Source organism: Chiloscyllium punctatum, chromosome 3, assembly GCF_047496795.1.
Source record: "Chiloscyllium punctatum isolate Juve2018m chromosome 3, sChiPun1.3, whole genome shotgun sequence".
NCBI lineage: Eukaryota > Metazoa > Chordata > Chondrichthyes > Orectolobiformes > Hemiscylliidae > Chiloscyllium > Chiloscyllium punctatum.
The window spans coordinates 120,424,891-120,550,267 of record NC_092741.1 but is presented as its reverse complement, the minus strand read 5'-3'; the positions used below and the strand labels follow the sequence as shown (position 1 = coordinate 120,550,267).

Genomic DNA, 125,377 nt, shown 5'->3' with positions numbered 1-125,377 from the left:
ATTGAGGTGGGTCATTATGTACATTCAAGGCTATTAATAAGTTAGGGAATCAAAGAGAGGTAACAGGAGATGAGGATTATCAGATCAGCCATAGTTGCCTACTTCTTCTCCTATATCTTATCAGGTGCTGAGCTTCATCCAGATCCCTCGTGATTTTGAATGACGAAATTTCTTGTCAACATTTTCTTTAAGGAAGAAAGTCCTAATTTCTCCACTCTACCTTCATATTTGAAGTTCCTCATTCCTGAAATCATTCCAATGAACTTTTTTATTGTATGTTGAATTTGTGCAAACCTGTTGAGATGCTGGAGATTAAAGCTTTACTGAAAAATTTACTGCACATTTTCTTTTAAAAAAAACAGTAAAATATTTTATTGTAAGTGTTCTATTTATTCCAATGTACTATTGGGTACTGTTTCATATGGATAATGCAAAAACTAGTGGGCTGAGACATATTATTTCAATATTAACAGTTAAACCTGTAAATTAAGCATATCTTTGCCAGCTGTAAAGACCATATCTTTTTAGTTTTCTGGATTTTTGATTATGGAAAAATGTTTTAAAGAAGTTATTTTACCAAAGGATTGCTGCACACTTTGAAGACAAATAACGAGACACTCCTTGCCTGTACAGTTCACACAGCTGCTTGTTCAAGCAGTAACAGAAGCCCAGTTTGCAGATGAACTGAAACCAATGGATGGAACTTTGGCTGTCCACAAGTAGATGATGACCTGTGGACAAATATTGATGACAAAGATCTTTACTGAAAATGTATTGCTGGAAAAGCGCAGCAGGTCAGGCAGCATCCAAGGAACAGGAGAATCGACGTTTTGGGCATAAGCCATTCTTCAGGAATGAGGAAAGTGTATCCAGCAGGCTAAGATAAAACGTAGGGAGGAGGGACTTGGGGGAGGGGTGTTGGGAATGCGATAGGTGGAAGGAGGTCAAGGTGAGGGTTATAGGCCAGAGTGGGGGTGGGGGCGGAGAGGTCAGGAAGAAGATTGCAGGTTAGGAAGGCGGTGCTGAGTTCGAGGGATTTGACTGAGACAAGGTGGGGGGAGGGGAAATGAGGAAACTGGAGAAATCCGAGTTCATCCCTTGTGGTTGGAGGGTTCCTAGGCGGAAGATGAGGCACTCTTCCTCCAGCCGTCGTGTTGCTATGGTCTGGCGATGGAGGAGTCCAAGGACCTGCATATCCTTGGTGAAGTGGGAGGGGGAGTTGAAGTGTTGAGCCACGGGGTGGTTGGGTTGGTTGGTCCGGGTGTCCCAGAGGTGTTCTCTAAAACGTTCCGCAAGTAGGCGGCCTGTCTCCCCAGTATAGAGGAGACCACATCGGGTGCAGCGGATGCAATAAATGATGTGTGTGGAGGTGCAGGTGAATTTGTGGCGGATATGGAAGGATCCCTTGGGTCCTTGGAGCGAAGTAACGACGGTTGGAGGAAGAATGCCTCATCTTCCGCCTAGGATCCCTCCAACCACAAGGGATGAACTCAGATTTCTCCAGTTTCCTCATTTCCCCTCCCCCCACCTTGCCTCAGTCAAATCCCTCGAACTCAGCACCGCCTTCCTAACCTGCAATCTTCTTCCTGACCTCCGCCCTCACCCCCACTCCGGCCTATCACCCTCACCTTGACCTCCTTCCACCTATAGCATTCCCAATGCCCCTCCCCCAAGTCCCTCCTCCCTACCTTTTATCTTAGCCTACTGGACACACTTTCCTCATTCCTGAAGAAGGGCTCATGCCCGAAATGCCGATTCTCCTGTTCCTTGGATGCTGCCTGACCTGCTGCGCTTTTCCAGCAACACATTTTCAGCTCTGATCTCCAGCATCTGCAGTCCTCATTTTCTTCTCGACAAAGATCTTTAGCCTGACAACAGCAATATGATGGTTCCCAGGTAATCTAACAGCTTGGGTGTATGAATAATTTGTTGAAACCCTTGAATCTCATGAGGAGGAACTGTTTTTTGTTCTGCAGGAAAAGCATTTCAAGCCTGAACAAAACAAGTTTATTTTTCCCATTCTAGCTGGTGTAAGCTGTGACTATTTCTAAGTACAAAGCAGTCACTTTGTGCCTCCTGCAAACAGGTATCTGGAAAAGGAAAACTGCGAACTAGCATTCTGACCAGCACAAGGTTCATCTCAGCAGGGATCGCTTAGCTGCCTTCCCAGTCTGTCTTCAATAAAACCTTTTTTGATGTCCCACGTCTGTGTATGTGCACATTGTGTGCGAATATGAAAGTATGAGTGGGGTGGTGAGCAAACAGTTTAAGGGGCTGGAATTGTAACTAATAGAGTTAAATGGTGACAGTTGATTTTATTATTTACCTGTCACTGGAATCTTTTTTATTTGTAATAAACAATCATTATTGCTAATTACAGAAACCTGTTCCATGTTTTCTGTCAAGCTGAAAGACAGGCAAATTAGGGAATTTTGTGATGACAATTTTAAAATATAGTGATGGAAAAGGATTGACCAGATCTAAAAGTTGAAGTTCTAAACTGAAGAAAGGCCAATTTTGACGGTATTAGGCAAGAACTTTCAAAAGTTGATTAGGGGGCAAATGTTCACAGGTAAAGAGATGGCTGGAAAATGGGAAGCCTTCAAAAATGAGGTAACGAGAATCCAGAGACAGTATATTCCTGTTTGACTGAAAGGCAAGGCTGATAAATGTAGAGAATGCTGGATGACTACAGAAATTGAGGTTTTGGTTAAGAAAATGAAGGAAGCATATGTCAGGTATAGACAGCAGAGATCAAGTGAATCCTTAGAAATGTATAACGGCAGTTGAAGTATACTTCAGAGGGAATCAGTAGGGCAAAAGGGGACATAAGATAGCTTTGGCAAGTAGTGTTAAGGAGAATCCAAAGGAATTCTATAAACACATTAAGAACAAAAGGGTAACTAGGGATAGAAAGATCAGCAAGGCAGCCTATGTGTGGAACCTCAGGAGATGGGGGAAAGAGACTAAATGAGTATTTTGCATCACCGTTTACTGCAGAGAACGACACAGAAGGTACAGAATGTAGATCAAATAGAATGGTGACATCTTGAAAAATGTCCATGTTACAGAGGGGGAAATGCTGGATATCTTAGAACTCATAAAGGTGGATAAATCCCCAAGACCTGATCAAGTGTACCCTAGAACTCTGTGGGAAGCTAGTGAAGTTATTGCTGGACCTCTTGCTGAGATATTTGCATCATCAATAACCGCAGATGAAGTGCAGGAAAACTGGAGGTTGGCTAACGTGGTGCCACTATTTAAAAAAGGTGGTAAGGAAAAGCCAGGGAACCATAGACAGATTAACCTGATATCAGTGGCAGGCAGATTTGGAGGGAATCCTGAGAGACAGGATTTACATATATTTGGAAAGGCAAGGACTGATTAGAGATAGTCAACATGACTTTGTGCATGGGAAATCAACTTGACTGAGTTTTTTGAAGAAGTAACAAAGAGGATTGATGAGGGCAGAGCAGTGGATGTGAACTATATGGACTTCAGTAAGGCGTTCGACAAAGTTCCCCATGGGAGACTGATTAGCAAGGTTAGATCTCATGGAATACAGGGAGAAATAGTCATTTGGGTACAGAACTGGTTCAAAGGTAGAAGACAGAGGGTTGTGGTGGAGGGTTTCCTTTCAGATTGGAGGCCTGTGACCAGTGGAGTGCCACAAGGATTGGTGCTGGTCCACTGCTTTTCACCATTTATGTAAATGATTTGGATGTGAATATTGGAAGTATAGTTAGTAAGTTTGCAGATTACTCCAAAATCGGAGGTGTAATGGACAGCAAAGGTTAACTCAGAGTACAACGGGATTTTGATCAGATTGGCCAATGGGCTGAGGAGTGGCAGATAAATTTAATTTGGATAAATGTGAGGTGCTGCGTTTAGGAAAGGCAAATCCATGCAGGACTTATACACATGTCATGTTGCGGCTGTACAAGACATTGGTAAGGCCACTTTTGGAATATTGCGTGCAATTCTAGTCTCCTTCCTATTGGAAGGATGTTGTGACACTTGAAAGGGTTCAGAGCTATAAGGAGAGGCTGAATAAGTTGGGGCTGTTTTCTCAGACTTTGCAATATTATGTAAATTAGTCTGATCTGCTTTTGATTTAAATCGTTGGTACGAAATCACTATTTTCTGATTTTTCATTATTTTTCAACTGTTTTATTATGGTTAAGCAAGTACACAAAATGGAACAGCAATTTTTGCAACAATATTCTTAATTATTATTCACTTATATTAAAGACTTAATAGAACTTTAATACCGACCTCATATTCAAAGATGCAAATCAAGCCAACATATGAAAACACAGAAGCAAAATACTGCAAATGTTTAAATTTGAAATAAAAACAAAAAACAACTTTGAGCCTACTGAGCAGGTCAAGCTGCATCTATGGAGCCTGAGACATAATTGATGTCTCAGGCCATTGTAACAGTAACATACCTAAAACCTGAATGCTGTTTCTCCTTCTCCATAGGTACTGCCAACCTGATTATTGCCAACATTTTCTGTTTTCATAATACATACAATTGTAATTTCCTCTTTAAGGTGCCTTATTCAATTTACTGGTCTAAAGAATGTAGTTGCATCATCCACAGAATCGAAATAAACTGATTATAATTCCTAATTTAAATTTTAAGAATTAATGTAAGAGTTGCAGTTTCTTTATTGTATCTACTGAAACATAATCGAATTAGTTCTGAGAGACAAAAAGTAGAACTTTCATCAAAAAAGCACTTTCATAGCAAGGCAGATATTTCTATTGAAAACTGACCGCAAACCCTATAAAACAAAGGACATATGGGGGTAAAAAAGAGAAACCCATCTGATAGCCAATCACCAATTAGCATCATCAACTTGAAAACAAAATTAGGTCATAATTGAGACTTCATAGATCTTCCTATAAAGGAGCAGTAGTAGTGTTATCAGATTCTCATATTATTGAATGTATTTTTTTAAACTGAAAAGGTTTTTACTCATTTTGAACAGAAGCAGTATTTTGGAGTTAGGTTAAAATCCTAGTTAAAAATTCAACTATATTTGTAGTCAAAGCAACCTCCAGAAAATAAATTCTGTAATGTAATACACACATTACAGTTGAACACTTGCAAAAATGTGAAAGCATCTAATATTGGATCATTTGGTTGCATAATCTGCAACTGAACAAAACAATTATACAAATGTATCTCATACAAAGCTAACAAATAGCTTTTATTATAATCCCTTTCTCCCTGATATATGACGAGTTATACACCTTCCTCATGTTCGCTCATGGATGTTTTTGAGGTAAGCACATCAGCAAGCATGTGTTTTGGAATTTCGGAGCCTCTCACAGTCAATGTGTAACAAGCATCTTCCACCTTTCCCAGACTTTGTTTCAATGTGTAAAGCTTCTTGGAAACTTCATAAGGTCCAGTATTACCAATGTAAGTAAATCCATCATAGATAGCACGTAGAAATTGGCTCACCTCAAAAGGTGTTTCAATATCCCCATTGCCTACGCTGGTGATACACATGCGCATCAATTCACCAGTCAAATCTGCGATCCCCAACAGGTAGTCTGTGGGGGTCACCTGCAGGCAAAGGGATTTTTGTTCTTGTTTTTCATCCTGTGAATCAGACAAGGCCGAGTTCTGCATAATGAAAAGCATTAACAGGATTGGAAAATACATATTAAATTAAGTACTACCAATTGCCAAAAGCAAGAATTTTAAGTAATTAATAACCAGAAAAAAGTTACTTATAAAATATTAAATAAAATCTTGACAGCACTTGTTCCTTTTGATTATTTGATTCTCGTACTAAAATACATTTTTGAGTATATCTAACAATAGGTAAACGTAATCCCATCATTCACTCGGTTTATAGAGGTGTCACATCCAATTTGTGGTGCCTATTGATTTGTTATTTATGAATGAAAAATGCAGTAACCATATCTGGATTCCCAGACAGGCCTGATATTTCTTGGTATTTTCATCTTGAATTGAAAATTAGTGGGCCATTAGGAAATATGAGTACCAAAAGTGGATATTGTTTATGTGCTTATCACCATTGCCAAATTCTCTGCAAAACACTGACATGAGCAATTTTACAATTACATCTTACTATCACATTCTGATTTCTTGGCAAAAGCATATTTTGATCTCATGGGATATATGATTAGCAAGACTACTGGCAACATTTCAATACCAAAATAATCAGAAGAAAAAATATCATTGTTGCTCCTATTGGGGGAGGAAAAGTGGATTGATGACAAAAAATCCTTAGATCAATGCAAGGGATTTGAGCTGGAGTTGTAAAAGGATTAATGAATATTATTCTCGAATAATACGATTTGATTTGTTGTAAAATTAAAATTCTGTAATGACTACATTCTACAGAATATCAGTGAAATAGCAAATGGCATAGAGGGGCAAAGGAACAACATTCAATGAAACAAGTTTTAAACTAAAATTTCTGTACACTCAAGTTCTTATTCTAACTCCTCTGGAGTCCAGCAATGACTTATCTTTGCAGCGTGTTCTATTTCCCATCATCTTTATGCCCTTGAATGACAGTGTCAAAAAATCAAAGCATTAGATTCCACATATATGCTGATGACACCCAATTCTCTTGACAACTTCGACTCTGCTTTGTCTTGTCACTTATCTAACATCATGTCCAAAAGTTCCTTGAAACTAAATATTGGGATGAACTTCTCTTTTAGTCAAATCATAATATGCATTTCCGGAGCAATGGGAAGAAGGGATGTGGATACAGAACTGGCTCAAAGGTAGAAGACAGAGGGTTGTTTTTCAGACTGGAGGCCTGTCACCAGTGGAGTGCCACAAGGATCGGTGCTGGGTCCTCTACTTTTTGTCATTTACATAAATGATTTGGATGCGAGCATAAGAGGTACAGTTAGTAAGTTTGCAGATGTCACCAAAATTAGAGATGTAGTGGACAGCGAAGAGGGTTACCTCAGATTACAACAGGATCTTCACCAGATGGGCCAATGGGCTGAGAAGTGACAGATGGAGTTTAATTCAGCTAAATGCAAGGTGCTGCATTTTGGGAAAGCAAATCTTAGCAGGACTTATACACTTAATGGTAAGGTCCTAGGGAGTGTTGCTGAACAGAGACCTTGGAGTGCAGGTTCATAGCTCCTTGAAAGAGGAGTCGCTGGTAGATAGGATAGTGAAGAAAGCGTTTGGTATGCTTTCCTTTATTGGTCAGAGTATTGAGTACAGGAGTTGGGAGGTCATGTTGCGGCTGTACAGGACATTGGTTAGGCCACTGTTGAAATATTGCATGCAATTCTGGTCTCCTTCCTATCGGAAAGATGTTGTGAAACTTGAAAGGGTTCAGAAAAGATTTACAAGGATGTTGTCAGGGTTGGAGGATCTGAGCTACAAGGAGAGGCTGAACAGGCTGGGGCTGTTTTCCCTGGAGCGTTGGAGTCTGAGGGGTGATCTTATAGAGGTTTACAAAATTATGAGGGACATGGATAGAATAAAAAGGCAAAGTCTCTTCCCTGGGGTGGGGGGAGTCCAGAACTAGAGGGCATAGGTTTAGGGTGAGAGGGGAAAGATATAAAAGAGACTTGAGGGGCAACGTTTTCACACAGAGGGTGGTACGTATATTGAATGAGCTGCCTGAGGATGTGGTGGAAGCTGGTACAATTGCAACATTTAAGAGGCATTTGGATGGGTATATGAACAGGAAGGGTTTGGAGGGATATGGGCCGGATGCTGGCAGGTGGGACTAGATTGGGTTGGGATATCTGGTCAGTATGGACGGGTTGGACCGAAGGGTCCGTTTCCACGATGTACATCTCTATGACTCTAGACTATTGAGCTCTAAAGTAACAGTTCCTCCACAAACCAAGGGAAACAGAGCCTGCTGAACTTCAAAGTCAGCCACAGTAGGGCAAAGGAAGAATGGTCCAGCCAAGCTTGGACCTAGTTTTGGAAGTATTAGAGAGGACAAAAAATAGGGAAGGTGAGTATTGACAGTGGACAAAGGAATGGTCTCCAACAATGGGCAAGAAAGAGATAAGGGCAGGATTAAATTGTATGTATATAAATACACAGAGTATTGTAAATAAAACTGGAGAACTGGAAGCAGGAATTGCTCTAGGGGGATATGACACAATAGCATTGACAGAAAAGTGACACAAGCAGAACAGGATTGGATAATTGACATCCCAGGTTATAAGTCTTTTAATTAAAGCAGGGTGGGTAAGAAGGGAGAAGGTTTAGCAGTCTTAGTCAAAGATAGTCAAAGATCCTTGAACAAGATGCAGTTCTCAAATCAATAGAATCTATATAGTTGGAGGCGTGAAACAGGAAGGGATCAGTAACTTTTTGGGATGTTTATTATAAACCTCCAAATACAGGGGAGCAATTAGAAGTGTGCAGATCAATTAGGGTTGTGATAGTTGGTGATTTCAATTATCCCAGGTAGACTCGGGAAAAAGTAGGATGTGGGGCATGGAAGGGGAGAAATTCCTGCAAAGAGTGGAAAAGAATTTTCCAGAACAGTACATTTACAGTCCGACCAGGTAGGTATGTGCTGGATGTGGTCCTGGGAAATCAGGCAAGCTATGTAGAGAACATCAGAATGGAGCAGGTTGATTAGAAATGCATTTTGTTGGATAAAACAGTGGATGAAAAATGGGAGAATTTCAAAAGAGAGATGAGGGTGCAAGCTAGGTACTTAGCCATGAGAAATAAATATGGAGTATCCAATGCTCGAGTAGATGAGAAAAGAAAAAGGAGGCATAAGATGCATACCAGAATAATAATAGCAACAGAACTCAGGAAAGGTATCTCAAATGCAGGAAAGAGGCTAAGGCTAGAATAAGGAAGGCTAAGAGGAAGCATGAGGAAAGAATGGCAGGCTGTATTAAAACAAACAACAATATTTTATTCCAACATAGTAATAGTAAAAGATTAGTTAAGGATTGAGTAGAGACCATAAGGAACAAGCAGGAGAAACTGCACACTGAAGCAAAGAGTATGGCAGAGATACTAAATAATTATTTTGCTTCTGTCATAGAGTCATAGAGATACAAATAATGGCGACAATGGCCAAGTTGAAAATGTGGGTGTGGAGCAATGGGCAGTATAGCAATAAAGAAGAGATGCTAAAATAGGCTGGCAGCACTCCAGGTAGAGAAGTAACCAGGCCCAGATAGGATGCAGGGAGAAATTGCGGACTGCAGATGCTGGAGATCAGAGTCGAGAGTGCATTGCTGGAAAGCACAGTAGGTCAGGCAGCATCCGAGGAGCAGGAGAATTAATGTTTTGGGCATAAGCCCTTCATCAGGATTCTTGACCTGCTGTGCTTTTCCAGCAACACTCTCTCGGCCCAGATAGGATGCAAACAAGATTACTAACAGAAGTAAGAGAATAATTGCAGAGTTGTTGACAGAAACTTTGCAGGCCTTGCCTAACACAGGATTTGTCCCTGGGGGGTGCTGGAGGATTGCAAGTGTGACATCATTATTTAAGATAAACTATAGACTGTCAGCTTGACATCAATAGTGGGCAAACTGATGGAAGCCAATAGGTAAACATATGTTTAGAGAAAAACAAGTTAATACTAAACTGTTAACATTGACAGGTCATATCTGACAAATTTGATTTGAGTTCTTTGACAAGGTGACACAAGCAATGGATGAGTGTAGTGTTGTGGATGTTGCATATTTGCACTTTCAGAAAGCATTTAATATGCTGCCACATGGCAGGTTGGTTAGCAAATTAAAACTATTTAGAATTGATGGGTGCCTGTCAGCATGAATTAGAAGTTGGTTAAAAGATAGGAAACATCGGCAAGTATACATTGTTGAGTCGGATTTTAATTAGCTGGGATCTCTGAGAACACAAGAAATCAAAAATACTCGAAAAAATCAATTTGAACTGACAATAATCAGCATTTATTAATAACACTGCAGCAATTTTGGCTAAAACTAGAGGGAGGGAAAGATACACATTGTTCTCAATTTCTGTTCCAACTTTCGTGTCTTTACAAAGGAAAGCATATCATTTATATATTTTAAAATATGCTCAGAAGTGAGAGATTATGATGAAATGTTTACCATCCATAACACTGAACTTTGCCTTATTGGTTTTTCAAAACCAATTCATCTCATTCCATAACTTTGTTTCTGAGTACAGATGTTTTATTTAGGCTAAAATCTGCAGTTCAAAATATACAAGGAGCCATTAAGAAGATTACTGAAATTTTGTCAAAGTTGCAGAATTTGTTTACATTCAGCCTGTGTCATGAATGCTGTTTCTGACCTTTTGCCACAGTCTTTTTAACTTACTGATCTATAACCCAGGAGTATGGCCAATATTCCCATTAGGCATTGTTAAATGTTTCCCACAATAACGCAACAGGGACATTTCTCAGATTGGAGACAAATTGAAAGTCGTGGATCATTGTTGGGACCCTTGTTTTTTCTGGTTTATAACAATTTGGAGATGGGTGTTGAGGGCAAAATCTCTAATTTGCATACTTTGCTAAGCTAGGCAGAAAAGTGAATTGTGCAGATAATGTTGATCGACTTCAGAGGGACATTGACAGGCTGGCCATCTGGGCAGACACCTGGCAGATACATTTTAATGTAGAGAAATGTGAGGTAATGCATTTTGGTAGAAGAAACATGCAGAGATAATACAGGCTTAATGGAACAACGTTGATGGGAGTACAACAGCAGAAGGACCTCAGGGTTCACTTGCATAATTCTCCGATAGTGACCAAACAATTTGAAACAGTTTCTGGAGTAGAGTGGTGCTAGAAAAACACAGCAGTTCAGGCAGTATCCGAGGAGCAGGAAAATCGACATTTCGGGCAAAAGCCCTTCATCAGGAATATAATTTGAAACAGTTGTTAAGAAGGCTTAGAAGATCCTTGGGTTTATAAATAAAGACATGGAGTATAAAAGAAAGGAAGTGATGCTACACTTCTACAAATTATTGGTCAGACCACATTTGGAGTATTGTGTTCAGTTCTGGGCATTTTATCATTTTTAATATATTTTTATTAAAAAATAGATTTTTAAAAATATTACCACAAATACAAAACAATACAATTTGAAACAATACACAGAAAGAACACAAAAATGTTTTAAAAACCCAACCCACCCTCATGTACAAATGTATAAATATATATAGAAAAATATATAATTAAAAAACCAACTAACTAGTTAACTAAATAAATAATAACCAACAACAAATTAATAAATAGTAATAACTCAACTCAACCAAACAAAACACTCATACGTTTGCAGTTCCTCCTCCCTGGATGTTGGACTCGTAAAGCACAGTCGTTATGGTTATATAAAAGCCCTTATTAGTGTAGCAGATAAATCTGTGTCCAGGTATTCCAAAAAGGGTTGCCATGTCCTAGAAGTTCTCAGTTTTTGTGGTGAATGGCAGAGCTCATACTTGTGAGAAAATCCAAGGGGATATGCTCCATAACAAACTTCCACCAACCCGACAGGCCCAGGGGATTTTCGGATGCCCAACCTAACAAGATATTCTTTCTTGTGCAGAAAGTAGGGATGTTGAAAAGTTTTTTCTTATTTGCATCTATAGGGAACACATTGGACAGGCCAAGAAGAGGAGAGATCGGCCCTCCTTCACCCTTACACCCAAACTCCCCTCCATTCCACCCGCCACAGCGCTCCAGTATGTTTGAAGCTTACCACAGGATCAGAGACAATGGGTAAGAGTGTCCATACCAACCTTGCACTTGGGTCATGTTGAAGATACTCCTGGCTTAAATTTTTACAAATGATCTGGAGCCAAGTGGACCCTGGGGAAAATCTTCAACTGGGTCCTATTGCAAATTGATATCTTTCTTGCGTTTTCCCAAATATCTTCCCATGCCTTTGAGGAGATCTCAACACCTAGCTCTCTCTCCCACACCCTGCACAGTCTACTGAACTCAACTGAGGGGGCAACCCCAATTGTTGATATAAAGTGCTGACAGAAAGTGTACTCTTTAGCACTGAGCACCTTCCTCTCTATGTTGGATTTGTAGGGATCAGTCAAAAGTGTAGTCTTTTTTTGAATAAAATCCCTAACTTGAAAAAAATGAAAGAGGTCCCTGTTAGATAGCTCATATTTCCGTGCTAACTGATCAAAGGACATCATTGTGTCTCCTTCAAATAAATCCCCCATGCAAGACACACCTCCAGCTGTCCAATGTTTGAAGCCTGAATCTATCATCCCCGGTTGAAAATCCAGCATACCCACTATAAGTGTAAGAGAAGGTGTTTTGCCAATATTGCCTCCCCTCTGCCAAATTGCCCTCCATGCTTTAACAGTATTGATAATTATTGGGTTATGGCAATATTCCCTAACTATCCTCATTTTGTCCAAAAACAGCAAGCTAATAAGGGAGCACCCTGCCTGGGTGGTATCGATATCTAACCATATTGAAAGAGAATCTGGGCACCTCATTTAAGGAAGGATGTAAATGAAGGATTTTAGATACAAGGAAAGTTAGAGAAAATGGCCTTATTCTCTGTGGAAGAGAGAAGATTAAGAGGTGACCTTGCTGAGGTGTTCAAAATTATGAACAATTTTAACAATGTAAAGGATATTCTGTTTCTATGTATATCAGTAACTAGGCGTCACAATTTCAAGACTGTTAGCAAGAGAGCTAGGGGTGAAATGAGGATAAACTTCTTTACTCAGACTTGTTAGGATTTGAAATGCGCTGCTTGGAAAAGTAGTGGAGGTGGATTCCATACGAGGTTTCAAAAGGAAGCTGGATATATATAGAAAGTAGGAGTAGCCATTCCACCTGTCAAGTCTGCTCTGCCATTCAACATTATCATAGCTATTTCCACTTTCTTCCAATACTCTTTGATCCCTTTAGTCCTAAAAACTATATCTAACTCTTCTTGAAAATATTCAATATTTTGGCCTCCACCACTTTCAATGACAGAGTGCTCTGGGTGAAGAACTTTCTCCTCATCTCAGTCTCAGCATCTGAAAATGCACTCTTTATCCCAACGGTCTTCCAGTAATGAGCCAATGTTCTTTCCATGCCAATACAATACCCTAACACCATGGGCTCACACCTTTCTAAACAGCCTTATGTGTATTACTGAATGCCTTCTGAAAATCCAAGTATGTTACATCTACTGGTTCCCCTTTTGGATTAAAAAAATGGTTTGTTATCTCCCCAAAAAATTCTAATAAATTTGTCAAGCATAATTTACCTTTAGTGAAGCCACATTGACTTGATTATATTATGCATTTGTAAATGATCTGCTATTATAGTCTTCATAATTGACTCTTAACATTTTTACAATGACAGATGTTAAGCTTACTAGCCAATAGTTGTCTGTTTATTGTCTCATTCCCATTTTGAAAAAGGGCAGTTTTCCAGCTGTTTGGAATTTTCAGAATCTAAGGATTCTTGGAAGATTGCTACCAGCATAACAACTATCACTGTAGCTACTTCCATTAATATCCCAAGACATATCCCATCAGGTCCAGATGATTTATTGAACATTAGCCCCATTAGTTTCCCAAGTACTTTTTCTAGTGATAGCCATGGTATTTATTTCATCCCTACCTTTTGCCCCTGGATTTAGTATTTTTGGAAAGTAAAGTATTTATTCAATTCCTCTGTCATTTCCTGTTTCTCTATTATTATTTCCCCAGTCTCATTCTCTACGGAGCCCATATTCATTTTTGCATTTCTAGGGGTTACTTTGCTCCGAGATCATCTATTAAAACTGCCTCATTACATAGCGAGTTTTAAGAAGATTTGTAGCTCAGGTTGAGGTTCTGGATGTAGCTTTGCTCGCTGAGCTGGAAGGTTCTTTCCAGACGTTTCGTCACCCTACTAGGTAACATCTGTGAGCCTCAGGTGAAGCACTGCTGATAAGTCTTGCTTATTATTTATATGTTTGGGTTTCTTTGGGTTGGTGATGTCATTTTCTGTGGTGAAATCACTTCCTGTTCTTTTTCTCAGGGGGTGGTAGATGGGGTCTAACTTGATGTATTTGTTGATAGAGTTCCGGCTGGAATGCCATGCTTCTAGGAACTCTCACACGCACGAGCATTCCAATGGCAACTCTATCAACAAACACATCGCGTTAGACCCCATCTACCACCTACTGAGAAAAAGAACAGGAAATGACTTCACCACAGGAAATGACATCATCAACCCAAACATACAAATAAAAAGCAGGACTTATCAGCAGTGCTTCGCCTGAGGCCCACTGAAAATGTTACCTAATAGCGTGACGAAACGTCTTGAAATGAACCTTCCGGCTCAGCAAGCAAACCTACATCCAGTGCCTCATTACATATTGCCAGATCTGAAATAGCCTGTACTGCCTTGGCTGGCTCCATGACATTGTTCTAGGGAACTGTCCTGTATACATTCTATAAATTCTCCCTCATGGCAACCTCTGCCAATCTGACTTTCCCAATCTACAAGAAGAGTAAAGACTCCATCATTAACATTCTGCCTTATTACATGCCCTCATTATCTCCTGGTTTATCTCTGTCTACAGTACTGTGACTGTTAAAGGACCAATAGACTACTCACACAAGGTCTTCTTCCCCTTGTCTTTTCTTACTTCTACCCACATAGATTCTATACCTTCCAATCCAAGATCATTTGTTGCTATTATACTTATTCTGTCCCATACTAACAAAGCTACACTGCCAACTTTTTCTTCCTTCCTGTCCTTTCAAAATGTCACATAAGTGTTATGGCTATAAGACCAACATTTGTGCCTTTAATTTGTTTTCCTTTGATTTGTTCCAAATACTATGTTTAATAAAGAGCCAATAATTTTGGCTTTTTGCTATTGTTTCTCCCATTTGATTTAATTTGACTTGATTTATTGTGGTCCCCTGTACCTATGTACAGTGAAAAGCTTTGTTTGCGAGCAGTACAGGCAAATCATAGCAAGCAAGGACATATAGATCATAGGATGCCCAGCCAGAGTGAGGCATACAAGGTTACACTGCACAGGAGGTGTGCAAAGCAAGATCAACCTTAACAAGACCAACATTATTTCAAGTTAGAAAGTCCAGTCATTAGTCTAATAATGGCAGGTCAGAAGCTGTTTTTGAACCCATTAATGCATGTGTTCAAGCTTCTATATATTCTGCTTGACAGAAGAGGTTGGAAGAGATTATAACCGGGGTGGTGTTATGGACTAGGCCAGACCACTCAAAACATTCTTGAGCAGGCAACCCAGAACATAACTTTGCAATTTGTTTTGGTAAGTGTACAGTGAGAATTACCCAGAGCAAGCTGGCTAGGTTGACTACTACGTTTTAAAACAGACAGAAATTTATTCAAAAAAATAACACAATAAAACACAAAGAACAGAATAAAGAACCCCTACAGAACTTGGTCTATCCAAACTAAACTTAATTATGCTGTTCCGAATATACAATACAATCCCAATAAGCAAACTCCATTAAAACACAATAAAGAAAATGGAACAGGTGCTTACAGGTTGAAGTTAGAAGGGCAGAAAGAGAGAGAATTTCCACACAACTCACTGTTGAACTCCTAACTAGTTCTGAACTGAACTGCTAGACCTATCCACTCCCCTTACATTCTACAGGTCACTTCTAAAACATAACTACTTTGGCCTGAAGTCTCATCTGTGTACATATAAACAAAAAGGCCTCTCAATACCCTTTAATCTCTGTACCAAATTAGTCATCTCGGAACCAGGAATGGTTTATGACCCCTCTGAAAAAAACCCAAGGACACAGTATTCTTGAGAAAAGGAACAGCTTTTAGAAAAAAGGAACCAGCTTTGTGACAGTGGGAAGGGGCTTTGATGATGTTAGCAAACTTTCCACAGCAGCGAGAAGTGTTAATGGAGTCCATGGATAGGAGGTTATCTTCCGTGATAGTCTGGGTCATGCGCACAATCTTCTGTAGTTTCTGATGGTCCTGGGCAGTGCAGTTGCCTTACCAGGTCATAATGCACACGGATGGTATGCTTTCTATGGTGCACCTGTAAAAGTTGGTGAGGATCCTTATGGGCATGCCAAATTTCCTAAGCTGCCTGTGGAAGAAAAGGCGTTGTGCCTTACTGACCATCGCATCCACGTGCGAAGTCCAGGACAGGTTTTTGGTTGTCGTAACTCTTAGGAACTTGACACTCTCAAACACCACTTGTGTCAATGTAGATGGGCACATGTTCTCCTTTCTTTCTGAATTCAATGACCAATTCTTTTGTTTTGCCGACATTGAGAGAGAGTTTGTTATCATTGCACCAATACACCAAACCCTTTATCTCCTTTCTGTATTCTGGCTGATCGTTGTTTGATATCCATCTTATCAAGGTGGTACCGTCAGCAAACTTGATGGCATTCATGTGAAATTTGGCAACACAGTCATGAGTTTACAGGGAGTACAGTAGGGGGCTGAGAACACAGGGGGGCTCCAGTGTTGAGGGTTATCGTGGAGGAAATGCTATTGTCTATCTTCAATGATTGTGATCTATGGGTCAGGAAGCTGAGGATCCAGTTGCAGAGGGCGGAGCCAAGACCACCTTGGAGTTTTGAGATCAGTCCAGAGGGGAGTATGGCACTGAAGGTGAAGCTGTAGTTGATGAGTAGGCTGAGTGGCTCGAAGTGAATTGGGTCATAACCAGGGGGGTGTAGGTTTGCTCACTGAGCTGTAGGTTTGATATCCAGACGTTTATTACCTGGCTATCAGTGGCGACCTCCAAGTGAAGCGAAGCTGTTGTCTCCTGCTTTCTATTTATATCTTTCTCCTGGATGGGGTTCCTGGGGTTTGTGGTGATGTCATTTCCTGTTCGTTTTCTGAGGGGTTGATAGATGGCATCTAGATCTATGCGTTTGTTTATGGCATTGTGGCGTTGGAGTGCCAGGCCTCTAGGAATTCTCTGGCATGTCTTTGCTTAGCCTGTCCCAGGATAGATGTGTTGTCCCAGTCGAAATGGTGGTTTTTTTCATCCGTGTGTAGGGCTACAAGGGAGAGAGGGTCGTGTCTTTTTGTGGCTAGCTGGTGTTTGTGTATCCTGGTGGCTAACTTTCTTCCTGTTTGTCCTACGCAGTGTTTGTGGCAGTCCTTGCATGGCCATAACCAGTCTGGTGAAGCACTTCATGATTATGGAGGTCAGAGCCACTGGGCAGTAGTCATTAAGGCACATTGCATGCACATTCTTTGGTACTGGGATGATGGTGGTCTTCTTGAAGCATGTGCGGACTTTGACTTATAGGAGAGAGAGATTGAAGATGTCAGTGAATATCTCTGCCAGGATCTAAGTGCAAGGCTGGGGACTCTGTCCTGGCCCGTCGCTTTCCTTGAGTTGACTTTCAGAAAGAATCATCTGACATCTGCAGCAGTGATGGAGGAAACAGGTGTGTCCGGATTGTCGGGGCAGTAGACATTGTGCTACTGGCATTCTGCTCGAACCGAGCATAGAAAGCATTTGAAAGCAATTTGTTTTTGTCCGCTACCTTGCTCTGCTTCATGTTATATTCTATTTTGTTGTTTAGACCTTGCCACAGGTGGCAGTTATCCATATAGTTGGTTTGGGCCTCAAACTTAGTCCGGTACTGCCTCTTGGCATCTCTGATGGATTTGCAGAGGTCACATCTGGATTTTCTGTATAGGTCTGGGTCGTCTGACTTGAATGTTGCATACCTTGTCTTCAGTAGACAGTGGATTTACCAGTTCATCTAAGGTTTCTGTTGGGGAACTGCCAGATTGACTTTATTGGCACACAGTCCTCGAGCATTTGCTAATGGCATCCATGACAGAGGTGACGTACTCCTACGCTGAGTACATGAATATGGGCCAGTCCACCAACTACAAGCAGTCCCAGAGATGCTCTTCCACTGCCTTGAACTAGCATTGTATTACTTTCTGTGAACGATACTGTGACTGGGAGAAGGAACACAGCATTGTGATCTTATTCTCTGAAGTGTGGACGGGGGATGGTGCAATGCTGGTTGTGTAGCAGTGGTCAGGATGTTTAGTCCTACAGTGGGGCAAGAGATGTGTTGGTGCTATTTAGGCAGCATCCTCTTGAATTTGGCCTGGTTGAAGTCACCAGCCATTATGAATAAGGCCTCAGGGAATTTCATACCCAGAGTGTTTGTGGCAGTATAACTTTTATCCAGGGCATTCTTTACATCTGCCTGAGGTAATAATGTAGACTGCTGTCATGGTGGCAGAAGTGAATATGCATGCACAGCGGATAGGAGGGGTAGCATTTTACTGCAAGGTATTCTAGACGGGGTGGGGCATGTCTGAGCACGAAGGGTATTGATTAGCAAGCATACACCTTCACCCTTTGCCTTACCCAAGGATGCTATGTGGTCCATACGATGTATGGAGAATCCCTCAGCTTGCAAGGTACAGTCAGATATGGCAGGAGTGAAAGACAGCACACACCAGTCTTTCAGTTTTCTCCATGCTTCTTATTGGTTTGTTTCCTCAATTGTATACTGTATCTCTTCCTGGACCAATTCAGGTATCATTACCCAAGTAGTCGCCCTGTAATGCAGCCACATTACTTCACTTTGTAAGCCTATGTATCCCCTCTCCAGATCCTCCTGCCAAATAAAGACTTCCTTACCCATTTGTTCACATGGGCATTAACTTGCTTTTCATCCCTCTCCTCATTGTGAGGTATCACCAGCTCCAAATTCCTAAAACATATTTCTATATTCCATTACTACAGATGCACTGCAGAAATTCACCAAAAATCTTTCGACAGCACCTTCCAAACCCACTTCCATCTAAAAGGACAAGGGCAGCACATACATTGGTATACCATCACCTGCAAGTTCCCCTCCAAGCTACTCACCATCCTACTTGGAAATATATCGCCATTCCTTTTCTGTTACTAGGACAAACTTCTGGGACCCCTTCCCTAACAACATTGTGGATGAACCCACAGCACGTGGACTGTAATGGTTCAAGAATGCAGCTCAACACCACCTTCACAAGGGCAACTTGGGAAGGGCAGTAAATGCTGGCTTACTCAGTGATGCCCATATCCCACGAGTGAATAAAAGAAATTCATTTCATTGGAACTTAAACTTCTTCTTTGAAAGTTTGGAAAACCAATGACCACAAAATTATGATGTCCTGTGTAAATCACTAGACAAAGATTAGTAAGTCAAGCCACTTACTTGCAAATGAGCCAGTTTCTACAATATAGATGAATATTCTTATGATAGTTTCAAATATAGAAAATAAATCTCACCTCAACATTGTCTGCTTCCACTTCCGTTGGAGTAAACACTAAATGCCTATTAATTGTTTCAAGGCTAATGAGGCTTCTGGTCCGAATGAAATGTTGGAACGAAACAGCTTCTACATATTCCTGTAATCCTGCAGTTCAAAGCAAAGAATATTGAAATCCAGACATTGAGCATCTGACATTTTTCAGAAAGGAAATGCATTATTCTAAAATACTTCATCTAAAACCAAACCAAGTCTGAAAAGTAGAATGTTATAAAATACCATTGTTTCATTGTGAATCATGCAATGAGTAAAATCTTGATTCTTGATTTCAAGAATATCAGGAAAATGCAAGGCTGAGAGTAATATCAGATCAGCCATGTTCTTATCGAATGGCACCCGAATAGGCTCAAAGGGCCAAGCGTCCTACTTTTGTTCCTTGACTGTATGTTCATACTTTTAAAAAAAACTCCACTTCCTGTTCATTGTTCATAAACTCTCAAGCTTCAAAATAAAATTCACAATTCAATTTTCCTTGGCTGGGAAGTGGCCTAAAATTAAGGGGGACCATCTCAGAATAAGGTCAGATATTCAGGATTGAATGGTGGAATTTCTTCACTCAGATAATGGTGATCATTGGAATTCTCTGCCCCAAAGGCCTTTGAAGGCTCAACTCAATCACCGACTATCTGAAAGGGAGCGACAAATTTGTACATGTTAAAAACATTGAGTGATACAGGGATGGTGCAGGAAATGATTTTGAAATAGAAAGTCAACCATGATCTCATTGATTGTCAGAGCAGTCCCATACGGCTGAATGGTCTTAACTCCTGTTCTTATTTATGTTCTTAAAGAACAAATTTAAAAACAACTCTGAATGAGTGTTCACAATCAAAGCATTGCTTGTAGTGCTTTGGGATTGCATTCTGAAATTTCATTTGTTTTTCTGTAACACTGAAGCCCAATGGCCAGATGTGTGACATGCAGGTGTAATCGAACAGGAACTGGTCACAAAATAATCTACTGCAATACCTAATATTCTAATGGTTCTATTACAATAAAAAATATCAAGTACAAAAAAAACAGAAATTTAGTAACAATGCATTTACAAACACTTCAGTGTGTGTGGAAATGATTTCCAGTAAGTAGTATTAGTTCATTTGAATCAAGTTTATTTCTGGATTTGGAAGAAGGGCTTGCCAGCATTTTGAGGTGTTCTGTAATTTTCAGATTAAAAAACAGCATATCTATATGTGATAGGGAGGTAGGAACCAGGAAGCTACAAGCCAGTTCCATCATTCCATCCATCCGTCCCTTACGTGCTCCCAGCAATGTGTCTGGCAAGAATATGCAAATATTGGGAATTGAGCTAAATGTAGAATTTAAGTGTATAAATCTTAATCTTTTGCATTCTTAAAAATCTAAAGGTAAAGGAAAGGTAGACATTTAAGGGTTGCATTTTGTTTCTTTCCGGCCGAGGGAAAGTTTAAATAAGCTCACCTAGTGCTGTAGCTACTTAATCTAATTAAGTAAACTGGTTAGATTTGGGAGAAAGTTAGGACTGCAGATGCTGGAGATCAGAGTCAAAAAGTGTGGTGCTGGAAAAGCACAGCAGGTCAGGCAGCATCTGAACAGCAGAAGAGTTGATGATTCGGGCATAAGCCCTTCATTCCTGAATGAAGGGCTTATGCCCGAAACGTTAACTCTCCTGGTTAGATCTGGTTCTTGTAGCAAGGCAGGTCCTTATACTATAAAAGCTAGGCCTAAGTACTTCCAGCACAGAATGCAACTGGCAAGAGTATGCAAACACTCAGAGTGAGGGGGGCATTGCTGTGTCTTGTTCCGGCAATCTTTGCATGGGGTTGCTTTGTCGAGATGCTTCTGGTTAAATCAAAGATATTTGAACGATACATGGATAGGAAAGGTTTTGAGGGATATAAGCCAAATGCTAGCAAATGGGACTTCTTCAGTTTAGGAAACCTGGTTGGCATGGAGGAGTAGTTGGACCGAAGAGTCTGTTTCCATGCTGTATAACTTTATAACACTAAACAAAATGCCTCAGATCTATTGCTAAGGAGGTTATAGCCAGCACATTTAGAAAATCTCAATGCAGAGTCAACATAGTTTAATGAAGAAAGGGAAATTTATTGACAGTTCTTTGTGGAAGCAATACAAATAAAGAGGAAGCTATGGATCTGATGTTCTTGGATTACATTTGAGATACATCAAGGTTGCTTAACAAAATAACAACTCATGGTGTTGGGGCTAACATTCCCACAGACAGAGGAATGCTTAGCAAACAAGAAACAGAATAAATATAAATAATGATAATTTTAAAGTTGACAAGATCTAATGAGAGAAATGCTACTCAGATCAGTACTGGGTTCTCAGCTATTTATAATTTATAACAATGACTTGAATAAAAGGGCTGACTGTATAGTTGCTAAACTTGCTGATGACATAGGTAGGAAAATAAATTGTGAAGAAAACACAAGGGGTTGGCAAAGGGACATAGATGAAGGGAGTGAGCAATAAGTTGCAAATGGGAGTATAATATGGGAAAACAGAATTTGTTGCACTTTATACAGGGAGCATAAAAAAGCTGCATATTATTTAAATGGAGATAGATTACAGAACTCTGAGTAAGAGAGAGTTGGATGTCTTGTTACATGCTTCATAAAAAGCTAGTATGCAAGTAATAGCAAGTGATTAGGAAGGGAAAAGGACCATTTTATTTCAAATGAAATATAAAAGTAGAGAAGTTTTGCTACAGTTGTGTACGGCATTTGAGACCACATTTAGATTACTGTGTACAATTTTAGTTGCCTTATTTAAGAAATGACATGATTGCATTTAAAGCTGTTCAGAGAAGATTTGCTTGACAGATTTGCAAGATGAGGGGGTTATCTTATGAGGAAAGGCCATACATGCCAGGCCTGTATCCAATGGAGATAAGAATGAGAGGGGACCTTATTAAACCATACAAAGATCCCGAGGGAACCTTACGGAATACGTGCTGAAAGCAATGTCTCTGTAATCTGTGGGTTATGCAGAGGGTCCAAGCAAGCTAATCAGCCTGCAGACACAAACAACTTCTCATTCTGAGAGTCACTGATGTACAGAGATCTCAGAGCTCCAGCAACAATGGGAAAAATTAAAGGTAACATAGGCTGAAAGAATGTTTCCCCTTGTGGGAGAGACATGAATTGGGGGACAGAATTTAGAAAGCGTTCTCTCATTTAAGACAGAGGCAAGGGAAATTTATTTTCTGAAGGTTGTTACTGTGGAATTCTCTTCACCAGAGAATAGTGGAGGCACAGTTTCTTAATACTTTTAAGGCAGTAGATAGATAAATGCCTAATAAGGGACTCAATGGGTACCAGTGATGGCAAGAAAGTGGAGTTGAAGCTACAATGAAGCCACAAACTGAAGCCAGATAAGCCACGATCGTACACAAGGTCTCTGTCAAATGCTTGCACATACACTCCCACACTCACAGACTTATACCCCTTTACACTCACACACAAATACACACACCCTCTCATAGGCACTCTTAATTCCTTCCCCACCTCCCCCCCCCCCCCCCCCATACACCCACACTCACTCACATGCGCGCACACACATATAAGTTTGTGGGGTGAATTTATACTTGCAGAATTGCATTTTATTTTGTTCAAAAACTGCATGAATCCATATAAGATTCTGTATATCCGTTCTTTTAGATTAGAATCAATCTGAACATTGTGGCACAGAGAGTCTCACACAGGGCACCTCACACCTTCAATGCATTATCTGGGCTGACATGACACCAATTGTTAAAGTTCACTTGAGAATGTAACTTTAAAAAAATTCTACGATTTACATATGTAAGAACTGAAACCAACATGTTCATTCTAAAAGATGAGAGACTTAACAAACAATCCAGGTCTTTTTCAATATATAATTTTAATTACATCACATTGTAAACTTCTGCTATAAATTCCATGTCTTATGACCTGGTACTCCACAACCACCTGATGAAGGAGCAGCGATCAAAAAGCTAGTGCTTGCAAATAAACCTGTTGGGCTATAACCTGGTGTTGTGTGATTTTTAACTCTGTACACCCCAGTCCATCACTGCCATCTCCAAATCTTGATAGCTTAGATTAAGTGGATCGGAATGGTAGAACAATGGTATGTCTGCCTGCCAGACTTGAAAGAGCAGTCAGTCTCACAGGGGTGGAGGCAAGGGACAGAGGACAGAGATAACAGAGAATGTAACAAGTAAAGCTAAAAGAAGACATGGAAGAATGTAACAAGTAAAGCTAGAAGAAGGGGAAGATATAGGATTTAATTAACAATCTGAAGGTATTGAACTCAATATTAAGTCCAGAAGGCTGTAAAGTGCCTAGTTTGAAAGCACAAAGGGATCTGGGAGTGCTAGTCGAGGATTCTCTAAAGGTAAACATGCAGGTTGAGTCTGTGATTAAGAAAGCGAATGCAATGTTGTCTCTTATCTCAAGAGGGTTGGAATATAAAAGCAGAGATGTACTACTAAGACTTTATAAAGCTCTGGTTAGGCCCCATTTGGAGTACTGTGTCCAGTTTTGGTCCCCACACCTCAGGAAGGACATACTGGCACTGGAACGTGTCCAGCGGAGATTCACACGGATGATCCCTGGAATGACAGGTCTAGCATATGAGGAACGGCTGAGGATACTGGGATTGTATTCGTTGGAGTTTAGAAGATTAAGGGGAGATCTAATAGAGACGTACAAAATAATACATGGCTTTGAAAAGGTGGATGCTAGAAAATTGTTTCTGTTAGGCGAGGAGACTAGGACCCGTGGACACAGCCTTAGAATTAGAGGGGGTCATTTCAGAACGGAAATGCGGAGACATTTCTTCAGCCAGAGAGTGGTGGGCCTGTGGAATTCATTGCCACGGAGTGCAGTGGAAGCCGGGACGCTAAATGTCTTCAAGGCCGAAATTGATAGGTTCTTGTTGTCTAGAGGAATTAAGGGCTACGGGGAGAACGCTGGCAAGTGGAGCTGAAATGCGCATCAGCCATGATTGAATGGCGGAGTGGACTCGATGGGCCGAATGGCCTTACTTCCACTCCTATGTCTTATGGTCTTATGGAGATGTTGTTCCTTCAGTTTGCGCTGTGATTCACTGAATCATTGCAGCATGCAAACAGGACACTGTATTAAAATGACCGGCTATGGGAAGGTCGGGGTTATGCTGCGTGCCAACTGGTGATATTCTGCAAAGCAGTCACCCAGTCTGCATTTGCTTTCTCCAATGTAGAGTAGGCCATATTACCTGCTGTGATCACCAGCATTTGTTGTTTCCAATACAGATTCCAGCATCTGCAGTAATTTGCTCCTACTTCATGTAACTGGAACTAATTACAAAACTACAAAGAACATAGATTTTTCGAATAGGCATCAAAGGAGAAATGCACTCAAAAAAATAAAATGTGCAAGGTGTTTTGAGAAAAACTGGAAAAAAACTACAGTATTTTGCACAAAATTAATGTGTGTAGGACATATTTTAAAATCAAATCTTTTTTTAGTTTATGCAATGTCAAAATTTGAGGTCTATAGTCACATTTGCCAAGCCATCGTGTTTAAAATAAACTATCATTTATTTTTAGTGTTAGATTTTTTTCAACTTCGATTTTTTTTGTAATTGAGTATTTAATAAAATTATTTGTTTTTTTGGCAAATTATTCTGTACTCCTTCAGTTATAGCCTTTAACCCTTTCACCCACTTGCTGTTCTGGACATTTGATCATTGTTTTTTATCTTAGTCCTGTTACTGCATTGTGAACCCTGGATATTTATCCACTTCAAGTTGAACTTATCCAAAACTCCATGTTACAATTCACACCAAGTCCCTTTCATCCACTAACTACATTTATTTGTCATCAGTTTTCATATTTCTAAGTGGCCTCAACTCTCCCTATCTCTAAACTTCCTAGCTCAATAACTCTAATAACTCTCTACTATTCCAATTCTTCACAGTTTCAAATCCCCAATTTTAATTGTTCCACTGCCGTTGGTTCTGCCTTCATTTACCTAGCACCTAAGCTCTAAAATTCCATTCCTAAGCTTCCCTGTCTTGTTACCTCTCCCTTCATAGAATATGCTCCTTTAAACTGTACATACTGGGCCGAAGGGCCTGTTTCCATACTGTAAGGAATCTAATCTAATTTAATCTAATATCTGTTCTTGAAATTCTGTTTTGTGTGGTTCTTCATTGCATTTTGTTTGATATGGTAATGTTAAAGGCACTATAAGATGGAAGCTGTTATACCAACCTTGTTCTACACCATGAGCCTTGGCATTTCACTCTATCCTATCTTGTGAGCCTGGTCTGTGTCACCCAGTCCTCACCTTAGCATTGTGCTTTAACCTAATCCTGCAGTGCACTCTCCAGCTTGGCCTTTTATGCTGATCTTGTCCTACTCCGAACACCTTGTCTTTTACCCTCTTTCTGTCCTAATCTAAAAGTCTTCACACTTACTGTGGCCTTGTCTTTCCCTAAAAACTTTATTCAGTTAGCTGAAGCTGTCCTGCACTGTGAACCAGGCCCTCTGTCCTTGTCCTACTGTGAACCTGAGCCCCTGATTACAGGCTTGTCCTTCATTCCCTTTTGCCCTAAACTGCAAACCTTAGAATGTTACCAGAGTCCTGTCCATACAAAGAGAATGGCTCTTTAATTTGTTCCAAGGTTTCTCTTTTACATATATTATATTTTAGTCAGTTACACTTCAAGTCTTCGAAGAAAAATCTTATTTGCTCACACAAGAGATTTGCGAATAGTGTTCTCTATCCCTCCTTCACTACCAACTATATGACACATTTGGAGCAATACATTTCCATTCGGGGTGTATTTGACAGAAAGTAAAATGCTCCCCAAATTAAGAGTCTTTCAAATCTCAAGAAACAAGGCTACCAGATCTCAGAGCAACAGGACTCTCCACTAATTAAAGCAGAGAGACTCCTGTAAATGGTGTTACAGCAGACAGGGAGACTGTACCCAAGAATCTCCATGACAGCAATAAATATCAAACAACTGCCTTATTAATAAATATAACAATGAAAGGAGGAAAATTTTGAAATTAAATTAATTCCACAGAGCTTTATCTCCCATTTTAAGCATGTTTAGCAGTTTAGAATATTTTTAAACAAGCTATCCACAAATAGGTAGCATTACAAGACAAACTCTGAAAAAAAAGTATCACAAACACTTTAAAAATCTATGTTAATCTTTCAACATATGGTTGGGAAATTTCCGCCTGCAAGAAAAATTACAAATAGGACAAATAAAAAAGATACCAATGACTTTATAAAGAGTCAACCACACAGTGCAGGACTGGAAACACACTGGGTAAAGATGCAATGTTCCTATCCCTAAAGGACATGATTGGACCAGTTAGCTTTTACTGAAAAGCAGTTTCATGTTCTCTTTATCTGCTGCTAGCCAACAAATCACAAGATGAATTAATTTAAATTTTCCAAATTGCCATTGTGGGATTTAAATATACAACCTCCAGATACTGGTACAGGACCATAACAATTAAGCCACAATATCCTCAACTCTACAAAACAGAACATCAACTGAATTGCAAAGTTCATCTTTTTTGCTCACTCATTGATCATAACCAATGATACAATTGTAGTTTATCGATCTGAATAAAGTTTAAATTCCTATGACATAGAATTGTGCCCAGTTTCCTCATTGGAAAAGCTTTAATTATCTCCAGATCTCTTCTGGATACATAATAGGCTGTGCACTACAATGCCTACATATATTACAGAAATGGAAATACCCATCGAAAATCACACACAAAAGTGCAATTTAGTGCATGATGCAACAGAGCCTATAAACAATAAAATCAGAATCAGAAACAGGGCAGTGAATGACTGATAAATAAAGAATGCAGGTAATTACAGGTTCAGACTGGTCTTCCAAGGGTAGGATTTCTATGTACACACTTGCCAAAACTGCCAGCATCGTCACCAAAAATGCTGCTATGATGGAGAAAGTCAGTCCTTGAATTTCCCTGGGAAAATTCTGCATATTATTTTGAGCCAAGAATTAAATGAAATCATAGGTGAGGGAAGCCAAGTCATAAGCAAAATAGTAGGTGATTTTATATGCAACTTGTGGCCATCCCCTCCAATAAGGACTCATTAGTAGCAGCCAATTACTTATATTTGCCACTATGGTATTTTACACTGTTGCCTTTAGGTACTTACTTGTGATAAAACCATGAGAATAATAAATGAAATCTTTTTTAAAAATCAGGATGAAGAGAAGGAAAAGTACCAGGCCAAAAATATTAACGGGCCTTGAAAAGAACATCCAACAAAAATATTGGGCAGAAGACAAAAATTAATTATTTTACTTTCATCTTCCAATAACACTAAATTCAGTTGTACTTCCTTTTGAAATGTTTGTCCGCTTTGCATTTTTTCTTTCGCAGTGGTTTTTTGAATCTTTGAGTTAGGTTTCTCTCACTGCTATAGTAGTGAAATGGTTTTCGCATTTTTTCTTTCTCCTTAATTTTAAATATTTGAAAATTGGATACACCCTCATAATTCAACCTCCTATCTAACAGATTCAGTCCTACCATGGTAGGCTCCATCAGGAAAATGGTTGAAAATCTGCTGCATTTATATCACAGCACTTCTCAAAGCAGTTACCGTTTTCATTGAAGAACTATGAATAGATCCTAAGTCAAAACAGTTAAGGTGAGCTTTGACAATGGTGATTCTTGATCCCTGCATCTTGAGCTGAGAGACCTTCCTAAATGGCTGCACAAAGTTTGTATAGGTCAGTAAGCAAATTCCAAGAATGATAGAGTCCCATAAATATAAGTACTGTTTATATTTCAGAATCTATAATTCCAATACTCAAACTGCACTTTTTTAACTCCAAAAATTTTAATGAAGCTTTTCAAAAACAAAAAAATTCATTCAAACTAAGGCATACTTTGAATCTTATATTTTCTTTTAGGTGTGTCACGAACAGAGGCAATGCTGCTATCTTCATCTTTCAGCAGTTGTTCAAAGTCGTTGCGATGTTGGGTGTGGTACAATCAGGTAAAGGCAGTAGTTTATAGCCAGATAAACAAATGAGAAAATTACACTGTTTAAATTTAATTGCTATCCATGGGAAAATCAAAGTATTGGATACTCATGTCATATTTTAGTACCAAGATTTGTTAAGTATATAATTTTCTCGAAGTATTCAGTAACTAAATGTTAGCCAAATCACAAACTCCCTCAATTATTTTAAATATCAACAAATCTAAATCTGATAGAAATGATAACAAATTACAGTACATCTGATGATTCAGTTCAACGCACATTAACTTCTCAATCCTGCAAGTACAGGATTTACTAAGTTGCTTGCGGCAAAATTTCATTTTTCATTGTAAGACTCAAATGCATTACCAGTGAAAATTTGAAATATTTCATCTTACACACCCTTTTAAACCAATTATTGTCTCTGTGTTCTTTTATCAGCCATTTTTAGATATTGCATCATTGGTGAGAATCATTATTGGTGAATGCTACTGAAAATTGATGTTAAAAATTATAAATTCAAAACTTTGAAACAAAGTGGTACAAAATAGAAATTACAATAAATTGGAGCGTAAAAGTAAATAAAAAAAACAAAAAACTAGAAGTAAGAACTGGGCCACAACATGATCCTCTCACCTTGGCTTTCAGGCTTATATCCAGCCAGGTAGGTGGGAATGTTAAACTAGTACAATGCGGGTGCTGTCGTGAGTGTATACCTGCATGTTGTCAGGACAGACGATAGCAAATTGCACATTATTTCTTGGTCCAAGTTGGCAACTGGGGCTACGTATCTTGACATACATACTTTTTTTCACCATTAACAAGCCTTTTGCCCATACCAGGGATGACAGTGGTTAAAAGACAAAAAGATCAAAAAATTAACTGCCAAAAACAAAAATGTCTGCAAAATTCTGAACAAGAAATTGTGTGATTATTACACTTTCTGATTTGTAACGAAATACAGATGCTGATGGCATTTCAAATGAGTCAAGTTGTTAGACTTCAAGTGGGTACAAATATTAGTTTTCCCTTTGTTTACCTTCCATTACTATCAAGAACCAATGCAATTACATAAAATTCTAGTGACCTCAGAATTTCAACATTCAATGCAAACAGTGCATGTAGTACAGGATCAAGTCCATTCTAACAAAAAACATGACCTTACTGGGTTATGTACGTGTAAAGCAAAGGATTATGGCAGTGCGTTGCTAATTATTTTCCAATTAGATCACATTTTAACTCACTGTCACATAGTCAATGGCAGTTAGTGATGTACAACAAATACTTGCCATGCCAGTGATGTCCACATCCCATAAATGAAAGTATAGATTTTAAAATTTCAAATTAACATTAGTCCAGACACTAGCAAACAGAATACAGCAATAAATCAACCTAGTAACATTTATAACATGTTATGTCTGTCTATACATCAACATATATTAATACAAGTATGAAAATCTGTTTCTGGAGTACTTTGTAAAATGTTACATAGACGCAAAAGTTTCAGCTAAACTTTCCATATTCCGTGTTAATAGAAAATATTGAGGCTTGCCTGCTCGCCAATACAAGCATTGTAATAAGATCCTCTCCTTTCAGCCCAATTATCTCAGCTCCATTCCTCTCCAACTATGCCTTCCAAGGGCACCAAGAGGATGGTCCAAAAGAGGAACGTACTCTGCAGGTTTCACATGGAAAGTTCAACCGCTGCATCTCCCAATCTCCCAAAGCATGTCAGATTGACAGCAGATTAAAGAAAGAGGTGCTGAGTGATGGCTTACCAGGCCAGGCAGAGTTAAAAAAACAAAAAAAAGTAGAATTCCTCAAATTTCCACAGAAATTTTCATCTCCACTCACACTCTTGTTAATATGTGTTGATGTGGTGTCTGCCTTGCTGACAAAGCCACTTGTTTTCTATTCATAATTGTCATTGGGAAAAATGAGAGTCACTGACTTGACAATTACAGTTCATTAGGTGCTACTGTAATATTGTTAGTGAGGGAGTTCCATTACTTTGACTGGACAATGCTAAAGATTTGATAATATATTTCTGTGTCAGGATAATGAGAGAGGTTCAGCAGGAACTTGGAGGCAGTGGTTTTTTTGAATCTTTGAGTTAGGTTTCTCTCATTGCTATAGTAGTGAAATGGTTTTTATCAAAGTCAAAATGAGGTCATGTAGGACTCTGATCCTTTTGTAATTTAATCACTGCTGCATTCTACCCGATCACAGATCTTTCCCTTTTGTTCATTTTCCCACACTTTCACTTCTTCAATTACATGTCCAACTTTTTCCAGTTCTGTTGAAAAGCCATGAGCCTGAAACCTTAACTGTTTCTCTCTCTGTTACTGCCTGATCTAACTTTCAAACTTGTAACCCCACATCCACAGTATTTTGTTTAACTCTCTAGTTAAAGTTTTCAACTTGAAAGAAACTCAGGACAATCGCAGTTGTATCATTTGGGTGCTTCACAATTTATTAAGCATTCATCCACTTTAGCTGAGGTCAGAAGAATTCACGTTAAGCAACTGATTATTCTGCTTCTTTAAAACAAAGATAATTACTCAACTGTATTCGTGACTTATTCACTACTTTACAATCAAATTTTCATTGTGCTACCTACAATTGGTCACAGGATGTATTTTCATTTAAGAAGACTCCCAGAAACATTAAATGCAGGTGTATATCCTTTCAGGAGACAGACATGGTTGAATTTGAACTTCAGCAGTATGTATGTACTTGGTCACGTTATACTTTTCCAGTGTTGTGCAAAGTTAGATAGTGGACTAATTCAGTTCCTGAGTAGAGATAACATTTCTATTTTAAAGAGAATATATATGAAAACTATAATCTTTGGTTTAGATGAACTCTTGTTTGTAAAAAAGGTAGTGTTCTCTATTAGGTAATGCATCTGAAAAAGGTTATTTAAAGGTTAGTCAGAGATCAAGCCTCTTCCAACATGAGGATTTCTTATGGGAACAACTAAATAATTCTTTCTGTGATGTTAAAAATATACTGGTAAACATAATCATGAAGTTAACTTCAAGGCTCCTAGATAACCAGTATAAAATAGTTTGGGCATTAGTATTTCCTTTAAAAGTTGGCAATCATCAAATCTGATTGAAAAATATTCAAGATTGAGAGAGAGACAACTGTTCAAAGGTCACAAAAGCAAATTAACTTCAGTTGTTAATCTTTGTACTATTAACTACATTTTACAAAATGGAGGCAAGTTTAGTATATATGCATTAACCCATTCTTAAATATCAATCTTCCCCACGCAACATTTCAAAGGAAAGCTGTGGAACCATTAAACAACTGAACGGACAGCTGGCAAAAGGTTTAGGTCCACTTCACACATTAGAATTTTTAAGTTTACTGCTTTTGTATGCCTACTATTCGATAAACATTCCATGCTCTATCCCTTCTGTTCACAAATATCTGTATTGAAGATTCTAGCACAGAAGTAAGGGACTCAATCTTATCAATGTAAATTCATGAAGCCAACACTCTCCAATGTCTGTAAGATTTAAATGATGGAAACTAAAACAAAAACCTCTGCAACGAGGAAACGAAGCATAGACTGGGTGACCGCTTTGCCGAACACCTACATTCTGTCCGCAAAAAAGACCATGAGCTTCCAGTTGGCTGCCACTCAAACACACCACCATGTTCCCTGGCCAACATCTCTGTCTCAGGCTTGCTGCAATGCTCCAGCGAAGCTCAGCGCAAACTGAAAGAACAGCACCTTGTTTTCCATTTGGAACTCTACAACCTTCTAGACTCAACACTGAGTTCAACAATTTTCAGGCCTGGGTTCTTCTATGTCCTTATCCCAACCCCAACCCCAACACACAAGGCCTGGTTATCACATGGTCTATTTACACACAACCCATTATTAGCCACTAACAGTCACCATTAGTAGCTATTCACCCTCCCAGCCTGATCATTATCCATTCCTTTGTCAGGCCAACTGTTGTTCTCTCTCTTTGGGCTCGATCTCTACCTTATCGTTTACTCTTTACCCCACCTTATCTCCTGCATAAAAATCAACATTTCCCAGGTTGCCATCAGTTCCGAGGAAGGGTCCTCATCCAAAACATTAACTCTTGATTTCTCCTCACAGATGCTGTCAGATGAACTGAGGTTTTCTGGCAATTTCCGATTTTGTTCAAGTTTTTGATTAAGTTTAAAAATACCTAAAATCACCTCACAAACTAACAAAAATGTATAGTCTACGTATGCATGCAGACAACAAGACCTGCCCCTGGGAAGTAGTTTGTAGAACTATTGTACAAAGAAGAACAGCATAGTATAGACTAATTACATTCTTCTCACTGATATAAATAAATTAAAATAATAGGTTAGGGAAAGGCTAGCTGGTCTGCCAATGCTGTTCCACACAGCTACAATGCCCTAAGCATCATGATTCATCATGCCATAAACAGCCACCATGTAATTTACCAGATGATTAAAGAGTGAAATCAGGACAAAGCAAAAAAAAATCTAAGGGGCTCAGAAATTTTCCAAACAAACCTATTAGAGGAGATTTATACTGTTGATTTATTAAATGTGTATTTTTTTTATTTCTGCTATTTGTGCTGCAGGCAGAAACTGATTCAGCTCTCTTTTTGAAGGTGTGCAAAAACCATTGGTCCAACATCCTCGAGGAAATACAGAATCACCAGACATCAACCACAGTTGGCCTAATTTGAACACATGATCTCTGAACCTTCCTAACTGGTTTATTGGAAATAATCTGTCAGCAAGCATGCAATCAAGTTCTTCTATTAATTTATTGCTCTGGATCTATTGATAAACATAACAGTCCAGCATTAATTCATGATCCAAAACCAGAAAAAGCTGTAAATGCTCCCTTAATACAAATAACTTTTCATACTGCTTTTTAAATATCTATTTCCTTCAACTATCAAAATAGAAACATCTTATATCATTTTTTTTCTCCTTTTCCCACATGTAAAAAGAAAGCAACCTCCATGTCTCGGCAACAATTTGCTTTTAAAAAATACAAATTCCTTTGCTGCAATAAGGAGGGAAAAAGTAAAAATTGACAATGTTAAAATGAAAGCAACTTGATTTATTTATTTAAAACTCTTCTTTGATTTAAACAAATGGATAGAAAAAGCAAAAAAAAAATTTTAAACAGACCTATCAAAAGTCCAAATGTATGAAATATGTTAAAGAAAAGTCACAACACTTCATAAAAGCATAAGGGAAAAAAATAAACAAACACCAAGCTAAGGGACAAGCTATTAGGACATGGAACTAAAATTCTGACCTAAAAGATAAGTTTAAACACAACAATCAGAGTTTTAAACTGGAGACACTTGTGGTTTTAGAGCCAATGTAGGTCAACAGACAGATGCACAAACTGTGCTTGGTGCTGGATAGAATGCATACAGCAGGGAACAGAGTTTTGCATGAAGTTTAGAAAAGACAGACAATGGAAGCCTGGCAAAGACAGCACTGGTCAGCACCAAGCAATCTCAGCTCAGGGTTGAACGGATTACAAAGGTTGCAAACAGCCTGGTTCAGCCCAAGATTGTGACCGGTGTGTGGGTGAATAGCAGTAAGGAGTTTATGACTGACTGAGAAGATGACAGCAACAGTATTCCCAATGTTAACTGAGGAAAACTGTAGCTCATTCAAGCTCAGATGTTGAACAGTCTGACAATATCAGTGGGGAACAGTCAAAACAAAAAAAAAGTTATCACATTTCACACACATCATAAGGGGTTCAGACACTGCCATCTTATATTTAGCTTTTGACAAGCGATAGGTAGAAAATAAAATTAGAGAACCAAGGACAACATTAAAGTTTCAGAGGGAAGGTGAAAAGCAAATAAGAGAAGTAAAGAGCAATTAAAATAAATGACTGACAGCCAACATAAAGAGGTGATCCAAAATCTTCCATGGCCATATAAATCGTTAAAAAAAAGGTGATAAAAGGAGTAGGGCTGATTATGGACCAAAAAGAGGACTTACACATGGAAGCAGGGATCATGGATGAGTTGTTACAATGTCATTATCAAACAGAGATGCTACCCATGCTATGATGACAGAGGAGGAAATTCAAATCACGAGAAGGGTTCAAATTTAATAGGGCAGAACTGTTAAATAGACTGTTGGTACTCAAAAGTTGACAAGACACCGGGACCAAATGAGATATAGCCAAAGATTTTAAGGAAGTGAGTGAAAAGTGCAAGGGCACTGACCACAAATTTTCAGTCTCCTCTAGACTTAGGGGAGTTGCCAGAAGATGAGAAAATTGCAATTATTACCGTCCTGTTCAAGAAAAATTGTAAGGATAAGCCCAGCAACTATAAACCAGTCAGTTTAATTTTAGTGGTGGGAAAGCTTCTACAGACAATTATTCAGGATAAAAATAGTAGTTATGTTGAAAAAGGTGGGTTGAGTTAAAAAGGAATCAACATGGATTTCTAAATGGGAAATTATGTTTTGGTTAACTTGCTGAGGTTTCTTTGAAGAGGTAACAGCAAAGTTCAATGAGGACAATACTGTTGATGTAGTGTACATGGATTTTCAGAAGGCATTTGATACAGTGCCAGACAATAGATTTCAGAGGAAAGTTATAGGTCATGGAACAAAAGGGTCAGTAGCAACTTGAATACAAAATTGGCTGAGGGATAGGAAATAGAGTAGTAGTCAGTGGATATTTTTCAGCTGGAAGATGGTTTGTAGTGGAATTCCCCAGAGGTTGGTACTGCAGCCTTAGCTTATCCTGATAATATGTTAATGATCTGGATTTTATATTCAGGGGATAATTTCAAAGTTTACTGATGACACAAAACATGGAAGAATTGTGAACTGTGGAACAGAAGTGTAGAACTCCAAAAGGACATATTGGTCAGGATAGATGTCATGAGTTCAGTGAGAGAAGTGAGGTGATGCATTTTGGGAGGAAAAACTTTGAAAGACAATATAAGAGAAGGGTACAGGAGCAATGGGACCTGAGTGCATATGTGCACAGATCATTGAAAATTACAAGAAAGTTAGAGGAAGCAGTAATTAAAGCATACAATGTCCTTGTCTTTAATAGAGACATGCAGAATAAGAGCAAGAAGTTATTGTTGAATTTGTACAAGACATATTATTTGTTAAACCTCAGCTAGTGTACCGTGTACAGGTCTGGGTGCCACATCATAGGAAGGATGTGAATGGCATTGGAGTTTACAAGAATAGTTTCAGCGCTAAGGAACTTCAGTTATGAGAATAGATTGAATAATTTAGTACTTTTCTCCTTGGAGAGAAGGAGGCTAACAGATTTGATAGAGTTTTTCAAATTCACAAGCAGGCTGTATAGCTTAGACAGGCAGAAGCAGTTTCCAATCAGAAAAGGAATAAGAACATGTGGGCAAAAATTTAAAGTATTGTTCAAAAGATGCAAGGGTGAAGTGAGGAAAAACTTTTTCACTCAAAGTAATTAGAGTATAGAATGCACTGCCTGGAAGCAGGTTCAATTGAGGCAATAAAGAGGTATTGGATTATTATTTAGATAAAAATAATGTGCAAGGGTATGGGGAAAAAGCAAGACTGGCTGTAGATAATAATACTTATTTAACAAGCTGGTGGAGGCATGATGGGTCAAATGGCCACATCCTGCACAGAAAAATTTGTAATATTTTCAGCAATGAAATTCCTTTTGATCACTTCACACAGATATTAAACTAAATATCAAAAACTCCCATTTAGCTGGATCAGATGACAGAACTCCACACAAATCTGGCCTCTTACATCTGAAGATTCAAATTGTCTGGAGTTCTCCGCAGATTAGACACAAGAATGAAAGCAGTTTCTGACATCCAATGGCTTCAGATTGGAGTTTATTTAATAGTGAATAGTGAATGCCATATTTAGTATGCTTGCCTTTATTGATCAGTGCATTGAGTAGACAAGTTAGGACATCATGTTGCGGCTGTACAGGATTTAGGTTTGGCCTCTTTTGGAATACTGTGTGCAATTTTGGTCTTCCTACTATGGGAAGGATGTTGCAAAACTTGAAAGGGTTCACAAAGGACTTATAAGGACGTTGCCAGGGTTTGAGCTATAGGGAGAGGCTGAATAGGCTGGGGCTGTTTTCTCTGGAGCGCCAGAAGCTGAGGGATGACCTTATAGAGGTTTATAAAATCATGAGGGGCATGGATTGTGTGAATAGACAAGGACTTTTCCCCAAGGTGGGGGAGTCCAAAGCTACAGGGCATAGGTTTAGGGTGAGAGGGAAAAGATTTAAAAGGGACCTGAGGACAACATTTTTATGCAGAGGGTGATGCATGTCGGAAATGAGCTGCCAGATGAAGTGGTGGAGGCTCGTACAATTACAACATTTAAAATGCATCTGGATGAGTATATGAATAGAACAGGTTTAGAGGGATATGGGCCATATACTGGCAAATGGGACTAGATTAATTTAGGATATCTGGTCGTCATGGACGGGTTGGATGGTGGGGTCTGTTTCCATGCTATGCAGCTCCAGGATTATAAATCCACAAGGAAACAAAGCAGAGATTAACTCAATGCTTTTATTACCTCTTTTTCAGTATGAATTCATGAATCACAACTTGCATTATTAAATTTGAAAAATAGGTTAAGGTAAGTATTGAGACCATCACTTTAACAGGTTTGATGAGGCTCTTTGCATTGAATTCTTCAGAATTCAAGGTTTACAAAATCATGAGAGGCACGGATAGGGTAAACAGGCAAAGTCTTTTCCCTGGGGTGGGGAATCCAGAACTAGAGGGGATAGGTTTAGGGTGAGAGAGGAAAGATATAAAAGAGACCTAAGGACCAACTTTTTCACGCAGATGGTGGTATGTGTATGGAATGAGCTGCCAGAGGAAGTGGTGGAAGCTGGTACAATTGCAACATTTAAAAGGGTATATGAATAGGAAGGGTTCGGAGGGATATGGGCCGGGTGCTGGCAGGTGGGACTAGATTGGTCAGCATGGACGGGTTGCACCGAAGGGTCTGTTTCCATGCTGTACATCTCTATGACTCTATGACTTTAAGATATACAGTCCTGTGTGCCCAACCCGTCATCCCAGCATTTCGTGAAGGAAATTGGAAATAAGAAATTTGGAGACAGAATTTCACAGAATTATATTCATTGTTGAAATTGTTACCATACTGGTAAATTACACTTTTCTTAAAAATAAATTATCCCTTAACAGTGTGTACACCTGTCTGTCAGAATTATGATTAAAGAAGATTGTGCTTAGATTGTAGATATTAAGTAGATTACATTGTTGTTTCCATGTTCTGCTAAAATTACATTGTTGATAGTAAATGGTTAATTAGTTTGTTATGAACTTGGTGCCCAAGATCTGTTATTTGTAAAGTCTGGTTATGAACAATTGAGCAAATTTCAGGATCACTGAATGTTTTAATCACACTGTGTTGTGAATTCAGTAATAGTGAGCTGAATTGGTTTGACTTATTATTCCTGTGTAGTAACATAGTTTGGCTTGGCTTACAATCCCTGTGTCATAACATATTTGGGGGCTCAAGGCCAGGACCTTGGAATGCCGACAACTTAGGTCTGGAATTGGATTCTGGCACGCCTTAGAAGAGGTAACCTGACAACAAGTTTGTATCCTTAATATGGCACTAGAAATTGTTAAACATTTTTTGCAAGTGCCAGAGTTTCCCTTGTACTATTGCAGGTCACAACTAAAGCTACACTCTACAGTTAGCCAGCAGACTGAAAATAAACTGATCAGTGATTTGAGAAGGCTGACATTATAAATTTAATGGAAATGCCAAAAAGGATAAGTTGTCCGGGCTGTACTACTTATTGAATTGCAGTTCAGGAAATTGGAAATAAGAAAATTGGAGATAGAATTTCAAAGAAATTTAGAACATAGAACATAGAAAAATACAGCGCAGTACAGGCCCTTCGGCCCTCGATGTTGCGCCGACCGAAGCCTACCTAACCTACGCTAGCCCAATAACCTCCATATGCTTGTCCAATGCCCGCTTAAATGACCATAAAGAGGGAGAGTCCACCACTGCTACTGGCAGGGCATTCCATGAACTCACAACCCGCTGAGTAAAGAATCTACCCCTAACATCTGTCCTATACCAACCTCCCCTTAATTTAAAGCTGTGTCCCCTAGTAACAGCTGACTTCATTAGCGGGAAAAGGTTCTCACTGTCAACCCTATCTAAACCCCTAATCATCTTGTACACCTCTATCAAATCTCCCCTAAACCTTCTTTTCTCCAATGAGAAAAGCCCCAAGCACCTCAGCCTTACCTCATACGATCTTCCTACCATGCCAGGTAACATCTTGATAAACCTCCTCTGCACTCGTTCCAATGCCTCCACATCCTTCCTATAGTATGGTGACCAAAACTGCACACAATACTCCAGATGAGGCCGCACCAGAGTCTTATACAACTGCAACATGACCTCAGGACTCCAGAACTCAATTCCTCTACCAATAAAGCCCAGTACACCATATGCCTTCTTCACAGCACTATTTACCTGGGTGGCAACTTTCAAAGATCTGTGTACATGGACACCAAGATCCCTCTGCTCATCCACACTACCAAGTAGTCTACCATTAGCCCAGTAATCCATCTTCTTGTTACTCCTACCAAAATGAATGACTTCACACTTAGCTACATTGAATTCCATTTGCCACCTTTCTGCCCAACTCTGCAACTTATCTATATCCTGCTGTAACCTGCCACATCCTTCTTCGCTGTCCACAACTCCACCGACTTTCGTGTCATCCACAAACTTGCTCACCCAGCCTTCAAGCCCCTCCTCCAGGTCATTTATAAAAATGACAAACAGCAATGGTCCCAAAACAGATCCTTGTGGAACACCGCTAGTAACTGCACTCCAAGATGAACCTATACCATCAACTACTACCCTTTGTCTCCTTCCAGCCAGCCAATTCCTAATCCAAACCTCTAATGCACCCTCAATGCCATACCTCTGTAGTTTTTGCATTAGCCTGCCATGGGGTACCTTATCGAACGCCTTGCTAAAATCCATATACACCACATCTACTGCTTTACCCTCGTCCACTTCCTTGGTCACCTTCTCAAAGAACTCAATAAGGTTTGTGAGGCACGACCTGCCCTTCACAAAACCATGCTGACTATCCTTGATCACATTATTCCTATCCAGATGTTCATAAATCCTATCCCTTACAATTCTCTCTAAGACTTTGCCCACAAAAGAAGTGAGACTCACTGGCCTATAGATACTCGGGCTATCCCTGCTCCCCTTCTTGAACAAGGGGACCACATTCGCTATCCTCCAGTCTTCTGGCACTATTCCCGTAGACAACGACGACATAAAAATCAAGGCCAATGGCTCCGCTATCTCCTCCCTAGCTTCTCAGAGGATCCTAGGATAAATGCCATCAGGCCCAGGGGACTTATCTATTTTCATCCTTTCCAGTATTCCCCAGACCTCTTCCCTACGTACCTCAAAGCCATCCATTCTAATCACTTGTGACTCAATATTCACATCAGCAACAGTGTCCTGTTCCTGAGTGAATACTGACGAAAAGTATTGATTTAATGTCTCACCAATCTCCTCCGCCTCCAAGCACAACTTCCCACTACTATCCTTGACTGGACCGATACCTACCCTAGTCATCCTTTTATTCCTGACATACCTATAGAAGGCCTTTGGGTTTTCCCTAATCTTACCAACTAAGGACTTTTCATGTCCCCTTCTCGCTGCTCTTAGCTCTCTCTTTAGATCCTTCCTGGCTACCTTATAACTCTCAATCGCCCCAACTGAACCTTCACGCCTCATCTTTACATAGGCCGCCCTCTTCCCTTTCACAAGGGATTCCAATTCCTTATTAAACCACGGCTCCCTCACAAGACCCTTTACTCCCTGCCTGACTGGTACATACTTATCAAGGACACCCATTAGCTGTTCCTTGAACAATCTCCACATATCATTTGTGTTCTTCCCTTGAAGCCTATTTTTCCAATCCACGCATCCTAAGTCATGCCTCACCGCATCATAATTTCCCTGCCCCCTGCAGTGCACACTTATCCCTCTCCATCACTAGAGTAAAAGTCACCGAGTTGTGGTCACTGCCCCCGAAGTGCTCACCTACCTACAAGTCTGGCCTGGTTCATTACCTAGAACCAAATCCAGTATGGCCTCACCTCTTGTTGGCCTGTCTACATATTGTGTCAGGAAACCCTCCTGCACACATTGGACAAACACCGACCCATCTAACGTACTCGAGCTATAGCTTTCCCAGTCAATATCTGGGAAGTTAAAGTCCCCCATAACAACCACCCTGAACTGGAATTCTAAAGGGCAGTAAAAGATAAATAATTTCAAAGAGAATTCCAACCTGAAATATTGGAACTAGGCAAAAGAAAGGAAATTTAAATAAGTGATGCTACTTAAGCAAGCTAAACAAGAAGGTAAAAACAATAACTGCAGATGCTGGAAACCAAATTCTGGATTAGTGGTGCTGAAAGAGCACAGCAGTTCAGGCAGCATCCAACGAGCAGCAAAATCGACGTTTCAGGCAAAAGCCCTTCATCAGGAATAAAGGCCTTCATCAGGAAAAGAGCATTTATTCCTGATGAAGGGCTTTTGCCCGAAACGTCGATTTTGCTGCTCGTTGGATGCTGCCTGAACTGCTGTGCTCTTCCAGCACCACTAATCCAGAAGCTAAACAAGAAGTCTGGGAGAGCTTGGAAGAGGAAAGCCCTATTCGTAATTTGTTCAGCCAGGTGTTCAGTTTGTGCAGGCTTTGACAAAAGTTAAGAGGAGAATGTGAAAGCATTTTTTGAGTAGGTAGCAAGCCAAATGGGGGGACCAAAAGCAGACTGGAGATTGCCCATACAAAATAAATTAACTGGTAAAGCACAAGATATTTATGCATCCTCGTTGGAAGGTTCTAGAGATTATGAAGAAGTAAAAAGGGCTACTCTAAGCGCATAAAAGTTGTCCTGGAAGCATACAGGCAGGCGTTTCAAAATTTAAGGAGACAACCTGGACAAACTTATATTCAGTTTGCAAGAGTTAAACAAAACTATTTTAATAGGTGGAAAAGAGCATTAAAGGCTGAAAGTATTTATGATGCTCACAAAAATTATTCTTTTAGAAGAATTTAAAAGTTCTCAATCTTCTGTAATAAGAACTCATGCAGAAGACCAAAGAGTAGCAACAGCCAGGCAACCAACTGGGTGACAATTATGAACTGATCCATAAACCTTTATTCTGACACTCTCTATCAAGAAATCATGTCTCATTGTTCAAATCTCCAGTAAGTAGAAGTCCAACAGTTTAGCCTTTGCTCATGAGATAATTCCCCCCCATACCAGGGAGGACCCTAGTAAACCTTCTCTTAACTGCCTCCAGACATTTTTCCTTAAATAAGGGGACCAAAGGTGCTCACAGTACTCCAGATGTGGTCTCACCAAAATCTTGCATAATTGCAGATAGACTTCTCTATTTTTATACTCCAACTTCCTTGAAATAAGGAGCAACATTCCATTAGCTTACCTGATTACCTGCTGCACCTGCGAGCTAGCTTTCTGTGTTTGATGCATAAGTACCCCCAAGTCCTTGGTGTTGCAGCTTTCCTCCATTTAAACAATATTCTGTTCTGTTTTAGTTCTCCCTTCCAAAATGAACAATTTTGCATTTTCCCACATTATACTCCATTTGATAATTTTTTGCTCATTTGATTTATTGTAGTCATATGTACCTAAATAAAGTGAAAAGCTTTGTTTGCAAACAGTGATTACTTATCTTATCAATGTCTCTCTATAAACTGTTTGTATCCCCCTCACAATCTGCCTTACCACTCTCCTGCTTTGCTTTATTGTTTTCCACTGTTGGCCAACAGATCCTTGGGAGAACCACAAAAAAGTAGCCTTCTTTTCCATTCCTGCACTGGCCACCCTTTAGATGCTTAGATTGCCTAACTAAATTAAGAAAATTGTTATCTCAAATTTAAATCTGAAATTTTAATCAAACTTCCTGTAATCAAGAAGAAAGTACAGTCAAAGATCCTGATTTCCCTACTCCATAATAAGCCAAGAGAAGGTAGGGAGAAGCGAAACAGCTTATTGATTTAGAGCCCCAATTCAAAAGGAAAATAACAGTGGCTCAATTTTTGTCATCACAACAATGCAGGTATATTTTCAGAGGCTAATGGTAAAATTCAACTCATAAGGCATTTAGACATACTGCCAGTGCCAAGAGGCCAGTGAGTTTAAAGTTATTTTATTATCTTCACAGATTAAGAACAGAGGAAACTGGAGCAGTATTTCCTGAATCTTTATCCACTAATCAGTGTCCTTGTACTGTTCCTTTAAAGAGGTGGAAAACATCCTCTCATGGTTTATCTTAAAGGATACGACTTTCATTTGTGGTTAAGTCAAAGGTGTTTTTGTTGTCTCTTTCCTCCTCATAACAGGCAACAAATTTTCCAAAGGCTTTGTAAAGCCATTAATCGATTTCTGTAATGTCATCTGGCAGCTTCTTGCCACCTAGTATCAGCATGGTTTGTCTCAGTAAATGGAAGCTTATGGTTTACACGGGATCACTTAACTTCAATTAAAGTTTAAATCCATGTTTGAAGAGTGAAAGATGCTGTTTTTCACAGCGGAGCTTCACAGAGCTGAAAGATGCATTATTGAGACTGAAAGTCAATGGTTATGTACAAAACAGATGAGGAAGCTCTGTCCCTGTGGGCTGTTAAGCGTATTTGCAGAGCAAAAAAGTGTCCATAACAGGAATTGTAGGGAGTGGCCTTGCTGTTTTTCATGAAAAATATATGGCTTTTCAAGGTTGCATGTTGCTCTATTTTTCTGATTCAGCTGGATATTTATCTCCAAGATTCATTTTTGAAAACTTTATGATTTCAAATATCATTTTTTACCTATATGATGGTTCTTTTATGCAACACCATGTGTATATTTTCCAATCTCATAATAGCATTTTGTTCACAGTTTATACACAAGAATATGCTGGCACAATGCATGGTTGTGCACTAAATGGAAAGACCATGCTGTGAAAAATGACCAAGACAATTTAATACAAGCTCCTAAGGTTCAGTTAAGTTGTGTTCTAAATACAGCATGAAAAGTCTTTCATGTTGAATCTTCTGCTAAAGATGGGATGGTCATTGCTTGGGATATCTTCTAGTTCTAGCTGTACAAAGTGTATCTATCTTACTGAACTGAAGATAATACACCATGATGTAGAGCAGAAGCTTTAACTATAGCCAGTTACAACATTTCAGGAAGTTAAAGTCTTCCTTTGTGAGGTTGAAGCAGAGACTACAGCAATGGATGAATGGACACCGCACAACAAGCACCAGCCAGAGTGTTCCCACCCAGTCGGAGAACACTTCAGCGGTCCAAGACATTCGGCCGCGAACTTTCAGGTGACCATCCTCCTAGGCGGACTTTGGGACAGGAAACAATGCAAAATGGCCGAGCAGAGGCTGATAGCCAAGTTTGGTATCCATGAGGATGGCCTCAACTGGGACCTTGGGTTCATGTCACACTACAGATGACCCCACTGCAATATACAATCTCTCTCTCTATCTCTCTCTCTCTCATACACACACACAAACATACATACACTCTCTCACAGACCCTCTCTCATACGCCTACACATACATCTCCCACACGCACACCTTCTCACAGACTTATACCCCATTACACTCACACACATACACTCACTCTCACAGACACTCACATCTCCCCCACACCCACCCACCCCAACCCCCACATGCTCACACTCACTCTGTCTCCCCTGCACGCACACACGTATAGTTTGTGGGGTGAATTTCTACTTGCAATTTGTACTGCATAAATCCATGTGAGATTCTGTCAATCCCACTTTAGAAATAGAATCAGTCTGAACATTGGGACACAGACAGACTTTAACCTCACACCTTCAGTGCATTATCTGATCTGAGATGGCAGCTATTGTCAAAGCTAACTTGAGAATATAACTTTTAAAAAGTTCTGGGATTTACATATGAAAGAACTGAAACTACCATGGTCATTCTAAAAGATAAAAGAATTAACAAACAATCTAGGTCTTTTTCAATATGTTATTTAGGTTGCATCACACTGTAATCTTTTGCTATAAATTCTGTGTCCCTCGGTTTTGTAATCCACAACCAAGGAGCAGTGCTCGGAAAGCTAGTGCTTCTGAATAAACCTGTTGGACTATAACCTGGTGTAATGTGATTTTTAACTTTGTCCACCCCAGTCCAACACCGGCACATCCAAATCCTTAAAAAAAGTTGTCCACAGAAAGAACATCAGCTTTTTTTTTTAGAAACACTGCTTCCTATAAATCACATGGTGGTAACTGTTTGCTTGCTTAGACCTCTACTGAAGCTGTTTGAACAGTCACAGACTTGGAGAGTCTCTTGTTTATCTGGTCTTCAGTTAGGGGTCAAGAAACCCAAGAAAGAGTTGCTCAGGTGATTGCTCCCATTTCTTGTTATGTTCAGAGTGAAACCTATTTGTTTTCCAAGAGACTGAACATTTTAATATTGTATTTCCTGAACAAGTTAAGAGACTCCGCATGTTTGGTGACCTGACCATATGTGCCAAACATCTGAGCGACAGATTTTGGATCATTCTATGGTTTATCCTTTTGCCTTCTAGAATAATGCATCGGTCAAAGTGGGTTTTTTTTTCAGAAATCCAATTTCTGCCAAGAATTTTCTTTTTTTCTTTTCCTGAGGTGTATGTTTTGGGGATATTTAAAGGACATTTGTACTTCTGCACTACTGACTGTGTCTGTTAACGAATTACTGCATCTTCAAAACGAAGTTTTGTTTTTATAATAAACCAATAACTGCATTTATTAAGAAACATCACATATATATTTTTACTTGATGATATGGGTAAGGTATATAAGGTTCGGTAACTGAAAAGAAGTACTTTTTACATTGACCTGCGGAGTAGTGAAATTGGACTGACAATATACTCCTCCAGTCTCAATCGTAACAATACATAACAACCCCAAGGTTTTATCACCAGTCATGTTTACTAAATGCCCACTCATCTATGCTGAGCTGAGAACATGCCCCTTTATCCATTCAGCTAACTTTTGGCGTAATAGCTTACTCGGATTTAGTTAATTTATCAACATTTAGGAGTTGCCACTGTCTAGAAATTGAAGTGGACCAGTCACATAAATACTGTGACTACAACAGCAGATCAAAATCTGGGGATTCTGTAGCAAGTAATGTAACTCCTGATTTGCTAAAGCCTTTCTACCATCTACAAGGAATAATACAGGAATGCAATGGAACACTCTACAATTGCCTGGATGAATGATTCTCCAATTACATTCAGGAAGCACAATAACATCCAGGTCAAAGCAGTCAGCTTGACTGACATCTTATCCAACACTTGAAACATTCACTCCTTTCACCATGACACACAGAGACAGTATCTACCATCCACAGGATGTGCTGCACTAATTCCACAAGGTACCTTCCAAATAACTTTGAACGACAAAGATAGCAGCTGTATGGAAGCATCACCACTTGCATATTCTCCTACTACCCACACTTCAATCTGACTAATAACTGTACTGATGTTTCTTCACAGTTGAATCAAATTCAGTGAACTCACTTCCTAAAAGATCTATGAGTGTATCTACATTCACATGGACTGCAGAAGTTCAAGGCAGCTCATCTACACAATCAAGGGCAATTAGAAATTGGAAACAAATTCTACCCGAGGCAGTGACACATACATCTATGAACAAATATAAAATGATAAAAATTTATAAACCAGTGTCACAACTCACTTGGGAAGGAGTGCTGACACTCAAGCCCCATTACTCCCAGGATCATCACACAGAAGTTATAACGATTTAACCAAATTACTCAAAATCCCCAGTTTTCCTGTTGATGATCTCAAGTTAACAAAAAACACTGACTGAGTACCTACACTGTACCTAGGTACATAGGACAATAATAAATCAAATCAATTAACAAGAAACTAATACTTATTATAAACAAATCAGTTCAAATCATAGACAAACAAAATATATAAATAGCAACTTATAACTCCCTAACTTTACCCATTCTTAAACCACTACAGACATACACGACACACACAAAAAAGGTATGGGTGAAGAAAAAAATGATTATGGAAACAGAGTTCAACTGCATCATTCCACTTGATTCAACTGCAGCAAGGGACAACACGCAGACTTGGGCTGTTAAGTAACAAGTTACATAAGCACTAGTCAAGCACCAGACAATGACTATATTCAACAAGACAGAATCCAACCATTTTGCTTCTTGATTTTCTATAGCAATAACAATGATAAATCACCCATTATCAATATCTTGAGGCACTACTGACCACCATCCAAAGAAATGAACTGGACTAGCCATAAAAATACTGTGGCGACAAGAGCAGACTAGAAGCCTGCCGTGAGTAACCCAACTCCTGTCTCTCCAGTGCTGGCCCACAACCTACAAGACAACATTATAAACAACAGCACCTCCTTCGTAATAATCCTCAACACCAGCACCCCGCAAGATTGCATACTTGGCCCTCTACTAAACTGCCTGTATACTCATAAATGTGTGACCAAATTTCATACAAATGCAATTTACATGTTCGCTGATGACACCACTGTTGCCAGATATCAAACAAATGAGTCAGAAAATAGGAAGGAGGTACAGGGCTTGGTGTTGTGGTGCAATGATAACAAGTCCTTTCTCAATGTCAGCAAAACAAAAGAACTGATCAAAAACTTCAGGAAGAAAGGAGGAGGACATGCCCCTACCTACATCAATGGAGTGAGGTGAAGAGTCAAGTTCCTAGGAATGACAATAACTAACAATCTGTCCTGGTCTCTCACATAGGTGTAAAGGTCAAGAAGGCACAACAGCGCTGATTCGTCCTCAGAAGGCTGAGAAATTTCAGCAGGTCCATAAGAACCCTCATCAACTTTTACAGGTGCAACACAGAAAGCTTTCTATCTGGGTGCACAATGGGTTTGGTACAGCAACTGCTCTGCCAAGGATCAGAAGAAACTATATAAAGTTGTGTACACAGCCCAGATCATCACAAAAGTCAACCTTCCATCCATAGACTCCATCTACATTTCCCGTTGTTGCAGAAAAGCTGCCAACATCATCAAGATCCCTCCCACCCCAGTAATACTTTCTTCCAACCTCTTCTGTCAGGCAGAAGATACAGAAATGTGAACGTACATACAAACAGGTTCAAGAACAGCTTCTTCCCTGCTGTTATTAGACTGATGAATGGATCTTTCTAATTTCAAATCTAATCTTGATCTTGGTTTTGTGCACTTTCTATGCAGCTGTAACCCCGTATGCCTTGCTCTGTCTAATTACCCTATGACCTGTATGTCCTTGTATTTTATGATCTGTCTATACTACTTGCAAAATAAAACTTTTCACTGTACTCAGTTACATGTAACAACAATAAATTAAATAAAAAGTCAGGAAGGTAATGGAATACTCTCCAGTTTCTTGGATGAGTGCAGCTCTAACAACACAAGAATCAATCTTTAACTTCTTTCATTAATCATTGATTTAGCTTTCCCTTTGGGCATCTCTGCCTTAGAGGAATGTATCTGTTGTAGAACATGTTGGACACCTTTAAATACAAGCTATTGTCTGTCTGCCATAAAATATTTTTGTGTATTTTCTCAAACTAGAATTCTTTAAAGAGAGATCCTCTATGTGAGGTAGTATACTTGGTTTAACTGGCAGAGTGTTGCAACTGAAACTACATGACTTTACCCTATAATTTGCTTGTACTTGTAGAGTTGAGGTGTTCCATTGAGACAAATAATTAAGACATTTTTAAAGGATGGAGGAATAGATTTCTTTTTTGCTGTTACTAATAACTCAAGATAATTATATCTGTTGAATATCCTGAGGCAGGTAAATTGTATATAAGCAGCATCAGCCAAGGGGGAGTGGAGGGTGGTAGTAAGCAGGAGACTTCCTTGACCATGTTTGACATGATACCATGAAACTTATATGGAGTCCGCAAGCAAAAGTTAAGACTCCTACGGTAATTCCCTCATTATGGTATACCACAAAGTTGCCGCTTCAAGTAGATCCCTCTTTCCAGTGAAACAGTTTATACTAAGGAATGGTGATGGTGGTACCTGAGACATTGCCTTTAAGCGGCAATTCCATGAGTATGACTATGTCAGGCTGTTGTTGACCAGGCTGAGGGACAGCTCTTTCAATTTTGGCACAAGCACCCATAATAGCAAAGAGGACTTTAAAGTGCTTTAAAGAAAGTGACAATAATTAATGTCAAATACATATGATCAATTCTTAGGTTTCTGCCACATTATGTGTTTAATCAATTGCCTGCAGACCAATACGTTAGAAGATGCAAATGAGAATTAATAAGCATGGATGGCCAACATGAGAATTTCAGAACATTGTAACTACAATTAGGATAACTCCATATTTCAAGCAGAACAAAAGAGAACATAGAACAATACAGAACAAGAACAAACCATTTGGCCCACGATGCCATTCTAAATAAATTCCATCACCTGCACATCGTCCATATCCCTCTAATCCTTGTCCATGTGTCTGTATAAATGCCTCTTTAATGTTGCTGTCATATCTACTTCTACCACCTCCCCTGGGCAGCTTGTTCCAGACACCCATCACTTTGTGTAAAAAACATTTTCCCTCTGCATCTCCTTTAAACTTCTCCCCTCTCACTTTAAATCTAAGTCCCTAGTATATGACATTTCCACCCTGGAAAAAAGACTCTGACTATCAACCCTACCTAGGGTTCTCATTATTTTATGTACTTAAAAAATGCATTTGCAAATTGTTAAATGTGTTAGAAATCTGTAGCAGTCCATTGGCGCAATAGTAGCTTTCTTGACAAAGCCAGACATTAGTAGATAAGAGCCTCATTTCATGGACTTCAGCACAAAATTTATTTTGGCATGCCAGTGCAGTCCTCAGGAAGGTATTACTGTCAAACGTGCAATATTTCAAATACAACATTAAATTAAGATCTTGTCTGACCTCCCATGTGGATTTAGAAGAGTCCATGACGACATTCAAAGAAAAGCAGGACAATTCAAATTGGTGTTCTGGACAATAGTTATGTTTAAATATTACTGAAATAGATAGGATTATTGCTATTTATGGGAGCTGGCTGTGCACAAACTGCTGCCACATTTCCTATATTATTGCTATTATTACCCGTCAAAAGTAATTAACTAACTCTGAACAACCTGATATTTTGAAAAGTACTGTATAAATGAAAGTATTTTAGTCCTTTACTTCTATAAAAAGAATTTGACTGCTAAACAACTCAAAAAACTTCAGTGTTCTGTTGTTAGAGTGTGATCATTGCACTTATTGTCTCAATGCATCTCAACGTATATCTGAGTTAGATGTTTGATATGCAGAATTCACCATAACAAGAGTGTCTGGGTTTGAAAATAACATAAGATGTGCTCTGATGCAAAAGTTACTATCAAACAATATGTCAGAATGCACTTTAAAATCAGGATTCATCAATTATACAAAACTTGGAGGTTCCACCATTTCTTTAAGCTTTTTACATCATGCAAAGCATCACTACCTATACAAATTTTCATAAATGAAGCGTAAATTTGAAAATGCAATCAAGGGTGTATTATCTAAATTGTTTTATTCAAAATGGACATCAAATCATAATTCAATCAGCAGTGAAGCAACCGCAAAGCATCTAACCAGTAACATGAAACACATTCACTCTAAATGCGATCTATATGCAACTTACTCCAAAGAAATTTATTCAGGCAAATTATGGAACTAAGTAAATGGAATGTATGCCTAATTCACTCATGGATACCTTCAGATGAATTTTAATGATCATAAATATAAAAGGAAGCATACTGATAAAGGAAAAATTAATTTTCCAGAAAAAGGAATGTGAAAACTCTTGGAATTGAACTGTATTCAACTTAAGTTTCATCAATTTAAAGAGGGCAATAACTCAACACTTGTTTATTGAGGGTCCAGATAAAACATAATGGTGCAACTCTATTATGGAGTTTGGCAGTGGGTCTCAATTTGAAAGAGCTAATGGAGTTTGAGACAAGCACAATCCCGCCAAACTGTACTACAGACTTCCCATTATAGGGTCATGACAAGCAGGGAGAGGTGGCCCATCCAGATTTTAAACAAATTAATTACTGTAATAAAAATAGAACTTAGAACTCAAAACCAAATCAGACAAATTCTCCACCATAATTTTACAGATCCTGAGCCAAGAACAGTAATGAAACAATTCCTTTGGTCTACTTTCTGCCATTAGATATGCGGCAGAATAGGAATGCCAAATTACCCACCCTCTATTCATGATCTTGTTGGCAAATGTAGGAACAGGTTTGATAACAGTCCCCTTGCCAAGATTTCAAACCTCCAAGAATATACAAGCTAGCAAAGGGTAGGAATAGGGGAATAGAGCAGATGATTGTGTGGCTGAGGAGCTGGTGCTGGGGACAAAGGTTCACATTTTTCGATCATTTGAATCTCTTCTGAGATAGAAGTGACCTATACAGGAAGAATGGATTGCACCTGAATTGGAAGGGGACTAATTTACTGGCAGGGAGATTTGCTGGAGTTGCTCAGCAGGATTTAGTAAGCCGGGGGGTGGGACTCAGGGAGATAGTGAGGAAAGAGATCAGTCTGAGACTGGTACAGTTGGGAAAAGGAGCAAGACAAACAGTCAGGGCAGGCAGGTCCAAAGCAGTGCGTACAAGAAAATTTTCTGACTATGTATCTGGATGTACCTACTAGAGATGGTGCTAAAACTTGACCTACTCTTGGGAAATAAGGCAGGGCAAGTGACTGAGGTATCAGCGCAGAAGCACTTTGAGGAAAGCAACCATAATTCTATTAGTTTTAAAGCAGTGATGGAAAAGGATAGACCGGATCTAAAAGTTAAAGTTCTAAATCGGAGAAAGGCCAATTTTGACGGTATTAGGCAAGAACTTTCAAAAATTAATTGGGGGCAGATGTTCGCAGGTAAAGGAACAGCTGGAAAATGGGAAGATATCAAAAATGACATAGTGAGAGTCCAGAGACATTATGTTCCTGTTAGTGTGAAAGGCAAGGCTGGTAAATGTAGGGAACGTTGTATGACTAGAGAAATTGAGGTTTTGGTCAAGAAAAAGAAAGAAGCATATGTCAGGTAGACAGCAGAGATCAAGTGAATCCTTATAAGTTGTTAAGACAGTCAGAGCATATTTAAGAGGGAAATCAGGTGGGCAAAAAGGGGACATGTGATAGCTTTCGCAAATAGGGTTAGGAATATCCAAAGGGATTCTATAAATACATTAAGGACAAAAGGTAACTCAGGAGAGAATAGTTCCCCTCAAAGATCAGCAAGGCAGCATATGTGTGGAACCACAGGATATGGGGAAGATACTAAATACATTTTGCATCAGTGTTTACTGTGGAGAAGGCCATGGAAGATATAGAATGTGGGGAAATAGATGGTGACACCTTGAAAAATGTCCATATTGCAGAGGGGAAAGTGCTGGATGTCTCAAAATGCATAAGGGTGGACAAATCCCAGGGACCTAATCAGGTGTACCCCAGAACTCTGTGGGAAGCTAGGGATGTGATTGCTGGGCCCCTTGCTGAGATATTTGGATCATCGTTAGTCACAGGTGAGGTGCCGGAAGATTGGAGATTGGCAAACGTGGTGCCACTGTTTAAGAAGGGTGGTAAAGAAAAGCCAGGGAACTATAGACCGGTGAGCCTGACATCGGTGGTGGGCACGTTGTTGAAGGGAATCCAGAGGGACAGGATTTACATGTATTTGGTAAGGCAAGGGCTGATTATGGATAGTCGACGTGGCTTTGTATGTGGGAAATATGTGGAGTTGCCAGTGTTGGACTGGGGTGGACAAAGTTAAATATCATACAATATCAGGTTATAGTCTAACAGATTTATTTGCAAGTACAAGCTTTCAGAGCACTGCTCCTTCATCAGGTAGCAAGTGGGGCAGGATCACAGGACACAGAATTTATAGTAAAAGATAAAAGTGTAATTAAACTGAGGCGATGTATTAACAAACCCAGATTGATGTTAAGACTTTAATCACTTAGAATAGGGATGCAGGTTTTTATTCGTTATTACCATATATACTCATGTAAAAGTCGATCGCATGTAAAATTCGATCCCTTATTTTTGGCCAAAATGTCTTGTATTTCCCATATATCTCATGTAAACGTCGACCCTATTATATTGCATTATAAGCCTCTTACAAAGGAAACTGCATGTTACCTTTAACCCACTTAAACAAAATCGCATTCATTCATTCATACTGGTAACTCTACTTATTACTCTTTGTTTATTATATTGTGTCTCTATTAATTAATTAATTCATTCATAACTCTACTTAGCCCACTTGCTTTACTAAAGCAAGTTTTGGTTCATTCATTCATTCATTCAGTCCGGTACTTATCGCATTTCGCTCATTATACATCCAAAAGTTAATATCGTTAAAAAGTTAATAATTTTAATTGTGGTATTGTATCTGAATAAAGGAGAAATATATTAGCTCATATTCCTTTAATTCTTTGACAAATTTGTTAATGTTGCTGAAGTTCATTACATAGGAGAATAAATGGGAGGGAAACGGAAGAATGTGATGGGAAGGGTTCAAGACACTTACACATTCAGAATTTAATAAATGTTTAATTTTAAGTGCGTTTTATTACCAGGCCAAGACAATGTTGAACAGTGTGACTTTGCAGGATTTCAATGAATCTTTAACATGTTAAATGTTTGTACCGGTATGTAGAAATAAAATTTACTACAAGTAATTCATTCTTGTTTCTCTTGCTTTTATCCGGTAATTACCTTTACCGTAATTCATTGTGTTTTTCTTATTTACTTGGGATTAGTTGAGCAATCAAATTGATTTCTGCTAATAATACAGTATTTCAAACTGCAGCATGAATTTCAGCCCCATAAAACTAGTGCACATGGAATAGTCAACCCTATAAATTGAACCTTTAAAAATAGTTTTAAAAATTCGACTTTTATATGACTATGTATGGTACGTAAATCCCAGAACTTCTTTCAAGTCACAGTCCCAGGATAACTTAAGGTTTTATTTAAAAAAGGTGACATCTCAGCTCAGACAATGCATTAAAGGTATGAGTTTAGAGTCTGTCTGTATCCCAACTTTGAGTCAGACTGGTTCTATTTCCAAAATAGGAATTTATAAAATGTCACATGGACTGACTGCCTTCAGACTGTGTGCTTTTTGAACAAATAAACCTGTTGGACTATAAACTGGTGTTGTGTGATTTTAATTTAATTGAGTTTTTTGAAGAAGTAATGAAGAGGATTGATGACAGCAGAGCGGTGGACATGATTTGCATGGGCTTCAGTAAGGCGCACGACAAGATTCCTCTTGGTAGACTGTTTAGCAAGCTTAGATCACATGGAAAACAAGAAGAACTGGCCATTTGAATACAGAACTGACTCCAAGGTAGAAGACAGAGGGGGATGGTGGAAGGTTACATTTCAAACTGGAGGCCTGTGACCAGTGTGCCACAAGGATCAGTGCTGGGTCCACTGCATTTTATCATTTATATAAATTATTTGGATGTGAACATAAAGGTTCAGTTAGTAAGTTTGCACATGACACCAAAATTGGAGGTGTAGTGGACAGCGAAGAAAGGTACTTCAGAGTGCAACGGGGTCTTGATCAGATGGGCCAATGGGCCAAGGAGTGGCGGATTAATTTAAATAAAAATGAGGTGCTTCATTTTGGAAAGGCAAATCAGGGCAGGACTTATATAATTAATACTAAGACCCTTGGGAATGCTGCTGAACAACGTACCCTTGGTTCATAGTCCCTTGAAAGTGGAGTTACAGGTAGATAGGATAGTGAAGAAGGCATTTGGTATGCTTACCTTTATGGTCAGAGCATTGAGTATTGGAGTTGGGAGGTCATGTTGCAGCTGTACAGGACATTGGTCACGCCACTTTTGGAATATTGTGTGCAAATCTGGTCTCCCCACTATAATAAGGATGTTGTGAATCTTTAAAGGGTTCAGAGAAGATTTACAAGGATGTTGCCAGGGCCGGAGGGTTTGAGCTATAGGGAGAGGCTAAATAGGCTGGGGCTGTATTGCTTGGAGCATCAGAGGTTGAGGGGTGACCTGAGAGGTTTATAAAATCATGAGGGGCATGGATACGGTAAATAGACAAGTTCTTTTCCCTGGGTTGGGAGAATCCAGAACTAGACAGCATAGATTTAGATTGAGAGGGGAAAGATATAAAAGGGACCAAAGGGGCAATTTTTCCCTAAGGGGCAGAGGATGGTGTGTGTATGGAATAAGTGCCAGAGGAAGTGGAGACTGGGACAATTATAATATTTAAAAGGCATCTGGATGAGTTTTGAAAAGAAGGGTTTAGAGGGACACGGGCCAAATGCTGGCAAGTAGGACTAGATTAAGTTAGGATATCTGGTCGGCATGGACTAGCTGGACTGATGGGTCTGTTTCCTTGCTATACATCTCTATAACTCTATATTATGTCCAATCCAAGCTGGCAAACTTCTTTCAGCCACATTTTTCTTAACAGCATAAAGACCAACAAGCTTCAGATTATTTAAAGTTGTTTTATCATCAGATATTCTATTTGTTCATACAAATAGAATTTGGTATAATCTCAACTGCTCAAGGGTTTTGTTTTCCTATAAGTGGCTTGTGGATATGTGATGTAGCTAGTAATAATAGAATGCTCATTTTTTTGTCATCACCAGACACTGACACTGCAGTTTATCTTTGCTGATATGCAGCAGTTGATTTGCAAGATGTGTAATTGATGTCTGTTGACTGATTTTTGTTGATATGTTGGGCTACAAGATAGCCAAGTTGATCTTGAAATACAAGTGAGTTACTAGGCCTGAACAGTAAGTTGTTAGCATGTGCTATTTTAGAGGTTACTCTCTCATTTCTGGGGTCCTCGTTTACAACAATTGTTGTTATGTGACAATTAATCCTGTGACCTACAAAGATTTTGAGCTTTCCTGAACAACTTGATGGCAGAATTAAAATTCAATGGATCAATTAAACTTATATTTATACAATGACTTAATTGTCTTCATGTTTGACCAAATAAAAATAATATATTCTGATTATGTTCATTTGTTAATTCAAAGTTTTCAATATTCCAATACACGAGTTAGCTCAGATAATAAACTAAACAATCAGTAAATCATTTAATATAACTGAGTTTTCCAGAGAATATTTTGGAACATGCAAATTAGGTTTACATTCTGGGTTTAAGCATTATGAATGGCTAATCAAAAGTTAAAAATATAACTAAATTAACCTCTTACCTGGAGAAAATGCTCGGTGAAATTGGCACATGTCTTCACCAATCAATTCCTGGGAAATTTGCTGAATCTTTGATCTAACATCACGAAATTTGGCCTCAGACTCATTCAGTAATTCTTCAATGTCATCCACACTGAATAGAAGTGATTATTAGATGTAATATTTAACTGTCACTTGTAAACACTCATTTCATTTATGGAAATTCTACTTGAATTTAAAACAAAATCAAATCTGATATTTCACCATTCCAAACTATTTGACTTTTATTCATTTCAGTCTGATATTTCACCTTTATTAATTTCAGTCTATTGGGTTGTGGGAAATTCAGTTTTTATTATTTGTCAAAAAGGGGATGTTTATTTCTCCCCTAGCCTTTCACTCAGTAATGAATAAATTTCTCAATTCAAAACAATGAGTGAGTTGGAGTGTGCAAATGGTTGGCTAGTCCTTTCAAAGATTCAGAACAACAATTTGAATGGCGCTCCTTGCGGCAATGTGATTCTACAATCAACTCCAATCGTTAGAGTTTATTTTTCTTGGAATGTAGGAACAGGGCAAGCATTGACCAGCAGTGGCATTATTGGAAGTGCGAGAACACTGCACTCCAAATTCTTAAAGTAATCTTCAGAAGTCTCCCTTTATGGTTTGCTGCTTCAACTAGTATAGAGCCTGAAAATTAGCAAATTGAGAACAAAGCCTGAAATGCACATGATGTAGTCATTTCAATATGGAACAAACAGGCCTCCACTCTAAAAAGAAAGCCCTGATTTTAGAAGCAGCCAAGTTCATGGGACTAATGTACTGCAAATTCATATTCATTCGGTGCACAATAAGTCTGTAAAACAGGTCCAAATGACATTTGAATTTCTTATGAACCAAAACGGATATTTCAGTCATAAACATAAGCAAATACTATGCCCTAAAATCTTTAATTGGATCACATATGTGATTACTGCAGTTGTCATTACTGCAGTTTCTTTAGTAACATCAAGAAAACAAAGTAAATAAAAAATTTATTTCCTGTTCTCAATCTAAAAGTTGTAAATTCAGTTTAAAAATTTCTTGGCTATTGTTGAGATACAACAGTCAACTGCCAGGGTTTCAAAAAATTAAAACCAAGTATGACCTAGAAGTTTGTTATTAAAGTTCATATGAATCATCAAACTCACCGATAGTATACGACATACTTTAAGGCAGGAATGTATTGAGAAAGTGGTGGAGAATGCCTGATTCTATAAGGAGGGGCATCAGATGAGATAAAGAGGATTTTTGTCAGGAAACCTAACAGACAAGGGCAATCAAAGTCCCATCCTTCTAGGCTACAAACTTGTGTACAGTACAAGAACTTAACTCCCCATTCAATGCTGCTTTTGTCATGCTGAGGTCAAGATCAACTCCAGATTTTAAGATGCACCCTCAAATTGCATTCATTATCAATTCTCCCTGATCAGAGAAGTGTGTCAGGAATCCTAAAACCAGGTATCACTTATAGGTATCATACATTCCAGAGAACACCTCTGGGACACCCGGACCAACCAACCCAAACAACCCGGAGCCCAACACTTCAACTCCCCCTCCCACTCCACCAAGGACATGCAGGTCCTTGGACTCCTCCATCGCCAGACCATGGCAACACGACGGATGGAGGAAGAGCGCCTCACCTTCCGCCTGGAAACCCTCCAACCACAAGGGATGAACTCGGATTTCTCCAGTTTCCTCATTTCCCCTCCCCCCACCTTGTCTCAGTCAAATCCCTCGAACTCAGCACCGCCTTCCTAACCTGCAATCTTCTTCCTGACCTCTCCGCCCCCACCCCACTCCGGCCTATCATCCTCACCTTGACCTCCCTCCACCTATCACATTCCCAACGCCCCTCCCCCAAGTCCCTCCTCCCTACCTTTTATCTTAGCCTGCTGGATACACTTTCCTCATTCCTGAAGAAGGGCTTATGCCCGAAACGTCGATTCTCCTGTTCCTTGGATGCTGCCTGACCTGCTGCACTTTTCCAGCAACACATTTTCAGCTTCCCACAAATGTAGCCAGGATTCTAATCTGCAGCCAGATCCATGACTGAGCATTTATTTTAACACAGAGTAATTACAGTAAAGCATTAAAAAAAAGACACAGCAATACTTCTGCAGCTAAATAACTCAAATGTTTTACGTGTCCCATAATGTTCCTGTTCCCATAAAATACTGTATTCTTTGACCTACTGTTGGATCTACAAGTAATATTATAAATGACACATGTACACATGCAGATCCTGCATTTTGTTATGATCATAAAATAACCCTAAGATTGGAGGACTAAACTGATAGTACAGGTGCATAATCCTTTATCTGAAATGTTCGGGACCAGCTGGTTTTCAGAATTCAGAATTTTTCGAATTACAGAATAAGTGACAGTTTGATGGTGAAATTTTTAAAAATCTTACCGGAGGACCACACTCACTGAGTAAAACAGGCCTTGAGACAGAATTGAGGCCTACCACTACCTGGCCACGCACCACATTCCCCCCGCCACCCCAACCACGTTGCATCTGAATGACATGCATCGAGTGGATGTCGACTTGGGTTAACTGTTTGCATGCCAAACAACCTTGTTAATGAGAAAAAAACTTCACAAAAAAAACCTTCCGACTTTGGAGCTTTTCGGATTTCAGATAAAGGGTGTCCATCTGTATAAACTGCATAGCAAAGTTCTAATAGACCTTAAACTATAAATGACTGCGTCCCGTTTACTTAACATTTATACTTGTGACTTTAGAAGGGATCCAGGATGACACTATCAGCAGTAATGTGTATCACATGGAATATCACTTCTGTCCTTATCAAACAACATTCATTCAAAATCATAATAGCAACATTTTGAAAGACCTGCTTTATACATAAAAAGTACTCTTCATATGTTGAATTGCAAAGTTAAATATATTTAAATGAAGATGTTATTTCTCACCTGGTTACTCTGTGCAGAAGAAAAATAATCCGTTTGCTTTCAATAGTAATATCACGACCAAGTTTTACTAGCCTCTCATATTTATCGTGCTTAGCATCTAGCTCCTTTTGGAAAGCTGATCAAAACAAAATGAGGAAACAATTAGTTGGTCTACATTCATGATTTTTATTCATCTGTTGAATTATCATTTTCAATGAAGGGTGCAACGTCATTATTACAGAACAGAAACTACAATTTGATTCATTTTGGCTAATATTGAAAAGCACTTCCTGAGAGACCCCAGAGGCTTAGAATGAAACCAGAGGTAACCTCCACAGCACTAGTTATTTAAATCGTAAGAAACCAAGGCCTCTTCCCTCCAAACCACAAATTAAAAGAACCTTCCCACATCTGCAAAATAGCAGTTTAAAAACAACATGACACTTTGGGACAACACTAAAACATCTTGCAGATGTTGGGAATCTGACTAAAAGCAGAAAGTACTCAAGAAAATCAATAAGTTTGCCAGCATCTGTGGGAGTTACTTTGGGAGTTACTTTACCCAAGGTTGAAATCAACTACTAAAGGATTGCTGCACTAATAAGAAAACATGTTTGAAAATTCAAACATAATACACAGATTTTGGGATAATTGATGATTATTATAATATAATTGGACCTACAATGACTTATCAGAAATCTACACGTTTAGTATTTAAGCACTGATTAGATGTATTTTCATGCAGTAGTATAAATGGGGTCCTTGCATTCACTTCTACCGAAGGTATGGATTACAGGACATTGCAGGATGTCTCAGCAACAGACGGCGGAGGGGGCACATAGATTATCAAATACAGCACTGAAGGTCCAGAAGAGGAAGAACACATTGCATTTGCAGAGAAATCAAATCCCACCTTTCCCTCGTATTGCAGTTGTCAGACTCAACCTGGCTTCATGTCCTCCTCCAATTCCTCGTCCAGACCAAAGGAGACATCTAGCAAATGCTGACGACAAACCATCCTGTCTCCTTGTGAACAAATCATGACACAGCACCATGGCACTTAATCTTCTTAGATGAATTCAGAATCTTGGTGAAGTATTGATAAAGTATCTGGAAGTCTCAATTTGTATTTCAGATGTTCTTTTCACAGCTCCAGCAGCAGTAACTATGAAATTGTGAGTACCTGTTAAGTAACACTCTACTTAACATGAACCCATGTTTACTCATTAACTCACTGTGAGGAAAACCAATTACCTGAACTGCTTGCTACCAAAATGCAGTGCAAACTCTTTGATGAGCAGACATCTTTACAAAGCAATGAGCTGTTTTACTATCCTTTAAACAGCTGTTCCTAGCAGTAGCTTTTACTCCTGTACCAAGCCTTACACTAAACACAGCACTCCAGTTTAAGACCCATCTTGACCACTTCTTTAGCACCTCAGTTATTTGGCAAAACCCAGCTACTTTCAGTTTCTTCAAAGCTTCAATTAGTTCTTCTAATGTTTTTAAATTTTGATGGTCACACATAAATATAAATGCTGATCAAACAAATATAAAAATTAGAGAAATATATAAATATAGAAATTAGAGAAGTATATAAATATAACTATAAACTATTAGAGAAACATACATTATGACAAAATGCCTATGGTATAATTGGTCAAACACGCTAAGTGATCATACCTACATAAATCAACAAATGAGAAAATAAAATAAAGTGAATCAGAAAATATGGTGAAATACTGTAATATATTGTAGATACTTAGTGTTTGATCACTTCTTCAATCAAGTAGTCCTGAACCAGTTCACTACTTGTGAAATACAAATCACTGTTATTGGGCAAATGCAGCAATCTATTTACATACAGAAAGAACTCCCAAGCAATGAATGAAAACATGGAATTTACAATTGATGCATTTTACACATTTTGTGTGATGACCAGTTTCATCATACCAGAACTCCATTTTTCTATGAATAGTACAAAGGAATCTTCACATATCCAAAGAATGGCACCTCTGACAACATACCTCAGAATGAAAGGCAATCAAGACAACCTATTCAGGTCCTGTGGCATTTCAACACACAGACTTCAGAATCAGAGACAAGGATGTCATCAGTTCAATATAAAGAAAGGAGGACAAACACATATGGGCAAATGGATAAAGATGTAACAAAAACAAAAAAGAATATACAGCTCTTTCATGGTATCTGGATGATACAAAGTACTTTGTAAACAATGAAGAACCTTGAAGTTATGTAAGAAATGCAACAACCAGCAAGAAAGAGCAGAAAGAAGGAAGTAGAGAGAAAAAGTTACAATGGAGGAGCTGAAGAAATTAGGCAAAAAATTGAGAAAAAAGAAAGAGGGATAGAAAAATGGAAGGAAAGAAAAAAATGAGTGTCAAATACAAAAGATATTGGCTCTAGTGAGGGAAGAAAGGCCGTGCACATAGCAGGAAGACAGTACTTATTTAAGTGGAGTATCTTTAGCCGTGCTTGAGTAGGAGGGAAGTTGCTGTCAGCACACCCACATGATAAAATGCTGATCCTCTGACTCATTTTCAGTAATGTCACAGAGAATTCACTATTTTGAAAATAATCAAAGCATGTTCTCAAGCAAATTAATCATGAGTTTCACAACTATGGTGCTAGGAATTGACCCAGCAGTTACTTAAAACTGATATTTTGACATTCCAAAAATAATACAGCCTTCAACAGTTAAACCAAAGGCAAAGACCTGTAGGAAAGAACATAAAAGATGTTTTGTATTTCTATCGCGGTCCTTCATTCCATTTGAGCAAATACAATTCTTTTGAAGTTCAGTACAATCATTGCTGCTGAAAAAACATTGGCCAATTTGCATATGGTAAACATATGATAATAACCAGAAAATGTATTTGTGTGATTCTGAGTGACAGAAAAATATTGGCCAGTTTACTATGGGTTACTTCGCCTGCTCTTCTTAAAAAAAAAATTGCACAGCATCTTTCACATCCAACTAAGGAGATAGATGGGGTCTCAGTTAAAAGTTTACTCTGAAAAATTGTACCTCTGACAATACAGCACACCAGCAGTACTGCATTGGTATATTAACCTAGACTTTTCTCGGTTATCACTTGGAATGGGATTTGAATCCCAACATTCAGATTTGGACGTGAGTGTTATCTACCAAAGCTAGTATTTAACCATGAAATATTCCAAATAAGTTATTCCAATCACACAGTAACAGATTTAACTCTCTTCTAGAAACGGCTAGGATTGCTCATATTCTGTGAGATTATTAATTAGATGAAGGGTTTATGCCCGAAACGTTGATTCTCCTGCTCCTTGCTTGCTGCCTGACCGGCTGTGCTTTCTCAGCACCACACTCTTTGACTCTGATCTCCAGCATCTGCTGTCCTCACTTTCTCCTAATCCTCTGTAAATGTTTGTTTTAACACCGGTGATAAAAATCTCTAATGACACAGTTGAAGCAGGTTGCCCTCGCCCCACAACAGAAAAAAAACTCAATTATCACAAACTAAACCAATCCACTGGCATTCTCATCATGTGTTACTTTCTCCTTTGGAGTATCCATAAGGTCTGGTTAGTGTTAGATTATGACACCATAAAGTGGCTGCACTGGTTTAGTTTTATCAGGAACCAGAAGAATGCAACATAATATAGATCACCTCCCACTTCATGTCAAATTTTGAGAGACATATTTTGCTTTAATTTCACATTAACAAAAGTTGCGTATACATTCAATGAAACAGGCCCTACTCCTCTACTCAAAAAATAAAAGCAGAATTTTAATTTAGCTGGTCTCAATCATTACACAAATTAATATTTCTACTCCTGCAAGACATCAAGGAATTTTTGTACAAATTAGGACATTTGGTAAGGAGACAATTGGGCTGAATTATGATTATAGAATTTTCTGACACTATCAAGACTTCCAATTTGGTGCAATGCAACAGAATGGTTGGGCCTGCACAAACGTCTGAAAAAAGGCTGAAATCTTCAAGAGAGCAACAGAACCGCAAGAGCAAACAGTGATGTGTTAGATTTATGATAAATTTGTAATATCTTTGTTTAGATTTCATTCTTCAACCATTGAATTAGTTCATGTTTCATACTTCTTGTCACTCCATCTCTGAATTCATATCTAAGTCAATTTTCAATTTGGTTTTTATTTTGGCTTCCTTTTGCTATTTCTAATCTATTCCTGGGTATGTTCTCATTATGTTAGTCACTTCAGTACAGCTATACTCAGAATAGCTTCAGGATGCCTAAAAATGGAATGACCTAAAAATGGGATGAAGATAACAATAACATTGGTATACAAGTAAATTACTTACATTTAAAGGATAACAACACTGGAGAGGCTGGATTTACTTTGCTTTCCCTTTCCTCCTTTCGGTTACGAGGCTGCATGTTATCATGTTTTCGTTTTCGGAATCCACCTGAACTCAAAGAAACCATCGCCTTTCAGAACACAAATTGTTCAGTTTAACACATCATAAACATTAAACAAAATCAAGAATTGATGTGTTTTAATCATGAAGGAAAGCAAGCTCTGCATTTTATGTCAACTTAGACATCAGATAATAATGCAAAAGTATTGATTAATCTAATGGCTGGTTGCAACTCAATTATTTTAATTTGCATTATCATTTATAACAATAAAACTTAATACAGAATGCCCAACTATTACAAGAATAGCTTTGCAATCCCCTTGATAAGTGTAATGTGTTTAGACTGGTGGTGTATTAATAGTTTTATCGTACTCTACTTGTATAAGAATAGTATTAGTACATTCTTAATTGGTGCAGGAATGGATGACAAACATTGATGGAATAAAAATACTTTTAGTGTGCCTTTGAGGTTGGGGATATTCATGGAGCTGTCTCTTTTAGTGAGTAGTTCGATTATCCACCACCATTCAAGACTCGAGCAACACAGCAAAGGATCTATTTACATGGTTTATTATTCTAGGCTCCACCACAATCTCCATCTAAGAATGAAGGTCAGCTAGCCTCCCTTCAAACATGGACTATTGGAAACTCCATTTATTACAATATTTATCCTGCTTTCGTCAGCGTCTCAAAACCTCTATCTGTAATAATGGCAGATACTAATGTGTGACAGGAAAATGTCACAAAAAGTTTCTCAGAGAGATTTTCACTACTTTCTTGTCTCAAAGACTGCACAAAATGACTTCTCCTCCTCCGTGAACTCAATCTCTACCTTAATTCATGCTTTCACTTGCTCTCCCAACCACCATTCCCCTTAAATCTAAACAAAACAAACATGTCAAGGCAATGGTGCAAGGGAATTGAAAGGGATAGGGATAGCGCTTGTGAATGATATACAGCAAAGAATTGTATCAGAAATAAAATTGAAGGCTTTTTATCTGAAAGCGTAAAGTACTTGTAAAAGGTTGGATGAATTAGCAGCGCAAATACAAATAAACGGTTTTGATCTAATCACCACTAAAGAAATAAGGCTTTATGACCACTAAGGATGAGAAATAAATATCACTGTATATACATCATTATGAAAAGGCAGACTGATGGAAAAGGATGACACAGAATATTACTGAAAAAGGATCCTGACTTATGATCTGGGAGTAGGATCAGGATAGATGGAGATTAGCAATACAAGGGACAGAATAAAGTTTGGGAATAGTTTACATATACTGTTGGACACAGTATTCATATTAAGAAATGACTGGAACTTGCAACAAAGGCAATCTATAGTGGTTTGTCATAATTACTGGTTTCCTGGCTGTTTCAGAGACCAGTTAAGTCAACCATAATCTGTTGCCATGTGTAAACCAGACCAGGTAAAGGCAGTCATTTTTATTCGGTGGGGGGGACAGCGGGGCGGGGGAAGAAGAAATCTTATAGAGGTTTATAAAATTATAAGGGGCATGGATTGGGTGAATGGAGAAGGTCTTTTCCCAAGGGTGAGAAAGTCCAGAACTAGAGGGCATAGGTTTAGGGTGAGAGGGGAAAGATTTAAAAGGGACCTAAGGAGCAATGTCTTCATGCAGAAGGTGGTCTGTGTATGGAATGAGACGCCAGAAAAAGTGGCGGAGGTTGGTACATTACAACATTTAAAAGACATCTGGACAGGTATATGAATCGGAAGGGTTTAGAGGGATATGGGCCAAGTGCTGACAAATGGGACTAGATTAAGTTAGGATATCTGGTCGGCATGGACAAGTTGGACTGAGGGGTCTGTTTCCGTGCTGTATATCTCCATGACTTTAGTGAGTCAGATGGAATTTTATATTAATCTGATCCAATAATTTCATCCAGATTTATTAATTAACTGAAGGTAAATTCTACCAGTTCCCATGAGCATCTGGGTTTACTAACTTTTTAGCATTACAATCATGGTAATGTCCCTTACAGTCCTGTTAAGATGAAGTCTTAAAATTGAGAATACCCTCCGTGTTATGTGGCACTATCACTATGCTAAATGAGACAGATTTTGAACAGATCTAGCAAATCAAGATTGGGCGTCCAAGAGGTGCTTTAGGCCATCAACAGCAGAATTCTACTCCAACACAATATCAGACATATCTCTAACTCAACCAATACCTTCAAGTCAGAGATCAACCCTGGTTCAATGGAGATTGCAAGAAGGTATGCTAGGAACAGCATTAGGCATTCCTAAATATTCACTGTCAATCTGATTAACCTACCAAACAGGAATGCTTGCATGCCAAACAGCATAAGCATCAAGCAAGAGACAGAGTTAAGCAATCCCACAACCAATGGCTCAGATCTAAGCTCTGCAGTCCAGCCACATCTAGTCTTGAATGATGGTGGACAATTAAACAACTCACTAGAAGAGGCAGCTCCACAAATATTCCCAACCCCAATGATGGAAGCACCCAGAACATCAGTGCAAAAGATAAGGCCAAAGTCTTCAGCCAGAATTGCACAGCGGATGATCCATCTCAGCCTCCTCCACAAACCCCAGCATAAGATACCAGCCTTCAGACAATTTAATTCACTCCACGTGATATCAAGAAATGGCTGGAGGCATGGATACTAACAACATTCCAAAAATAGTATTGAAGACTTTTGCTCCAGACCTTGCTGCACTGTTAGTCAAGCTGTTTCACTACAGCTACAAGAATAACATCTACCCGACAGTGTGGAAAATTGCCCTTGCATGTCCTGTGCACAAAAAGTAGGACAAATCCAACCCAACCAATTACCGCCCTATCAGTCTACTCTCGATCATCAGTAAAGTGATAGAAAGTGTCATCAACAGTACCATCAAGCAGCACCTGCTTGGCAATAACCTACTCAGTGACGCCTAGTTTGGCTTCACCAGGGCCACTTAGCACCTGATCTCATTACAGCCTTGGCTCAAAAATGGATGAAAGAGCTGAATTCCAGAGGTAAGGTGAGAGTGACAGCCCTTGATATCAAGGCCTCATTCGATTTAGTGTGGAATCAAGGAGCCCTAGAATTAATGGAGATCGAGGGGCAAAGTCTCCACTGGTTGAAGTCATATCTGACACGTAGGAAGATGGTTTTACTTATTCGAGGCCATTCATCTCAGCTCCAGACCATCTGTGCAGGAGATCATAAGGGTAGTGCCGAAGCCCAATTGTCTTCAGCTGCTTCATCAATGACCTTCCCTCTATCATTAGGTCAGAAGTGGGGATGTTTGCTGATGGTTGCACGAATTGCAGCACCATTTGTAAATTCTCAAATATTGAAGCATGTTCAAATGTAATAAGATCAGGACAAAATCTAGCTTGGGCTGACAAGTGGAATGTAACACTCATGACACACAAATGCCAAGCAATGACCATCATCAATAAGAGAATCTAACCACCACCCCTTGACATTCACCATCCCTCTGTCAAAATCCTTGCAGTTATTGTTTACCAGGTTACTCACTATATAAATACATTGGCTACAACAGCATGTCAGAGGTTAGGTACGTAACTTACCTCCTGACACCCCAGAGCCTGCCCACCATCTTCAAGGCATTAGTCTGGAATGTGATGAAATACTCCCTACTTGCTTGGATGAGTGCAGCTCCAACACTCAAGTAGCTTGACACCATGCAGGACAAATCAGCCCACTTGATTGGCATCAAATCCACTCCCTCCACCACCGAAACTTAGTAGCAGCAGTGTGTACCATCTGCAAGACACACTGCAGAAATTCATCAAAGATCCTTAATTAGCATCTTCCAAATCCATGACCACTTCCACCTATAAGGACAAAGGCAGCAGATATATGGGAACGCTATCATCTGCAAGTTCTCCTCCAAGCCATTCACCATCCTAACTTGGAAATATTGTGCCATTCCTTCACTGTTGCTGGGCCAAAATCCTGGAATTCCCTTCCTAAGGGCATTGTAGGTCAACCTACAGCACATGGATTGCAGCGATTCAAGAAGGTGGCTTACCGCCACATTCTCAAGGACAACTCGAGACAGGCAATAAATGCTGGCCAGACAGCAACAGCAACAGCAACATCCACTAGAGAACAAAGACAAAAGTTACTCCTTAACTGCACCTTCCAAACACGGAATTGCAGCCACCTAAGGAAGCAGAAGCATGAGAACATTAACACCTAATGGTACCCCTCCAAGTCATTCACCATTCTGACTTGAAACCAGATCATCACTCCTTCATCTTCACAGTTCAAGAAAGTAGCAAATCATCATCTTCCAATTAGGAATGTGCAATAAATGCCATGATGCTTAAATCAACAAAACAAATCAATTATTACATTGTTTATTTTGTTATTTTTCAGAAAACTTATATATTCATGTAGACAGGGGAAATCAAACTGGCAAAGGTAATTTGAAAGATGAATTTGTAGAATGCTATCACGATATTTAGTGCTACATGAGAGATGCTGTATGAATTTGACTATTTTATCGACTTATTGTGGTTTCAACAATGTGGATGAGACATGGATATAAGTTTGTATCTTGTTATTTGATTAACTTGCAATTTCAAGACTGGAAGTTCCAATTATTCTTAATTAACCTGCCTTGGATGTATTATGACACATATCCAGGGCAGGAGAAACTGGAACTTGGACCTCCTTGCCCAGAGGTAGGAATGCTGCCCATGTGCCACAGTAGCCCTGAAACATGAATTATATCCTTTTCCTCTGCATCTGTCTTGTGATTGGTCGTAATTGCCCCAACGAGTTTTGTGACCACTATATTGTTCTGTAGTAGTTATTCTGCAGCTCCTTCAGTTGAATATCTTCCATTCAAGTGTATTCATCTTAAACATAACTTTTCAATGATTTTCATTCCAACAAACTAAAGTTGTTGAATGGCAGACACCAAGGTCAAGATCGTACCCATCTTCAGTCATGAAGGACTGGCAGTAAGTTACATGTCTTGTCGCTGACCATCCAGGGCTCCCTGAACTGACCATGCAAGGGCACAAGATACAGTACTTCTCAGCTGTATTTGAATGTTATTTGCCATTGTAATAAAGGGCCCAAAGGGAGATTACAATTCAGCTTTGTAAAACATTTTAGTCTCATTGGATGCACCAAGAATCTTGACTTCAGAACAATCTGTATTTGCAACAGGTGTGAATCTGAAAAAGTTTTCATCATTTAACTACTTTTTGAGACATGTTAGCTCAGGGTCTTGAACAGTCTGCAGCACCACCAAACAATACACAGGACCACAGCGAGGGAGCAGACTTTTTACTCCCTTCAATCCTGTTCTCTCATTAGCCCTGTGGCTAATCTGTGACCCAATTCCATAGAGGCAAATGGGACGAGTTTAGTGTGTGAAACATGGTCGACATGAATGAGTTGGACTGAAGGGTCTGTTTCCATGCTGTGTGGCTCTATGATAGTTTACTGCAACAATATTTAGTGGAACCAGCTAAGGATAAAGCTATCAATGATCCGGTACTTTGCAATGAGTTAGGTTTAATTAGTAATCTGGGAAAAATGATAATACTCTGGATGTAAAACTTACATCCAGAACCTCAACCTGAGCTACAAATCTTCTCAAAACTCAGTGATGACAATAGTAAATTCCATATTACTTTCGTAAACTTCTGTACTCCAAATCAAAACAAAAATCCTAAAAGTAAACAAAACTAATTTTTTACATAGATGTGGGAGCAGAGTTGGCCAAGGTTGATGACATTAAATTGTGTAAAAAGTATAATGTTAAATAAAGAGTGAGAAACAAATATTCAATTAAAATACAGTCTATTAAAAATACAAAAACTCAACAAGATAGATCCATTTGTGGTTTACTAGGAAAGTTAAGGATAATATTGGATTAAAAGAAGAGTCTTATAGTCTTATGGTGTGCTTGTAATGTTGAAAAGAACTGAAGGGAGGAAACCAGAGCACCTGGTGGAAACCCACCCAGACACAGGGAGAACGTGCAAACTCCAGAAAGTAGCTAAAATAATTGTTAGTCCTTTACAGACAGTGAAAGGAGAAATTAACATGAGGAATGAGGAAATGGCAGAGAATTTGAACAAATATAGTGTCTACCTTCAGAGGTGAAGCCACGACCTACATTCCAGAAAGAAAACAGGGGTAACTGTGGAGGAAATAAGTGTGTGGATCCTAAGCTAGTTAACATCAACAGAGAAAAATAATTGGAAAATTTTCATTGGACTGAAAGCCAAAAAATCTCGGACCCTAATGGTCTACATTCAAGTGTTCCAAAAGAAGTAGCAGCAGAGATAAAGGAGGTGGTGAGAAAGGTTTTCCAAAACTTCTCAGATTCTTGAATGGGCAGTGAATTGTATTACTGCTATTCAAGAAAGGAGGAAGAGAAAATGAAAGATTACAAGCTACTCAGCAGATCATAGTCATTAGGAAATCACTAGTATCATACCAATTACTACGGATGTTAACTATGATTTTCTGAGAACAATCAGCTAAAATGAATGTGGTTTTATAAGGGGAATCAAATTTTGACAAGTCATTACAGAATTGCCGATGTAGTTAGTAAAGAAGAAAAAAGGAACCAGTTGATATAATGTACTTGGATTTCCAAAAGGCTTTCCAGACATTGCCACACAAAAGATGAAGACTTAATTGGGTTAGAAAAAAAATGTATTTTTAATCAACCTATTTGGACATGACATTTCTGAGGCAGGTAGGACTGGAATCTGTTGCATAGCTGGAAGATTCCTTCTTGTTTGTTGACCAGTCAATAGGAATCAACAGGGCATTTTCAAATTGGCAGACTGTAGCTAATGGGACATCACAAGGATCACTAGGTAACATTATCAGTGAAAATCTCTGGTGAAGCGCTGATGATGTCACCTAGAATGGTGACGAAACAGCTGAAAACAAACCTTCAAACTCAGTGAGCTAACTTACAGACTTATCATCAACCTGAGCTACAATCTTCTCAAAAATCACTAAGAAAAGGAGAATAATTTTCAAAGGCATTAAATGACATTGGAGAAAGTGAGGACTGCAGATGCTGGAGATCAGAGCTGAAAAAGTGTTGCTGGAAAAGCGCAGCAGGTCAGGCAGCATCCAAGGAGCAGGAGAATCGACGTTTCCTGAAGAAGGGCTTATGCCCAAAACGTCGATTCTCCTGCTCCTTGGATGCTGCCTGACCTGCTGCGCTTTTCCAGCAACACTTTTTCAGCATTAAATGACATTGACAGACTAACTATAAGCTGTGACGCTGCTATGAAGAGGCTGTAAAGAATATTTTTCAAAGGCATGAAATGACATTGAGAAACTTAGCATGCAGATACTGCAAGCAATTCAGAAGGTAAATGGCATGTTGGCCTTTAATGCAAAGATCTGGGAGTACAAGAACAAAAATGTTTTGTTACAATTGTACAGGCCTTTCGTAAGAACACACCAGGGAGAAATTTTAGTTTCCATGTCTGAAGAAAAAATATACATCCCTTCAATATGCTATAATGAAGGTTCATTAGATTTGTTCCTGAGAGGGTTGTTCTACATTGAGGAGCTGAGTGAATTAGGCCTGCACTCTCTGGAATGCAGAGGAATGAGGGGGGACCTCACTGATATGGTCAAAGTTCTGAACAGTCTTGGTCTCTTCATCTAACTGGGAAGTCAAGAATGGAGCCACATAGCTTCAGAGTAAGCAGTCAAATTACTTGAGAGAGTGAGAGGAGCAAAGGTTCTTCACTCTGAGGATTGAGTGTTTGGAATTGTCTATCCCAGAAAGTTGTGATATTTATCATTGAACATATTTAAGACAGATGCAGATTTTTGATAGTTAATGAAAGGATATGGACAGCAGGCAAGAGAGTGAAGTTGAAGTATGTGAGCCATGGGCCAAACAGTCCACTCTAATTATTAATTAATATGTTCAGTCTTATTCACAGACACTTCCTTGACCTTTCCATCTCATGTGGTGTTATAACAGATAAGACCATCTCTGACCACACTTTGATATCACTCTCCATCCTTACCCTACTTTTTCTTGGACATCTTAATCATTAAGTTTTCAGATATCTCTGTCATACCCCTTCAATCCTATAGACCCTAGGCCAAACTTCCTTCAAAGTCCTGCTCTGCTCCACCCCAGTTCTTAGCTTGCATCTTTTTCTGATGCCAGTTTCTCTGTTAACATTTTCCCTCATTCCTTCCATAAGACCCACCACCTATTTCCTTGATCTTATAACCAACAAATAACTGTGCATCCAATTTTCTTTTCTGGCTCCCATGTTAATTGATATTTCCAAAAGGCATTTAATTCAATAAGGCTACTGTACAAGATAAAAGCTTCAACTGTATTGAGAATTAAGTGGTATGGATAAAGGATTGGTTAACAAACAGAAGGCAGAGTAAGGATTAATGGGGCTTTTACAGGTTGGAAAAACAAAGATAGTAGAATGCCATAAGGATCCTAGGCCCCAAATTATTTATTCAAACAAGGAGACATATTAATGACTTGGGAGGAGGGGGCAGAACATAATGTCTCTGACAACATAAACATAGGTGAAAGAGCATTCCTTGGAGACATAGGAATCTGCAATGGGTTGTTGATAGGTTGTGTGAATGAACAAAAACTTGCAGCTGGTATTTGATAGAACACACTTTGGTAGGAAGAGAGACTCCAGAAAAGCGCAGCACAGAGGGTTTGCTGGTGCTAGTAGACGGCAAGCATGGAAGAGAAGCAAGTTCTGATTAAAGAAGCAGTTTTTGTCCAGTCTCCTTGTGATTTTTCTCTCATCAGTCATTCCGTGATTGAATCTTTCCCAGGAATTTACCGACCATCACTACTGATCCTTATTTTGTTTCAAGACAGCCTCCCGTAATCTACCTTCCATAAACTTGAACTCATAAACCTCAGTTGCCAGAGTCCCAATTTCTATACTGCCATTAATCCTTCATGTTTAGATTCTTTGTCCCAGCCGAACAACTTTCATTTTAAAAATTTAATCCTTGTTTTCAAATCTTATCACCTCTCTCAACATATAATCTCCTCCAGCATTACAACCCTTCAAAATCATCTGAAGAAGCAGCACTTTGAAAGCTGATGATTACAAATAAACCTGTTGGACTACAACTTGGCGTTGTGTGACTTTTAACTTTGTCCACTCCAGTCCAACACCGGCCCCTCCAAATCATGATTTTGAAATCTCTGCATTCTTTTATAATTCGAGCATCTCTCAGTTTAATCATCTCAACCTTAGAACCGTGCTTTCTACTGCCTTGGTCCTTAACTCAGGTTCTAAACCCCTCTATCTTTCTATCGCTGTTTCTTCTTGTCCAACACAATCCTTATATTCTGAAAGGTCCCTCCGTTATTTTTTTTCTCTGTGGAAGCACCTTGTATGTTTTACCATATGATCTATGATTAAACTAAAGTTGCTGTATAAACGACAATGGTTATTAAGATATCTGTGCGTAACAGTGCCCGACCTCGAAATGAAACTACCTTCTTTATTCATCTCGGCTGCCCCAAGGAATCAAGATGCTTTGCTGATCCAACTTCACTCCGGCCTGGCCTCCCCACACACACAAACACACACAGTCCACGCCGGGAACCTCAAACCGTCTCGGGTCCCTGCAGCACAAAGCTCAGCCTGTAGGTATCTATCCACATTCCTGAACCACCTTCAATTCCACAGTGCAGTCAGAATAATTTTCATGTGCTGGATTTCGATGTGAAATCGGGAACAATAAAATTAGTGGCTGCATGGAAGCAAATCTTAGCTGGATTGTTTCACTTCACCACTAGTCACCAGCATTCAGATCAGGAGACTAAGAGAACAGCAGCAATACTGCAGCAGCACTGCCCACTGGGAAATGTAGTGTCACAGTGCCAATGGAGGTGGACAGCCTGGAAACAGACCCTTCGGTCCAACTTGTCCATGCTGACCAAATATCCTAAATTAATCTAGTCCAATTTGCCAGCGCTTGGCCCATATCCCTCTAAACCCTTCCTATTCATATACCTATCCAGATGTCTTTTAAATGTAATTGTACCAACCTCCACTTCCTCTGGCAGCTCATTGCATATATGCAACACACTCCGCATAAAAAAAGTTGCCCCTTAGGTCCCTTTTAAATCCTTCCCCTCTCACCTTAAACCTATGCCCTCTAGTTTTGGACTCCCTCGCCCCAAGGAAAAGACTGTGTCCATTCACCCAATCCATGTCCCTAATGACTTTATAAGCCTCTATAAGGTCACCCCTCCGATGCTCCAGGGAAAAGCGCCCCAGCCTATTCAACCTCTCCCTATAGCTCAAACCCTCCAACCCTGGCAACATCCTTGTAAATCTTCTTTGAAGCCTTTAAAATTTCAGAACATAATTTTTACAGTAGAGAGATCAGACTTGCAGATAGTATTCCAAAAATGGCCAAACCAATATCCTGTACAGCTGCAATATGACCTCGCAACATCTGTACTCAATGCACTAACCTAATGTAGTGACTCTAACAAGTTCTAACTCTTTTCACGTGAATTTAGCAAATTGTATTTAATCTCTGATGAAAGCCATGGATATACAACAAAGAAAACGGTCTGACTTATAAGTTACAGAACCTAACTGGCTACACAAGCCATCTTCCACCCTACTTCATTGAACCCTAAATAACATTCTATTCCTTCTAGACTGCTATACTATTGTGAGGTTTGGCACAGATACAAAGCTAGGAACCTTGTCATGGTTGTCAGTAGTCCTCAGGCGTGCCAAGGGAGATAGCCTTCGGTCAGGAGATTCTGGTACAGTAAATCAAGGAAAAGTTCCAATAATAATCTAAGGGTTTGGAGACAGTCAGTCAGCTGCTTGGGATGATCAGAATTAGGATGTTGTCCACAAAACGGGTGAGGAGTTGAATATCAGACAGCCTCCCGTCTTGATTCTTTCTGCTCTATTGTGCACAGTTTTTCTCCTGGAACGAGAGATGCAGGTACTAAAGAGATTAAAGTGGGTGGCTCAGCTGTAACTTCTTGTGCAGGTGGAGAGATGGGCTGAGCAAGTGAAAAGGTAGTGTAAAGGGCACACAGAGTGAATGTTGTTTGGAGTTAGGATGGGTGAGAGTGAGTGAGAAAATATGTTGCAGGTAACAGTGAATGTGATAAATTATGCATTTGCTGGGAGGTGGATTCAGTAGCAGAGAAAGAGTGAGTGTGAGGTGTCAGAGAGAAGATGATACTATTTACATAGGCAGGGTGGAGACGATCATTGACTGTCTTTCGACATTGCTGTGCATTCCTCCAGTGGCTGAAGCTGCACTGACCTCAGACCAGACTGACTTGATCTGCTGGCATCCTGCCTGTGCACCACCCATTCAGCAGGACCTCTATATCCCTGCCCACAAAGTGGGGTAACAAATTTCCCTTGTCTGCCATCCTCAAGGCAAATATCAGGAACCATGCAGTGCAGCTTCAAACAGTCAGTGCCTGTTCAGGTGTATAATCCCTGCAATAGGATACTGTTCAATTCCGAGATATCCCAGCAGTGGCTAGTTCTTCTGGGCATGTAGTAAGATGGGGCTAGAATCAGACAACAGGATGAGGTAGATCGTTAAGGGAACACTCATGGTGAAAACCTACCTAAAAACCTGATGCAACTCACACTTAGCCAAAAAGACTTAAGATTCAATATGTGGAGTTTGCTAGACCATTAGAATTTCTTTGCCATACATGTTTTGGAATGTAAAGCTGCAGGTAAAGTCAGGTGTAATTCGATATGACAAGTTTGCATTGGCTGCTTTCATTGTGACTGCATATATTGGAATTTATAATTGAAAAATTCAGATACAATAGTCTGACAAAAAATGTGACAACTGAAAGTATGCTTTTGTAAACAGGACTTTTTAACATATATCTAGTTAATCTAATCTATTTAATATATTTTTCAGAATGACATATATTTTGCATGTGATTTCAAGGTCCTCTACATGTTACATTCTGTTAAGCAAAATAATTTTAAAATAAGGGTGAAACCTACAACAAACTCATGTTTTGGGCAACCAACATTGAGTCAGGACATGTTGGTCTGTCAATGACCTCTGCAGTGGATCACTAGCCAAAGCATAAGCATTCCCACTGCCAGATGTCTGACTAATTGATGAGGGTTGGTAAGGTTACACACAGATACCATCAAAAGAAGGATTTCTTGTTAAAGCTCTCCATCACAGTTAAATTTACTGAACTGCATTTGGAATCTTGTCGCTTCAACACCTCAGGAATGAAAAGGATAACTGGGAAAGCTGTCCTTTGGGTCTTCGATTCTTACGCGGAGATCCTTCAGTGGATAAAGTAAGTTGAAATTTGCTGAAGATAGAAGAGGTCAGCCTCTCAAAGCCAAACAGGCATAGATGGAAGGAACTGAGGTGTTAAGCAGTAAAAGTGTGATTTCTCAAACTTTGAGGTGGTGCCAAAGAAGTTTAAAGACTTCAGGAGAGCAAAAGAGATGAGTGGCATAAGACAATAGGTACCAACCATCACTGTCTAATTTTCCTAGCATTTCCCGCACAATACTCCTTAAACTAACACACCCGCAGTTCCGTTCATTCTTCTTTCTCACATTCTCATCTAAACAGCAACATATGCACTCACATTCTTATCTCTGTGCCATCTCACAGCTAGTTCTTCCTTTCTCTGCACACAATCCATTTTTCACACTCACAATCTCTCCTTTCTTTCCTTGCAGAAGAGAGTTCAGAATTCCATGGAGAGTGGAGAACTGGGGTGGATGGGGAGGGAAAATGTCTTGTCCATTGTTTTCCTCTTTAATGGATTCTGACAATGCATTCCCATCTGCTATATTGGGAAAGAGTTCTCAATCCAAGAGGCTGTAGATGTCAGCGACGATATAGGCATTGGTGCTCACAAGTGTTAAAACAATTAATCCATTTGCCTAGTTTTGCTGGTGTTGCTCCTCCTGTCGTTATAGCTAGCGCTGCTCCTCATTCCTCATCAGGAATACAAGATAGAGCTACATAAGCTTCTCCATGTCATAGTGAAGATGACATCATCAGAATGCAAATAAAGGCAAGTAATTTCTGAGACTGGTGAACTTACTTCCAAGAAGTCACCTGTCAAACAGTAAGAGCACATGCTTAGTAAAACCACTGTGACAACCAGCTACTCACTCAGGTAGGACTGCACCTATTTGGTCTCATTGTTTGAAGTCATTTTAGCTTGTCTGTTTCATTGAAGGAGAACTTTTCTCTGTATTCTTACCTGTTGAACCTGCAGGTCAAGAAACATGCATGGTGACTGTTAAAGTCAGTATGCTGGATTAAAGTTTATCTCTTCGAATATTTTTAAAATGTTCCTGGCAGCTCAACAAGTGTTCCCCCACCTACAAACCTGCTCCAGTTAAAACCAGAAATGGGTAAGATTTTCCAATCTGACGCCACTTCTTTGTTCTTTAGCCTTCCTTACAGTTAAAATTCTATTCAAATAACTTAAATGGGATAGAGAAACAAATAGATTTAGGACTACAAAAACACAAATCACTAATAGTCATGACACAAATTAATAAAGCTATAAAACATCAAACTAAACACAAGTACTTATTTCTAGCTCCTTGGATGCTGCCTGACCTGCTGCGCTTTTCCAGCAACACATTTTCAGCTCTGATCTCCAGCATCTGCAGTCCTCACTTTCTCCTACTTATCTGTAGCAGGATGGAATTGAAAAAGAAGGTATGCTAAACTTGAATTTGAATCTTGCTTCGACCACACTTGCGCACAGTTCTGGGTGCCTTATTTTTTAAATATACAAAAGACTGGAGAGTATACAAAAAGGATGTACAGGGATGATACCAGAATCAGAAGTCACATGAAGTCACCTGAAGATAGAGCAGCTCTCCAAAAGTTTGTGATTTTAAGTAAACCTGTTGGTCTATAATGTGGTGTAATGTGACTTCTGACTTTGTCCACCCCAGTCCAACACCAGCATCTCCACATCACAGAATCAGAAAGTCATATTTATCAGATAATTGTAAACAAGTTGCATTTGTCTTTTCTTTTTATTCACTCATCTTGAGAAAGGACTTATGAGTGGTGAGTCATAATAGAGGCTCTTAAAATCACAAAAGATTTTGATAGTGTACACACTGAAAAAGAATTTTTTTCCATTTATGAGGAAGAGCAAAACTAAGGAAACAGTGAGTTGAGGAGAAAGACACAGTTCATCCAGAGAGTGGTGGGAATACTGACCTTACTCTTATAAGAAGGGTTTGAGGCAAACAGTACAGGTGCATTTAAGAAGTGATTAGATAAACATTCAAAGGACAGAGATGAGATGGTTAGGTTGAGATAAAGGAAGATGCAAGGAGGTTTGAGTGGAGCATAAACTCTGGCATAGATACTGTAGGTGGAGACAAATTGCCTGTTTCTGTTGTATATACTCCATATTATTTTATGCTAAGCTAAGAATACAGTTTCTCTAAAATATCTTCAAGCTTTTGCAAGGTTTGTGAAGGTTTGTAGCTCAGGTTGAGGTTTAGGGTGTAGGTTTGCTCGCTGAGCTGTAGGTTTGATATCCAGACATTTCATTACCTGGCTAGGTAACATCATCAGTGGCGTGAAGCCTCACTTGGAGGTCACCATTGATGATGTTACCTAGCCATGTAATGAAATGTCTGGATTTCAAACCTACAGCTCAGCGAGCAAACCTACACCCTATCTTCAAGCTCTTGTTTTTCTTTCTCTTATTCTTCTGCCTTTGTACATTCCCTTCTATTCATCACTTTTGAATACTTTTGTTTTTCTGTCTCTGTTATTCTTATTTCTATATTTTTCTTCTCTTTGCAATTGGATTGAAAGTGATAGTGGGTGGCATAGGAAAGGAGTCAAGTGGCTGCAGGCTGCATTTTCTTAATCTTGCTTGCATGGGTACACTTTTTCTACACCCATTCAACTTGATAGACTTTTTTTGAAAGGACATAAAACAAAAATTGTAGGGTTGATTTCTTATTGATTTTGTTTTCAGTACAACATACTGCACCGCAATTAAATTACTTGAAGGTTGTAAATTGAAATCCCCTGATCGAACAGATTGTTTAGATTGGTCTCACGGTGTTTCCTCACTTTTTAAAATTTTTTTCTGGGAATGGTTAGATGAAAAGTTATCTAAGACCCATCTAATCTGCCTTCTACCATGTTAATAGATGCATGATATAATGGAGTTGTTGTAACAATCAGTCTCTGTCAACTATACTACAACAATCACTGCAGTCACTGTTGTTCTTGTACGTCACATCTTTGCATTATTCATATCTTGGGGCACTGTAACAACTATCAAAGCAATGCCCTGGTGAGAACTGTGGGTAACGACTCTGCCATATTGCCCTTGTGTGGTGAAGATTTTACTCATAACTCAGAATATAACTTTTGGTTACAAGAATATTCTTTTAGGTTGCAGGTTAAAGGTGTTAATTTTAAGATAAGTAAACACGTAATGGAGAAACTGGTAATAAATTCATCTCAAATAACCATAGTAATTATATTTAAAAGGTATCCTATGCTTATTTTAAAAGATCGGTGTCAACAATGAACAACTTGAACAATGAATGATCTATCTCTAAGTTTGTAATACAGCCAGAAAATCTGGGGAAAGGATCATAGAACTCCATTCATAATATAAATTATTCATATGGGTTACAGAAACAAATGTGGCATTGTAAATTTACACTTTTGTTTCAGAACATCGCAAAGTATGCTATTTTGTTGTCAAGGTGGGCTGTGGGTTGAAAGGTTCCTTTTGTTAATATATTTAGGTGTGTTCGCTGACAGACTCAAGCAATTCAGTTTGGAAAAGGTAGCAGTTGCTGTTTTGCTGTGGTGTTGATTGCATCTTCATATACTGAATGTGCCTAATCTTCAAGGAGAGAAAATACTCACTTTATCTTTCACCATGTGGAATGCAGATGGGACTCAATTTCAATTTGAATTTTGAGGGATAAAGCATGTGGAAGGTTTGCACTATTTTGCAGTTAGTTGAAAAAAGCCTACAGTGGTTCTCATGGATCCTTATGGAAGAAACAGTCAATATAACTAGTGGTTATATTGAGCAATACTGAGCTCTGCCCAGTCTGACAATGTCACACAGCCTCAGAGTGCTGCATCAGCTGGATACTGGCATGGTTTCCTGAAGACTTACTTCTCTATCTCATGTAGTTATAGTTAATGTGCCTAGGAGTTAATGTAACCTGTAAATTGATGTAGTTTGTTACCCAAAATTAATCTTTTCATCTTAGGGCCCCTTCTGCTGAGTTTATTTATGGTCCATCCTCCAACGAATATGAATATGAATAGTTACTCAGAATAGGAAGTAGGATAGGTGGCAGCACTGTATCCAATAGAAGCAACCAAGTGATTGTGAATCAGACATCAGAGTACAATATGGTGCCAGTGCTGAGTTTTAGATTATATTATAACATGCTTGCTGTGGCAAAACTGTTAAGAGACCAACAGTGAAAAGAATCCAGAAAAATCTGAAGGAAAATAAGTGATTGGTGCAGTGATAATGTCTGTACCTCTGGACCAGGAGGCCTGGGATCAAGACCTAGCTGCTCCAGAGATAAGTTATAACATCTCTGAATGACAAAGTAAGTTGAGGTAAGAGCAAGGCCAAATTCTTTGGGAACTGGGCAAAATGATCTTTTATCACCTTCACTGTCAGGCCAGATTACCTGAAGATACAGGAGCTATAGTTCAGAGGGATTGGCCCCTACACTAAAACTTGGAAGGAGCACACCACCAAGGTACTGAAGAAATTGACCAGATGGGAGTACTGCTCCCTCTCTGTTGAATTTGCAATGCGGTCATCAGATATGTTTAGTGTTGCTGTATATGGCACAGGTCTGGCCTATTCCCCAAGCCTTCACCACTGCAGTCGTCCAAGCCATCTTCCATTACATCTCGGGGTCAAAGATGGACTGTGTTCATGGAACATGATGTACAAATCTTTGGATAAGAGAAGAAGAATGTACCCAACACTGTCTCATTCTGATGGCCACCTTTGTGGCTGCATCAAGCTGTGCATTGACCCTCTGTATGCAAACACAAATATTACTATGTACTGAGGTTCTACCTGTCCCTGATGGTATGAAGGTTGAGTCTGACCCCAATGCTGCTGAACGCTCCATATCATCTGTCCCTTGTGAAAACATTTGCAAAAGAAAACACCTTTGACCACAAGTCCATCAGGTAGTGGTCAACACATAGTATCCTCAAGACTCTGGAAAAAGAAGCGTATGGATCCTGTCAGGTGGTTCACTGAGAAGACTGTCAAAGTAATTTGGCAAAATATCTCTTTGCCATAACTTTCCAAGAAGCATCAAGACATAGTTCGGCTGGTGGGCCCTCTCTGCAAGATCCTTCATGCATGCCTGGACTCTGTGCACCATCTCATGCTGCCCTCAAAGCAACTGCTCTAGTAACTATTACAGATCTCCTACTGGAAAGTGCCTTGGCAAAGAAGGTCTGGAGAGAGATGCAATGGTTTTTGTCAAGGCTCTTCCCAAGCAGCTCTATAATATAGGACTTAGTGCTCTACTGTCTGGTCCCCAGGACAGACACCTACACAAACACCAACTGCACTTGGAAGATCATCAACATGATGAAAATGCTCTTTGGTCTGCTCAAAACTTGTTAGTATTCCAGTGTAAATTGTGACCTTGACTGAATATTGCAGAAAAGTGCAGCAGGTCAGGCAGCATCCAAGGAACAGGAGAATTGACATTTCGGGCATCAGCCCTTCTTCAGGAATGAGGAAAGTGTGTCCAGCAGGGCGATTCTCCTGTTCCTTGGATGCTGCCTGACCTGCTGCGCTTTTCCAGCAACACATTTTCAGCTCTGATCTCCAGCATCTGCAGTCCTCACTTTCTCCTGAATGTTGCAGACTGGCATATTCCAAGGTCCAGGGTTTCATGTTGGATGTAAAATATCTCCATTTTGTTCAAAAGGTGAAAAACTTCCCATAAAGAATAAAAAATGCAGGGATCCTCCATTTTCATCTATAATACCATAAAGATTATACTGAAACATTCTCTACTGCATTTTAGAGACGTTGCAAGGTTTGAAATGTTTAAAGGAATTTTACAAGTTTTCTTAGAAGAATATTACTACAATACAGAATGGGTTTTTGTTGACAGTATCTGTGGAGAGAAATCAGAGTTAACATGTTGGGTCCATTGACCTTCTACTGGCAAGCAAACGCCCAGAGGATTAGCCATGAAGACTTATTTTGAACAATGACAATATTTCACACATCCAACCTTTGTGATGGAGGGCTTGTCACTGATGATGCAGCTGAAAATGATTTGGCTTAAAACCACCACATCATCTTTCTTTTTGCCAGGTACAGTTCCAAGCAGTGGAGAGTTTTCCCTCAGTTCCCAATAAGTTCAATTTAGCATTGATGCCACAACTCTAACAAATTCTGCTTTTATATTGAGGGCAGTCACATTCCATTCATCTCTGATATTCAGCTCTTTCGCCCATATTTTGTCTTGGTCCAAATGGAGTTTGAAAAGAGCATTTATGAGCAGGTCATTGGTGGGTTTGTTGCTTGCTAGCATTGTTGATGACACGTCCAACACTATTTTTGGTTTTAAGTAGACTAATAAAACAATAATTGGCTGAATCAGATTTGTCCGGCACTGTGTAGAAAAATATCTGTGCAATTTTGCACACTGTTAGATCAGTGTCAGGATTGTAGCCGCCATAAAATGGATTTGTCAGGAGTTAATTGTGCACCTAGCCATTAAACTTTAGTGTCACAGTTAAAATATTGTTCCATCCCATGTTGTGCCTAATTCACCTAGTTATTTCCTTATTAAATGGATTGAATCTCATTGGTTTATGACTGGCTTTTGTGATGCTGGGGTCCTCGGACACAGGCAGTCAGCACTTCTGGAGATTGGATGCTTTAGCTGGTTGGTAGAAAGTGAGGACTGCAGATGCTGGAGATCATAGTCGGGAGTGTGGTGCTGGTGGATTGCGGTGGGTCGGGCAGCATCTGAGGAGCAGCAGAATTGACATTTCAGGCATAAGCTCTTCATCAGGGTCATTCTTCCACCAGGTGTTGGTCTCCACAAGGATCCTTCCACATCTGACAGAAATTTACCTCTTCCTCTACCAATGTCATCTACTGTATCCATTGCATCCAATTTGGTCTCCTGTACATCAGGGAGAAAGGATGCCTCCTTGCGGATTGTTTCAGAGAACATCTCTGGGACACCCGCACTATCCAACCCCAATACTCCATGGCTGAACACATCAACTTTGACAGTATTAGGCAAGAACTTTCGAAAGCTGATTGGGGGCAGATATTTGCAGGTAAAGGACGGATGGAAAATGGGAAGCCTTCAGAAATGAGATAACGAGAATCCAGAGAAAGTATATTCCTGTTGTGGTGAAAGGAAAGACTGATAGGTGTTAGGGAATGCCGGATGACTAAAGAAATTGAGGGTTTGGTTAAGAGAAATAAGGAAACATATGTAAGGAAACATATGAATCCTTAGAAGAGTATAAAGCAAGTAGGAGTATACTTAAAGGGGACATCAGGAAGGCAGAAAGGGGACATGAGATAGCTTTGGCAAATAGAATTAAGGAGAATCCAAAGAGTCTTTATAAATACATTAAGGACAAAAGGGTAACTAAGGAGAGGATAGGGCCCCTCAAAGATCAGCAAGGCAGCCTTTGTGTGGAGCTGCAGAAAATGGGGGAGATTTTGCATCAGTATTTACTGTGGAAAAGGATATGGAAGATATTGACTGTAGGGAAATAGATGGTGACATCTTGCAAAATGTCCATATTACAGAGGAGGAAGTGCTGGATGTCTTGAAACAGTAAAGGTGGATAAATCCCCAGGACCTGATCAGGTGTACCCAAGAACTCTGTGGGAAGCTAGAGAAGTGATTGCTGGGCCACTTGCTGAGATATTTATATCATCGATAGTCACAGGTGAGGTGCCAGAAGACTGGAGGTTGGCTAACGTGGTGCCACTGTTTAAGAAAGGTGGTAAGGACAAGCCAGGGAACTACAGACCAGTGAGCCTGATGTCGCTGGTGGGTAAGTTGTTGGAGGGAATCCTGAGGGACAGGATGTACATGTATTTGGAAAGGCAAGGACTGATTAGGGATAGTCAACATGGTTTTGTGCATGGGAAATCATGTCTCACAAATTTGATTGAGTTTTTTGAGGAAGTAACAAAGAAGATTGATGAGGGCAGAGTGGTAGATGTGATCTATATGAACTTCAGTAAGGCGTTTGACAAGTTTCCTCATGGGAGACTGATTAGCAAGGTTAGATCTCACGGAATTTAGGGAGAACTAGCCATTTGGATACAGAACTGGCTCAAAGGTAGAAGACAGAGGGTAGTAGTGGAGGGTTGCTTTTCAGACTGGAGGCCTGTGACCAGTGGAGTGCCACAAGGATCGGTGCTGGGTCCTCTACTTTTTGATAGTTACATAAGTGATTTGGATGCGAGCATAAGAGGTACAGTTAGTAATTTTGCAGATGACACCAAAATTGGGGGTGTAATGGACAGCAAAGAGGGTTACCTCAGATTACAACAGGATCTTGACCAGATGGGCCAATGGGCAGAGAAGTAGCAGATGGAGTTTAATTCAGATAAATGCGAGGTGCTGCATTTTGGGAAAGCAAATCTTAGCAGGACTTATACACTTAATGGTAAGGTCCTAGGGAGTGTTGCTGAACAAAGAGATCTTGGAGTGCGGGTTCATAGCTCCTTGAAAGTGGAATCGCAGGTAGATAGGATAGTGAAGACGGCATTTTGTATGCTTTCTTTTATTGGTCAGATTATTGAGTATAGGAGCTGGGAGGTCATGTGGCAGTTGTACAGGACATTGGTTAGGCCACTGTTGGAATATTGCATGCAATTCTGGTCTCCTTCCTATCGGAAAGATGTTGTGAAACTTGCAAGGGTTCAGAAAAGATTTACAAGGATGTTGTCAGGGTTGGAGGATCTGAGCTCTCAGGAGAAGCTGAACAGGCTGGAGCTGTTTTCCCTGAAGCGTCGGAGCCTGAGGGGTGACCTTATAGAGGTTTACAAAATTATGAGGGGCATGGATAGGGTAAATAGACCAAGTCTTTTCCCTGGGGTCGGGTAGTCCATAACTAGAGGGCATAGGTTTAGCGTGAGAGGGGAAAAGATACAAAAGAGACCTACGGGGCAACTGTTTCACACAGAGGGTGGTAGGTGTTTGGAATGAGCTGCCAGAGGAAGTGGTGGAGGCTGTACAATTGCAACATTTCAGAGGCATTTGGATGGGTATGTGAATATGAAGGGTTTGGAGGGATATGGGCCGGTTGCTGGCAGGTAGGACTAGATTGGGTTGGGATATCTGGTCAGCATGGACGGGTTGGATCGAAGGGTCTGTTTCCCACAGGGTTCTAGGGTACACCTGATCAGGTCCTGGGGATTTATCCACCTTTATGTGTTTCAAGACATCCAGCACTTCCTCCTCTGTAATTTGGACATCTTGCAAGGTGTCACCATCTATTTCCCTACAGTCTATATCTTCCATATCCTTTTCCACAGTGAATACTGATGCAAAATACTCGTTTAGTATATTCCCCATTTTCTGCGGCTTCACATAAAGGCCGCCTTGCTGATCTTTGAGGGGCCCTATTTTCTCCCTAGTTACCCTTTTGTCCTGAATGTATTTGTAAAAACCCTTTGAATTCTCCTTAATTCTATTTGCCAAAGCTATCTCATGTCCCCTTTTTGCCAGTGACCAATGGTTTTACATTTGAACATCGCCTTTTTCTCAAGGTGATTTGAAGATTTAAAAAAGAGATATAACACTATCAGCTGTCAGGATCTTAGATGAAATGCTTGCTATACATTGGATTCCTGATGTGGTCATGGCTGACAATGGGCCACAGTTTGCAGACAGGTCTTTTGGTCAGGTTGTAGTCACTTCCAGATTTCAACATGTACCCAACCCTCTAAGATGTCCAGTCAAATGGAGAACTGAACGTGGCACTCAGAGAATGAAATCACTTTTGAAACAAAAATGATATGAATACAGCTTAATTAAATTATTTGTCCACCCCATCCAATATGGCTGACTGCCATCAAAATTACTAATGGGGAGAAAACTAAAGACTGAATTTCCTATCCTAATGAAGATGTTTATTCCAAAGTTGAGTCCAAAGGAATCATGGAGTCATAAATGTTAACAGCATAGGAAAATACCTTTCAGCCAGTTTGCATCAGTCAAAAATAAGCAACTAATTATTCCAATCTCATTTTCCAGAACTTGACTCATAGCTTTATCTGCCTTGACATCATAAGTGCACATATAAATACTTCTTAAATGCTATGAGGATTTCTGCCTCAATCACCCTTACAGGCAATGAGTTCCAGAATCCCACCAACTTCTGGGTGAAAAAAATATTTTTTTTTCGACTCTCCTATGACTCTGATGCTGCTTGACCTACTGTGCTTTTTCCAGCTTCACATTGTATCAACTCTGACTTTCCGGCATCTGCGGTACTCACTATCACGTAAGACAGCAACAGGTTCAGTGCTAAAATAACATTCTTGTGCATGATGATTGCCACACCAAGGGCAATGGGTTTGAATGAAATACCTCAACAGGATTGGTCCAGTTATCCAAGAGTTGGCCATACCTGGAGGAAGATGAACAGAGGGACTGCAGGAACCTTGTCTCATTGTACAACTTTCATCCATTTAATGTTTCATGGGGACAAACGTAATGAAGAATGTAGAGCAGTTATGGTTCATAGACTACTCACATGCCAGAATCAAGGTCAACAATCCTCAAGAAAGAGACCAACCAATCTTTCAAGTCCAAAACAAATGTGTTTTGAAAGAATTATTAAACCTCCAGACCATTTGAATTTGTGAAGTCAGTCACTTGGAAGGTGAAGGGATGTAATGAATGTGACATCATTTGATTGTTTGATGAGTTAACAAAAGGGGAGAAAATAGCTTTGTTATATAAGGTCATGGTTTTGGAGATACACATGTATTCTCTATGTTCAGTTCATGAGAATTAATGTAACCTAAACCTATTTAATTTAATAAACTACATCTTTTTATCTAAATGTCTGTTCTGCTGAAACTATTTGTGGTCTATCCTCCACTGCAGATTACTGAACATCCCCTTAGGTTAGATTTGGAGGGAGGATTGGTGGCAGCACTCTGCCTCCAACCATAAACCACCTATGTTGGTACCCATGATTAGGACCTGGAATGCATTCTGAGAGTGTGGCAGATTCAATGGAAGCATTCAAGAGGGGATTTGAATGTTATCTGAAATGGAAAAAATTACAGGGTTACAGAGAGAACACACCGGCAGTGACATTACATGAACTCAGAGAGCCAATACAGACAGGATAAGCTGAATGACCTCCATGTTGAAGCCAATTTGTGGTTGTGTGATTTCCCAGGCTGCTAGGTTTGTATAGTATAATAATGACTTAATTATAAAATTATTTGTCAGGAGAATGTTTTGCTTCATGTTTCCCACATTCCATTTTTAACCATGCAGGATATGAATTATGAAACTTGCAAAATTGGCTCAGAGCCTCTCTAATAATGCTAATGAAGAAGTTTAAAAATATTCTAATTATGCATTTGTCATTCAGTAAATAAATCAGATATTGTTTCCTTTTGTTGTGTTAAAAAAATTGGAAGTTAGTGGAAAATATAAAATCTAATTTCAATGATCCCAAAGGTACAATCTTTACTGATATATTCTTGCTAAATTTTTCTGTTTACCAAGTACTTAACAACAGAATTTTTGCTCAAACGTGCCTTTGTGTCATGGAAGTTTTTAACTATAATTTGCTACAAAAATGTTAGATGCAATAGTTTCAATTTTAAGCAATTGTGAAACCTAGTTGAAGGGCAAATAACCACAAATAACAAAAGAGAAGCAGTATATCATGAAATTACAGCTGATGTTAAGTTGGAATTTAAGGCTTGCAATTGTAAGAAAAAACTCACACTAAGATAAAGATAAAATATAGAAGACTCCTTCAGATGCCTCCTACATGGAGGGATTGAAAGGACACTTCCTATTAATAGTTGTATCCAGCATTTTTACATTCAACAAATAATTGTCTCAGAATCCTCTCCTGTCTCTATGATTATATTAAATTCTGTACAGCATGGAAACAGGCCCTTCGGCCCAACAAGTCCACGCTGACCCTCTAAAGAGTAACCCACCCAGACTCATTCCCCTACCCTTTATTTACCACTAACTAATGCACCTAAAACTATGTGCAATTTAGTGTGGCCAATTCACCTGACCTGCACATCTTTGGATTGTGGGAGGAAACCGGAGCGCTCGGAGGAAACCCATGCAGACACGGGGAGAATGTGCAAACTCCACACAGATAGTCACCCGAGGTAGGAATCAGACCCAGGTCCCTGGCGCTGTGAGGCAGCAGTGCTAACCACTGAGCCATTGTGTCGCCCGTGCCCCCTATGAAATGTGTCCTAAAAACATATTTGGCAACAGAAAGCACCTGTTTCTGGACAAGTACCAATCATTCTGGAAGAAGAGGTCACAACAATATCCAACCACTGCTGAGTGTTTATGCTAAAGGAGATGCTGACTCCAGGCACAGCTTTGGTCAAAAAAAGATCTGCAAAACCTGAACAACAAGGAAACAATGAGAAAGCTGCCACATCAACATCATGGAAAGTACCACTAACCAGAAGAACAACCAGGTGAGTCTAATCGACACTGAGAATGGTTGACATCTACATGAAGGTTGTACTCAATCAAGACTGATAAAAGGGGATCTACGTTGAAAAGGAAAAGCCGTGTGTCAGTGTAAGAGCTGTTATTAAGAGCGATGCATTGAAAGTGGTAAAGGTTAGGTTAACTTGATGGGAACAGAACACATTAATTGAATTGTAAATTGTATAGCATAGAGGGAGGACATTGAGTCTGCACCTGTTATTTTTAATAGAATTAGTTCTGTTCCTTTCTGTTTCTTGATAACCTTGCATATTCTTCTCCTGTGTACAAATTCCTTGAAGTATTGCTAAAGTCAGAGATAATGAAAAAGAACAAGAATGAGCTTTTTCAGACCATGTTTGAAAACATGCTAGAGATAAGGGAACTGGAACAATCTGTACAGATAAAATTAGAATGAATGAGACAATGACAGCAGCTGAAAGGGAGTTAAACACAACTCAGTTCAACTGGTTTCTAAATCTGTATGAATGTGAATGATCTGTAACACAGGTTTTGCCCCACTGAAAACCGAAAAGATCACTTGTAGAAACTCTACTACTTGATTATAGATGTATCTTGCAATTTCATTGTGCTGTCAACAATTATCTCAATAAGTATCACATGGGTCTTAGAACGTGATTTGTCACACGTCACATAAGATTTTCATGGTTGTCAGAGGCCAGTTTTTATTGTACCAGGATTGGGAACAATTCAATAACAATTCAATTCTGTTCATTTGCATATCTTTGTATAATAAAGTGTTATGATTTCTAGCTGATATTAATACTGGACAATTCAGATTCCAGAATGAAATCTAGCTTGCTGGATCTTGATTTTATTCTTTTTAAACTGTGGAGATTGCTGTGGTAGTCAGAACATATTCACAAGAGGCTGCCAGTGCACTTTAAACAAATAATTTAAACTCTATTACTCTATTACATTTGTCAAAAGTTGAATGGATTTTATTCTAGATATAAGGATTCAAGTTCATGCTATCCTTTTTATCCCAACAATATCCTGAAGAACATCCGAACCTCATATGAAGAGTTATTACTCTCACCACACTAAGGGTCCTTGACCAGACCTAGGCTGGTACAGTTGGTACCATTTTCCTTTCAACAAATTTCTCTGCAGTCACTGGATGCATTTTCTCTTTAGCTCTCCCGAGACACTTAAAACAAACTACAAACGAAATTTGTTATGAATTTAACTTCAGAATAACAATATTAGTTTCCTAAACCTATTGCACAACTGTCTTTCACTCTCTGGCATACATTACAATGAATCACTAACCTTTTGGATGATTCAGTTTCTCCATGACATTAGAATCCTGCCTCTGGAAATTGTGCAGTTCTTAAACAAAATGCACCAAACTGTTAATCACTCAGCTTCTCAAGTCAAGGTTATAAACCTCATTCAAATTCTTATATACAAAACAGAATTCTTGGTCACACAGCTCAAATTCTCAAATGAAATCTAAAAACAAATAAGCACTGTTTCTGTCTTTAAAACACAAAGTACAAAATATAAAGTGCACTTAAAGCTATACATTAATCTTAACAAAAACAGTATATTCCAGCTTCAGTAGGAAAAGAATAAAATTCAACATTGTGCTGACAAGTGTGATGCAACTGCAGAAATAAAGACGAAATGCTGCCATCTGGAAAATTTCAACTGTCATATTGTTAGTCTCTGATTCTCCCACTATTGACATCTTGAGGAGCACCATTGGCCATAAATTTAACCAAACCAGTCATATCAGGTCTCGAGCCACAATTGTAGACCAGTAACTGGACATTAGTTAATTAATGGGTCACCACAAGGCTAATGGCAGCCAATTGATCATTATTAATTTCAAGTCAGAAATTTGGTGAAATTTGTTCCAGTGGTCTGGATAGATGCAGTTGCAACAATGCTCAAGAGCCATGATATTATTTGGTATTGGATAAGGCTGAAAATATTAGAAATGATAAGAGACTTTACAATTAATTGCTATGTAAACTAAGTAATTCAGCTGTACTTAGAGCTGAGGAGTATGAGATTGCAGAAAATCACTAATCAAATAAGGACAAAACATTCAGGATTGGGCAAGACTTGGGGTGGATTCTGTTAGTGCACGAACAATTCCAAATTGGCAAAATGAATGAGGTTACACACTTGGCACAGAGAGACTTATTTATAAGCAGACCGGGAAGTCCCCGATCTCAGCAATGACTCCGTAGACTAACCATTGCAAAGAAGTGAGGGACCTCACATCAAAAGGGATGGTGAAGATACCAAGAAGAGCACAAGCTGGCTAGCTAACGATCCTCCTGGATAATAACATTTGAGTGTGTTGTGGATTCAAGGAATCCAGAGAGAAGCGGTTGAGACAACTCAACATTACATTTTAGTAATAGTGTTGGAATTTGTTGTGGGAAGCAGTAGAGAAATCTCACTATTACAATTATAGTAGTGCACACACCAGTATTTGTTAATAAAGCTTTTTTTTTAATGAAGAGCTCTGAGTGATTCTGTTGTTCTCTAATCACCAACTGTTGTCTTTTCAGAGATGGGCAACTCCAGAATGAAATGGTTCAGTAGGTTGCTATTTCTATGGCCAGGTTCAAATCTATGTCCTCAATCATTGGCATTCTTTGTCTACAGAAACATTTGTAAGGATGTAACTTATACAGCTAAGGAACATACTGATAGAATTAGTGTTCTCACAATATTTTAAGTTTTCTTTCAAGTCATAAACCACCGTAAATTGGATGGAATTCTCTTTGGAGGGGCATTGTGGATTTGATGGGCTAAATGGCCTGCTTTCACACTGCATGGATTCTATGATAAATGACAAAACTATTGAGGATTACAAAGGATCTTGAGAAATTCATCATGTCAGGTTAGTTCTGGGGGCTTGGATATAACCGAAGTACAAAGTGGATACTTTGCATCTGCTTTGCTCCGTTATTTTAGCGGTAGCGTTGAATATGATTCAATAGAAGCATATGTAAAAATGGCATTATCCTAGATCAAAATGTTCCAAGGCTGTTGGGAAGCTGAACTTGCTGGCATTTATTCAAGAGTGTTGAATAAAGCAGGGGATATATTATGTGATCCACTGGTTCAGCACTTTTAATGTAATAACGTCACAAGACACAGCAGCATTATAAAACAAAATATGATTACGGCGCATATGGATATATTAGAAAGATGACTAAAAGCTTGGTTAGAAGGACTCAAGGAAACTTTCTCTAAATCTATTCTGTAAACTCCTAATACTCCCTGTAGTTCCTGTATAAAAATCTTAGCTATATATTTGTCAACAATTTGCTGTTTTAAATTTACAAAAATATTATGCCAATGAATTGAAACAACACAGGATTGAAGAAATAAAGGCAGCTTTACTTGGTTTAACAGTAATTAAGTGCAGAAAGAAAATGCTGTGTGACAACAGGAACAAAAAATGGTAAGGAGAAAATATTGGGTATGTGTGTGTGTTAGTTAGTGGGTTAGTGTGGGTTAACCATAAATCAATTTATTTAAAGATAAATAAAATCTTATACCAAGTTAAGCAACTACGTTAGAAAGAAGTGGGGAATTTAGTTAGCTTAATAAGTAAAATTTATATATTTAATTTACTTTCCTATTCAAGAAAGGTTGTTGGGTCGTATGTAACTAAATCAAAACAAGCTGGCAAGACCGAAATGCTCAAATCAGACACAAAATCCCACAAAGGAGCAATGTGCTGAAGCAGAAATAATCTTCAAGTTTCTATGAAGTCAAAATGTTGATGACCCGCACCACACTGAGTAAAGTACAATTAGACAAAGCTATGGGGATCTTGAAACTGTAAGAGTAGAACAGGCACTAGAAAGATGATAGGGCAGCTTCTGGGAAGATAGAGCAGTAAATAAGATGCACCCCTGCCATTTTGGAATGTGTGAAAAACAAAGTATTTGTCTAACACAAACTTACAGAATTTGATTAATGTACTGTCTAAATGACTTACAATATATAAATATCTGAGATTTCTTGCTGAGAGCACAGCTCTGTTTTAGACTTTCTCTGGGTGGTGCCCTCTCAATACATCAGCAAAATAAAGAATTGTTAACCTGTACTGACTCTTCTATTTTGGTACAAGAATGTATCCTTAACAAATGCAATTAATCTTTTTAACTGAACTGTAGATAAATGTACATTTCCTCATTATGGAATTCTCTTCATTTTGTTGGAATCATGTAATTGTCAAATGAGACAATGGTCACATAAACCTGGGACCTTACAGCCTAGATACTGAGGTTTTATACAGTTCCAGTTAATATTCCACAGGTAAAGAATTGAATTGCTTCAGAGGAGAAAACTAATGATTCCTTGCAGGTCTATATTATTTCATAACCTGTTTATGTCTATCAACTTATTTACAAGACTTTACTCTATGGTCTGCTTTACTATTAAATCCATAACAAATCAGTAAAATCTACTCAAAATGCTGATACTATGACTTAATTGAGAGTTCTAAATCAAAATATAAGCAGTTACTTTTGTATGATTACTGTTCCCTAAATGTTCTCCAATTCTTGATCCAGTTGTCGAAAACAAAGATAATAGGAGCAAGAGTAAGTCATGAGATCCACTGAGCCTGTTCCCTCATTCATTGTGATTTTAGCTATTCTTTTTTTTTGTAAATATACTTATTAGCAATCTTTTTAACTTTACAAACATATAAAATTTTTGAAAAAACAATCAATCACAAATATCAGTATAACAAAAAGAAAAAAACCACAAATTACAGTACAACTACTATCTACTAACCTACTCTATATTACAAAGCAAACCCTAACACTGTGCAGCAAAAAAAACCAAAAAAAACACAAAATACAGGACAGCTATGCTCGGCGCAAGGCTCCCAAACAAAGGAACGGGAGCATTGTATACATACCTGTATTAGCTTGGGAGACCCCCTCCAGGGTGCAGGGCTTGACAAATTTAATCATCCTGGTTAAATAAATGCCCTAGTTAAGATAACTGATAAATCTATATCCAAATAACTCAAGTAGGGCTGCCCTGTTTTATAAAATTGTCTGTTGTGTGGTGCACCATGTTTGTGAAAAAGTCCAAGGGAATGTGCTCCCGAATTAATTTCTGCCATCCCAGCAAGCCCGGCTGGTTCTCAGACACCCAATTCGTCTGACTATTCTTCCGTGCACAGTATGCAAGAGTATGAAATAGTTTCTTCCCATGCCTGTCTAAAGATAGTAAATTCGGTAGACCTAAGAGGAGAGACATCGGGTGTACTTTGACTTCAGTCCTCAATACCCTCCCTATCTCTCCCGCCACAGTGCTCCAAGAAACACAGAGCCTGTGGCATGTCCAGAAGCAATGGGTAAGAGTATCTACACTTATTTTACATTTGGGGCATACTGAAGATGATCCTTTTTTAAACTTCGCCAGACGGTCTGGTGCCAGAGGAGCCCTGTGCAGAACTTTTAACTGCCTAGCGCATGTCCTGTTACAGATTGAGATCTTTCGAGTATTCTCCCATATGTTCTCCCATGTTTCAGAAGAGATCTCCACTCTCACCTCTTGCTCCCAGACCTCACATAACCGGTTAATATCCTGCCAGGCCCTGCCACCCAGCAGGCGATAGAGGGCACTAACCAAAAGGGTGCTTGTGGAGCGTAGCAACAAACCTCTCTGTATTGGGCTTATAGGGCTTAGTGAGAAACGTAATCTTCTCCTGGATGAAATCCCTAACCTGAAAAAAATGGAAAAGGTCTGCTGGGCCACCCGTATTTGCAGCTCAGTTGCTCAAAAGACATCATAACGTCCCCCTCAAACAAATCTCCCAAACTAGAAACTCCTCTCACTGCCCATAGTTTGAACCCTGAATCCATCATCCCTGGTCAGAACCCTGGCATGCCAACTATAGGTATAAGTGGCGAAGTCTTGGATAAACAACCCTCACTCTGATGCATCGCCCTCCATGCAGTGACTGTACTAATGACAATGGGGTTCCGGCAGTTGTTCATAACTGTCCTCATCTTATCCATGAACAATAGGTTAATAAGAGGGCAATTTGCTTGGGAGGCCTCAGTATCCAGCCATATTGAGTTTGGATCTTGACCTACCCAATCACAGACAAAAGATAGCAGGGAACTCAATTGACACCTTCTGATGTCTGGGAAATCAACTTCTCCCCCTCCTTGAGGCAACTGCAATTGAGTAAGTTTGATGAGGGGCCACCCACGATAACAGACAAAGGAACCAAACTACCCCATAAGCTTCCGCAGCGTTAACCTGGGAAACATTATTGGGAGCGTACGCATGGGATAAAGCAAACGAGGAAGAACATTCATCTTAATGAGAGATATCTGGCCCAGCCATGAGATTGGAAGAGCCTCCCATCTCTGGAGATCTCGCCTAATATTGTCGAGCAAGTGAGCAAAGTTAGTCCGAAATAACAGGTCAAACTTGGGGGTATTAAAAATACCTAGGTACCGGAACCTTCCCGTGACCACTTAAAAGGAAACTTAGAACCATCTTCAACTTCTGGCACATCCTTAAGGTTCCCCAAAGGCATAGCCTCCGATTTTGCAAAGTTAACCTTATATCCTGAAATAGCCACAAATGAATTGATACATTGTATCAAATGGGGTATTGGAGGTGATCGGGTTCGATAAAAACAGAAGGACATCATCTGCATAATCTTGTGTGCCCTCGATCCCACTTCTGGAGCGGTTATGTGGAAGTTCTGACGAATGGCCTCTGCCAGCGGCTCTATCATCAACATAAACAACAATGGTGAGAGGGGGCAGCCTTGCCGACTACCTCCACCAATCCTAAATTTCCCAGACTTCACCCCATTGGTGATGACCGCGGTCAGAGGATGGCGATATAAAATCTACACCCCCCCCAGCAAAGACTCCACCCAACCCAAATTGTTCTAAGAAATAAAAGAGATATGGCCATTCCACCCAGTCAAATGCTTTCTCTGCATCTAAGGAAATCACCAATCCCTGAATCGATCATTGCTGACATGCTTGGATCATATTCAATAACCTTCTAATATTATTAGAGGACCTACAGCACCTTATAAAGCCTGTCTGGTCCTCTTTAATAATATGGGGCAACACCCTTTCCAATCCTAGTGCCAGGATATTGGACAGAATGTTAATATCTGAATTTAATAGAGAGATGGGCCCGTATGAGGCACAATCCTCAGGAACCTTCCCCTTCTTAAGAATTAAGGAAATATTAGCTTCTCTCAAAGATGGTGGTAGGCGTTCATGCATTTAGGAGTGATTGTACATCTCCAACATCAGCCCTGACAGAATCCCTATAAACTCCTTATAAAACTCACCCGGAAAACCATCAGGGCCAGGCGCTTTCCCACTCTGAAGTTGCCTAGCTGCCTCCTGTATTTCCTGAACTGTCAAGAGGGCATTAAGGAGAGAGACCTGTTCCAAGGTTACCCCTGGAAGGTCCAGGTTCTTAAAAAAAGTCTCCATTTTAGCACTCCTGTCTTCACAACCTTCAGACCGATACAATTCAGAGTAAAAGCTCCGAAAAGCCTCATTAATCTTTTTAGCATCATATGTAAGGACCACGGCACTGTCTCTGATTGTAGCAATGGATTGGGGAGCACGCTTTTTCCTAGTCACTATATACTTCCCTGGCCTATCCCCATATTCGAACAGCCTCTGTCTAGCAAAAGCAAGTTCTTACTTTGCGTTTCATGTCAGTATTGAATTCAGGGCAGCCCGATGGGCCGTGATCCGCTGTAGCTTAGACACTGAAGGCTGCGCAAAATGTGCTGCCTCCGCGGCTTTCAACCGCGTCTCAAGTAGATGCTGCTGATCCTCCTTCTGTCGTTTCCGGCTAACCAAATAGGAAATAGCTAATCCCCTAACAAAGGCCTTAGCAGTCTCCCATAGCATGGACAGACTACTGGCTGTGCCTGAGTTGATAGTCAAGAATTCCTGAAACTCCTTCAAAAGATATTCCACAAACTTGGAATCCTCAAGGAGAAAAGGGTCCAAACGGCAGTGCCGCAAACCTAGCCCTTCATTCTTGGCCTTAACCTCCAAATATACAGCCGCGTGATCAGAGATAGTTATATTCCCAATTTTACAACTCATAATCGAATCCAGAAGGGCCGAGGGAGCCATAAAGAGGTCAATCCTCATGTGACATTCCCTACCGGTAGGGTGAAGACATCTCCAAATATCCACCAGCCCCAACTCCTCGCATAAGTCAACCACCTACTTGGCCTGCAAAGAAAGAGTTGGGGGCCCGCAAGGCATCCTGCCAACTGTCGGATCCAAAAGACAATTAAAATCCCCCCCTATAATAATGTGCCGTGTTCCAAAAGCACTCAACTTAGAGAAAGCACTCATCAAAAATTTGAGGGGATGCACCGGAAGACAGTAGACATTTAAAATGCCATATTCCCCCCCCATGTATCAGGGCTTTAAGTATCACAAACCGTCCCTGCTCATCTTTCATCTGCTCTAATAATGTGAAAGGAAGATTTTTCTGGATAAGTACCACAAATCCCCTACTTTTAGTAGTAAAGGTTGAAAAGAATACCCGGTCATAACCCCCCTGTTGTAATTTCAGGTGTTTCCCATCATCAAGGTGGGTTTCCTGCAACAAAGCGATAGCCTCTTAAGGCTAGAAAGCACTTTTTTCCTTTCAATTGGCAAATGACTTCCCTTAATGTTCCAGGTGCATCATTAAATAAGACACTTAGCCATATCCCCTTTCAGATACCCTTGAACCCCTCAGAGGGAGAACCCTGCTTACAAAGCGCCGAGCATAAGTAAATAAAGACTCATAGAATCGAAAAACTATATATACAAAAATTACTCTATCATAACTATAAACAACTATTACTACTAAAAAACTACAAAGAAAACCAACTATAGAACCTTGAATGGAAGACTCTTCCCCCTGCCCATAGGGGGCACTCACCGTACCCATCCCCTCCTTCACATCTCCTTCAAACCTGGACTGTGCCCCAGCCTTAGGCTAGAAAATAAAACAAGGAGATGATCCTTAAATCAAAAGACAAAGTCAGGATGAGCACTCCACCCATCCCTGGCTTCACAACACCCCTACTTGTGACTAAAAGAGAAGCAGAACAAACGAAAAAAGGGAGAGAGACAACAAATAACATCTACAAAATTTCCCATCAGAAAATCCAGTTATTAAAAAAAAGGAACAATTTATTCCAAAGTCTTTTCCCCCCTTTCCAAAAAGGAAATTATTAGGGAGAAAGAAATGAATAAAAAAAGGAAGGGAAAACATGGGGAAAAATAGAAAAGAGAACAAACATTAACCATATTCTTCAGGCCAATCTGTCTATTTTATAGTGTGCACAAACTTTTTAGCCTTATCTGCCGAGTCAAATGTATAAACTGAGCCCTCGCGGCTGAAACGAAGTACTGCGGGGTATCTCATGGAGGACTGGATGTCCAGGTTCCTCAGCCTCTTTTTAACTTCATCGAAGGACTTCCTCTTTCAGATTACTGAAAAATCCTGGAAAAACATGATTTTTGACCTGTTGTACAGCAGCGTCTGCTGATCTTTTTCCAGGGATCTGGAAGCTTCTATGGCTTTTTGCTTGTCCTTATATGAGTGGAAGTGCACGAGGACTGGGCAGGGATGCTGCACCGGCCCTGACCCGTGCACTGTAACCCAATACGCCCTTTCAATCTGAAGCCTGCTGGACTCGATGTGAAGGCCCAAATACTTCAGCAGCTAGTTTTCAAACAAGCTGACTGGCTGCTCACCTTCCTTACCTTCAGGGAGCCCGACAATTCGGAGATTTATCCTCCGACCTCGATTTTTGAGGTCATCGATATGGTTTCACAAGGCCCGCACCTCTCACTCCAGCACCTGGATCCGATTGGATGAGGACTCCATCGCAGCTTCCGAGGCCTTAATTCGACTCTCCACCTCCTCCAGTCTCTCCCCGAGGCCCTGGATCTTCTGCAGCTTGGATGCAACAGGTTGGACCTGGGCACGAATCTCCCCACGGATTTCCTCAATCGCAGCCGCAACTTTCAAGGTAAGTCTCTCCATCGCCACAACCAATTCCTGTGAGTCTGTCAGGTCCCCGGGGGGTTCAGGAGAGGCTGCTTCTGCTACAGTCTCTGGTGTGGTAGGTGCTGCAGGGGAGTGTCCTCCCTGCTGCTGTTTGCTTGCTCCTTTTCCCTTTGACATCCTTCCCACTCCCGAATATTAACAAATATGTGTTCTGTAAGGTTTTAAACTAATATTTCCACCACATAAGTTGGCCATGGATGGCAAAAACACTGGTATGCCTTGGTTGTTAGGCAGAGCTGTCCACAGCAGTTCTTCAGAATCGCCGCCATCTTGCCGAGTCGATTTTGGCTATTCTTCACTATCAAACCCATACACCCAGTCTTTCCATGTACCCCTTAACGCCTTTAGCCTCTAGGAATCTATTTCCTTTTTAAATATATTCAGTGAGTGGATCACTACAGCCTTCTGTGGTGGAGAATTCCACAGATTCACCCCTGAATGAAGGAAATTCTCTTCATTATAGTCTGAAATGGACTACTGCATATCCTGAGACCACAGCTTATTGTTCTAAATCTCCAAACCAGGGGAAAAATAACCTCTGCATCTATTCTGTCCAGCCTTGTCAGAATTTTAAACATTTCAATGAGTTCCCCTCTCATTCTTCTAAATTCCTTAAATAAAGGCTCAGTCGACCCAATCTCTTCTCATACAAGGAACTGTCATCCCAGCAATCAGTCTGGTGATTTTGCTGTTTTCCTCCATAGCAAGAACAGTAAACTCCCCGTTATCTGATGTACAAGTGGTACCTGGAATTCTCACACAAAAGTTTTCAAAGAAAATTTACCATTTTTATAAACTTTCTTCAAAAATGTCTATTTCAACCCGGTGCGCCAATTTCCAACACACGTATGTTCACCTGCCATCCTCATGTAAACACCATTGCAATAGTGGTTAGGTGAATTTGTAACTGCATTATATCTGAAATCTTTCACCCATCAAAGTGCTTTGTCACCTAAGAAGGCTCCCAAAACAAAAAGTTTTGTTTTGACTTTGAAATACAAAATGGAAATATGTGAAATGTGGAAAAAGTGTAAATCTCAATGTGCTTATGCACAAACTAATGTTGATTCATCAATGATCTATGGCATTAAAGCATGAAGTGAAAAGCCTAAAGAGATACTTGTGAGACCGAGGACTGATAAAAGCATTGTACAGGGCATTAGTGAGGCCACACCTGGAATATTGTGTGCAGTTTTAGTCTCTTTATTTGAGGACGGATGCTCTGCTTTAGAGAGAGTTCTGCAAAAGTCTATCAAATTGATTCCCAGGATCACAGGTTTGACATGAGGGGAGATTAAGTTGGTTAGAGTTCTTAGAGTGAGGAGGCATCTCATAGAAACCTATAAACTTCGAACAGGACTTGATAGCTTAGATGCAAGAAGGATATGGTGGAGAAGTCTAGACCAGGGGTAATAGTTTAAGGAAAATGGATAAACCTTTAAGGACTAAGATGGGGAGAAGTTTCTTCACCCAGAGAGCAGTAAGCCTGTGGAATTCACTCGCACTGAAAGTAACTGAGGCCAAACATGATGTGTTTTTAAGAATGAGGTAGATATATCTCTTGATATGGGGGAGGGCAAGATTAGGATATTTAGTTCAATGTTCAGCCATAATCAGTTTGAATGGTGGAGCAAACTTGAGAGGTTGAATGGCCCACTCCTGCTCCTACTTCTAAGTTTCTGTGTGTGCATGGAGCCAGATGAAAAGTGAAAATCTGCAAAGATGCTGGTGAAACATATGGCCTCTTGTCATGTTTGAAGAATGGATTTTGACAAGGAAAATGTTTTTTTAAGGAATTTATGTGCAAAAAAGCAAGCACATAAAAACTGCAGGAGGAAACCATGGAATTGGTTGGCTGCGCTAGTACTGTAAACCTATGAAAATCATTTCTAACTATAAACTTGATGAATGGCTCGAAGTTGACAAAGGTGCTACTGTTGCAATAACATTAAATACAGAAGAAATTATTTTTTTTGAATCTTGACATCCTCAAGGTCAAGAAGAGGAAAGTGATGATGAGAGGGAGCAGGTTAACAGAGTGCCATAGAGGACAGCTGCTGGGGATTTCAAAATGTCCTGAAACATGTTGAGCAGTGAAACTGCTTTGCTGTACAAACTATAACACAGTTTCACCTCCCGCATTCCCAATTTTTGCATGAGAAAAGGAGAGGATTCAAAGCAAAGGATTCTGGGTATTTCAAGATGAAGGACTGAAAATATTTGTGGCTGTAAAAGCTGCTCCTTTTTTGAGGTATTTTCAATGTTGGAGCAGATTTCCTCAAATTTTTGCAGCTGTAATGACTGATTTGTAAGCTGTTGCATTGTTTTGGAATTTTGGAAAGAAGATATCAAAACAACACACTTTTTTAATAAAGGAAGAGAGAGAGCAGATACCACTTTGAGGTGAAAGAGCAGAAAACTGATCCAGCAGTGAATCTGCACAGCTGACTACCTCTGCTATTTAGTAACAAGTATTTCTGGATATTGGAGTTGGTTCTAAGACAAATAAACAAACATTGAAATTCACAGCTGATCTTGGAGAAACCTGCAGGGAGCTCACAGCAGAGGGATAACTAAATGGCTTACTTTTTAAAGTGTACATTAGTTAGGCGACTTTTGGAATACTGCATTCAATTCTCGTGTCCCAGCTATAGGAAGGATGTTGTGAAAATTGAAAGTGTTCAGAAACGATTTACAATGATGTTGCCAGGTTTGGAACGTTTGAGCTGTAGGGAGAGGCTGAATAGGTTGTGGCTATTTTCCCTGCAGCATCAGAGGCTGAGGGGTAACCTTACGGAGGTTTATAAAATCATGAGGGGCACGGTGTAGGTGAATAGCCAATGTCTTTTCCTTAGGGTAGTGGAGTCCAAAACTAGAGGGCATAGGTTTAAGGTAAGAGGGGAAAGATTTAAAAGGGACTTAAAGGGCAGCCTTTTCAGGCAGAGAGTGGTCCGTGTATGGAATGAGTTGCCAAAGGAACTGATGGAGATTGGTACAATTACAACATTTAAAAGGCATCTGGATAGGTACACGAACAGGAAGGGTTTAGAGGGATATGGGCCAAATGCTGGCAAATGGGACTAGATTAATTTTGGATATCTGGTTGGCATGGATGAGTTGGACTGAAGGATTTGTTTTCACGCTGTACAGCTCTATGACTCTAAGCAGGGAGATATAAGAAATTTATTCAGGAGGGTGACTAGGGCTATCTTTAGCCTTTTCCACTGGCCACATTTGTTTCACTTGCTCCCCCTCCCTCAATCCAACAGCATAAAAGGCACCACTCTTCCAGCTCCCTTTAGTTCCAAAGAGGATTCAAATAGTAACTTTGTTTCTATTTTCACAGACCTCTGACCTTCTCCAATTTTTTTAAATCTCAGAGTAGAGAGTTTGCTTTGAAAGGCATGTATCATGTATGAGGATGATGTGGTCCATAACACAGCTCGTTGTCTGTAACAAGAACTTCAATACTAGGACATTGACCTAAACAGATACTGACATTGGAGTGCCTGTCCTGCAGTGGATTTGTAGGATTTTATGGAGCCATTGTTTGTGATAGTCTTCATGGAATGCATGCTATACATGGTCTATGTCTCCAAAACTTACAGGAGGATTGATCATAATACTGCCCTGTAGATTATGAGACTGGTATTGGGTTTAACACTTTTGCTATTAAATGTACTTTTCCTCAGATGACCAAAGGCTATACTGACTCAATGAAGGCAATGCTGAATTTTGTTGTCAATTTCTGCCCTCACTAAACAGGCTCCAAAGACTGGTGTTAACCCACATTGTCAATGATTTAAGAGTTGTCAGCGGGGTGGGGGAGAGCACAAAAAACAACTACAGAACGACCAGAGTATTTGTGATTTTCAAAAACAGTTTTATGAGGGGTAATTATTAACTAGGGCCTCTTCTTTTTCCAATACTATTTTGTCTTCTTTATGTCTTCTGAAAGGATCTCAGTTTACTACCTCATGCAAAATGTGGGACCACTCATAAAGCAGCATTACTGCACTGCACTAGCATTCTAGATTGTGCTCTCTTCACTGGAGCAGAAGTAAATCTACAACATTTGGATCAGACAGGAAAGTGTTACCACTAAAACAAAAACAGAAATTGCTGGTGAAACTCAGCAAGTCTGACAGCATCTCTGAAGAGAAATCTGGGTTAACATGTTGAGTCTGGTGACCTTCCTTCAACAGTTCTGAAACTGTAGCCAAATTTGCAGATGACATGAAAATAGGCGCAAAGGCAAATCGCGAAGGGGATACTAATAGTTTACAGCGAGATACTGATAATTTAAGTAAGTGGGCAAACATTGGAAAATGGAATACAATGTGGGAAAATGTGAAGTTGTTCATTCTGGAATGAAGAACAAAAGATCAGAATATTGTTTAAATGGAGAAAAACTACAACACAAACAGATTTGGGGTACTTGTGCACGAAACACAGAAAGCTAGCGTACAGGTGTGGGGGATAATCAGAAAGGTTAATGGAATGTTGGCCCTTATTTCAAGGAATAGGAGTATGGAAGACTTACTGAAAATGTACAATATGCTTGTGAGACCACATTTGGAGCATGATAAGAAGTTTTGGTTGCCTTATTTATGGAAAAATATCATTTCATTATAGGCAGTTCAGAGAAGGTTCACTAGGATGCTCCCTGGTATGGGAGAATTGTTTTATGAGCAAAGGTTAAACTGTTGGACCTCTACTCACTGGAGTTTAGAAGAAGGAGCAGTGATTTCATTGAAATATATAGGATTCTTAACAGCCTTGACAAGTGGTAGTGGTTCCTATCACCTGAAAATGGCAGTGCTCAGACCCGACATCATGTAGTAGTTAAACCCAACCACCCCGTGGCTGAACACTTTAACTTCCCTCTCCCACTCCGCCAAGGACATGCAGGTCCTTGGCCTCTTCCATTGCCAGACCCTGACGACATTACGCCTGGAGGAATAGCTCCTCATCTTCCGCCTAGGAACCCTCCAACCACACGGGATAAATGTAGATTTCTCCAGCTTCCTCATTTCCTCACCTTATCTCAGTCCCAACCCCCGGATTCAGGACCGCCCTCTTGACCTGCAATCTTCTTCCCGACCTCTCTGCCCCCACCCCCCTCTCCGGCCTATCACCCTCACCCTCACCTCCTTCCACCTATTGTATTCCCAGCACCCCTCCCCCAAATTCCCTCCTCCCTACCCTTTATCTCAGCCTGCTTGGCACACCAGCCTCATTCCTGAAGAAGGGCTTATGCCTGAAACGTCGATTCTCCTGCTCCTCGGATGCTGCCTGGCCTGCTGTGTTTTTTCAGCACCACATTTTTCAACTCTGGTCTCCAGCATCTGCAGTCCTCACTTTCTCGTAGTTAGAGAATGCTCAGGTATATGGTGGAATCCTGCCTATGTGTACCTCAGTTCAGTCAGAATTTCACATTGGCCCTAAGGTCATGAAATCTCCCTTAGGAGCCTGTATACCACCACATGAGCTGACTTTTGGGAATGTCCTCCATGTCCTTCCCCCTCAGAAAGTGTGCTTTTTGTACACCCTGCTGTGGCACACCATTCACTTTGACTTATTTATTCTCTGTCTGGACATGCCTTGGCATCTCTAAATCCCAAGTGGAGGGCTCCCTATGTCAGTGTCCTCTCTTGTTCCATTGGGGTCCTGGAGTGGAGGATGTTGCACACAGCAGTCCCATGCAACCACAGATTGCAGTGATTCATGGACTCAGCTTAATTGCTTATTTTGCAGAGCTGTGGAGTCCATGGATCATGTATATATTGGTTGTGATGAAGAGCTTATGTTCGAATTGTCGACTCTCCTGCTCCTCAAATGCTGCCTGACCGGCTGTGCTTTTCCAGCATGGCTATAAGGATAGGCTGAATGGTCTGGAGTTGTTTTACCTGGCGCATCAGAGGCTGAGGATTGCCCTTGTAGAGGTTTATAAAATCATGAGGGGCATGGATAGGATAAACAGATATAGTCTTTTCCCTGGGATGGGGAAGTCCAGAACTAGAGGGCATAGGTTTAGGATGAGAGGGGAATGATATAAAAGGGACCAAAGAGGCAACTTTTTCATGCAGAGGGTGGTGTGTGTATGGAATGAGCTGCCAGAGGAAGTGGTGGAGGTTGGTACAATTGTAACATTTGAAAGGCATCTGGATGGGTATATGAATAGGAAGGGTTTAGAGGGATATGGGCCAAATGCTGGCAAGTGGGATAGATTAAGTTGGGATATCTGGTCGGCATGGACGGGTTGGACCAAAAGGTCTGTTTCTGTGCTGTACATCTCTACGTCTCTATGTACAGGTTTGGTGGATTGACCGTGCTAAATTGCCAATAGTGTTCAGGGATATGTTGGTTAGGTGCATTCATCAGGGGTAAATGTAGGATGATAGGGTAGGGAATGGATCTGGGTGGGTTAATCTTTGGAGAGTTGGTATGGACTTGTTGGGCCAAAGGGCCTGTTTCCACACCATAGGGTTCTATGATTCTACGATCTCCAGTGTCTGCAGTCCTCACTTTCTCCTATATATATTGGTTGTGAGTAATTGCATTCCTTTTCACTTATTTGAAAAATCTTTTGTTGTGCTTTTGGTTGCATATCAACTCCATGCTCCTGATCTTTGAGCATCATGGGCCTGCTCCTGGACCTGGCAAAGTTGGTTATTAACAGGTCCAGGCAATGGGCTGTGGAGGGGGTTTTCTGCTGACTGCCTGCTCCCCTTCCATAGCTACATTTGTGCCCATGTGTCCTTAGAGAGGGAGCATGTGGTGTCCACGAATACTCGTAATGCTTTTGAAGAGGTGGGCACCACGAGGTGTAGAGTAATTTATTTCTACCTCCAACCTTTCCCACTCTCACTAACCTTCTGATAGTTTGCATTGTCTGTAAATATTTAATTGGCTACACGGGTGATTTACTGGTGGTGGCAGTTAAAGGTTAAAGACAAAGTCGTGGTGATTGGTGATAGGTAAAAAAAAGTTTGGTTGTGTGTGAGAACATTTTCAGGTATGAAAAAGAAAGAAAGGCTTGACAGGGTAAAGCTAGGAGGATGTTTCCTATCATGGAGAGTCTAACACCAGAGGGTTTGGTTTCAGATTAAAGATTAGATTTACATTAGATTTAGATTTATTGTCACATATATAAAAAGTGAAAAGAATTTTTTCACATTATGTGCAAAGTGTCAGCACACTCCAGCGCCATTTGAAACAGTGAATGTAAGACTTTACTGCAAAAGATGAAGGGCTTTTGCCCGAAACGTTGATTTCGCTGCTCGTTGGATGCTGCCTGAACTGCTGTGCTCTTCCAGCACCACTAATCCAGTATTTGATTTTCAGCATCTGCAGTCATTGTTTTTACCTTTACTGCAAAAGAGTTCGTCTTCCTCTCTTCTTTGCTGCTCCTTCAGTTACTGCTTGACATCCACCAGGGTCTTTGAAATGGGCTTTGGAATCCCTACAATGGGCTCTAGGGTTTCAATGTTGACAGTGTGTTGCTGGAAAAGCACAGCAGGTCAGGCAGCATCCGAGGAGCAGGAAAATTGACGTTTCCTGAAGAAGGGCTTATGCCCGAAACGTCGATTCTCCTGTTCCTTAGATGCTGCCTGACCTGCTGCGCTTTTCCAGCAACACATTTTCAGCTCGTTTCGGACAGGAGCCCTTCATCAGGAATGACGCTGGGAGCCTGGGGGGTGGCGAGATAAATGGGAGGGGTGTGGAGTTGGGGAGAAGGTAGCTGAGAGTGCAATAGGTGGATGGAGGTTTGGGTAAAGGTGAACCTATCACCTTTAGACTTGATATTTGACAATTCTTCAGGGTCATATTTGACTGGCTGGATCATTTTGCGTTATTTCCTTTTTTCACCCTTGTTCATTTCTGACATACGACTTCTGTTGTTCATTTAGAAACCTACAGTCCAAAGCAGTTTTTAAAAAGGCAAACAAGGTTCTATGCTAGAGTGGACGGCGGGATATTTTCAGGATAGTAACGTTTCATCGGTGGTCTTCGGTCAGGGTTTTATGATTTGAGAATTGTTTTGCTCTTCCACATAAAGTTGCCCGGCCGGTGAACTCTTTCCAGCTTTTTGTTTTACAAAACCAACAGCAGCACTGATTTTAAGGGGTGACAACTGAACAAGAATCAGAAATCACACTATTAGATATGGTTCCGGACGAATTGGGCCTTTAAGCACAAGAGGTGTTCGGAGAGCTAGATGCACGGCAGGTAATTGGATTTCAAAAACATGGAGGGACCAGGCGAGATCAGGAAAAGAAAACGACATCACTGAATAAGCAAGCAGCCAGTGGCGTGGCTGTGATTGAAACCCGGCCGTGATTTCTGAATGTAGCTGTCCTTTTCCAACTTCCTCACCCGCTGCCGCGATGGCCCATGCCGAAGTGGAATGCGCGGTTTCGATTTGGGGTATTTAAAGAAGTGACGAAGGCCTCCAGCTCCCACCCGTCGGGAGGTCTGAGGCGAACCGAGCAAGGTTTCCATAAAGCTGACAGGAATTGAAAGGGAGGACGCGATATCGAACAAGCGTGAAGCCCGCAAAGAGTTTTTTGGTGCAAACATTAGACAGTAAACCAGGAACGGGGAAGAGAGGAATAAAATTCAAGATCCTCACGCGCCGCCCTGAGTCCAAGCACCGAGCACACGCCCACCTGCTGGAAGTCTCGTTGACGCTGAGAATGCGCGAGACTCGAGCGACTCGAGTTTGAATCCCGCTCGCGGGCGGGGATGAGTGACCAGATTCGCGAGCGCAGCTGGCCGTCCGTGCACGCGCAAGCGTAGGCAAGAAACTCAGTTTCATTACTGTCGGAGGAGGTTTGCTCTTCTTTCTACCATCTCTTTCCGATCTCCGTCTTAATCCTTTTCCCCTCCCCACCTCCCCTCCCTCTATCGGTACTGAATTTGTCTAGGTTACACCCCCCCCCTCCCCACTCCCTCCTTCTCTCCCCCCCCCCCCCCCCCAACCCTCTTGTTCCCTTCCCGGACATGGCTAGCGAGAGTAGTCCGACGCCTGAATCTCCGCCACTGCCACCGACCGTTGAACAGGATCAGAGCTGTGGCCTATGCGGCAAAATGGAGAAATTGCTGCTCTGCGGGGGTTGCAAAAGATCGTTCTACTGCAGTAAAGAGCACCAGAAGATGGACTGGAAGAAACACAAGCAAGTCTGCAAAGAGGCGGCGAGACGACAGGGCGACGACACACGAAACGCTTCGGCGATCAGCAACCACCGTCCGGCGCGGCCACTGCCGAAGCCCGCTTCGGTCAACGGACAGCCGGCGGAGAAGAATGAAGAGGCGACAACTGCATCCCATCTGGTACCCGGGGCCGGCATCAGCTGCCGGAGTCACCGGGGCCAGCACGGATTGAGCGGCGGCAGCTCCCAGAAACTGGTTCAGGAGTACATCGTGCCGTGTATGAGCAAGCACGGAATCTGCGTGGTGGACAACTTCCTGGGAGAGGAGATGGGTGACAGTGTGCTGAGGGAGGTAAAGGAACTGCATCGGAGCGGCCAGTTCACTGATGGCCAGGTGGTCAACCAGAAAGGGGACTCCTCGAAGGACATCCGGGGCGACCAGATCACCTGGATGGACGGGAAGGAGCCTGGCTGCATGCAGATCGGGCTCTTAATGAACAGCATGGACGATCTGATCAGGCACTGCAACGGGAAACTTGGCAATTATAATATTAACGGCAGGACGAAAGTGAGTATGCCGAAGTCGACCGGATTTAAGGTCTTATATTGTCCTTTTTGTTCAATGAAACTTGAAGCTTAACTCTATCCTTTGCAGTAATGTGCTTATCGCGATTTTCTTTTTTTGTTTTTCAATTTTACTTTTAAAAAATAACTTATTAACTAATTACGAATACACTTAAGTCATTACTGCAGTTTAGCGAAATTGAAGCTTCTACCATGGGGCTACCTAGTCTTGATATTTTGTGACATGCAAGGTTTCTAACCACCTTCGTAAACTTTAGATTTTTACAGCTCAAACTCCTAGTGTAAATTATATTTAAACTTAGAGGTTCCCGACCACAAACTTCAGAAGTTGGTTGTAAAACAGAAATTGTAATCCACTATCCAAATCGCAATCGGACATTCAATTGTTGACATCTGTGCTTTCCGACGTGACCCTGAGGTGAATTTCTGACCTCATATCCACTCTATTGCATTGAATGCCAGCTTGCACCACTTTCATATTGCTTAGTTCAATTCTGCCTCATTCTCCTACTGGTGATACACAGACACAAGTTGTCCCTTCAAATTTATTTAACTGATTATTTATATATTTGATTATCTCACAACACCAGGTTATAGTCCAATAGGTTTACTTGGGATTTACCTGGTACCCATTCTCGTGATTAAATCTTTAAACAGCAGTCTAAGTTTGTTCAATATGTTGCAACAGTTGTATGACACTTTGATCTTTTACCATGATTTGGAAGTACCGGTGTTGGACTGGGGTGTACAAACTTAAAAATCACAAAACACCAGATTATAGTCCAACAGGTTTATTTAGAAGCACTAGCTTTCGGCTGCTCCTGGTTGTGGAGTACAAGATTGTAAGACACAGACTTTATAGCAAAAGTTTACAGTGTGTTGTAACTGAAATTATATATCGAAATAGAAGCAGTCTGAACATTGGGGCACAGACTGCCTCACACAGGACACCTCACTGACATGGCACCTATTGTTAAGAGATAATGTAACTTTAAAAAAAGTTCTGGGATTTACACATGGAAGAACTGAAACCATCATGGTCATTCTAAATGATGAGAAATTTAACAAACAATCCAGATCTTTTTCAATATATAATTTCAGTTACATCACACTGTAAACTTTTGCTATAAAGTCTGTGTCTTACGATCTTATACTGCACAACCACCTGATGAATGAACAACACTCTGAAAGCTATTGCTACCAAATAAACCTGCTGGACTATAACCAGGTGTTGTGATTTTTAATCTTTTACTATAAATTCTGTGTCCTATGATCCTGCCTCACTAGCAACCTGACTTAAGGAGCAGCATTCTGAAAGCTTGTACTTCCAAATAAACCTGTTGGACTATAACCTAGTACTGTGTAATTTTTAACTTTGTCCACCCAGTCCAACACCAGCACCTCTGCATTCTGTATTTGATGCTTTGGAGCCAGTCTAAAATTAAAGTACCATGGCGTTTAAGCAAGGTGTTTGTTTTTATGTGTTAGCCTCTTTGATTTTTACAACTAACCCTATAGTATGGAGTATATTTAAATTCAGGAATCACTGTGCAAATACTTTAGAAATTGGTTGAACAGCAGAGCTTCTAATCTTCTTTTTAATGGATTTCATCACTATTAGATATTATTTTTTACAATTCAAGTTTGGGGAGGCAATGGCCCAGTAGAGTTAATGCTTGACTATTAATCCAGGGAGACGGAATTTTATGTGGACCCAGGTTTGAAACCTGCTGTGGCAGGTGAAGGAATTTGAATTAAACTAAAATGGAAATTGAGTCTGATGATGATCATGAAACTGTTATAAGTTATTGGAAAACCCATCTGGTTCACTGTCCTTTTGAGAAAGAAACTGTGTTTCTTACCTGGTCCGACCCCTATGTAAATTCAGACCCACTGCAGTGTAATTGATTTACAACTGCCCTCTGGGCAATTAGGGATGGCCAATAAATGCTGTTTTAGCCAGTGATGCCCACGTTAAGTTAGATGACTTAAGAAAAATAATTACCCATTTGGAAGACTTCACATTCTCCTTCTTCCATAAGCTTCTACTCATTTAAAACTGTTTGCGCAAAATCTGTGTAGTATAACATTCTTTGAATGCCTCCATTTTGTAATAGCCATGCATTTTGATCCCTTCATTCCCTTATTCCTCCAATGTAAACATTCCTCTCCAACTCTGATTTTAGCTTAGTTCATTGGTTGTTGCCATTTTCCTAGGCCTCTGCCTATTGGGTGAAGATGTCTTGTGATATTAGATAGGAAAAAAATACTTTGAACTTCATTCTTTTAAATGACCTAGGGCAGGAGTCTATTGTGGATATATCCATTTCAAACAGGTATGCTGTTTTGGAAAATGTAGGGCGTGATGGATTCCCAGGGGAACGTAGCACGAACAGCCAAGTTTCTGGTATTGAGACTGGCTCTAATGCAGCGAGGGGTACGTTGGCTTCCAAGAGATCAATTGTGTTAGGGGATTCTGTAGTCAGAGGTACAGACAGATGTTTCTGTGGCCAGCAGAGAAAAAGCAGAATGGTGTGTTGTTTCCCTGGTGCCAGGATCAAGGTTGTCTCAGAGAGGGTGCAGAATGTTCTCACGGTGGAGAGGAGCCACCAGGAGGTCATTGTCCACATTGGAACCAATGACATTGGAAGGGAAAAGGTTGAGACTCTGAAGGGAGATTACAGAGAGTTAGGCAGAAATTTAAAAAGGAGATCCTCTAGGGTAGTAATATCTGGATTACTCCCAGTGCTACAGGCTAGTGAGGGCAGGGATAGGAGGATATAGCAGATGAATGCATGGCTGAGGAACTGGTGTATGGGAGAAAGATTCACATTTTTGGATCATTTGGAATCTCGTCTGGGGTAGAAGTGACCTGTACAAGAAGGACGGATTGCACCTAAATTGGAAGGGGACTAATATACTGGCAGGGAAATTTGCTAGAACTGCTTGGGAGGATTTAAACTAGTAAGGGGGGGGGGGGGACCCAGGGAGATAGTGAGGAAAGAGATCTATCTGAGATGGGTACAGCTGAGAACAGAAGTGAGTCAGGGCAGGCAGGGACAAGGTAGGACTAATAAATTAAACTGCATTTATTTCAATGCAAGGGGCCTAACAGGGAAGGCAGATGAACTCAGGGCATGGTTAGGAACATGGGACTCGGATATCATAGCAATTACAGAAACATGGCTCAGGGATGGGCAGGACTGGCAGCTTAATGTTCCAGGATACAAATGCTGCAGGATGGATAGAAAGGGAGGCAAGAGAGGAGGGGGAGTGGCCTTTTTGATAAGGGGTAGCATTACAGCTGTGCTGAGGGAGAATATACCCAGAAATACATCCAGGGAAGTTATTTAGGTGGAACTGAGAAATAAGAAAGGGATGATCACCTTACTGGGATTGTATTATAGACCCCCCCAATAGTCAGAGGGAAATTGAGAAACAAACTTGTAAGGAGAACTCAGCTATCTGTAAGAATAATAGGGTAGTTATGGTAGGGGATTTTAACTTTCCAAACATCGACTGGGACTGCCATAGTGTTTAGGGTTTAGATAGAGATGAATTTCTTAAGTGTGTACAAGACAATTTTCTGATTCAGTATGTGGATGTACCGACTAAAGAATGTGCAAAATTTGACCTACTGTTGGGAAATAAGACAGGGCAGGTGACTGAGGTGTCAGTGGGGAAGCATTTTGGGGCCAGCGACCTTAATTCTATTCGTTTTAAAATAGTGATGGAAAAGGATAACCAGGTCTAAAAGTTGAAGTTCTAAATTGGAGAAAGGCCAATTTTGACAGTATTAGGCAAGAACTTTAGAAAGCTGATCGGAGGCAGACGTTCGCAGGTAAGGGACAGATGGAAAATGGGAAGCCTTCAGAAATGAGATAACAAGAATCCAGAGAAAGTATATTCCTGTCAGGGTGAAAGGGAAGGCTGGTCGATATAGGGAATGCTGGATGACTAAAGAAATTGAGGGTTTGTTGAAGAAAAAGAAGGAAGCATATGTCAGGTATAGACAGGATAGATCGCTTGAATCCTTGGAATATAAAGGAAGTAGGAGTATAATTAAGAGGGAAATCAGGAGGGCAAAACAGGGACATGAGATAGCTTTGGCAAATAGAATTAAGGAGAATCCAAAGGGTTTCTACAAATATATTAAGGACAAAAGGGTAACTAGGGAGAGAATAGGGCCCCTCAAAGATCAGCAAGGCTGCCTTTGTGTGGAGCCACAGAAAGTGGGGGAGATACTAAAATGAATATTTTGCATCAGTATTTACTGTGGAAAAGGATATGGAAGATATAGACTGTTGGGAAGTAGATGGTGACATCTTGCAAAATGTCCAGATAAGAGAGGAGGAAGTGGTGGATGTCTTGAAATGGTTAAAAGTGGATAAATCCCCAGGACCTGATCAGGTGTACCTGAGAACTCTGTGGGAATCTAGAGAAGTGATTGCTGGGCCTCTTGCTGAGATATTTGTATCATCGATAGTCACAGGTGAGGTGCCAGAAGACTGGAGGTTGGCAAACGTGGTGCTACTTTTTAAGAAGGGTGGTAAGGACAAGCCAGGGAACTATAGACCAGTGAGCCTGACCTCGGTGGTGGGCAAGTTGTTGGAGGGAATCCTGAGGGAGAGGATGTACACGTATTTAGAAAGGCAAGGACTGATTAGGGATCGTCAGCATGGCTTTGTGCATGGGAAATCATGTCTCTCAAACTTGATGGAGTTTTTTGAAGAGGTAACAAAGAAGATTGATGACGGCAGAGCAGTAGATTCAATCTATATGGACTTCAATAAGGTGTTCGACAAGGTTCCCCATGGGAGACTGATTAGCAAGTTAGATCTCATGGAGTACAGGGAGAACTAGCCATTTGGATACAGAACTGGCTCAAAGGGAGAAGACAGAGGGTTGGTGGTGGAGAGTTGTTTTTCAGACTGGAGGCCTGTGACCAGTGGAGTGCCACAAGGATCGGTGCTGGGCCCTCTACTTTTTGTCATTTATATAAATGATTTGGATGTGAGCATAAGAGGTACAGTTAGTAAGTTTGCAGATGACACCTAAATTGGAGGTATAGTGGACAGCAAAGAGGGTTACCTCAGATTACAACAGGATCTTGACCAGACGGGCCAATGGGCTGAAAAGTAGCAGATGGAGTTTAATTCAAATAAATGTGAGGTGCTGCATTTTGGGAAAGCAAATCTTAGCAGGACTTATGCACTTAATAGTAAGGTCCTAGGGAGTGTTGCTGAACAAAGAGACCTTGGAGTGCAGGCTCATAGCTCCTTGAAAGTGGAGTCGCAGCTAGATAGGATAGTGAAGAAGGCGTTTGGTATGCTTTCCTTTATTGGTCAGAGTATTGAGTCCAGGAGTTGGGAGGTCATGTGGCAACTGTACAGGACATTGAGTAGGCCACTGTTGGAATATTGCATGCAGTTTTGGTCTCCATCCTATTGGGAAGATGTTGTGAAACTTGAAAGGGTTCAGAAAAGATTTTCAAGGATGTTGGCAGGGTTGGAGGATCTGAGCTACAGGGAGAGGCTGAACAGGCTGGGGCTGTTTTCCCTGGATCATTGGAGGCTGAGGGGTGACCTTATAGAAGTTTACAAAATTGAGGAGCATGGATAGGATAAATAGACAAAGTCTTTTCCCTGGGGTTGGGGAGTCTAGAACTAGAGGGCATAGGTTTGGGGTGAGAAAGGAAAGATATAAAAGAGACCGAAGGGGGCAACGTTTTCACGCAGAGTGTGGTATGTGTATGGAATGAGCTGCCAGAGGATGTTGAGGAGGCTGGTACAATTGCAACATTTAAGAGGCATTTGGATGGGTAGATGAATAGGAAGGGTGTGAAGGTATATGGGCTGGGTGCTGACAGGTGGGACTAGATTGTGTTGGGATATCTGGTCGGCATGGACTGGTTGGACCGAAGGGTCTGTTTCCATGCTGTACATCTCTATGACTCTACGGTTAATAGTTCTGTGGGAGTGGCAAAAATATAATGCCAATTTAGTTTGAGAAAGAAACCAGTTGGAAACATGAGGCTTGTTAAAAGGAACAACAGCTAGCTATGTTGTAAAATGACCGTAAATGTGCTTGAATTTTTGTCACATTTGTTAGCACAGTTTGGTGTCTTGAGAATGAACATGTGCACCTGATATAGTAGACAATGAGCAGTGTTCTTTGCTTAGGGACTGTTGTTTTTCAGTCAGTCAATATCTAGTACACAAAAGAAGTGTATTTTCTGACTTTAAACCTATAGTGCAAATCTATGGAATGCCTTATCTAAAAAGTATTTGGACTTTATTTTGAAACGAATCATTTTTGAAAACATTTCATTTTATATCCAATTGTTAATTTTTTTAAAGAATTCTGAATTATATTCAGTAAAGTCTTCCAGTACAAAATGTACTTTTGCAGTATGCGTGGCAGTTGATAAGTATAAATAATTGTCAGCTGGCCAGTGTGCATTGACTTGGTCATGTAGATTCTTTTGTGAATTTCATTGAATGTAGTGTCGTGATAAGAGACTAAATGTTATAATCTTCATTTCAACCAGCCAGTAAACTGTTTCATATGGATAGTTGCAGTTTGCTCATGTTAACACATTATGCAGAATTGGAAACACACGTTTTACCTTGGCTAGGTTCCTACAATATTCAAGTAATCAACTGCTCATAGCAGTTGGAGGTCAGTCATCTCTGCTCCAGGGCATCTGTGCAGGAGTTCCTCAGGGTGGTGTCCTGGGCCCAACCACCTTTAGCTACTTCAGGAATGACCTTTCCTCCATCATAAGGCCAGAAGTGGAGATGTTCATCAGTGATTACACTATATTCACCATTAGTGATTCCTCAGACACTGAAGCAGCCTGTGTCCAAATGCAACAAGATCTGGACAATATCCAGGCTTGGGCTGACAAGTACAAATAACATTCGTGCCACACAAACGTCAGGCTGTGACCATATCTGCATGGGTTTCCTCTGGGTTCCTTCCACAATCCAAAGATATGCAGGTCAGGTGAATTGGCCATGCTAAATTGTCCATAGTGTTAGTGCATTAGGTAGCGGAATGGGTCTGGATGGGTTATTCTTCGCAAGGTCAGTGTGGACTTATTGGGCCAAATGGTCTGTTTTTACACTGTAGGGAGTCTAATCTAATCTAATGTAATCTAATCACCAATAATAGCAATCTAACCACCACTCCTTGATTTTCAATGGTGTTACCATCACTGAATTCCCCACTATCAACAGCCTGGGAGTTATCATTGATCAAAAACCCAACTGGACTTGCTGCGTAAACACAGTGGCTAGACGAACAGGTCAGAGGTGAGGAATACTGTGGCGAATAACTCCCCTTCTGACTACTGAGAGCCTGTCCACCATCTCCAAGGCACACATCAAGAGTGTGATGCTGTTGAAGTAGCTATTTGAGACGGCTCAAGGAATCCCTGATGGACTCTACCTGTAAGCCTCTCTTGGTTCTTCCCGGGGATCGTATTGTGTTAGGCTGGAATATAAAACTCTTAGGGACAGTTTAGCTTAAATTATTACATTTATTTACTCATGGCATCAATGTTATATTACAACATAGATACCTACAAGCCAGGCTTGAGAAGGTTCTAAAACCATTAGCAGAATAGCAGCGCCTGCTCTAACCCCTAAGAGCTCTGCAGGCTACTCTCCTTATTGCTGCAAACAAGCTGTCTTTCTACTGAAATTAGTATTAAAATCACAGAAATGCCACATGTCCTTTATCAGATAAGCAGCAATAAAATGGCAAAAGTTTCGCAAAGGAAGAGAAACTCATTGACGTCTCTGAGTACGCTTGACTAGTTAACAGTATATGATAACGAGAGACTGGTCTAAACTACGTCATGAGGTAACCTAGCTCAACTAATGTTCCCAGTATCATTGTCCTGCAAAATAGCTTTTTCTTTTGAAATCATCTTAGATTCCCAAAATGCAAATTAAATGCATGATGTTCCCAGATCTCGAGCTCCAAGTCAACACTCAAATTAGATCAGAAAGAGTTAACCTTTCCGTTCGCTCTCCCACACACTCTCCCAAGCTCTGCCTCACACTCATGCTGTGCCTCTCACTCTCATTCACACACTCATACGAAAATCTTCCAACTTTCTTACTATGTCAGTTTCAGTCTTTGTTTTCCTAGCTTGTAAGGGTAATGAGACATTCACCTTCCAGAACAGTCATGACTAGGAAGCTGAGCTTCATAAATTCAAATCTGCTCTGTGTGGTATACATGAAAATGTATCAGGATTGTTCTATTTCTTGCATATCTCATTCAGCTAGTTCTTTTCCTATTGAATATGAGTTTTGTTAAGAGTCTTCAATATAAACCACTAACATCCACTGTAAAATATGTATGCCTCCAGACCCCAGGGTGAGAAGGAAGTACTGCTACAGGTTCCACAAGTGAACAAATGTTATCACCTTATTTACACCAATCCATTAACACTAAGAGCAGATCTCCTCCTTAATTCTTCTGAACAAATGTCCTAGTCCAGGAGGAGGGATGCTACTAGTGCACTGCAAGGGCCTTTTTTGTTTTAAACAGTACATTTTAAAAGAATATTACTTAACCAGTTCGTCCAATCAATCTATTCAGATGTTATTGCATACCTCTAGAGCACGTGGGACTTGTGCCTGGGTCTCTTAGTTCAGAGATAGGGACACTACCTCAGGGATAATACCTCAGTGCCACAAGGGCTAACATTCTGTGTTTTGAGACTCAGGAGCAAATGGATTTAAGCTCTGCATGCTCAGTATTTTGGATGATGAAAATATATTGGATAAAGTGGGTCCTTTTCACTTGTGGTGAATTCACGCTCCTACCTTTGACACTTGCTACTTTGAAAATTGCAACAAGATCCAGAACTGGCCTTACAACAGTCGGACAGTTGGGCCTCCCATTGTAACAACCACAGAAGGACAATTAATCTGGATATGATAAATGTCATGTGGTAGCTAGTGATACTTGTTTGTAGCTGAAGTTATTGTGAATTGTTAAGGACAGAAAGAGATTGAAAATTCCTAACATTTGACAGGTGTTAACACAAGTACTAAATCCCGTCAATTATAAGAACAAAATTGCTTCATTCTTCAGATCTCGTAAAGTACATAAGTCCTGATCTGCGCACTTTCAACCAAAAACACTAGTAGCATCTCTGTATATTAGGATAGCTAACTTTGTTGTAGTTCTATTTATCAGTTAGCCTCAACTGTATATTCATACCCTATTTTCTTTATCATTTGAGTCCATTGAAAGAATTCGAGTCAAAGTGAAAGTAATCAGTTGCGGTATGTTAAGAATTAAGATAAATTCTTGAATGGTTCATAGAATTAGGAGACAAATTTGTAACTCTGTATTTTCTCATTTAGAAGAAAATAATTTTCATCTCTGTAGTGCAAACAAAGATGCTATCTCCTGACACTGAAGTGGACCAGAAAATTGGCACTCACTCTATTTTTTACAATACATTACAGTGTGGAAACAGGCCCTTCGGCCCAACAAGCCCACACTGACCCGCCAAAGCGCAACCCACCCATACCCCTACATTTACCCCTTACCTAACACTACGGGCAATTTATTATGGCCAATTCACCTGACCTGCACATCTTTGGACTGTAGAAGGAAACCGGAGCACACGGAGGAAACCCACGCAGACACGGGGAGAATGTGCAAACTCCACACAGTCGCCTGAGGTGGGAATTGAATCCGGGTCTCTGGCGCTGTGAGGCAGCAGTGCTAACCACTGTGCCACCCACGTTTGATGAGCTCATTATTATATGCCTATTGAATGCTTGCACCCAGTCACTACTTCCAGCTTGCAGGCCTGTCCCCAATCTCTTGCTGCCTTTTTCTCTTGCTGTAGCCTCACTCTTGACCTTTTCTTGCTGCTGTCTCTGTTATACTGCTAGCCAGACAGTGAGGCCTCGAGAGGAATGGTGAGAAATGTAGTTAAGGCTTGGGAGCATAACAGTTTGAAGGTTGATGAGAAGAAAATGACAAGGTAGCAAGCGATTTGGATAATAGCAGCAATCAGGAAGACAGCCAGAGCATTTTCTTTGCAGCCAGCTGTGTAAGTGACAGTAGCAGTGACGTAACAGGTAGGATGCCTTTTGCAATTGCAGTATCAGAAAGCACATTCCATTTAATGAGTCAAAGAATTACATTTGGAATTGGTGTTTGTCATGATGCATGCAAATGTGGCCGCAAAATTATGAACTGAAAGATCCCACAAGCAGCAATGTGATATATGACCAGGTCGTAACCTGTCTTATTTAATGATGTTGATTGATCGTTAATTGCTGGCCGAGCCTCCAAATGACCTCTTGGCTCTCTTTCTTTTTTCCACATATCATCACTTGTATCTACCTGAGCAGACAGATGGAACTCAATTTGCATCTCATTCAAAAGCTGTTATAGCTGAACGCAACAGATTTCTCATATTGTACTAAGTGCCAGTTGTGAAAATCTTCTGATGCCCAGAGCACTAAAATATAGGATGAAGTCTGTCGTGTACATGGGAACCTGCAAAAGCTTTGGTGCATGCCCATATCTTGTAATTTGAAACTCTTGAAAGTTAATTTTCTTCTTGAGGGATTATATCAAAATCGTGGAAGTCCATAGATCCTTTCCTGTCTACTATTATCAAAAAAAGTTGATCATATTTGTAAGGTATATTCTACTCTCGATACATGCTGACTCTGATCAGCTGAAGCTTAAAGTTATTGACTCTATTTAATTATGAATTCTAGTAATTTTCCTGAGTGATGTGAGGCAAACTGGTCTAAATTTTAAAAAAAGGAAAAGGGTGGTAGTGTGGCTGTACTTATTTAGGATAACATAGTGGCATGAATTCCATTTTTTTAAGACTATCAGCAAGACAAATATTCTTAGATAAATGAATTTCTCAAGTAGGTGCAGTTTACAATCTACATAATAGAAGAAAAGTGGAGGAAGAAGTATGCAGAAAAATTAGGGAATTGAGTTTATAAAAAATTGTTACAACAGTGAGGAGGTGTGAATCTTTTCACCCTCCTCGGTTATCTGCAACAAAGGTTTAAGTTGTTTTTAACATGTAGTTAAACCTTCCCCAGTAGCAGAAAACAAACCAAATTTTATTTTTAAAATGACTTACTAATTTTAAATAAAAATAATAATAAATATATGATGTTGAGCATAAGGTCTTCAGGAGTTGCACACATGCACCAAATTTAAAGGGATCGTGACTAGTACATATGGAAGATAAAATAACACATTTCAGAGTCTTTTTGCGACCCCTGAAGTGTAAAGGAGACCTGAGACCACAGTTAGTTTGTCAGTTTCTGAGACCCTCAGCATTATTAAAGTTTGTTTTTGAAGTTCTTGGTTACCTGGTGTTTCATTCCAGTCATTATTACCACTGGCTATTCTTGAGAGGCAGCTAAAGAGAGTGCTTTTCCAATGCTGTTTTCAGTTCTGCAGTCAAAAAGCCATTTTCTCTGCTTTTTTTCCAAAAAGCATGTTGAAGTACAATGCATATATAGCCAATATGTGCAAAGTTCTGAAAATTTATATATTAAGTGACATTTAAAGTCCTGTCAGATTGAATCAGTAGTTTCATTGCTGTTGTCTAATCCACTTTTGATCTCAAAAAACTTGACTAACCAGCGTGATCAAGTGATGCCTGGGATCATTTTAAGCTGGTTTTGGTGTCTTTTAAATCCATTTCAGTCTATGATATTAAATTGAAAGAAATTCAAATTTAGTGATCCATATTTTGCAACCTGTGACAACATAATAGAATAACTGAGGAATTTCAACTGCATTGATATTTATTGGATGTTAAAGTTAATAATGAACTAAGAACATTTGAGGAATTTACATAAGATTCCTTTCTAACCCAATAGCACAAAGCCTTCTGCTTATTCCTGCTATTAAGAGCTATAACAGAATTGGATGTTGTGGGGAGCTGAATACTGGATAGTTGATGCATTCGTGATTTATCTCCAAAAGTTCTGTAGGTTCTGAGTGATTCATACCATTGGGAGATAGCAAATCTCATGTCATTATTTAAGGGACCAAGAGAGAAAACTGGTACTATATAGCTGTTATCCAAATCAGTAGTGAGGGAAATGCCAAAATCTGTTATAAAGGATAATATAAATAATGTTTGAATGATAATGATCAGATTGGGCAGAATCAGCATGGATGTGTAATTGGGATGTCATGTTTGACAAACCTCGAGTTTTTTTTTGAAGATCTTAGTAACAAAATTTTTAAAGAAAAGTTGATGGGCATAGTATACTTAATTTTTCAGCAGGCTTTTGATAAAATCCCCCACAGACGACTGGTTAGAAAAATTACAGCAGATAAATAAGAGATAGTATACTGGAATAGATTAATGATTGACTAACTGACAGAAAACAGAGTAGGAATAAATTATTTATTCTCATGTTGGCAGAGTAGTGGGGTACCACAAGAGTTGGTGCTTGGAGGGCCCCAGCTTTCTACTATATATCTCTTAATGATTTGGAGTGGAGATCAAATTTAAATATTTCCAGATTTGTAAGTGATTTTAAGCTAAGTTGGCAATGTATATTGTGGGGAAGATGTAAAGTGACTTTCGGAAGATTTGGACAGGTTTAGTGCATGCACACTAACATGGCAGATGGGATGTAATGTGGAAAAATGTGAGGTTATCCACTTTGGTAGGAGAAATAGATGTGTAAATTATTCTTTAAATGTTAGAAGGTTGGAAAGTGTAAATGGGTAAAATGTCCTGAACGGCTTTGACTTCATTGACTGCTAACGTGGAGGTGTGTCAAGCTCTTAGGAAGGCTGATGGAGTGTTAGCCTTAGTTACAAGAGAATTTGAGTTTCAGTTGTACATCAGCTTGGTTAGATCATACCTAGAATACTGTATTCAGTTTTGATCATCTTATCTCAAGAAATCAATTATGACCATAGAGGGAGTGCAATGAAGATTTGCCAGGCTTCTTCCTGGGACGATAAAGCTGTCCTGTAAAGAAATTGTTGCAAACTGGTCCCTTATCAAGGTTTCTCTTGGTTGGGGAGTCTAGAAACAGAGGGCAAATTTAAAAATAAAGGGGATGTCACTTGGGTCTATCATAAGAAATTTCTTGACTCTCAGGGTTGTGAATGTTTGGGATTTTTTTAAACTGGAGGTCATTGGAAGGTCAGTCTTTGAGTATGTTTAAAGTGGATGTTGATCAATTTGTGTCAGTGGCATGAAGGTTTTGGAGATGGGGTGGGTAAAACATGTTTGTGTTCAGTTAGCTAGAATCATGTGAGCCAGGCGCAATGGACTGAATAGACTATGCTTTCTCTTTCTATTTTATTCCATTTGCCAAGTTTTTGTCCACATACGTAACTTTTTAGTTTAATGCTCGCTGTTGCTGATTGGAATTTTTTAAAAACAGATTAATTTAGTTAACCTGAGCTGGCAACATTGGATCGAAACTCTTGAGTCTGGTTCATAACTCCAGGCCTGCAGACTTAGTGCAGTAACGTTACCACTATGCTACTGTACTCAACAGTTTATCCAGATATTTGCCTTTTGCAGGACAGTTTATTTTAATTTCAAATGTATACTTTACTCATAAAAATATATTTATATACATAGTCACTAAAGCAATTACAGTAGTATATGAAGAAACAAACATTGGAGTGTGACTCTATCCAGCAAACAAACCCAAAGCATTTCTTTCTTGACCAGTTTTTATTCTTGTACCCATTCAGATTGCAGTGTCAAATTTAGGAAGTTGTACCTGGTGCAATGACTTTCAGTTCACTTGTTAATAATGTGATTACTTAATATTAGCATCTACTCTGGTCAGTAGGAGATCGTTCCTCACTATTTAAAATTGAATCCTACTTCCCCACTTAACAAATTAAAAGCTTGCTTTACTGAAAACGAAAGAAGGGTATTAGTGATCAGTATATTTCATGTTAAACTGATAACTGTTTCATGAAAAATACTGTAGTATTTTGAGATTGTGTAGAACAAATACATGTAATTAAGATTATAGGCACATTATTTGGAGCATGGAGCAGAGTTGAGATTGTAGAATATGCTACCAGAATTGGTGAGTAGAGACATTGACCTTGTCAACCTTGGAAAAAACTATTTTAGATAGGTGTTTGAAGGAATGGAAAATAAAATGAGGTGAATCAGGTAGCCACATGGTGTTAGAGCATGTACCTATTAGAGAATAGAAAGCAAGATGAATTGGTGGAGCAAAACCCACCAGCCAGTGTGGTAACTTATTTGAAATTTTATTAATTTTTGTTTTGTGGGTCAGCTGGTTTGGATCACGAGAGTGAGAAGGCTCAAATTGACTGTTTTATTCAAAAGAATCTATTTACAGAACAGTAGAATTTTAGTTTAAAAGACCAAAGGTACTGAGATACATGAGAACCTGTGTATGTTTTTGAGTTGGTTTTCAAACTGAGTATATATTCAATCTGAATTTGGTTCAGATCTGGGTTTATCCCAGTTTCTCATCTATCAGAGAGAGGTGACTTCAGATATTTAAAGAAATTCACATATATGTTCATACCCAGCCTGGGAGCCACTGAATGCTATTCACTTTTGAATGTGGACACAGTTGTGCTTCATCTATGGTATCCAGAAAAGCAGACTAGTTGTTTTGCTTTTTTTTTGCCAAGCATGCATTTTATCAATCAGAAGTTATTGGTCATGTCATGAGAAGCAAAGGCACATTTGCACTTGTTGATCTGGTTGATTTGGGTACCTCCAACAAGTGGTGATTTAGAATAAGCCAGAGATGACATTATCAGAAACTTGTCATTGTCATTGATATAAGTAAAATTCAATTATTGATAAATTCCATCAAATAGGATTGGAAGGATTCTGACTGTGTCACGTGCAGTGCTGCTTACTTGATCAGCCTTGTTTAGGACGCAACAGAGAAGAAAACACTGTACTCTGAAACATTGAAGACGACTTGATGCTTTTTCGTTTTTACATCTTGGGACATATGCTAATTTTATCTTAAGAATTTTGTCACCAAGGCAAGTGTGTTGCATAAAAATCAGCAAAACATTTTGAGGCCCTAGGACCTAATTTAGATCATGTTTTTAATAGACTCAAGTAAAAGAAATACAAGAAGACAAGGCAGTTTCTTCTTAATTTCTTGACCTAACAAACTGGTGGATCCCTGTCATTAAAAAAAGGCTAGATATAATCAGGCAGCACTTGTGAAAAAGAGTAGCAGAGATGGTGTTTTATTCTGAAATAAACTGGATGATAGGTTTCTAATAATTTGAAACTTGGATTGTTCTGAATCATCTTTCGCATTTTCAGTATTGGTTTCTTGTACGTTTTGTTCCTCTAGTCATAATAACAAGTTCATTTGTGATCCTGCCTTTTTGTTCCTTTCACCTAAAGCAACAAAGGCTATTTTCAGGTTCCTCACTCTTAACTGATCTGGTAATTGGAGCTCTGCAAATTTTACTACATTTTCTCTAGAAAAGCCTTCTTTTATCACATGAAGTACTTGCATCAATGTGAAATGCAAGTTTTGCACACCTGCATTGTGTTAGCATACTTAAGGTAGTTACAGGCTTAAAATAGCTTATTGGACAAGAAATTTTTTAATGGAAAAAAATAATTTTTGTATAAGCTTGCAGATAATTCAACTAGCACTGTTTTAAAAGAAAAAAATTGGTATGAAAGGGTATCGAAGTACCATTTAAAAATTGTAATAATGGTTCAGGTTGATATCCCTTAGTCCATTTTAGGATCATCTTGTATTTTTATCTTTGTGTTTAATTGTCATTTTTGTTTTACATCATAAAACCCTTACACCAGTGAAGAAACAGTGCCTTTTTTAAATTATGCTGTTGCTGATGCAAGGGGAATATGTTGAGAAAGGAAATGATACAATCAGTGTTGACTCAATTAACATGCAAGAATGGTGCAAATGGAACATAACATTGATGTGAATGAATTATAATTATTTTTAAATTTGATTTTATGGTTAATTCACCAGGTCCAAATTGTAAGTTATTTTTACAGAACCTTAAATTGGTAACTGGTATATTAGGTAAATTTTTTTTTTGCTGTGTCACTCTATCGTTGAATGATAAATCTGCACATTACAAGTTATCATTAAATTCAAACTTTGCATGGTAAAACAACTGAGTATAACAAATCTGAAAAATATTGAAATGTTTTGCAAAATGTAGTGTTAAGTTGCTAAAGAACATTGTTCTAATTTTTTGATAATCTACAAACATTTTATAGCATATTTTAAAAATATCATTAATGAAGGATTAGTTTTGGTTCCTCTGTGGTCAATTAAGAGTTAGTGGGGTTAATATCGAAGCTGGTTGATACAGTCGAGAAATGGAAAACACTTATTGTTTCAACATGATGCACCACATGTCCATTCCAGGTCCCACTTAAGAAATTGCTTGTCTGTTGCTTAATATATCAAAGTGGAGGGAGGGATAAGTACGCTTAAATGTATTCCTTTAAAAGATTAGTGAATTGCAAACTGGAATGTAATAGAGGGTAATGTAGACAGGGGACTGATATTACAGAGAGAGCATGGCTAGATGGCCCTGTTGCCTGCTTGATGCTACAGTTCATGATGTCTGCTGAAGCTAGGAGAGGATCCTGGAGGGGCTTGATCCAATCATCATAATCCACATAGGTACTGACGACTCAGGTAGGACAAAAAAAAGAGGTTCTGCATATTCAGTATGAGGATCTAGATATCAAATTAAGAAGCAAACCTTTAAAAGTACATAATCTAGAGGTTGTTATCTCTGTTACATACAGGTTGGCGCAGAACAAATCCACTTAGAGAGATGAATGCATGAGTGGAGGCAAAATGGGTTCCAGCACGTGGGACACTAGCAACTAGGGAGAGTGGCTACTGTACCATTCGGACGGTCTCCACTTGAGCCATGCTGAGGATAGGGAACCGCATAATGAGGGAAGTAGAGATGATTTTAAACTAAATCGTGGAGGCAAGGTTTGTGAAATTTGATAATCAAATGGTAGACACAATGCAAAAGAGAAGGGTATTTGTAATGTAAGATAAATGGTATGATGTGAAACAATAGGACAAATCTAAGAGTAAATTAATACATAGTTAGAAGATAAAAAGAAAAGATAAAAGTAAAGGCTATGTCTGAATGCACGTTGTTCAAAGCAATGGAATAACTGTTCGCACAAATAGAAATCAATAAGTAATCTAAAATAAAATAAAACTGGGAATGCTGGAGATTTGAATCAAAAACAGAAATTGTTGGATAATCTCACACAAGTCTGGTTGCATCTGTGGAAAGAAAGCAGGGTTAATGTATTTTGGGTCCAGTGACCCTGCTGGTTAGTAGCTAGGAAAAGATGATATATATGCTGAATGTTGCTTTGAGATGGTGGAGAGCTGCAAGTGAGGGAGGAATATGTTGTAGATGAAGACTGAGCCCAGACGGAGAGAAAGACGTTAGGCTGACAAAAAAAAATGGATTATGGTAAGCCGGGGAGAAAGAAAAGCTGATAACAGGGACCATTATTAGGTGAAAATAAGTTGGCTGTTGAAAGCAGCCTACATCATGACAAGGTCTAGAATGGTGGGGCTGGATAAAGGGCATGGAACGAGGTGTTCAGACTCTAAAATTACTGAACCCGCTGTGGGGTCTTGAAAGGGCTATCAAGTGGAAAATAAGATGCTG

At 39.7% G+C, this 125,377-nt stretch overlaps 2 protein-coding genes across 5 annotated transcripts in view; one reads left to right on the top strand and one right to left on the bottom strand.

Annotated features, from left to right (window-relative positions):
* Window positions 1-4,147: 4,147 nt before the first annotated feature.
* Window positions 4,148-72,832, bottom strand: tsnax (translin-associated factor X). 3 transcript variants are annotated; one of them, XM_072559634.1, is made up of 6 exons: window positions 72,526-72,832; window positions 62,980-63,084; window positions 58,661-58,775; window positions 55,708-55,838; window positions 19,243-19,370; window positions 4,148-5,641 (listed from the first exon to the last, which is right to left on the bottom strand). In XM_072559634.1, the coding sequence occupies exons 2-6, from the start codon at window positions 63,053-63,055 to the stop codon at window positions 5,255-5,257; spliced, it is 837 nt and encodes a 278-aa protein (XP_072415735.1). In that variant the 5' UTR covers window positions 63,056-63,084; window positions 72,526-72,832; the 3' UTR covers window positions 4,148-5,254. The 3 variants fall into 3 exon arrangements, with proteins under 3 accessions (XP_072415735.1, XP_072415724.1, XP_072415715.1); XM_072559623.1 differs by having other exon boundaries at window positions 72,542-72,831; XM_072559614.1 differs by lacking the exon at window positions 72,526-72,832 and having other exon boundaries at window positions 62,980-63,103.
* A 34,068-nt stretch (window positions 72,833-106,900) lies between these two features.
* The window catches only part of egln1a (egl-9 family hypoxia-inducible factor 1a), a 100,555-nt gene continuing 82,078 nt past the window's right edge, over window positions 106,901-125,377 (top strand). For both annotated transcript variants that reach the window (XM_072559594.1, XM_072559602.1), the window contains exon 1: window positions 106,901-107,636. In XM_072559594.1, coding sequence (XP_072415695.1) covers window positions 106,920-107,636 — 717 coding nt within the window. In that variant the 5' untranslated portion in view covers window positions 106,901-106,919. The remainder of the gene's footprint in view (window positions 107,637-125,377) is intronic.

Bases quoted from the DNA above. Each gene is read 5' to 3' on its own strand.
- tsnax (XM_072559614.1), bottom strand. From the start codon at position 63,103: ATGGTTTCTTTGAGTTCAGGTGGATTCCGAAAACGAAAACATGATAAC. The intron at 58,776-62,979 runs GTAAGTAATTTA...TGTTTTGATCAG, and splicing joins AGTGTTGTTATCCTTTAAAT to CTTTCCAAAAGGAGCTAGAT. The intron at 19,371-55,707 runs GTAAGAGGTTAA...TTTGAACTGCAG, and splicing joins TCACCGAGCATTTTCTCCAG to GATTACAGGAATATGTAGAA.